At 40.4% G+C, this 144179-nt stretch overlaps 1 protein-coding gene and 1 pseudogene across 4 annotated transcripts; one reads left to right on the plus strand and one right to left on the minus strand.

Moving 5' to 3' along the window:
- Positions 1-4729, plus strand: part of LOC128805486 (uncharacterized) — a 5747-nt pseudogene extending 1018 nt beyond the window's left edge.
- Positions 4730-29174: 24445 nt separating this feature from the next.
- TPPP (tubulin polymerization promoting protein) lies at positions 29175-103109 on the minus strand. Of its 4 annotated transcripts, none has more exons than XM_053972827.1 (5): positions 103000-103109; positions 89566-89817; positions 59112-59265; positions 46883-47073; positions 29175-29309 (listed from the first exon to the last, which is right to left on the minus strand). In XM_053972827.1, the coding sequence occupies exons 2-5, from the start codon at positions 89811-89813 to the stop codon at positions 29294-29296; spliced, it is 609 nt and encodes a 202-aa protein (XP_053828802.1). In that variant the 5' UTR covers positions 89814-89817; positions 103000-103109; the 3' UTR covers positions 29175-29293. The 4 variants fall into 4 exon arrangements, with proteins under 4 accessions (XP_053828802.1, XP_053828793.1, XP_053828813.1 ...); XM_053972818.1 differs by having other exon boundaries at positions 102949-103108; XM_053972838.1 differs by having other exon boundaries at positions 102937-103108.
- Positions 103110-144179: the final 41070 nt, after the last annotated feature.

A 144179-nucleotide genomic window follows, 5' to 3' on the forward strand; every position in this document is an offset into this window, starting at 1 on the left:
GCAGGAGGTTTTTAGCTCATGAATTGGCAGACCTTATTGAGAGGGCTTTAAACTAGGTTTGAAGGGGGAAGGGGATGCAGCTGGGCTGTCTGGAAGCAGACCCAAGGATGGTAAGACTGTGTTAGGGGAGAAATCAGTAGCCCAGCTGAGGTGCATGCACACCAATGCACGCAGCATGGGTAACAAACAGGAAGAGCTGGAGGCCATGGTGCAACAGCAGAACTATGATGTAGTTGCCATCACAGAAACGTGGTGGGATGACTCACATAGTTGGAGCACTGCACTGGATGGCTAGAAGCTCTTCTGAAGAGACAGAAAAGGGAGAAGAGGTGGAGGGATGGCCCTTTATATTAGGGGGGTTTTGGATGTCATAGGTATTGAAACTAATGATGATGAAGTTGAGTCCCTATGCGTAAAAATTAAGGGGAAGGCCAACAAGGCTGACATCCTACTGGGAGTCTGCTATCGTCCACCCAACCAGGATGAAGAGGTGGACATCTTATTCTATAAGCAACTGAACAATGTTTCAGGATCATCAGCCCTTGTTCTTGTAGGTGACTTCAACCTACCAGACATCTGCTGGGAACTTAATACAGCAGAAAAACAGCAATCTAGAAAGTTTTCAGAGTGTGTGGAGGATAAATTTTTGTCACAACTGGTGGGCAAGCCCACCAGGGGAGGGACTGTGTTAGACCTATTGTTCACAAATAGAGACGGACTGGTGAGTGATGTGGATGTTGGAGGCCGCTTGGGGCACAGTGATCATGAAATTTTAAAATTCTCGATAATTGGTGAAATAAGGAGGAATATCAATAAGATCTCTACACTGGACTTCTGGAAGGCAGACTTTGGCCTATTTAAGAGACTTATTCAGAAAGTTCCTTGGGAAACAGCCCTTGAAAACAAAGGAGTCCAGGAGAGATGGGTGTGCTTCAAAGCAGAAATCTTGAGGGCACAAGAACAGACTGTCCCTGTGTGCCGAAAGACAAGTCGACGAGGCAAACGCCCAGTCTGGATGAGCAATGAGGTTTTGAAGGAACTTAGAAATAAAAAAAAGAAATGTATCATCTTTTTAAGGAGGAACTGATTTCTCAGGAAGTATTTAAGGGAGGTGCTGGGGCATGTAGAAAAAAAATCAGGGAGGCCAAAGCTCAGTTTGAACTTAACTTGGCACTTCTGTTAAAAATAATAAAAAAAGTTTTTAGAAATATATTAATGGTAAAAGGAAGGGTATAACCAACCTCGGTTCCTTATTGGATGAGGCAGGCAACCTAGTAACTAAAGATGAGGAAAAGGCGGAAATGCTTAATGCTTTCTTTGCCTCAGTCTTTAGTGGTAAGACAGCTTGTCCTCAAGAAAACTGTCCTCAGGGGTTGGTAGGTGGTGCCAGGGAGCAGAATGGTCCTCTTGTTATCCAAGAAGAGGCAGTCAGAGAACTTCTGGGACACTTGGATATTTATAAATCAATGGGACCAGATGGGATCCACCCTAGGGTGATGAGGCAGCTGGCAGATGAGCTTGCGAAGCCGGTCTCCATCATTTATCAGGAGTCGTGGCTCACTGCTGAGGTTCCAGATTGGAAACTGGCCAATGTGACACCCGTTTACAAAAAAGGTAGGAAGGAGGATCCTGGTAATTACAGGCCAGTTTGCCTGACCTCACTACCAGGTAAGATAATGGAACAGTTCATACTGAGTGCTATCACACAGCACTTACAAGATGGCCAGGGTATCAGACCCAGTCAACATGGGTTTACAAAGGGTAGGTCATGTCTGACCAACCTGGTCTCCTCCTATGACCAGGTAACTCGTCTGGTAGATACAGGAAAGGCTGTGGATGTTGTCTATTTATACTTCAGCAAGACCTTTGACACTGTCTCCCATAGCACACTCCTGGAAAAGCTGGCAGCCCACAGCTTAGACAGGAGCACTCTTTGCTGGGTTAGGATCTGGCTGGATGGCCAGGCCCAGAGAGCGATGGTGAATGGTGTTGCATCCAGCTGGCGGCCAGTCGCCAGTGGTGTCCCTCAGGGGTCTGTACTGGGACCAGTTCTATTTAATATTTTTATAGACAACATGGGTGAGGGCATTGAGTCCTTCATTAGTAAATTTGCAGATGACACTAAGCTGGGAGCTTGTGTTGATCTATTGGAAGGAAGAAGGGCTCTGCAGAGTGACTTAGATTGGTTGGATGGATGGGCAGAGTCCAACAGCATGAAGTTTAATAAGTCTAAGTGCTGAGTTCTACATTTTGGCCACAAAAATCCCCTACAACGTTACAAGCTGAGGACAGTGTGCCTGGACAGTGTTCAGGCGGAAAGGGACCTGGGGGTGCTGGTTGATAGCCGGTTGAATATGAGCCAGAAGTGTGCTTTACTGGCCAAGAAGGCCAATGGCATCCTGGCCTGCATTAGGAATTATGTGACCAGCTGGAGTAGGGAGGTCATTCTTCCCCTGTACTCGGCGCTGGTAAGACTGCATCTTGAGTACTGTGTCCAGTTCTGGGCCCCTCAGTTTAGGAAGGATATTGAGATGCTTGAGCACGTCCAGAGGAGGGCAACAAGGCTGGTGAGGGGCTTGGAACACAAGCCCTATGAGGAACGTTTGAAGGAGCTGGGGTTATTTAGCCTGGAGAAGAAGAGGCTTAGAGGTGACCTTATTGGTCTCTACAACTTCCTGAAGGGAGGCTGTAGACAGGTGGAGGTCGGTCTCTTCTACCAGGCAGCAACTGACAGAACAAGAGGACACAGTCTCAAGCTACGTGAGGGAAAGTATAGGTTGGATATTAGGAAGAAATTTTTCACCGAAAGAATAATAAAGTACTGGAATTGTCTTCCCAGGGAGGTGGTTGAATCACCATCTCTGGATGTGTTTAAAAAAAGACTGGACATGGCACTTGGTGCTATAGTCTAGTTGAGGTGTTAAGGCATAGGTTGGACTTGATGATCTTAGAGGTCTCTTCCAACCTCATTATTCTGTGATTCTGTAAGTCAGAAAGGAGAATTCAGTAAAATGAGACAAAATCAAAAACTGAGGAATGTATTGTACTCACATACTGATATTAATTTCAGCTTTTCATCAGTATACATTTTTTTTCATAGAAGACATGTCTTAGGAATGCCTACATGTCTTCTTGGCTCAGTATACTGTTTATTATAGTTTAATCAGATTTCACAAGTATTATCACATTTAGTGTTATTTTTCTGCATATTCCTGCATAGTTTGTAATACGGATCTTATAACAAGGTTGACGTTTCCATGTTATTTCAGAGTCTATGAATATGTTATGATGATGAAATAAAAGGAGCATCAGTGATCCAAAACAGTAAGATGAAAATGTCAAGTCTTTTATTCATCAGATAGCAATACCAAAAAATTATCTTATAAAAATCTTGTCGCAGACTTTCATAGCACTATGTAGATTCAAGTGACTACTTTGGTATGTATGTAAAGAAGTTGTTGGCCTTTGCATCATCATTCATTACCCCTTCCTACTCCCCACCCTTTCTTTTCCATGGCATTAGAGTTATAAGGAAAAAAGGAGCAAAAGTTACCTTCCTCACATGCATAGCTACTGCCCAGGTGTGATATGAAGCTTCACAGTAAAAACTGGTAGCCCTGCCAAGCCAGAGAAATTAATGACCACTGGAGGCTCCTGTGAATATTGTAAAGATACATATTGACAGTGTATTAGTGGAAAGCTGAGAATTACGTGTGCTCTTTGATCCTCTCAAAGATATCACTAACCCTTCTCTGTAAGTCTGTCTTTAAAACTGTCACCTAAACAACACTCTTTTCAGAGATTCAGAGTGAACTTGGCAGAAAGGAAGAGATAAGCATCATGACTTGGGACAGAGTGGGACACTGTTTCTTCTAGTGTGTACTTAGAGAAATGGGGAAGTGCCAACAGGTTGTGTGCAGTACAGCTGAAGAGAAGCCAGGATGCCGGCAAGGTAGTAGGCAAGGCAATTAATCCATGAAACAAAAAAAGGCTCGAAAAATGTGTTAGTGCCATTACTTAAACTTCCCTACCCTCCTACACTGCAGTTGAATATCACTGTATTAATTTCTATTTACTGGATTTGACCCTATGCATTCATTTTGTCCTCTGCTTGTGCTTCAGGTTGATTCTTCAGTGTTTTCCAGAGTCTTCTAGTCCCCCATATTTCTTGAGGGGTTTCTGAGATGCAGTGTGTTTGACATTCTCGTGTTTGTGTTACTGAGACTGCTAATGCCCAGTTACCGAGATATTGTTGCATCCCGGGTTTTGGGTTCAGATTTGGGGTTCTGGTCTTTGTTAGCTTACCGGTTCCACGTATCCTCGTGCATCCCCCGTGTTATCCCCCCCCACAGAAGTTAGCCCCAGGCTGCTGGCCATTGGGTCTTCTCCCCTGCCAGTACTGTGACCACTCCCCCGTCCGGTCCCCAGCAGTTCTGTGCTCATCACCTCATTCTCACAGTTCCACTGGCCCTGAACCCCCGTGTCTGCCCCCGTCGTGTCCCCATTGGCCGTTGTGGCAACGTCACCGCCACAGTGTCTGTGTTCATTGGGCGGAGAGCTCCCATCCTCCCCTGTACCACCCCTATATCCCTCCGTGGCACCCCAGCCTTGGGGCCAGATTCATTCAAGTGAGACTGGGAGCGGCCGCGGCTTCTCCATCGCAGCTCCCGAGACCAATAAAGCGCCTAGCCGCGACGTGGACGGGTTTGGACAATTCCCTGCCTCTTAGTTTCCTTCCCTCGTGCCAACGACAAAGTGCGGCCAGCCCACCCCGGGGCACAGCCACAGAAGCGCCCGGAAGTAGCGGCGGCATTGACCCTGATGAGGAGCCGAGGCACCAAGCAGTGTTCTCAGGAGCCAGTCGGGGCGGGAAAAGTGACGTGCCGCTGGAAGATATCATCAAATTTTCCATAAAAACACCAGATCATTGTAATTTTTATCCAAAATTCTACTTCTGAGATATTTGGCAAAACCAGATTTAATCCCATGCATTCCTTCATCTGTATAATGGTGACTGTTCATTCAACTCCATCTCAGTTAAAATAATGCAGGTTCTCTCCAAGCTTCTCAAATTATGACTCTATCCAACATGACATAGGGCAGATGAAGTACCAAGAGGTTTGGTTTGTGAACTCCTTATGAATTCAGCATGACCACATAAAAGTCTTCAGATCAGTGTTTAAACAGCACAAAACCAATTTCTATAACATGTCTCCAGGACAGAAAAGGCAACATGGCTGGACAGAAAGCCTAGAAGCAGCAAAACAAAATAGAAGAACATGGTATGTTTTGACAGTCTTGCAACATGACATGTTTTGCAATGCAAAATCATCCATATGATTTTGGCACAAGAAAACCTGTAATATTATTTGAGTAAAATTCCAATCATAAAAGCACAATTTAATGTCAGATAATTTACAATAAAGCATTTTAATGTGAATGTAAGACACTGTAAAATTAATCAACTCAGAGTAACCCACAACAGTTTTCAAATGTAGCCATAATCCAGTGACCAAGCACACTTTGAGATTTATTTGTCCCTAACCCTTTGTAGCCCTGTAACAACTTTATTAGTTTAATACTATCAGATATTTCTAAGCAAACTAACAGACTCAAAAGGAAAATATTCAGAAAAGATTTCATGCTTAGATACAGCAAAGAGGTGACACACTTGTAACAGACACAATTACAGATCAGTTGTGTGTTAAGTACGTGCATAGGAACGTATTTGGGTTTTACTGCTGTATATTCATATAGTGCACTATGATGGTGTTCATTCATCAGCCAATAAGAGGCTACTGCCATCTACTGGAAAATTATTAAAATACAGAAATTACATTATACTGCCAGCAAAGAATCTGGAGTACAATATCATTTCTGGAAATAAATTATCAACAAGTTATTGCATATGAAAACTGCTACAAGAATATTATCAGGGCCTGTTAGCTTAGATCCAGATACAATACAGGTATGAAAGTATAAATGAAAGAATTTTAGCTTAGTTCAATTTCAGAACTGTTATTAAAGTTTCCTTCTAAAATACAAAGTGATTGTAACTGCTTTCATGCCCATACTCTGCATCACGCAGCTGTGCTGACTGCTACTCTGTTGCCTATCATCCCTGTATTTCCACTTGACTTACAACACTCAGAATCTAAATTTATACACGAAAATGCTGCAGGATCTTAATTATCTCATGTTACAGTATTCCCAAGGAAATCAAGTTCTTCACTTACTAGTTGCATGACACTCATAAATTGATTTCTTTCTGGCTATAAGTGGAAATTTTCCAGTGGTCAGTCTTACACATAAGGATCTGATTTTTAATTTTTAAAAATTATTATTATTTTTCAAGATACACTTTCCATTCTCTGATCAGGTTTTTAACCAGGACTTTGGTTTTGTTTGACAAAACAAAACAAAACAAAACAAAACAAAACAAAACAAAACAACAAAACAGCTGAGTGTCCTGACATCTGATAACTAACTGGATCAAAAGAGTAGCATCTGCTGAGTAACCACCACTGCTTGCTGCAGCATTTAAGGGTATTTAGGTATTTCCTTGTTGCATCCCGGAGTTGGGTTTAGATTAGGGTTTTTTAATTTATGTTAAAATAAGTCAAATTCTGTAATCCCGTGTTGTTCCCGCCCGCGGTTTCTGCCCCCATGTTGCCTGTTGCCGGACCTTACCCCTCTGCCGCTCCTGTAAGCACCCTGCCGTCCGGCCCCGGGAAACCCCGTGCTAGCCACACGATCCCGCTCAGCCTGCGGCTCGGTGCCCGCCCCTGCGGGGTTCTCTGGTTGGTCGCGGTTGCTGGCGTCACCGCCACGGCAGCCGCCCCTATTGGGCGGCAGGCCGTGGATCCTCTCGCCCCGCCCCTCCATAAAGCCCTATCCCGCCGGCAGTCAGACGCCATTTTCTCCCATGCGAGTGCCGGGAGCGGTCGCGTCTTTCCATCGAACCGCGCCATGTGTGACCAATAAACCGTTCCTGCCAAGCACGGAGTAAATGGACAAATTCCTTCCTCTTTGCCAGGTCCCTAGCGCACGGTAACAGCAGTTGGCCAGCCCACGCACCCGAGACACGGAGCCGTGTCCGGGAACCCGCGGCAGCAAACCCCGGTAGCACATGGAAGCTACGCCACAGCCGGGCTCCCAAGAGCCGCGTGCAGCCGGGGAGAGCAAAAACCCACGCCGCATTTCCTCACAAAGGTCCAATCTGCAATGTAGCAGTCAGAGGCCCTGCAAGGCCTCCATGGCAGTCACTAGCCTAAGATAAGAAATGCAGAGTCATGATGAGTGGAACAGAGCTGCCCCTCTTCTGCACAGCAGACCCCTGTTATCTCTCTGTAAGGCTATAGGTCGTATTCACCTCAACCTCAGCCATAGGACAAATCCTGATCCCTCAACAGCCTATATAAACCTATATAAACCCATACCATTGCCCAGTTCAGACGGAAGAGCTGTCACTGGAACCCTTTGCAGAAGCTGGCAATAAAGACATCTCCACAGAACTCCACACAGCCTTCACCTCTCTCCTTCCCTGCATCTGCTGAGGCACTTTGCGAGCACAGAGCTGAAATCACTAAGAGCTGAAGTCACTCCACAATTGCTCGCAAAGTAGCCAGCGGCTTGGAGCTAGCCCAGGGGCCCAGACAGGCTGCCTCACCAGCACAGTGCTATCCGGGACACCTACGGCGTCTGCTGCCCCGGGGGCCAGACGGACCCCCGGGGACCACCAAGCCGTAATACTGCAAGATCTTTATTCATTATCTCAATAAACACCAGAAACACCATAAGGTTAAATGCAGTGGTATGAAATTATTTCATTTGCAAAACAAAAGATACTGAGTGCAGCACACCACTCAGAGCTCAGATTACAGATTTAATGCTGCACAGCTTCAGTTAAGGCAATGCTGACAGGCAAAGTGTATTAGCACTCCTGGTAATAATGTCAACACTGAGCTAAACATGGTGTCCTGTTGGCTTGGATGGCAGCATATGACTTGAGCAGAAAAACACCTCTCTCACATGGAAGATGAGACTGTCACTACTCACAGTTCACTGTATCTGTGTTTGCTAGATGGTAGGTGCAGCAGTTCTGCAGAGTAGAATGGTGAAACTTGCATGAAGAAACAGAAATGACAAACATTTATTTGAACCTACTTTGGATTTCTTGATTGTTGTACAACACAGGATACCTGTAAAACCTTGTTACTGAGATTTAAGAAATTAATAGATATGACTTTACTTTTCAAATGTTACAAATTTTCAAGATAAGAATAGTGTTTATCAAGTCCAGATTCCTACATTTACAACAGAAAATCCTTGCCACAAGGACCACATGACCCAAGCATTTTTAACATAACTGATTCTAGGGTGACACTTGTTTCTAACCTTCTAGTTCACAATTTCAGTAAGAAATATTTTCCCTTCCCATTCTATCTTGAAGCAATATGCCACAAAATGTCTTATGACCTGCTTTAGTTCCTTATAAATAGCCTTAATTAACCTACAGCTTCTGTCAAATTACTTCAAAAAGGGAGTAAAAACTGGTATGCTGCTGATTTGGATAACCAGCTCCTTTGGATTTTATCTAGTAGAAATATTTAGAAAAAAATGTGTTAAAATACTCCAGTTATACCACTCCTTTCTGTTTTTTTTACACTTCACTCTTCAAAATGTATTCAGTCCTTTAAACAAGTTAATAAATTCTGACTTCATATTCACCAAAGTATATAGAATTTCATCAGCGGTTATCAAAGTAAAGTATTATCTCTGTCAGGCAACTGAAATTGCCAAAGAACTCAAGAGAGAAAATAACAATGAAAAGATATAAGGATTTTATTGATTTATACTTACATACATCTACACATACTTATACATATAAAATATATATGTACATAATAGAACTGAAGTCAGAATTTAATGGAAATTGGTGAATTCTAATTTCCTGTATGATTTCAGTCATGAAATTCAGATTTTTAAGAAATTTTTAGATGAATTCGGCATACTAAACTTACAGAAATTAAAAAAAGGAAGAAAACACCCCACTTTGATTTTTAACTAATTTTCACCACAGTGGAGAATACAGATCTGAACTGAGAATTAGTCCCCAACATTCCAGATTTATTTCTCTCTACACACCCAACGCAACACAGTAAACTATACACTTGGCTTTGCAAGTGGAAGAAGACTTTGGAACTCTAAAATTACTTCTCAAGTATCTAAATTATTTTTGGCACTGTACCATTGACCTGCAAAAACATCCCTTTTTATTGAAATGAAAGCTTGTATCAGTTGAGTCAAGAAAATATATTGATACTTAAATGAGGAAAGACCAAGAGAGCTGGGATTTAGTTTCATAGAGAAGGCTCAAGGGAGATCTTATCAAGTGTTGATGTATATCTGAATGGTGTATAGAATCATAGAATGGTTTGGGTTGGCTGGTACCTTAAAGATCACCTGGTTCCAAGCCCACTGCCTTGGGCAGGGATACCACCCATGAGATCAGGTTTTGCAGGGCCCCACCCAATCGGGCCTCCAACACTTCCAGCAGTGGGGCATTCACAACTTCTGTGAGCAACCTAATCTAGTGCTTTACCACCCTTTGAGTAAAGAATTTCTTCCAAACATTTAGTCTAAACATGCCCTCTTGTAGTCTAAAGCCATTACCCCTTGTCCTGTTACTGGCTGCCTGTATAGAATCACAGAATCATAGAACCATAGAATGATTTGGGTTGAATGGAACCTTCAGAGATCCGATACCACTCTGCCAATGGTAGGGTCTCTTTTACCAGATCTGTTGCAGCATCGTGCTCTTTCTCCCGGGTCCAGAGCAGCTCCAGCGCCCTTTGGCGCTGCCTCCCCCTGGATGCTCGGGTCCGCTGCTTCTCTCCTGCGTGCCGCTGCTGCTGGCACGCCGGTCGGGGTCTGCTGGGTTCTGTCGCCCACATGAGGGTCTGAGGCAAAGAGGGAAGGAATTGTCCAGATCACCCATGAAAGAAAGAGGGAAGGCTTTATTGTCGCGGAGAGCTGTGCTGGGGGGTAGCAACCCGCACTTCCCACTCCACGTGGGGGAAATGGCGCCGGGACCCGGGAGGGAGTGGGATGATATAGGGGATATGATAGGGAGGGCAGACGCCCCCCCGCCCAATTGGTGCGGGTGCCGCGGTGATGGCGTGGAGACAGTGACCAACTGAAATACCACAGGGGCGGACACTGAGCTTTGGGTTGAGTGGGATCGTGGGGATGGGGCGGCAGACATGGGATTCCCGGGGCCAGACAGGGGAGTGGTCACAGGAGTGGCAGGGGGAAAACCCAGTGGCAGGCAGCCTGGGGCTAGACACTGTGGCGGGGGGGGAAGACACGGGGGATGTACAAGGATACATAGAACTTGGCTAGCTAACACAAATAAGAACCCCTAATCTAAACCCAATCCCAGGATGCAACAATCTGTTTGCTCAGAGTCTTGTCTTTCCCTGTCTTTTTTATTACTCCCTTTATATATTGAAATATTTCCCTGGAACTTTTTCTTCTCCAGGCTGAACAACTTCCTTCAGCCCTTTATTTTTTTCCCCACAGGAGAGGTGTTCGATCCTCCCTCTAATAATTTTCATACCCTCTTCTGAACCTGCTCCAGTAAATCCATGTCTTTCTTGTATTGAGGACTCCAGAAGTGGGTGCAGTACTCAAGATGGGTCCTATGAGATCAGAGTAGAGGGGGAGAACCATCCCCTCAACCTGCTGGCAATGCTGCTTTTGATGCAGACAGAGACATGGTTGGCTTTCTGGCCTGCAAGTGCACATTTCTGGGTCACGTCCTATTTTTCATCTACCAGTGTGTTTCCTAAAATCCTTCTTCTGCTCTCAATCCTGCTCTCAATCCCTTCATTCTCCAGTCTGTGTTGATATTGGGGAATGCCCACACCAAGGTGTAGGACTTGGCCTTGTTGAACTTCATGAGGTTCACAGAGGCCCACTGCTCAAACCTGTCATGGTACCTGTGGATGGGATCCCTCCCCTCCTGTATCAACTGCAGCACTCAGCTTGGTGTCATCTGCAAAACTGGTGAGTTAGAATCCCACTGTATACAAAGCCAGACTCTTCTCAGTGGTATCCAGTGGAAGGACAACAGGCAATGGCCATAAACTGAAATTCAGGAAACACCATTTAAACACAAGAAAAAAAACCTTATTTGTTATGGTGAGATCAAACACTGGATAAGGTTGCACAGACAGGCTGTGGAGTGTCCATCCTTGGAGATGTTCAGAAATGAAAAGACGAGGTATTAAGGAACTTGCTTTAGCCAACCATGCCTTGAACCAGGGGGAATGGGGATTAGGCACATGGCCACAAGAGATCCTTTCCATGACATCCAAGAAACAGCCTCACACAAAGCAAGAACTGGCTCTTAGTCTGGTATGGCAAACCTCAGAAACAGACAAAAGAGTGAATTCCATTCACTTACAGAATCCTCAAAGTTGCTACACTTTGTAGCATGATTTTATGATTATGTAGTGTCAGATATTTTTAGGTGTCCTTAATCTTCCTGTCTTTCTTTTTCTAACACATATTGGTATTTGTTTCCTGGAACATGAGATGTCTGATCAAAAACATTTTAAATGAGTTTGAAACTGAGGTAACACATTTGTAGCTGTTTCAATGCTAATATTTTCAATCCACAGATTTTTTCAAAAACATTTCGTAGACTTTTTTAACCTTACCCAGTACCTTCCAATTCTCTCTTTTTCATCTGGTCAATAAATCTGAGGCTAGGATCTTCTTAATTTCCCCCCTAAATTAGACTCTTAAGAGAAAAATATAGTCTTTTATCTTGAATACAATGTATTTTCTAGCTTTACTATAACTCCATTCAGAAATTGTTTTCTTCCACTGGAAGAAATTCTTTGGGACACATTTTTCAAAGGCAAAAACAGCAGGTAAGAAATCAATCATCAAGAAAAAGTATTGTCCATTGGGTCCCACTTTCCAGCAATGCCTTTGGAAATTTCCTTGCATACACTTGCATGAGACCTGCAAACAAATGTTAGAATAACAGACAGATTAATTTCTAATGACTATGCATCATTCTTGATGGCTGAGCAAAAAATTAAGCACATAGGAAATTAGCATTTCATGAATGGCAGCTGTCCTTAGCAGAGGGGAACATAAGCACAACCAACGGAATGTTGTTTTGGGACTAAGATAACTGACATTAGAATGAGATATTCAGATGGTGAAAATTCTGGTACTTAGTACTGTGTTTGAGTCTCTTCATTGGCAATGTAATTAATCTATTCCTTTTTTTGCCGTAATTTCTTTAAAGTTGATAATATGTTGCCTGCAATAAAAATTTCTGACTGTTATAGACAAACTGTCTATACTGCTCTGAAAAATCTAGCATTTAGCACTTGGTTCAGAACTGTGTATGCTTGCAAAAATACATTTCCACTATGAAAAAAAAATCTTCCCAATGCATGGAAATACATTACAATGTCTATTTTAACATAACGAGTTCTCCTATGCATTTGTTGTAGAAATCCTACTAAAGATAATATAAACAATCCCAGACATTATCATCTTAAAACTATATTTAAAGATAAACTTTTGAATACTGGCAGAACATCAAAATACTTTCTCCTGTGTTTCCTTCACAGAATAACAAGCATTAATTTATTTTAAAATCTGCATTATTTGTACAACTATGATTAAAGAAAAAAAATCCCACTGAACAGAACATGGATTAGACACATTAACCCTTCAGTGTATGAGCAGAATGCAATTTCTACACATATGCAGGTATGCAGGTGACTTATTTTTCTGAGTCAATCTAAAAAAAAAAAACAAAACAAACAAAACAAACAAACAAACAAAAAACCTCTGCATAAAACCACTTTCTTTTCTTGTGAATCTTGTTTTTCCTATCAGCAACTTTCAACAGCTACTCAAAATCTTCTTTTGACTGTTTTATTGCACGGACTTCTTAGTAGATTTACATGGAGTGGGGTTTGTTTTTAATAGGAATGTAAAGGATTTGGATGTCAAAAAGATTTGGGGAAAGTAACATTTCATTTCCCCTGGTTTATGTGCAGTTGAAGGCACTCTGGGAACTAACTATACTGTTTTAAATTTGTGAGAGTAGCTTTTGTTTTAACAAACTTGTATTGCAAAATTCTGTAATGGTAGAGGTAAGTTACTGTTCTCTCTATGTCTAAACAACATTAATTTTTAAAATATTAATGATCTGTACATTTCTTAGTTTTCATATCCATTACTATGATGAACCATGGAAACATTGAACATGAAAAAAATTATTAGATTAGCATTTCCACTGATGAAAAACCAGATGGGCTATATTACAAGATCAAGTATTGCTGAAAATCAGGAGACTTTTAGAGGAAAATGCTGCTGACCACCATACCCAGTATACTTGGTATATTCACTTATAGCTATTATTTTATAGAAACTTTTCCTCTAATTCTTGGCAAATTTTGTATGGTTAGAATAAAATGAGGGGAAAAAATACATCTAAATTGAGGGTGAATGGGCAATGTACATAGTAAATAGACTCTCTCTTTTTCATCCATTTTAATACTTACAGAATTTGAATTGAGAATAGCATTAGACTAAAATCTGGACAAAACTTTGACAGATCTATGCCAAAAGACTCCTGTCTGACTTAGTTAGGATAGACAGTGGTCTAAAATTGTCATCCAATCTCTGAAAGAGAAGAAATCCTTCCCAGACTTACTAGCAAAAAAGTGTCAGCTTGGTTGCTTTGAAGATGATAACATGAAAAAACCCCTGACTATATGAAGTTTTTTTAAAGGCAATTATATTTATTTGACCCTGATGCTTTTCAAGTTTCACCTTTGAGCTTTTGTCTTGCACACTAATTTCAGAGTAACTAATAATGGCTTTAATAGATTGTTGAGTATATTCTGTTAGCAATAAAATACTATCCAATTTTCAAAAACTGAAAAAGAACTGCAAAAAGCCTACATGGATAGTCAGCCATATATTATAATGGTGACAAAATTAGGCTCTAAACAGCTAACATAAAGAATGGCAGGTAGCCTAAAGTAGATCAAATAAAAAAGGTAAGCTGTTTGAGCTACAAAAAGTCTTATATTATAGGGAACAATTATGTTTACTATGAAAAATGAAATTAAGGAAAAAATCTTTAAAAAAACATCTCCTACTAAGCAGAAAGAATGCTGGGAGACAGGATGCAAGGAAATGGCATAAGGCTGTGTCAGGGGAAGTTCAGATTGGGTATTAGAAAAGAGATTGTCACTGAGAGCGGCCAAGCACTGGCACAGCCTCCTCAGGGAGGTGGTCATGGCCCCAAGCTGTTAGTGCTCAGCAAGTGTTTGGACAGTGCTCTGACATGCTGTTCAGCTTTTAGGTTGCTTTGTGTGGAGTTGGGAGCTGAACTTGATGATCATTCTGGGTTCCTTCCAAATCAAGATTGAAGAAGTTTGGATTTGCTAGACAGGTATTTCGAGTGACATGAGTATAATCCAATAAAGGTGCTATTTAATGTATAGGATTTAAGAGAAAAAAAAGCACAGAAGTCAGATGTTTAACACCACGATGGATATTAATGTTGCAACTACTTTGCTCTTTTGAGTCTTTTCTTCCTTCTTCCTAACGTCCCTTAAAAACCGTAACACAAAGATACACTGTATAACCTGCACTTCAGGTTATAGAGGAATATAGTAATAACCCATCTGGATATTAACATAGCTACATACATTCTGGTCCTCTGTCCCAATTCACAGTACCTCTACGGATTTTACACTTAGCAGTTCTTAAGGCAGAAGATAATGTGAGAAGATCAGATCTTGTGAGGAGATTTGGTGTGTTTTCTATTTAAGAAATTCACCACTACTCAGGCTTTTTCTCTGTTCTTTATCATTAATCCAGTTCCCTCTAAATCAACAGAAAGACTCCCTATTTATACTGAAAGGAAATATATCAGATTCATAGTCAACATGATGTAAATATTTTGGGAGGATCAACAGAGATAAAACCAGTTAGACTATCAGTGCTCAAGAGAGTTTGTCTTTATATCATTTTTTAAAAGGCTGGCAGTACGGTCAGGTAAAAAGATGAGACACTTTTGTTGTAAATAGAGACAAGCCAATCTGGATTAATAATTAAGAGCTAAATTTATTTGCAAAAGTGTAACAATTTAGTCCGAATTCGCCCACAGTCTACAGAGCAGCTCTGGGTGCAAACTGACAGAGTCAGTGCCTCCGTCCGGTTTGCGCACCATTGTATTTCTGCAGAGGGTTTTTATACTTTTTATTCCGCCTTTGGCTATAAGTCATTGTGGCAAGCTGCATATTCATGCAGTCTTCTCTCACAGAGAAGGCATTTTGGCCACTGATGTTGAAGCGATATGCGGAATAAATAAATAGACTCCACAACCTGGGGTAGTTATGAAGTGGGTATGTATGTCAGCGCCCAGCACAAGTGAGATAGCTCTCCAAAACTTGTGCCCTGAGCCTCAGTCTGACCCACACCTTTATTCCAAAAGATGTTCCATATGCAATACATTGCACAACTTTTTCACGCATATTCAACCCCTGGCCCTGCCTGTCCTTGCCTCTCATGCTAAATAAGTCCACGCCCTTCTGGGCACACGTGGTTTGCTGTGGTGGTCGTATGGGTGTCTCTTGGTGGTCCTGAGGCTGAAGATTGTGGTCTTCCTCATGACTGAACTTTTGAACTTTACCTCTCTGCGCGTGCACTTTTGGTCCTTTGGTGCTTATCTAAGTATGTCTGTCAGTCTTGATAGGCTTGGAGACAGAGGAGCTTCTTTATCTGGGTTCTTTGCCTCCTCTGGTATTGTTCTTTATGCAAGAAGCTTCAGAAATTTGCATTTTCCTATGCCCTTTGTGTTATGAACAGTTTCCAGGTGTTCCCCAGAGACGCGGGCAGGGCTTTCCTAGTTCCCATGGCAACACTAAAAGAAAACTACTAACTCTAGCTAAGTACTGATATTGAAATGCTAATTAGCTAATTGCTCTGTTTGTTTTCTCTAAACTACCTGGCCTCCCACCCCTCCACGCTGCCATTCTGGGACTAACATGCAAATAAAAGCCCCTTAGGATCATGGGAGTATTTTTAGGAGATAAAAATGAATATAAATCAAAAACTGAACACAATAGAGGAGTCTAGATAAATGCCCTAGCTGAGGAAGAGGGAAACACATCCCCTGACTGGCTTTTAGCCATCACCATCACCTAAGAAAGAACAGACTATATTAGGCTCTGAGAAGCAGGGAGATAGAGACAGAGAGCCCTGGTGCTGCCACCATGGAAGGAGCGGGGACAGCTGTTGTTCTGGACTTCAGCAACAGACTCTGCACACCATGCCTCCTCATCCTCGGGCCACCGGTGTGCCACAAGGAAAGGAGAAAGGACAGCTGCTGCTCGGGACTCCAGTGACCAACTCTGCACGCCGCCTTCCTTCTGGCTGCCTGGGAAAGCTACAACCGCGGGGGCGAGCTCTGCGTCAAGCCCCCTGCCCAGCTGATCTTTTTAATAAAGAGCTGAACATTAATAAAGGCATTAGCCCTGTTCATTTCAATTTGGGGGATCATCCGGGATAGCCACGCCTGAAGAGGACCCCCGGACAGCTGGACAGCTCGACCACCTGCTTCGAGGGACCCTCGGGAGTTGCTGGCTACCTTCGGACCCTAGGATCCGCGTGAGACGAGCAACGCAGAGGAGCATCGGATGGGTAAGAAAAACCGGGAGACGAGCGAATGAGTGAGTGAGTGAGACCGGGGCCGGCAGCTCGGACCCCCGAAGCGAGAGGGACCCGCTAGTACCGCGTTTCCGGACTCCTGCGAAGGGGCCGGCCGGGAACGGGGGGAAGCGAATGGAATAGAGGAGCAACTGAGGCGTCTCCTTAGAAGTAAAGCAGGCCCTCCTCCGAGCGTGTGGAGGTGCCCTATGGGCAAAGTAAGTCCCTGGCAATCAGGGCAAGGGGAATATCCCCAGCAGTGCAGGTGGGATGTGGAGGTCCCAGAGGACATGTCCCCAGCGCCGGCAGGATGGGATAGGACAGCAGGTGGGATGTCCCTGGCAGGTAGGGCGGGATGTCCTAGCAAGCAGGAGCAGCAAGTCCCGCCAGGCAGAGGGCACGTCCCCAGCAGGCAGGACAGGATAACAGGGCAGGTAGGATGTCCATGGCAGGCATGGATGGACGTCCCCGTCAGAGCAGATAGGGAAATGTCCCTGGAAGGCAGGGCAGGATGTCCCCGTCAGAGCAGGCACTAACCCGAGTAAGCAGAAAGGCAGGAAGGCGAGCAAGCTAAGCCTAGTAGGGTCAGGCAAGGGGGTTTGGCCGGAGTTCGAGTGTAAGGCTCGGCAGGACGTTCGACCTTACCTTGGCAGGGAGACCAAGCTTCCCAAGCCTAGTAGGAGAGTCAGGCAAGGGGGCTTGGCCGGAGTTCGAGTGTAAGGCTCGGCAGGACGTTCGACCTTACCTCGGCAGGGAGACCAAGCTTCCCAAGCCTAGTAGGAGAGTCAGGCAAGGGGGCTTGGCCGGAGTTCGAGTGTAAGGCTCGGCAGGACGTTCGACCTTACCTCGGCAGGGAGACCAAGCTTCCCAAGCCTAGTAGGAGAGTCAGGCAAGGGGGCTTGGCCGGAGTTCGAGTGTAAGGCTCGGCAGGACGTTCGACCTTACCTTGGCAGGGAGACCAAGCTTCCCAAGCCTAGTAGGAGAGTCAGGCAAGGGGGCTTGGCCGGAGTTCGAGTGTAAGGCTCGGCAGGACGTTCGACCTTACCTCGGCAGGGAGACCAAGCTTCCCAAGCCTAGTAGGAGAGTCAGGCAAGGAGGCTTGGCCGGAGTTCGAGTGTAAGGCTCGGCAGGACGTTCGACCTTACCTTGGCAGGGAGACCAAGCTTCTCAAGCCTAGTAGGAGAGTCAGGCAAGGGGGCTTGGCCGGAGTTCGAGTGTAAGGCTCGGCAGGACGTTCGACCTTACCTCGGCAGGGAGACCAAGCTTCCCAAGCCTAGTAAGAAGGTTAGACAAAAGGCCAAGTAAGAGTTTGGGCAGGACTTAGCAGGGGTACAAGCCTAGAAAGTCCATCAAGAATTTCAGAACTTAGGCCAAAGAGAAAAAGAACAGAAGACAATAGACGAGATTGTGACTAGTGATTGTCCTGGCCAAGAGACAATGTAAAATGCCAAGAGGGTAGGACCAAGAGTGGGAATTTAGTTAAAAGAGATTAAGTCTAGTCAAGTGATTCAAAATACGAAGTTGGGAGGGGCCAGATGAGCTTTAGCTGCCTGTCAGTATATTCAATTTTAGATAGAAGCACCATTTTAGGTATATATTATTTAAGTTTTTTGTTTTTGAGGCCTGAAAATGGGAAGAGGTTATAGTAAAAGAGCAAATCCTTCCAAAGCAAAGAGAATTCCCCCTAACAGCCCCTTGGGGCAACTGTTAGACTAATGGGATTCTCGGGAGATCATGAAGGATCTAGACAAGAGTAAGATGATACATTACAGTATAGGAAGTATGGCCGAAGTTAGAATTACGGGGAGAGTGGCCGTGGTATGGAACCCAAGATCAGTGGATGTGTAATCAGAAGAGAGGGCCTTGATATAGAACAACTATCTCATGCAGCTTGCTGGCTGGAGAATTCTATAAATAATGAGACTGTGAGAATATGCAAGTTACAAAGAAATAGAGAGGAAGACAAAGGGAATAGAGAGGGGGAGACTAGAAAAATAAAGGAATGGGACCCCCTCGATTGCCTGTCCCCTTCTGCTCCTGTTACTTCCCCAACAGTTTCCCCAGTTAGTCCTTCAGCCCCTCCTATTAAGTCCCTGATTCCTTTCCCCCATTTTCCCACCTCTGTTTCATCGTCCCTTCCCTTAGTTTCCTCAACCATCTCCCCAACTCCCTCTTCCCCTTCTCCAGCTGGAGTTTCCTTGCCTCCTCCCACTTGGGAGCTGAGGCCACCTTTGCCCAGGGTTGGTTCATCACCTGGCATGCCCCCTGGCCTCCAGTGTCTCTCTCCACTACTATTTCCCTGCTTGGTGCCTTAGAAAAAGGGCCGTATTGTAGCACCCGATCCAAAGCACCAAGGGTGGAGGGGCTCTTTCCCCTTAGAGGGGTTCCTATGGGTAGAGCAGCTGGGGGAGTTAGGTTTGTGGATGCACCTTTGGCAGCTTCTGAAGTCTGGGGATTTGGGAAAGAGCTAAGAAATTTAGTGGAAGACCCCGTTGGAATATCTAGCCAGTTGGACCAGTTTCTAGGGCTGAGTATTTGTACCTGGGGAGACCTGAGCTATTCTAAGCATTCTGTTCTTTCTGAGAAAGGTCCAGATGATCTGAGCAGCAGGGGTGAAGATATGGGAAAGAGAGGGTGGATTGGGGCCCCCAGGGAACCAGGGGATGCCCTTGGTGGACCCCAACTGGAGTCCCAGCCAACAAGAAGGTAGGCAAAACATGAGAGACTATAGGTCCCTCATGATAAGAGGGATCAAAGAGTATCCCTAGGGGAAGCAACACGAAATTGGCCTTTGATGGTACTCAGGAGAAGGATGAGACCCCAGCAATTTGGCTTAACCAACTAAAACGAAATTTCCAGTTATATTCAAATATAGACCCAGATAGCCCAGAGGGTCAAGTCCTCTTAAAGGTCTAGTTTGCCACCAAATCCTGACCCGATATTAGACAAAAACCAGAAAAGATAGAGGACTGGCAAGCAAAGAACATCAATGAGTTGCTCAAAGAAGCCCTAAGAATGTATTTAAGTGGGAAAGTAATCACAGTAGCAGCAGCTATCCTGATAAAAGAAGCCCAAAAATTGATCCTGCAAGGGAAAATTAAAGTACAAACATTTACTAGTGATCGTGGATCACCTCACTCACTGGGTGGAGGCTTTCCCAACCAGAAAGGAAACTGCAGGAAGTTGCAAGAATAATCTTAGAAAACATCATACCACGATATGGGCTAGTCAATAACATTGACTTGGACCAAGGTCCACATTTTGTCGCTCAAACTTTACATCAAGTAACAAAAGCCCTGGGGATAAGGTGGAGGTTGCACACCCCATGGCATCCTCAAAGCTCTAGAAGGGTGGAAAGGATGAATAGAACTCTTAAAAATGTGTTAACTAAATTAATTGAAGAAACAAAGATGAATTGGCTCAGGTGTTTACCTCTCGCTCTCTTGTGCATCAGAACCAGACCTTGGTCTGACACAGGGGTCTCTCCCTATGAAATAATGTTTGGACTCCCTTTTTTTTTTAATCACCCCTTTCAGTACAGCAGATTATCTGGAAGGGGAGGCAGCAACTCAGAAATATTTAGAGGTCATAGGAAAATCCCTAGAAGGCCTCCAAAAGAAGGGGTATCTCTCCCAAACTTCCCCTCTGGACGCCAATGCCCACATCAGTCCTGGGAATTGGGTGTTGATAAAGTCCTGGTACACTACCACTCCATTAACCCCCAAATTCGAAGGACCTTTTCAGGTACTACTCACCACACACACTGCGGTACGGACCCAAGAAAAAGGCTGGACCCACGTCACCAGAGTTAAAGGACCAGTGCCACCCCCAGACGCCAGACCAGACCCAACAGTGTCACCCGCCTCCTCTTGTGCATGGACAGTAATTAAGAAACCAGAGGACTTAAAATTAACTTTAAAGAAGACTTGCTAGAGGCTGATATACAATAAGGTGTTAATAACTGTTTCTGAGTTAAAGTACCATAGAAAAGGTTTAAGTACTTGGTAATTGTTTAATAAGACTAAGTGTCCTTTAGCCATAGGAGTTACCTAAAAAAAACTTGGTTTCTAAAGAACACTAGAATTACCCTCAGGCCTGAGTAAAAGCATACAAATGCCAAAAGAAGTTAGCCCTCAAAAGCCAAAGACTGTAAGTTGATGCGGGCTTAAGCCCGATCAAAGAAGTAGAGGAGGGATTTGTTATGAACAGTTTCCAGGTGTTCCCCAGAGACGCGGGCAGGGCTTTCCTAGTTCCCATGGCAACACTAAAAGAAAACTACTAACTCTAGCTAAGTACCGATATTGAAATGCTAATTAGCTAATTGCTCTGTTTGTTTTCTCTAAACTACCTGGCCTCCCACCCCTCCACGCTGCCATTCTGGGACTAACATGCAAATAAAAGCCCCTTAGGATCATGGGAGTATTTTTAGGAGATAAAAATGAATATAAATCAAAAACTGAACACAATAGAGGAGTCTAGATAAATGCCCTAGCTGAGGAAGAGGGAAACACATCCCCTGACTGGCTTTTAACCATCGCCATCACCTAAGAAAGAACAGACTATATTAGGCTCTGAGAAGCAGGGAGATAGAGACAGAGAGCCCTGGTGCTGCCACCATGGAAGGAGCGGGAACAGCTGTTGTTCTGGACTTCAGCAACAGACTCTGCACACCACGTCTCCTCATCCTCGGGCCACCGGTGTGCCACAAGGAAAGGAGAAAGGACAGCTGCTGCTCGGGACTCCAGTGACCAACTCTGCACGCCGCCTTCCTTCCGGCTGCCTGGGAAAGCTACAACCGCGGGGGCGAGCTCTGCGTCGAGCCCCCTGCCCAGCTGATCTTTGTAATAAAGAGCTGAACATTAATAAAGGCATTAGCCCTGTTCATTTCACTTTGTACCAGGCAGAGGTTTCTTAAGTAAAAGGTTAAAATTCAATACATAACTCTACAAGCTAAAGTATAAATGCTTAATTCATTTTGTTAACTTAAGTGAACTCCAAAAATCTCTATTTCAATGTCTTCTGCACAGCAGATCATCAGCTAGTGATGAATCTAGATGTCCTCTTCCTTGTCTTTCCTCCTGGATGTTGAGTCTAGGTCCCGTCCTCCACGCCATCTGCTTGTGATTCGCTTGGGTGTGACCTAATGGCCAGCTTTGTGGTCATTGTTTTCTGCTGGCTAGGGCTTTTAAAATGCTAATTAGGTGCCCGGCAACTTAATCTGTGAATTAACTACAGTTTATTACATGCACCCCCAACTGCACGAATTACATATATAACACTTTCAAGGCTGAAGATAGTAATGCAACATGGTTACAGTTTAGAGGATGTTACGGACTTCTTCAGAAACACAGTTTGTTGTTTTAAACTGAAACTGTAAAAAACTGATCGCCTGCATTAACAGCTGATGAATATATTACAGCTCAAAATGTCCTCACAGCAGTTTAAAAAATTCAGGAAGTCCATCAAGTTAAAACATATTTTATTTTCTGACATAAATCAACTTTACAGCAGAATGTAATTATCCTCTCATTACCAATAAACAAAACATTTCAAGTGAACAGTTTTCAAGGGGTAGCAGTGCAGCACGCAACTGTGCCAAAGGGAGGACAAAGGCAGGGATGCTGCACTGGCTGGTGGCCAGCCGCAGTTTGCTGGTGGAGCTGGAAGCACTGTCCCAGGCCTGACAGCCCCCAAAGGCACAGACTGGGCCGCTCATGTTTCCTGCCCAGAGCCAGGGCAGCGCTGTCGGCCCGTTCCCGCCCATCTTGGCCACAGCGCCGCGCTCCTCCCGAGCCCACATGCTTCCCCCGCCCCACACGGAGCGCAGCAGCGGCAGGAGGAGAACCTGCCAGCCCCGCGGTGCCGCTGCCGCTCAGGGCCGGATATGTGCAGGGCCGGTTGGCGTCTCCGGCCGGGAGGGGCGGGAGGGGAAGCAAGGACTGAGGGAGCAGCTGTGGCCGATCGCAGCGTGCCCGCACACAGCCCCTCGCAGTGGGCCGAAGCAGAGACGAGTATGTGCTACACCAGTGCTCCCTCAGCTCCTGCTCGCTGCAAACCTGAGCGACTGCAGTTACTGTAATATGGGAAAATTTAACTGGTGTCATTTTCCCCTGACCAACAATTCATGCACTGATAAAATGACACCGCAGTGGTTTCTGTCAGCAGACCATTAAACCCAGGTTTGGGGTTTTGGCACCACAGATAACTGTCCTCTCTGAACAGTTAATCGTAAGCACTGTTCTCTGTTTTGCCTACAAGTGCAGCAAGTAAAATGTGCTCCCAATCAGAAGAAAATGCAGATAGTGTTTTGTTGGTAAGAGTCACCAGGAAAAAAACCCACCCACACCACAAGAACACACTGATTTTTAGCTGCTGTGTACACCATACACCAGAATATAACTATAACCAAAATAGTTATAGTTTGCTGATTCATTAAGTCCCTTGTCATCTTGCATTTTAGGTGGTAGTTTGTTTTGTGTGCTCAAGGGATGTAAATCTCTCCAAAATCAGAATGTGTAAGTTCTTATTCAGATGTACGTATATAAAAGTACTGGAAGAGAGAAATATGCTCTTAAATTTGCTTTCTTAATATGGTAAATGTAATGAACAGTTGCCACGTGTTCCCCAGAGAAGTGGGCAGGGCCTTCTTAGTTCCCATGGCAACACTAAAAAACTACTAACTCTAGCTAAGTACTGATATTGAAATGCTAATTAGCTAATTGCTCTGTTTGTTTTCTCTAAATTACCTGGAGATAACTAGTCTCCCACCCCTCCACACTGCCATTCTGGGACTAATATGCAAATAAAAATCCCTTAGGATCATGGGAGTATTTTTAGGAGATAAAAAGGACCATAAATAAAAAACTGAACAAAGTAGAGGGGTCTAGATAAATGCCCTAGCTGAGGAAGAGGGAAACACATCCCCTGATTGACTTTTACCTGTCACCATCACCTAAAAAGAATAGACTAGGTTAGGCTGTGAGAAGGAGGGAGACAGGCAGAGAGTCCTGGTGCTGCCACCATGGAAGGAGCAGGAACAGCTGTTGTTCTGGACTTCAGCAACAGACTCTGCACACCACGCCTCCTCATCCTCTGGCCACCGGTGTGCCACAAAGAAAGAAGAAGGGACAGCTGCTGCTCTGGACTTCAGTGACAGACTCTGCATGCCTCCTTCCTTTTGGCCACCTGGGAAAGCTACAACAACGGGGGCGAGCTCTGTGTCGAGCTGATCTTTTTAATAAAGAGCTGAACATTAATAAAGGCATTAGCCCTGTTCATTTCAGTAAATTAAAAGGTAGTTGATATACAGGGGTGTTTTGTTTTTGTTGTCTTTCCTCATTGCTCTTCTTTCTCTTTTCCTCATTTCTAGTGATGTATTTTTCTACTTTGCAGCATCTCTGGTGTTCATTATCTCATGCAGTATTACAATTAATTTTGTAATCCAGCAAAAATTTCTTGCATAATTCTGGTTTCATTGTCTGTTCCATGAAAATTTATTAAATTACTCCCCAAGTCAATGCAGAATAAAGAAACAGGAGAACATACCTGGAAGGAAGGTTGATATAGAAGGAGCAGGATTTAAAAGTTTCCAACTGTAGGCTGCAGGTAAAAACCCCTGAGGTTGCCTTATCTTTCTCCTTTAAATATGCCAGAAGGCTTGGAATTCCTGCATACGAATTTCCATTGGTTCCCAAACTCCTATCATCTGCTGGTAGTGGCAGCAGCTGTTATTTGTTTTGGTTGAGCTGATATTACCTTTACCTCTATTAGTAGATTATGGATCATAGAACCACAGATGGTTGGGCCTTTAAAGGATGACCTTTAAAGCTCATCTACTCCAATCCCCTGCAATGAACAGGGACATCTTCAACAGGACCAGAGCCCTGCCCAAACCTGGCCTTGAATGTTCCCAGGAGTGGGACACCTAACACCTTTCTGGGCAGCCTATTCCAGTGTTTCACCACCCTCATAACAAAAAATGTCTTGCTTATATGTAGTCTAAATCTACCCTCTTTTAGTTTAAAACTGTTCCCCCTTTCCTATCACAGAACACCCTGGTAAAAAGTCTGTCCCCATTTTTCTTATAAGCCACCTTTAAGTTCAGAAAGGCTACAAAAAACTCTCCCCGGAGCCTTCTCTTCTCCAGCTGAACAACCCCAACTCTCTCAGTCTTTCTTCAGAGGAGAGAGGCTCCACCTCTCTAATAATTTTTGTAGCCTTTCTCTGGAACCAATCCAACAGGTCCATGTCTTTGCAGTGCTGAGGACCCCAGAGCTGAATGCAGCATTCCAGGTGGGGTCTCAGCTGGAGAAAACGTAAATCACCTCCCTTTACCTGCTGGCCACATTGCTTTTGATGCAGCCCAGGATGCAGCTGACTTTAAGATCTAACTTAATTTAGATGTGCCACTGACATACTTCAGTAAATTTTGAATTGTTTCTTGAACTTTGAGTAATGTGAAATACAAAGTGTTTTTCATAATTCAGTGCCTGAAAACTGAAAGTTTTTGAAAATGATGTAATGCTCTAACATCCCAGGGTACTTGGAAACAGCATTCTCAGATATGGAAACTAAGCTCATTAAGGCTTATAAATTCTTCACATTGTGGGTATTCTCAGCTCAGTCACAGAGAAAGAGAAAGGTTTTCTAACCAGGCGAGAGCCTGGGAAGCAGTTGGGAAAGAATGTAAATAATTCTCTAATCTATCTTGTTATTCACATTGTTTATAGATATGTTCTGCCGGTGTGCGTCATTCACTGCACACCAATGCCATGAGATGTTTTTACTCTAAGACCAATGACATTAGTCCACATGATGTTCCCTATATATAGAGCAGTACATTTGAAATAAATCAGAGTTAATTCTCTTTGCCTTCTGATTTGAAGTTCTCTGTTCCCATCCTGCTCAACAGCATCACTACATGTGGAGTTAAATCAGGGGAGGGATAAAGGTAATGCCTGATACACAGACTGAGAGTAGGAGTTACCAGTTTAGAAATACATTTTTTGCTTCTTGTATCCTGGTTAGATTTTACTCTGGATGCCTCCTGCACTGTATTAACACCTTTTCTTTACAGTTGTTCCTAAAGAAATACTGTCATGGAGTTCAGCAGAGATAGGCCCAAGACTACCACAAAACCCAGGAAATGCACAATCTCTCTCATAAATTACCTCTACATAAAGAAAAAAAAAAAAAAAAAAAAAAAGGTTATATTTATGACTCATATGACACATCTAAAATGTTCTCTGTGGGCAAAACCCTAATATATTTAGAAACTGAGTTTTTATTTTTCCATAGCTTCTTTCCTAAGGAAAATCAAACTCAGATCTGTGTACCTGATGTGTGTTCTCCCTGTATATCAGAGTGATTTAATTTGCATAATATGCACCTGCTATAAATATTTGTTTTCAAAGAAAAGCTGGAAGCATAGAGGTTATTTTGTCCTGGAGAGTGCATATGCAGGGTATTGAGCAAGGGCTGGTTTCATATTAAGTGGCATTTGAAAGACATAATAGTTTTTTCTAGCATCCTTTTGCAATGGGTACCATATAATTAATATTACTAGTTCTACCATTTAAGAAACCACCAAAAATGCCCCTCAAACAGCAACAAGAAATTAAAGTTTCCTATTTTTGTTTAATACCAAATTATTGATATACTGCAGAATAGCTTCATAATGGATTTTGTATTAACCCAATTAAGTATTAAAATGTGTAGAAGATATTACTTGCCTTTCTTATAAATATGCTGAGGTTATGGATGTTCCCAGTCATGCCCCACCTGGCCTGTCCTATTTCTCTGAAGTAGGTGATGTGCCATCCTTGCTCTTTTCTCACAGGAGAAAATTACTCTTTTTTGCAATTGTCTGAAAAAAATCAGTCACCTGAAATCCCTAGATCTCTTTCATAATGCATTGGTTAGTTCGGAGGTAAGGATGGTTGGTTGGTTGGTTGGTTGGTTGGTTGGTTGGTTGGTTGGTTGGTTGGAGTTTTCTTAACAGCTAGGGTTAAGAAAGATGAAACCAATACACACAAAGTCTTGAAAGTCTATGGAAGACAAGGTTAGGACGGTGTCAGCTGTGCAGAACCACATTGCAATAGTTACATTTTTGAAATTAGGGACTTTCAGTGCTTAATTCCAGTTACAACATATCACTGTAAATAAGGTGGTGATTCCTGAGACATGTATCCTAAGAAGTGGGTAGGTTTCATGCTGAGGTGGTAACTGTACTTCTGCATTTGATCCATCAGCATCTAAATATATTTGCCTGTAGCTATTCAGAAGGCACTTCAGAATGCATGCATGGATTTAGTCTATTTCAAAATAAGCACCCGAAACAAACCAACCTTTGGCAATAGTCTGAGTGAAGTAGACTTAGAGCTTGGATAAGTATTTAGAACTTTTTTTCTTTCACGAAGATTATATTGCACCTGTGGGTGAGTATGCAGAAGAACATAACTGCCTGTGCATGTTGAACTGACAACACTTGAAGGAACTTCTCTTTAATAGCAAATATGATTTCACAGGAAGTCAAACACAGCAAATCACAGAACTCTTGGCAAGATCATGGGAATCGCAGGTGCTTCACATGGGGATCCTGAATAGTTGTTTTGGGGACATGATGATTTTTCACCTTTTTTAATGTATATATTTTATATACCTTTTTTGTATCTTAGGCACTCTTAGCATGCATACTTGTAATTCTTTAAGTCTGATAACTTAGCATAATTCTGGTAAACATCCCAGAGATCTCGCAGTTGGAGGCTGGAAGGCCCTATGCTATCTTGAGAAACCAAGGTCCTCTTTAAAATACATCCTGTAAATTAGAATTAGGCCCCTCCAGGGGGGAATTCTTTGGGATGGGGAGATATCACACTATTCATTCAAGCCTCTCATTGAGGCATCTTTATTAAATGTACTAATTTGCAAGGTCTACAAAAGTGTATACGTGTACTGGGGGTGTGCATTTCGATGCATTCCACCTTGGTGAAGTGGTGCACTGTAAAGATCCTTATTAAACACCAAAGTAAAAGCCCTTTACCCCTTAACCGTGTCTTAAGTTTCAGGACCAAGGAAAAGTCATCAGTTTCTGTTCTAAAGTTATTTTACCTCTTAAGTCTTTTTATTGAAAAAATGGCATCCCTATATTACTACTTTTGAAGTTTTTCTGACTCAGGTGGGATAGCAATTAAGTCTATATGTGAACTGAAGCTGAGCAGTAGTGTTGACAAAACAAATGTATCTGCTGCTTCCCTATCACAAACACTAAGATGCTTGTATGGCTGAAGGCTGAAATAAATCCAAAAGAATTTATATATACATTTGAACACCAAAAAATATCCCAGTTGGTTATCTTTCAACCAGATCACCTTTCCAGTTAACTGTAGTGATATAACACCTGACATATTCAAAAGATATAATGTAAAAAATGGTGTGAGAACTTGAACAATTGACTGGAAGTGGCGAAGGAGAAATAGCACTTAGGTTTCACATACTGCTTTAAAATCTGGTTGTCATGCATTACGCTAAGATTTTTTTTTGTTATTAAAATTAAACTTGCTAGTTTTACTTCTACTTTTTATAACTTTTTGCAGTAGTACAAAAATAAAACCAATTTTTTTCCAGGTTTGCAACAATGAGAATATTTTCATGAAAAAATGAGTGAAATGAATGCCTTGCTGATGCAGCAAAGAATAGCTTTTATTCCTGTATCCTCCTTGTCATGGCAGAGATCCTACCTCACTCCCTGATCCATGGCTCCTGGCCACATAGTCCTGAACATTCCTTTGCTGTCCCTCTGGCACTCATCAGACAATTCTTCAAGTCAGTTCATTAATCCAGCACAGAAGAGAGTCTTCTTTTTCCTGATCAACTTGTCTTCTGGCAAGTTGACATATGACATGAGCTCACAGAGGAATCCAGAGAACACAGGAGTTTGTGCAAGGTAAGAAGTACGCATTGGCAACCTCTGATTGGAAGCATGAAAAAGAGAATGAAAAAACAGGGGGAAAGGATTGTCAGCTCCCTCTCTTTCATGGTATGTGAGCTTTTAGATCAGATCATCTTGACATGTCACAGTCTCAGGTTGATGAATGCCAGTATTAAAGGAGAACAAAATTTGTAATTCAGTCTTGTTTATCTACTAACTTTATTATCATCTAAATTAAAAGGCTCTTGCTTTGGGCTACTCTGGCTTCTGTAAAATACCAAATTTCTACTATTCAAGACTGTATTCTGGAAATATAAAATTAGTTCAGGCTACAGTTGTTTTGAAGTAGGCATTGAAGTAAAATACAAAACAGTACTATATTTTGCATTTAAGCTTTTATATTACTGTCCTATGAGAATATGACTTGATTAATTCACAGGTATTCACAGGTATACACAAATCTCACAAATTGATGCTATACACAAAAGTTTTTGAGGAGACAGCTTTATTTCTTTTTCCTTGGAAATGTTGTCTTATCTTGTGCTCACAGTAGCATCAGGGAAGAAAACTAGATTCTGTTTCCCCTGGGAAGCTGGACTGTTTTTAATTGTCTTTGGAGCTGCAAAACAAATTGCCATATTATTGCTTTGTAAACTTCCATCTGTCATCCATATTGTAGTTTATTGCTTCATCACCGATATCAAAGGCTACAGTGAAGATAGCTACTTCTATTAATAGTTACTGGTATAACTAACACTATTAACTGACTAAACAATATAGCAAGAGGTATTTTTGGAGTGGAAATAACTGTGAGACCTTCCTTGTTTTCTGTGACTTTTGTAAAGTTATTTCTGTATTATTTTTTGCAAGAAAACTTCATTGTTCAATCTTCCCTGTTACCAAACTTCAAAGCAGTTTGCATGCTTACCTTCGTGTGAATGAAATCACATCATTTCATGTGTAAGACTAAGTTAAAGGACAGTCATCAGTGTCAAACAGTATTCAGAAGCTTTCCTAGTTGCATATGAAGTCCCAATGCTACTGACATTAGTCATCAATTTTGGCCACAAAGCCTATTGCCAAAAATTCTTACTGTTCAATACCAACCTAAATTTTCTATATGCCTTGTTGCATGTTGCTGCTCTAAATTTGTCATGCTTTCTTTATATTCCTAGATATTCTAAAAGTATGATTAACATAAAGTCAGCAAGTTTGTTCCTAATGCTTTCTTTATAGCTCTAACATGTACTGTCAATGGGAGGTGAATTTCAGTAACTTACGTAACATAATGGATTTTTTCAAAATGGTCATCACAAAGTAACCTTTTCCTGACACAGGAGTTTAAAAAAAATTAAAATCTTCTTTCCTTTGAAAAATGGCTAGATTTACATGATTTGTCAAGGTTTTGTGTACAGTTACTATGTCAGCACCGATTTCATGTCCTAAAATGCTATCATGAATGCACTTACTTTTTTCATTAACATTTATTACCCACTTCAGATATTACTGAACTAAAAGACAATTTATCAATCAAATCCAAAAGATTTTGTGGCATTGCGCAAACTTTCTTACTTGAACACTTGTACAAGTCCTAATTTTATCAATTCCTTTTGTAGATGATTTCCAGTGAGTGATAATTGAGTGAAATGCATCTTTGATGCAATTTACTACAGATAATGCATTAAAATTAGGTTTTTCTGAGCAACAGAATCAAACAATTGAAGGTACAGATGCATTAATTGAAACAGTGATATTGCAATGCTGTCACAGAAGTTTGAGCTTCATTCAAAAGTGAATAGTACAGTTAGGGGAGTTCAGAAAAAAACCTGTAGTGAAACACTTAAAAAACCCACAAGACTTCATTCACCATTTGAATTTTGCCTAAATATTTTGGAAAGATAATTACACATATAGTACTGCAGCCTTGCAGCGTGATGAACTGGTTACATACAGCTTCATGCTTCAGTGACTGGAATGTTTCTGGTACATCACATGTCTCATTTAAAAATAGCTGTCTTACAGCTCAGCAGCACAGATATAGCAGAGACAGTCTTGTCAGTTTCTTGTGCATTAATTCACTTTTGGAGGCGCCTTTTCAGTTGGCATCCCATGTCATCAATTAGTCTCTTGACATTCATACATCATTGGTGGACTCATTAAGACATTAATTTTCAACACTAGCATCCTATGTTCCTGCTAGCTTGTTTGGAAACCTGGAATGGGTTTGCAAGCACTTTGGGAACTGAATAACTCTAGTTAGCATAGAGGAGAAAGGATTTCTGATGTATTCAGAATGGGTCTGCTGTTTTGAAATATCTGGTTTGAGTATTCTTTGGTTGCATTTAAATTTCATTCTGTTGGTTCTTTCTGTATATGTAGCGGCACATTGTGCCTTTAAGCACTCCTTTGTCAATAAAAACCAAATTTATGTTTTGAATGCTAGCTTTGGTACTATCATTTTGTTATGCCAAAATACAGTATTAGAATATAGTAATTACAATTAGAGTGATTTTAGTATTTTGTTTTTAATGTATTTCTTTGAATTTTTAAAATAACTTTATCCTTTTTTTTATATGTATGCTCACATAAATACAGGCACAATATAATTTTTAGCTTGCCCAGTGTTTTCCAGTTCAGCAGTGCTCTGTCGTCTCCTTCTTACCTAGCTGATTGCAGCTTTCTGAGCTGCTCTCAGGCAAACCATGCTGACATTAACTGGTCTAAATTAGCAGACTTATTTTAGCCATCTGATTTTAATTGTGGAGATGGCTAACTCATCAGGCTTTTCGTCTTACATTTTAAAAGCTCTCACAATTATTTACTTGTAAATAAAATAAAGGCTTTACATCATGACCTGTCACTGTCTGAAATACTTTTATCAGCCTCCTTTCTGTAAAGCTATGCGTAGCATATAGAAAATTAAGCAATATAAACCTTCTAACAAGAACTTGTGTTGTCTAGTGTTTATTCAGCTGAAATGCCTCTCCAGCACCTATTGTATGTAGATCTTGCTCACATGGAGAATCCATAAACTCTAGTATCTCTATTCTTGTCATCTTAGGAACCTGCTTTTCTGCACATGCAGCCAGAAAATTGTAGGACACGAAAAAAACACTGTCATTTACTAAAATTACATTCCTCAGCATGCTCAAACTTAGGTGTCTAAAGTGGGCCCATCAATTTATATTCAGGGCCATCACCTTCAGTTATAACTGTTTTTTTAATATGATCATGTGATTCTATAGATATCTTTAAAAAGGTGAGTCAATAGAGCAAGTTATTCCGAATAAATGTATTCTGGGTAAACGTGCATTACTTTTCCTATTCCAATCCCAAAGCAACAAGATAATTTCTAAATTGCAAGGAATTTCGTGTTTACAAATGTATAGCAAAGAACAAACTGGAGATGGCTTACTGTTTGTTAGTAAGGAACTTAACCAAACTTGAGAAGTTGACAGACAATTGAGTTCAGCAAAGACAAATGCAAAGTGGTACCATGGGTAGAATAAATCCCTGCAGCAGGTACAGAATCTGACAGGTTATGTATCAGCTCTGCAGAAAATTTGGGCTTTTCCTGGGTAATGAGCTGAACATGACTGCAGTACAAGTTGGGCTTTATTATTAACAAGAGCAGACTGAGAGAAGAAATTATTTCCCTCTACTCAACACTTAGGAGGCAGCACTGTATTCCACTTTGGGGTTCCCCATGTAAAAGAGAGGTCATAAAACATAAGAGTCCAGAGAAGATTGTATAGGTTAGAACATATACTAGGAATAGGCTGAGAGATATGGTTTTGTTTACTCCGGAGAAGAATTGGGGAAAAGTGAGCAGGAGGAGAATCTAATTATTGTCTTTCATATGGGGACATATGGGGGACAAGATGAAACCAGATTTTCACCAATGCACACAGTAAAATGACAAGAGGCAGCTAACATTTCCAGGGGAACAAAGACAATTCCAGCTGAACATAAAAGGATTTTTTCCACTGGTCAAGCACCTAGAGATGACTTTGAAATATGACTCAACAGAACACTGTGTAGCACCTTTGTTGACATTGAAGTTAGAGAGCTCATTTAAGCATAAGTTGGACAATTGAGGACATGCAGACATCCCTTACAGCCTGAGTTATTTTATGATTTTAACTAAGATACAAGTAAGTTACATACAGTATAGTATTTTAAATTTGATTTCTTCTCTGAAGACGGTGTTGGAACATTATCAAATACATAACTGTCTTTAATTTAAATCCTATTCTGAAGGTGTAATATGGATTAGTGGAGTCACATGCAGAACTGTGGTGAAAAATGACACAGACTGTAAGTCAGAAAAAATGATGATTGATGGCTCCAAATTATAAAATGGAAGTTGCAACACAGAGATGACCAACACAAGAACAGTCATAGAAATTTCTAATAGTGTCTTTAATGAAGATAAAAAGGCTGCAATCTTCAGTAATTTATTCATTTGTGTATACCTGTGGTGGGTGGCTGGCTAAGTTTTGTGCATGCTGGCCAAAAATTGCCTCTTGCTTAGCAAGCAGTGTGTGTGAGAGTGCTTCTGGGGTACAGGGAGGTAATGGCTTAGGTAAACATAACGGAATTTATTAACTGAAGGTAGTGTTGTGGAGGAAGACATGCACATGGGCTGTACAGAAGAGTACCTTGAGCTAATACTGGACATAAGGGACACATATCCTGCAGTGGAAATGACAGGGAACTGATCCACAACCCTTTTCCTTCATCCTGTGTGACAAGAGAAATGGATGTGACCTTTGGGTTTCAGCTCAATGTTATGCATTAGGTATTTGGTAGTTCACACTTGCCCTGCTCTACTCTAGCAATATAATATGGTGCAGTCTTTAGGACAAAAGGTTTTGTCTTTTTATCTGTAAGATTTGGTTTTCTTCCAGATGTAGTCATTGAATCTTCATAGAAAAGCAAGAAGACTTTCATTGGCAAAGTTAAATTTGCTTGTATCCTGGACTTCTCATTGAGGCTTTTTATCAAAGATTTTAACTTTGATTTTGGGATTACTTTAGATTCTTTGTGATGACTTCTTTTTTTAATTGAAAACAGTTTCTAGGCGGCAGTTCGGTCTCCAGAACACTGCCTGTCTTTACTATGCCTTGTGCACCACCTACTGGATTCTTTTTAACATCCTGTGAAAGACTTATCCTTTCACAGGTCCATGAAATACAGGATTTACTTGTTTCCAAAAAGAAAACTCACAACCCCATTACTTGGGTGAAAAAATATGTCTTATCACAAATAAGTCTTAATTCATGTCTTCTGTTCAACATCCAGTTGTATTTAGCAACATCATAAAGTGTTCTTACTTTAACATCAATAATCATAATTAATGGCATTCTGGCTGGTGTAAAATATCTGAGGAAAACAGCTACTTATTCAGTAATTAGAACAGGAGTTGTTATATGGTCTGCCTTCTGCAAAGAAGTAAAAATTTTGGTTAAAATGAAATTTTTAAGACAATCTTATATTACTTCCAGAAAGAATTAGAAACACCACTTGATCCAAAATTATCTCAGGTGATGTTTAAATTAGATCAAGCTACAGCCCAGGAGTATGTAGAAGCTCAGATGATAAGAGGCTAATGTGTATGTCTCAAACACCAGTAACCAGAGAGCCATGGGGGGTTTGTGCCAGGATCAAGATTTGCTTGGAGAACAGGACCATGTGGAGGTAGAGCAGGGACAAACATCCTTGTTCTACTCCCTAGAGGCACAGCAAATAAAAGACAGCATCAGTGAAGAATCAGGCATGAACTGTAAACCAAGGGCCAATCCAGCAGGAGGATATGAGACCACCCAAGACCCCTGTGACCCTCTAAACTATATCCAGATAGATCTGAAAGAACAGACTGCAAATGATAACTAATTTGCATAGAAAGCAAGAAACCTGTCCTCAGGGCAGGTGAAACTGATCAAGCCCAGGCACACACCATCCCATTGGCCAAAGAGATAACCTCTCTCTTTCTCTTCCCCTCTTTAATTCATCTCTTCCTTTCTCTCTTCCCTCTGACCCTATCCCATCACCCAAACCCCACTTCTGGCTTACAGAGTAGGTCAGTGACTAACATATCAGTTTCCATGCCAAGTGTTGTAATTTACTAATAAAACTTTGTGGGCCCTCTCACTTTTATCATTCCTTTTGACCACATTTACCAGACTTGAGTGTTTCCTTCCCCATAGGGTGTGACATCACAAAACAGGCAGACAAGAAACTGAGAAGAGCAGAATGAGACACAGCTCAAGATGAAAGCCATTGTCAAGTGCTGTTTATGAGGACGATGAGAATGAGAAGGCGATAAGCAAAGATTGCACATAGGACAAAACGCTGTGATGTGTTTTAAGGAAGAAAAGATTTACTTAAGTAAAAGAAGATTACATCCTTCAGGATGTCTGTATCATGGCAAATAGCTAAAGCAGGATCCCAAAATTAACATATAACATCATACTGCTGACAGTACCTAAGAACAGAGATGGAGTTTCAAATAATGGGAAACATTTCATATAAATTTGAATATATATGTGTGTGTGTGTATGTTTAACATATAAAGATATAAGAAATTTTAATCTTATATTAAAAAAACTGAATTTATACTTTTCATATTTTATACTACATCTGGTCCAGTGATGTCAACATATGAAACCTACTCTCACTGAATAAATGTCAGTGTATGACTACAAGAATTTTTTCCACTAAGAAACTTATAAGAAATGTTCCTTTGAAGAGTTTGCTTTGTAATAAAAGTTCAAATTAGTAGCACTAAAACAGAATAAACCTACCAAAATGCTACTGAAAGGAAATATTTAAAAATAATTTAATTTAGCTGGGGTAATGAACAAAATTGGTTGCCTGAATTGTTTTATTGTAAAGAAATTTAATTTCTATCAGGAATTAGCAGACATGCACATGCCTTGAGACTCAATTTGAGCAATTTAATGGGAGCTATTATCAGTTAAGAAACACAACAAATCAACATTTTTGTAACAATACAGGCAACAGGAGACAAAGTTGTTTAATTATGGTAGTGTTGATGGATGGAAATCATCCACACTTAAAAAAAACCAAAGCCAGCACCACCAAAAAACCAAAATCAGTTCCAACAACCTGTCTATGGCTGACCAGGATGAAGGGCTCCTAGTAGGAAACGTGTATATTTAATGAGATTCCCTCCAGACAGCCTATCCAATGGCTAGTGCCTAGATCACTATTTTCCCCTGCTGCTGGAATCTGGACATGCAAGTCTATGAAGATCACAGCTACACTTCATCTGCTGGTACAGTCCCATGTCATCATTCCCTTCCCACCTAATGCAGACCAGCACACACTGGATCCCTTGAGTAACTGGGATTAGATGTGCAGCCAGCTGAGTAACTATCCCACAAATTCTATCATCTCCTGTGTAGAGACACACACACCATCAGACCTTATAGCCTTCCCAGCAGTTGTTACGAACTGCCTGGTCCCTTCGGTATGTGCTTCCAGCTGTCTCAGAGACATACATGTATCTGGCCCAGTCTTATGAATGCTTTGGTAACTGAGCTAAAGCCCCTGCTTGCTGTCTAGGTTCAGCTCAGTATCTGCTGGCAGCCAAATGGTGCTAGACATGCCCTCATTTGGCCCAGCTGCTGGCACCACAGGCATATGGGTTCCTCACATCCACAGACTCTACTCCAGTTGCTGGCACCACAGTTAACACTGGCTATTGTGACCCATGGTATGATTCCAGCTGGTAGCACTTAAACCTCCATAAGTACATATGTACACAGAACAGAGAATCCACTCACCCAAGAAAATAGTTAGACATTTAATTTAATAAGACAGGGCAGCTGGCACTTAGGAGATCCAGGACATCACCAAATAACTGCATGGACCAGAGACTAGTCCCTTATGCCCCTGTTTTCCCGTGCTTGTTCCCCCCTAGACCACCTACATCCTTGCCTTTGGTTCCTTCCATACAAATTCACTATTGTTGTGGAGATGACTGAGAGGGGATTTAATGAATACTCATCAATAAGTATGTGACCCTTCAATGTGCTTAGGGTAGTTCACATTATTAATAAATCAGTGCAGTGAGTTATATAGAAAGTTGAAGAAATTAAAAAAAAAAAAAAAAAAAGCTAATTAGAAGACCAGGTTAAGTCCCCTGAAGTCTCAGATTTGGCAGACATAGCCTTTGCCTCCACACCTCTGTCTGTACAGTCCTGGATGTGGTAGAACAGCTTGACAGAAGCAGGAAAGATCAGCCTGCACGTGATGTACGGACACGAGAACAGGAGTGCATAGCTATTGCAAGAGTAGCTACACAGACTGAAAACTAGCCCAAATAATTGTATTCCTGGAGTAAAGAGAACACATCCTAGCAGAGGGGAGTTATTTTCATTTTAAAGTCATGATGTCAAAGTGGTGTGTAGGGGTGAGTGGGCATTTCTACAGGCCCTACAGAAAAATAATAAAAAATCCTTAACTCTTTTGAAAATACAAATCTTAGTGTCTTATATTCTCATAGGGCAGAAGAGAATAATAAGCCTATCTTAAAGGCTTTTTGAATGGTAAAGAATTTGATTTTTCCTATAGATTCTGCTTCACTATGTTTTTTACAGCTTCAGTAATCATACATGCTAAGAGCTAAAAGGAGTAGAGGAGGGACAGTCTATGGCCTCTATGCAGGAGGAAAAGCTATCTCAGGACACAGCTGTATTCGATTTCACTTAAAAGGCAGTTCTAAAGAAGGTTGTCTAGTGTGTGAGAACAAGGAATTTCCAGTTTGAGAACAACTGGCAAAGAGACAGGGTAGCTAGCTATAAGCTGTTTAGTTATGTCTCCTTGCAGTTGCTAACCACTGGATTAGCAACTGACTGCTCATTTTGTCAATTAACAATTGACAGATTTTCAATTGACACTGCTACATTTCTAGAGCAGCACTCGACTTTTTTTTTGGTCACATTATTAATTATGGTATTACAATGTTGTGAGTTCTGCTTCTTGAATAAAATTATGGTATTTTTGCTACTGGAAAGCTGAGTGATGTTATTTATAAGCAAAAGGTCCATATTTGCTTTTGGATGTAACATCATTAAAACAATGTTCTATGTAGCAAATTTCTTTCTTTCCTTAAAAGTAAAATATTTTCAACACCACTTAAAGAAGCTGAAAGAACTCAGGCTTTTTCACAGAGGATCAATCTATCTTTGGTAGCTATTTAAGAACAAATGGCTTCATGCCTGACAGATATTATTTGGTGGATCACCATCATGATAGCTATTCAAGCATCATACTAGAATCCTCAAAATATTAATGGTCAGCTTTAGTCATTATTCAAACTAGGAAAATAAACAGTAAAGAAGAAATCAATTCTGCTCAGAATCAGACAGCTGAATGTTCAGAGAGTATTTTCATGTAATTTATAAATTCATCAGCAACTAAATTAACATCTAAACTGTAAAATAACTGTTGCTTACAAAGTTTATCAGCAAATACCATTTACTCAGTAAATCCCAGAACTGATGTAGTAACACATTTATTGATCACTTTACCGACTAAAAATACAATTTTATACAATCAGTCAACAGCAATAATGTACTTTATGAGAAGCTATGCTTTAATGAAATGGTGTTTAAAATATGGATTTCACTATAACTTGTCAAGCCAAGCTTTTACAGTGCTAATCAAAACAACTGCTGCACTTGAACTTTTCCCCTAAAACATCAACAATAATGCTGCAAAGTAGCTTTTCCGTTGTTAATGTGGGTTTAGAATTTAACAAGACAACTTCAAAAGGTTTAAAACATCCATAACATTGTCATTACTTTAACATTCACACAGATAAATTGATACATTTAATACTTTCTAGCATTAATAAACAGTGTAAAAATATATTGCATATATATATATATATATATATATAATATATATATATATATATAATATATTGCATATATATATATATATATATATATATATATAAATTTGTTTCCTTTTCTTGAAAAAACCTAGTACAAACTAGTAATATATGATCCCCCCTTCAAGTTTCTTTTACTTATTTTAAAGATTAAAGAGTAGTAGTTTTAAATTAACAGAAACAAAGACATGGAAATAAGAGAATCACTGTTGTGCCCCCCCATAACCTCTTGTCATGGTTACTAAGCGTATTAACCCCTTGGTAATGGTGGTTCTATTTTTGCTAACACCAGCTAGAATTTTGGAACTGGCTGCAGTGGGGATAAGATTTTGCCCAGTGTGCTTTGCACTGGATGATGCCTGGCCCTCTTCATCAGGTTGTTAAAAATCTTTGCTTAGGACATGTTTATCTACTATAGTTAAGATTTAGAAATGCTATGCTCAAGTTGTTCATTTGCAATGAAAAGAAGATTCAGTGTTAAATTAGTGAAAAAAAGTAAACTTGTAAGGTTAAATGATCACATAAATTTTTTTACCATGTTTAAAATTTCACAGTGAACACAGTAGGCTAGTACAGCTGCATGTCAATGCTTGCAATGTCTGCAATTAGAAATATTGCAGGTAATTATCACACAGCAGCTTCCTGGTTGATGAAAGACAAATGAAAATAAGAACAAGCTTCACTGAAGTTTTTTAAAATAGTGTACAGTGCTCCAAGGAAGACTATGCCAAGACCTATCTCCATACCCCAACTGCTTAACAATTAAATTTTAATTAATGCTCTAGGTAATCAAAGACAAAACAGTTTTGCCTCCACCCTTTATGATCAGGTCCTGACAGTATGCATATCCAGATTTGTGCAAATGAAGAATCAAAACATCTAAATCGAATTAGAAATGGATGTTGGAACAGCATGGACTGATAAATAAGCTAGCAAAGGAATAAAGCATAATGTGGATAAATAAAAGGTTCATGACTGAACAAAATCAATCTCATTGAAAAATTATACTTCTTCTGCTTTTATAAATATATATTTCTCCTCTAATATTTAAATCTGTGAAATATAACACCTTGCTAAGAATAAACTTCGATATACTTATCCAACATTGACCATTTCTCTGCTTTACAGAATGCAAAGACAAATTACTTTGAATTAAAAGCAAATTTTCCCTGCTGCAAGAATTTGCCAAAGCCAATATATTCTGAACTCAGCACAAAGATTAAATACAAACACACTTTTTTGCACCCTGTATTTGCCTATGATCTTACCTTTTCATACACTACAGTGCTAACAAAAGTAGTTTGCCAACACAATTTTATACAGGATATCAGTTTGTAGGTTAACTGACTTTACACAAAGCCTTTGTAAAGATCTAGTACACATTTAGCTTGAATATTACAGACATACACAGCATTTCAGTTTCATTAATATAATCCTATTTAACAGAGCCCAGGCTGCATTATTTCACATTATTTAATTACTTTGTTTAAAAATAGCATTTGAGCAAATGCAAGCATATAGAAACTCAACTGATGTAAACTGGAACTTAAAATAATTTACCACTGTGGGGATTCAGACTGCCATCTTTTTTTCTTATTTTGTTGTTCATCTATAATGTAGCTCCTGATCAAAATGCAAATATGGATGAACTGAGTGTATTTTTACAGCCACATTTTTAATTTAGTTGAGTGTAGCTTTGCTCATGTTTCTGATGTTTTCTGAAAAATGTGCAAAGTAGTAGAAAAACCTTGCATAAATATAACTGAAATTAAGGTCAAATTATCATGAGCATTATCTTTAAGGTCTTTCCAAATGTTTACATCAAAACTCACTTTGTACAGTGGCATAAGCTTTAGAGTAACTCACAAAAAAGAGATGCTGTATTACTGTATTTGAAAATTAATTCATTGGCTATTTAGCTGCAATGGAATATGGTAATAGCTTACCATTTTTCCAAATCAGGTTAGTCAGTTGGGCATTTCAATGTCAATTTCTAAATGCAAGGTTTAAAGAGGAAAAAAAAAAAGGTCTCTTCTGTAGTTTTGCCCTCATGTATATATCCATGTCCCCAAGTAGTGCCCGTGTGCATGTGCATGAATACAAAAGATAGCTTCTTTTTAAAAAAATTGTTTCAGACTACCAGAACTGCAAATGTCTGTCAAGAATGCTGGAATTTTCCCCCTTTTGTTTATGATCAGATTTATTCCTGCCAAAGTCTACCTTGAGTGGATGATCTATTAGTTTGAATGAAACAAGCCAATTCAAACGTTTTCTGACAACTAAGTCAAGAGTTGTATCTTAAACTTGTCTTGAAATCCATGTTCTCCATAAGGTTTTTAAAGCAATATACCAAGGTTAATATACTGAAAAACATGAAAAAAAAAACAACAAATATATTAACAGATATTTCTTCCTGAAAAAAATAAATTACTTGGACAATTAAGACATGGAGGTTCTATCTGCAATATTCTTTTATTCCTAGAAGCATTATTCTTAGCTGGGACATCATTCAAAGCATTGATTTTGAGTTTAATGAACCAGCATGAATTCAGCTACAGGTTTCTTAGTAGTTCTAGGATTCTGAAGACTTGAACAACCCTGACCATCATTTCCAGGTAATATTAAGTAAGCCAAATGGGCACTTTGGGGTTGCACAAAATGAGCAACTGAATGTTAAATGATATTTTATGAGCAAACACTCCAAATACAGGAGGTACACATATTAATTTGAGGTACTCCAGATTTTAAGAATTTCACACAAGTTTATGAGCTGTCATTATGCTTCTGGTATTTAATTGTATAAAGTTTCAAGCAAAACTTGAGTCCATAGGCAATGTATGACACTCCTGTTTCCTATTCCCATCTCATTGTACCACAGCTTTATACTTACTAACAGGTGATGAACAACTGTGTGTTTACACAGTGAGTGTCACCTTGCTTCACAAAGCTGGGGCAAAGGAAAATACAGGGCCCATGCAGAGCATAGTTTTAAATGGTTTCTCAAGAGTACTCAGAGGAAAGCTTGCTTTCACCCTTACTCACTCCTACTTCCTCACCATGGAGAAACTCCTCACGTCACACTAAATCTATGTTAGAACTGCTGAAGAGTGATTTCTCTCAGAACAGGGTAGACAAGTAAAACCATAAAAGCCTCCTTAGATCTTTACCTTTATGGTATGAAGGGAGAACGACAACACCCCCAACCAGCAAGCTGAACAGCACTGGCTGCAGGACTAGAGCTTGGCCCTAATAAAATTTAAATTTTTCATCAACATTTATACAGTTTAATTACTTATGCTGGATCCAAAGAGTATGTGTACACACACACAAACCTACACAAGTCTTGTGCATTACATTACTTAATACCAACTAAATGACAAACCAAGAACATAATATTCACGCTACAAACAACATACAAAAAAGTGTAGTTATTTTGGCACACACGTAAGGCTGACAGTCACTTAAAAGGACACATACCAGTGCAACGCTACATTTGCTCTATCATGAAGGTAAAAGGTTTGCTCTTGGCCAATGCAAACAGAGAATTCTTATTCACGGATGACAGGCACGTGCCCCCAGAATACATGCATCCCTGAAGGCATGGTTATGTTTTGACTACCATACATACAAGCACAAAGAATTAAAATTCATTTCATAACTATGAAAAGCCTTGAGGAAAAAACCTATCAATTACAACTTTAAAGTGTTAGTTTTGGAGGAATATACATGAGGATTTTCTCTACAGATGGTTACAGATGGCTGGGATACCTATCACTTGCAAGTCAAACCCATATCAGTCATTTGCCTTTTTGTTCTGCCTAATTCTAGTTACTATAAAAAATATTGATCCAATAGAAGGAAAATATGGAGGACTAAAATGGTACTTTGTGAACAAAGCTTTGTATAATGCTAAAAAATTGTCAGACTTTTAAATTTAATTGCCAGAATTTTTAATTTAGGTAAGGTCAGTAAAATACATACTTCAATTCAAAATATCTTTGAAAGACAATCTCTATGCTGATGAACAACACAAGCTGTGACACGTGAGTAGTTTTGAAATCTCCCTTTCTCTTCCCTAAATGAAAAGGAGGTAAGAAGTATTACAGGTTTTAAAAAACAGGGGCTAAATTTTGGCTATAGTCTAATATTCAACATTTCCCTTGGGATTCCAAATATTTGACTACAGTTAATTACAACTGTTCATATAGGACCATGAAACTATGTGTGTTTTTCAGTGTCTGCTTCTCAGTAATGGTATTGTGATAGCTTTGATAACCACAAAGAGCAGGCCAATCATTTTTGGTTTTGGTATTTCCATACTAATGGCTGCAAAACTCCCAAGGAAACTCTCAACTAAAGCTCATGGAGTGACTAAACGGAATTAGTAAGCAAGCCCTAATAAGAAAATCCCTTTTGACTGCTGCATATTTTACTAAAAAACAACATCATTTTTAGAAAATTATTTGTAATGTCTATTCATTTGCCTCAGTAAGGATTCTCATTTCTTGTCCTCAGTCTTGTCAGGTTTTGATGGTCAGGTTAAGCTTCAATAGACACACAGGTAAGGATTGTGTATTGCCACAGTATTTAAATGAAATTTGCGTTTGTTCTTTAAGGCAGTTATTTCTAAAAGCTATCTGAACTTTCTGATCACATTTCTTTTGGTAGCATCTACAGTAGTAATGAAAGCAAAGATAACTAGGAACAGCAGGGTTTTATAGAAGATATCATGTAAGACAGTGTTACGTAGTGGAAGATGCTGAAAATCAAGCTGGAAATTTAGAAAATCAAGCTGGAAATTTAGATGAAATGAATTAAGATTCTCCCCAAAAAGAGATAACAGTAAACCTTATTAGGTTCCCATGTCCTTACTTCAGACATGACATTTAGTTAAAGTCTGCAGCATGGTGCATCAGAAGAGAATATGCTCAACAACACTCTATGGGCTGAAAATAGGGCACCTCCTCAGCTATCCCTTCCTGTCAAATTTGATGTATAAGCTGTACTTACTGTCATAAGAGTTAAGGGAACAGCAGATGAGTAAGAAAATGTACTTTGCCTCATTTCCAAGCAGGCCTGGAACTTAAGAGCTAATAATCAAGCAAGTATTTAGGCTTTTAATTTCCTACCAATATTAGTGGACTAGTAAGAGCTTAAGTAGGTAGTGAACCCCTAATACACAGCTGCATAAGATGCTTTTATTTATATCCATTATCTTTCACACCAAGCATAATAAAAGAGAAAAACCTTTACTAAGTACTATCTTCCGAGCAACAACTTTCCTTTGTAACTGTCACATCAGAATGATTTCTTTTCATGTATCACTTTTGAGGTTTAAAACTATCAGACTGAAGAAACAAAGAAGAAAAAAATGTGTTCCTCAAAATAAAATACTGCTGTCTGAACCATCTTCTTAGGTTCTGATCCCAAGCTTACTATGCCATTGAAAGAATTTCAAAGTTTACATCAGGTACACAAAAGTGCTTTGGTTCATGACAGGGATTTTATACTGCACAAGCAATGCAAAGTAAACACTGGCAGAACCTTAGCTCATTCCATCAGTCACTTATAACTCAATTTCTAGACAGTGTCAGCTTGGATCTGTCCGCACGCTCAATTCCCTTGCATGCCTTCTATCATATGAGTGTGCTGATCTCTCTCACTTTGAACTAAGAGCTTAAAACCTAATTATATCTTAAAATCTTCCTAACCAATCACTCCTCCTGTATGGAAACATTCTGGCATTACAGACTCTGCATTTGGGCACCTGAGAAAGCCTGTCCTTTGTGTACCTAAAAGCAAAGTGTCACCCAATGTGCCAGCCGGACAACAGCTAGCAACAAACAAACACCCAGGTCAACAGTGTGCTCTGGGACTCTGCAGTAGGCTGGACTTCACCCTTTAGTGAGCCTGGGTCCAGAACTTTTCAGTTACCAGTGAGTTATTAGTCAAGTCTTAAAGTCAAAAGGAAAAACAGGGACACTGATTTTGCATGTAACTCAGCTGAAGGATTTATCAAGGGTTGTAGGCTCAGCCTTTTTATTCATTAAAAAAAAAAAAAAACAAGGACTACCCTGGAGCTGTCTTCAGGTGCACAGGCACCAGTGACAAAGAAGGCTCTTTACATTTAGACAGTTTACTACCATGGCAGAATAATTTAGCCACTGTTGGTTTCAAGTAATCTATTTTCTGCTTTGGAGTGTGACAGGTCCTGAGTGCAACACAGGAGTGGATAACCTTTCACTCTTCAAGAACGCTGGGTAATTCTTGGAAAAGGTTCACAAAGCTGAACACACTTTGCATCCTGAGCATCTTTACATAAACCTAAACTCTTCTCAGGTAACCAAAGCCATCCATGGGAAAAGTCATTTAAATCTTTACAAGAGCATGTGCTGTTTTGGCAAACTTCCCTCCCGCTTAAAAACAAACATCAAAATAAATTATAAACAAACAAAAGCATGTTCAAGTCCATAAGGAAGCCCTTGCCTTTTGTTTGCTATTGTTGTTTTGGTTTTAGGTTGATGTATGGGCTCAAAGGGTCCCTGAGGGTGAAGTTACAGGACAGGCTACCAGACAATGTCAGCAGAACAAAACATGAACAGTTTAAGGGCTGAAAACCAGTTGCTCCTTTTCCATACATTGGCCAAATACAGATTGTTCACCTGCATGGCACATGACAGCACACACTGCTCACCTACATTTATGTACTCTGAGTGGGATGCTGGTATGGGTGCGGGGAGAGCAATACATCTATTAACCTTTTTTAAGAGTTGAACATGAAAATCAGGGCACAAGCTCTTTTTGAAAGAAAGCAAGGCAGAACTGCAAATAGCTGGTTTTGAATACTGAACATCCTATCTTTCACAACTTTAGAGAAACAGAGTAATACATAAAGGTACTTGTTAGGCTCTTGCAGAAAATTGAAACGGCCTTTTCTCTCCTTTTCAACCAATATTAAAAAAAAGTTATTTTTATTCCAATTAATTTCTTTTGGCATTCTGGACACCAGCTAGGTCACATTCAGCTGCCTGTACCTTAAGCCTGTGGGACTGGTTCTCCTGGTAACATTGGAAAGCCATTCCCAGCAATACTATTACTCCCAAGTCTTGCAACAAGAGTGAACAGGGAATCAAATCCCTTGTCCCTTGGATTCAAACGAATCTATCATAAAATGTAGTCCAGTTATAATGTTTTTTTTTTTTTTTGTGGGAAAATTGCACCTAATTACATAGATATTAATTGTAAATGTCCTAACTCCAAGAGGCCATAAGCTTTCCTTACATATGTTAGAGCTTAAAGGGCCTATCTGCCAACATATGTGCAAAACATCATTCATTTAATAGCAATCTGATTGGCAGTGTTAAGTCATAAACAATATTTTAAAGCATTATTAGCTTAATGCCCCCTTCACTTCCAATGTGAGGCAGTGCAAATTTGAAAACAGACTGTGAAAATCCTTAACTATACTTTCTTAGTAATGTCTTGTTCCTCACCTCTCAGGTTAGTACAATAGCGTCATCCAAATCCAGCCAGTCAGAACCATGCTACAGTACACACAAGAACAAGCACAAAGTATAGACAGGAGGAAAGTAAGGGCTGGTATTTCCCAACTCTTTCTGTTGACATAAAATACTTTAGAGCCTATATTGTCCTAGAAATAGCTTTTTTTTCAGTTTTCCAATGAGTGGTATATGACAATCACAGGCTAGAACCTAGTATATTACTACCACTTATTTGCCAATAGTTTATTGTTGAATGTTTTAAGAAAAGTGCTAGACCCCATATAAGACATTAAAAAAAAAAAACCCTATAACAATAGTGAAATGAAACTGCATAAGTAATGGGATATTGTTCAGAAAGACTGCTACAAAAAATCCATTTTTCAAGAGGTTCTCTTTGACATCATCAGGGCAACCTAGGAACGTTTGAGATCTTCCGCTTGAATTGACAAAGTGTGGTATAACTGCTCTTAACTTTGGCTTTGTTGTTTTCTGGTTTGGGGTTTTTTTCCTAAAGCTCAACAAAATAATGTATTTTTTATACCTACATATTTATTTATTTTTGCCAATATATGCATGAGGAATGTAATGAAGTGGCATTGTGCTGCAAGTAGCTCAGCAGATGTTGAAATCAGTTCCAGTTCCTGAAGACAACTTCTTGACAACATAGTCTCAACATTCATAATAACTGAAACATGTGAGATTCATAACATCATCCTTACAAATATATACTCTATCCCCCTCTGTGTTGTAAACCCTCAGCCTTACTTGTTTCCTTGTACTTTATGATCGTATGTGCCTGCATGCTTATAACCAGATACATATCCTGAGTTATCCACCAGATCTTCTCGGCCAGCTCTGCCTTTTCCTTTCCCACTGGCATCAAATCTCTCTTTGTGAGAACCCGTGAATTTTGAAGTATCTGTAAGGCGTGAAACAGTTGGAGATGCAACGGTCTTCTATTGGAAGAAAAAAGAAACAAAACACAAAGACACATCAGAAATCAGCTATTCTTAATACAGATACTTTTACATGCTACCATGATTTGAATCTTTGCTAATGACAAAGACTATGCAAATACCTACTAATTCCCAGCAATAGGATGCAAAAGATGTTTGTTTCTTGGCATTACATACAATGACAATAATAATATAGCAGAAAAGGAAATAGCACAAATTATGTCAAAGCCTTTTGGAAGAGACTTTCAGTATGAGATACTTTTCATTAATAATCAAGTTCTAAGCACCAATGATATGAAGAAGTTTCATCTTGACTTCACATTTTGAACCATGTTCAAAATCCATTATGTCAACATGGAAGCATAAAAGCCTGGCTCCACCAATATAGAAAAAGTACTCCAATACAACTAGAATTTATTGCTTCAAAAGACAATTCCATTCTAAATTGTAGGATTCATGAGAGAAGTAACAAACTGGAAGGACTGAAAGTTATTTCTAATATTAGCAAATTAGCAGTCTATGAAATAGCATTGAGCAAAGATTTTCCTTCCACTGAGTCATATCAGGCTCTTCAAAAATCAATTTTGTTGTCATCAAGACAAAACAAATTTGACTATAGAAACAGAAAAAAATTATTTCATATTACAATATAAAAGCGTGATAACCTGTGTGCTCTGACTAGGAGCAGCCTCTGCAGCAGTAGATTCTTAAATTTATATTTTAAAATCAGGTGAAGAAAAAACGCACACGACTTTTGACCTAAAATGAACAAAGAGTGCCAAAATTGGGCTTTTTTTTTATGTGCATGACCTGTCACTATCTGAAAGAAAATGACCACTGGAGCATTCTTTGCTCAAAACAGCATTGCTAAATGACCTTTAGGGACTTCTGTCTTGCAGTCTTACGACTACTATTTGCAGAAGTGTTTATTTTTCTATACTGAAAAAATAGGTATCAAGACAATGCTTAGGAAGAAATATTGGTCTAATATATAGTTTACTTGTTCACATTGACCTGGTAGAACCTTTTAACCAGGAAAACTCCAAATGCAAGACAAGGGCAATATAGTCAATATGTAGTTAATTAAACTTAAATCATATTTGCTTTCCTTGTATTTAAAAACCACTACTTTACAGAAAATCAGTTTTATCTGCATGTGCATACACTCTCTACCATCACATCCACAGAGAGAAGTCCCAGAAACTCTAGTTGACTGCCCTTTCCATTACCAAATTCATTCTCAGGACCGACTGCTATTCTGAGAATTTGTAATGGTAAACTTAATCACTTTTTGAAACAGAAAGACTACAGCTTCTGCTCCTCTGTTTCAAAGGTGTGGCATGAAATGTACGAAGTTTTCCTCAATACACAAACTACAATAAAACATACAAGAATTTTTGTACAGTAACATATTTAGTAATATACATACTAAAACTTGTGTGTGTGGATGGAAATGCACACATATTAACATGCAAGAAGAAACAGTAAAACAAGGATTAATAGAATGGCTCATGTCAATAATGAAGGACGTTCCCAGAAAACTATTCCCAGTGGTAAACTTGAGCAATGTGGTGTTTATATCAAGACACCTGCATTCTGATAAGACCTCAACACACATGACTTATAAGGTGCAACTTTACAACAAGAGCAGCGTGCCACACAAGCCCTTCCTTTTCCTATTAATGTGCAGACATATTTCAAACCCACAAAGAAAACTGAAGATGGGCAACAGCTTGGCAGGTTAAAAAATACTATATTTTTGTCCCAAAAAACAATTAAGCAAAACCTAAAACCGCAGTACAAGGAACAGCACAAATCGAGAGCAAGAGTAAAAGTGATCCCACATCTGGTGGTCTTTCAGCCCAAGATAGATCAGAACACTTCCTGCATCACAGGAGTCACAAAATGTGAAATGAACATTAAAGGCAGTAGCTGCAAGGTGAACATTTTTTCTCCTAATTGTTTTTCACTAAGTAAGAACCACAGCCTTTTCCTAAGTTGTATGTCAAGTCACTGATGTGCCCCTTCCCACATATGACAGATTATTACAATTGAAATCGTGTTGATTTGCTGTTGGCAAAATTCCTATAAAATGGGAGGCTCACCTTGTTTCCAACAATACAAAATCCAATCAATGTTAATTCCTTGTATGTTATGCTCTCACTCCCTGAACTGATGTATCTACATAAAAGATCAGAGATAAGATGCCACTACAAGGTTATGCAGAACACCTCATTTCTCCTTTTCCTTCTTTTCCATCATTCTTATGATGAACATCTATACACAAAAAAGAAAATACTCCTTTCTTTTTAAGGTTGTGCTAAGATGCTTTCATTCAAAAAGTCTTTGTAAATACAGAGTAGAATATACAACAATTTCATACCCATCCCGGGCTCAGGAGCAACCAGAAGCAGCTAGTGGTGCTATATATCACAGAATCATAGAAAAGTCCTGTGACTGAGCACTACTGAGCCTTGCTCTATCATCTTTGCACTCTCCCTTCAGGTATTTATATACATGGATATGGGATTCATCCTTGACCCTTCTTTTCTCCAGGTTACACAGTCGCAGCTCCCTCAGCCTTTCTTCATAGGAGAGATGCTCCAGTCCCTCCATCATCTTTATGGTCCTTTTCTGGACTCTCTCCAGTAGGTTATCAGTCTTCTCCAGGGAGCCTAGAGCTGAATGCAGGACTTCAGATGAGATTTCACCAGTGCTGAGCAGAGGGGAAGGAGCATGCTGTTTGCTCGGCAATACTTTTAATGAAACTGAGATACCAGTAACATCCCATACAGCAAGAACACCTCTCCAGTTCATGTTCAGCTTGGTGTCCATGAGCACTCCCAGGTCCATTTCAACCAATCTCCTTTCCGCCTGCATGGCCCCCTGCACATACTGGTGAGTGGGGCTCTTCCTCACCAGTTGCAGGACTTTGCACTGCTTGCTGAACTTCCTGTCAGACCAGATCTCCAGCCTGTCGGGTCCCTCTGGATGGCAACCATCCCATCTGGATGACCTATCATCCACTCCTCCCAGCTCTGTGTCATCAGCAAACTCACTGAGAGTATACCACACCCTAAAGGACTCGACTCAGTATAGACCCCTGGGCTACATCAGGTTTTTCAGCCTCCAACTAGACTTTGCACTGCTCATCAATACCCTCAGGGCCCAACCATTTAGCCTGTTTTCAATCCACTTCAGTGTCTGCTCATTCAGTCACTATAGCACTGCATTGTGAGACTCTTGTAAGAGACCCCATCAAAGGCCTTACTGAAACCTAGGTAGACACTGTAGTACTCTCTTCTTACTCCATCTACTTGGGCAGTCATTTAATTGTAGAAGTTTACAGGTCAGTCAAGCACAACTCTCCCTTGGTGATCAGCCATGCTGATTACTCCTGATGACTTTCTTCTCCTTCATGTGCCTGGATATGATTTCTAGGATTAGCTGTACCATTACTTTCAGTGTCTTAACATGAAAAGTTTATCCATAAAGATTCCTCTATGAGCTGATGATTTATTTTTAGTGAACAGCCTTTATAAACTGAATGTGCAACCAACTGTTCTTATCAAAATGTTTTTTTTTCTTTTACTGAACAAAATCAACTATGCAGATTAAATTGGGGATTGAGCAAAAGGCAAAACCAATTGAAAGGGTGGCCATGAGCTCATTCTCTACAACCCATCATTATTGCACAAGGCTATGGGGAGGCAAATAAAAAAAGGGGGGGGGGGGTGGGGAGAGAAAGTTGACCATCCTTCTTAAGTGAAGAAAAATGTAGGAAGAAATATCGTGAAGAGCACAAAGGGCTGGATGAGAACAATTTCCACAATAGCAAGTTACTACACTCCCTTCTTTTTCACAATGAATCACATACAAATGATTCTGACTTGTCATACAGCAATTCTGCTTGAACTGTTTACTATCTAGAGTAAGTTATATAATCTCTCTAGTTACATTATTCTAAAGGCAATAAATTCCTTGGGGCCAATTTTCTCCCTTTTTTTTTCTCTGAGACCACAGAAGCCTTCATTTTCCATCTCTTATTTGCACATACAGTTAACCACAAGGTTTGCATATCACAGAAGGTGCCCATGAACTTCAATTTTTTATTTAAAAAAACCTTTGTCTTAGGAAGAAAGTTTTACTTAGCACAACAGAATCAAACATGATCATTTAGTGTTCCAAATTGAGTTTATTCTTTTTTTTGTGAATTTTTTCTTAGAAATTCAGTATTTTTCCTCACTTTGTCTTAGTGTCTACAAAGAAGTGCTGCTAAGATAACAAGGGGCTTGGAGCATGTGACATACATGGAAAAGATGACAGAAATGTGTTTATAAATACTCAGAATTAAAAAGGGAGAGACAAATCTTATTCCCGTCCTCAACAGAGACAGAGCAGAAGTAAACAATAATGGGCATGATTTGGAAGATACGAAATTCCAACTAGACATGTGAGAAGTTTTCACCACTGTGGTTGGTCAAGCCTGGAAAGAGTGAGGGATTATCTGTCCCTGAGGATTATCAAAACTTAAAATTACTAAGTCACAGAACAATTTAGTTTGGAAAGAACCTTTGAATATGAGTCTTTATCTAGCGTAAGGCCCTGCTCACAGCAAGGCTCAAAGAGGCTTACACTTCTCCAGTCAAGTCCTGAACACCTCCAAAGTCCCACAGCCTCCATAGGCAACTTATTCCAGGGACTGACCACACTGCAGGTAAGTAAAAAAGCCAAAACAATCCAACATCTCATCAAAATTCCATATTACCAATAGTCCAACTTCTGTCTGAAGCAGCCCTCATACCAAAGACAGGAAGTGAAAGCTGTTATCTTGAAACTCTGTAAATCTTAACAAATGCCGCATTCCTCCCTTGCCCTTTCTCAAGAAAGGCAACTCTGCAAACTTTGACACAGATTTTGCCTGCTACCTCAAGATAACTAATGAATCAAGGACCAGTTTACAGAACAAGCAACACAATCCATTTCATTATTTTCAATAATTTGAATTAGTTCCAGAAATGCAATATCAGCCCTTAAGAAACTGAAATGAACTACAGTAAAAAGGAAATGAGAGCAAAAAGTCAAGAACATGCATTTTGTCTACTCTAGTACAGAAGTATATAGCAGCTTGCCAAGGAAAAATATATGAAGTGAAAGCTCTGAAGCTGCAGTGGCTTGGCTTGTTTGCAGCAGGAAAACTGTATGAATTCTATGGACTCAAAAGATCCCATATAATCAACTCTTGTGTCAAAAGGCTAGAAGCATTACATGAAGCTAGTGAAGCCACAATGATGAAAATAAGGTAACAGTGTGAGACTGGAAGATTTCCCACACTTGCAGGACTTTTCCCTCCAGAACAAAGTAGAGGCAAAGAAAAGGAAAGACATTTCAGTGCTGCCAAGGTAGTGTTCCTCATTTTCTGTCACCACACATGACCATCCCTTCCTCAAAGCTCACAGTTCAAAACCCAAGCAAATGTCACATAACCTTTGCACCCAGCACAGTGCAAAGGGCTCCATGAGCAGGGCAGTGCAGCACCACACTCCTGAAGCTGCACAGGGATCACTCCTGCAGCACCACAGCCCCTGGCAACCTTGCAGGACCTTTGTGCTGGGCAGCTCTGCACACAGCATGGCACCATTCCCAAAAGGCTCTCCACAACCAATTCCTGGGAAGGAAAAGCACACAGAAAACCTACTGGACTTCAGGAATATCACACATTCCAAACAGACACCGAGTGCCCTCGCTTTCACAATGAATTCTTGGCTCCACTGAAACAACTTTGCTTCAAGGTATTTTCCACCGCTTGCCATCGCTGACAAAGATTTGGGATTGATTTAAAGCTGCTCCACAGCTTAGGCAGAAACTTAATGATGCAAAACGCTGCAGTAGGATTGTCTGGTTGGTTTTCCTTCCTGAATTACAAATGTCCAGATAGTACAGAAACAGTCCCTGCCTGCCCAAGGGACTGACTGTGTCTCTCCAGCAATCAGTGCTGGGAGTGCCTGCACTGCCACAAACACTGGTGACAGGCAGTAGGTGAGCTGCTCTTCTTACTCCTCACCAGAAGGGTGCAACACCTTAGCCACAGTACTCCTGGCTACACTGTCAGCTGCAGTCAGCTTTCCTTGCTGAAATGGAATGCTTTCCTACATTTGCTCCTTCAGCTATAAAACTTCACTATCTAACAGTACCTTCTCCTAGAAAAAGTTGCCATGGAGATTTCTTTATGCAATTAAAAAGCTCTGGGACCCTGCAGAATCGGCACCAACATTCATAGTCTCAGCAAGGTTTTGAAAATTATCAATCTGCTGGAAATAACCACAACCTTTGTAAAAATAGGAAAAAAAAAAGACTATATACAATACCTAAACTTTCTCACTTACTAGAAAGTGAGTAAGAGCTAGAGACAAGACAACAAAAAGGTGCCTTATATATGACACCACTTAGAGCAACAAGTTCACATTAATCTGTCCAATCTGCCTGACCCAGGTCTAGCTCCATCAAGAGAAGTCCATGTAAAGTCCAGCCATAAGGGCAAATCAGGTGTTTTTTGGCAGTTACAAGAGACCCCTTCCTTTCCTCCTCTCTAAGATCAGCCCCTTAACTCCAGTTCTCCAGCATTTCAACAGTCCAAGTTACTACATGATCCCAACTCATGGGATCTAGCAGCCTGATTAATATGACCTTCCACAAAAACAGTGTGCCAACACTTCTCTGAGGAGTTTTTCATTCTTGTTGGTGGTGAAGACAAAACAGAAAGGGAAATATATTACAAAGCCTTTTTTTTTTTTCAGTGAGGGTGTTGCTGAATCCTTCTTCAATTTACTGTTACAACTAGTCTTTAATGAGACTTGGTCCAAAGCTAGATGCTGTTAACATAAGCCTTTACATAGACTACAATCCCTCTTCCTCATTTTTTTCATGTATTTCCTGAAGAGTCTCTATTTATCCAGTGCAGCACTCCAGTCAGAAGAGCTGTGTTAACACACCTGCACAATCCCAGTGAATCACATCTCTGCATCTAATTTGCCCTGCTTTCCCCATACTATATGCTTTTGTGTGCAGGCGTTAGAGACAGACCCCATGTCCTGTTGCATTTACAGAAGGGCAAAGGCTTGTCAGGCTTGTCACCTCAACATATCTGCGCTGCCCCTTATGATCTTTCATCTTCAGGTTACGGCAACCTTCCATACCCAGTCTAATAGTCTCCTCAGCAGATCAGTAAGCTTAGTGTGTAAAAATACTCTTGTTCCACTTTGTTAGATTTATTCCATCCCTGCTGAGTTGTCCTCATTTCTCTGGTTCTAGAAGCCAAAACCCCATCTTCAACAGAACCCATACAGTCTACTTCTACACAATCTTTCTTCCTCTCGGGATTGGCAAGACAAGATCTCAGCTCCTTACCCATCACCCTCATCCCTAAACCTCTGCAGTTCCTCTTTATATGCACCAGGTTACTTCCAGAGCAGTACTCTGGGTACCCACAAGGAAAAGAAACAGGAAGAACGGGTCCATGTGAGGAAGCTGGACAAATCTTGGTTGTGCATCTGCAACAATCCCAGATCCTGGCACCTACCAAGCAATAAAACTCCTCAGACATCAGGTGACATCAGAAAATAGATGTCTGCATCCCAGACTTTGGGTTTAGGTTGGGGTTCTGATGTGTCTTAGCAAATCCTGTGTACCCCCATGTATCCCCCGGTTTTCCCCCCCTTGCAGTACCCGGTTCCCGAGCTGCCTGACCATGTGGCCTGGCTCCCATCCCTCCTGTGGGTCCTTTCCTACTGTTATCTCTCCCCCGTGGCCGGGGCTGCCCCGGGCCCCCGGTGCCGCCCCTGCCACTTCCCCATTGGCTCCTGCCTTCCACACCACAGCCCCACAGCCCCGGGAGTGCCCAGGGCCCTGGCACCGCCCCTGCCATGCCCCTATTGGTTCCCCCGTGGCCGGGACCGCCCTGGGACTGCCCCAGGTCCTGGTGCCATCCCCTACTGCGTCCCTATTGGCTTCCCCAGACCACGTGACACACCCCGCTCCTCCCTCCATAAAACTCCCACGAGGCCTGGGCCGTGCGGCCATATTGTCCAACTCAGGAATCGGGAGCACATCAATAAAATGCTCTCAGTTCCTGCCGTGGGGAATTTGGTCCTTCCTTCTCCCCCTTTATCAAGGTCCCTCCCGCACGGCGGTAGAAGTGGCCGACCCACCTTCCCAGAGCCACGGAGCCCGGGAGCAGCGGCGAGACCGGGACCGGAGGAGCCGCGGTGCCCCGCCGGGCACGGCAGCTGCTCCGGACCCGGGAGAAACACCAGAATGCCGCAAGTCATGCCTTGATCATCCATGAGAAAAATCTCCAGTAATTTTCTGTGACTGGTACCCATACTCCTGACTCATGGTACAGCACTGTTGTCAGAGTATAGTGTCATCCATTACAGAACAGGGAAGTGTAATAACACATGAGATATTTGGGATGGCAAAATCTTCTGTAACTGTTCACTCAAGTCCTTTCCATATTTTCACTAAGACACAGCTCATGCTAAGGCCTGATATAACTACAGATCTGTGTCCAGCTCTCATTCAACCAAGGATTCTTAAAAGAACCTGTCTGTCCCCACAGTGTCAGATAGTGCTGGTCAACATTATCACTCATTTTCCCCTTTTTGTGTGAACTCTAAATTCAGGCTCAGCTGACTTCTAACAGGTCTTGTTGATCCCCACGAGTGCTTAGGATACTATATGTATTCTGAAATTGAACAACTGCAGGTGGAGCAGATCTGTGACTTTTTGTTGCCCAAAGCCACAAGATTTCAGCCTTTTTTATCTCAATAGTCTCTGTCCACTTGGTCTCCAGCTGTCACTCCTTCCTCACCTTGTGTAGCTTGGGTTTTCCACAAATACCACATCAGTCTCCTCTTCATCTTCTCCCACCATCTGGAATCTCAGGACCTCAGCCACAGCACATCTCCCACAAGAGTGGCCACCACCGCCCTGACCTCTGAGAAGACACAGGAGCTCTCTGAAGCATTCAAGGTGGATATAAGACTTCCTCCTAATAGAGCCAAGAACTCTGATATGCTAATGGCAGTTCTGCAGACTTCTACATCTTAATGGAAGTCCATGTGCTGCGGCTTTTTCCCACTACCACTGTGTATTCTTCAAGCAGATCCACATAGTCTAAAGTGGAATTCCTAGCCCCCTTTGCCCTTCTGCTGCAACAACTATTTTGTCTCATTTACCACACTCTGTGGACTGCACTCTGGCTTCCTTGCCCTTGCTCCAACAGGTACATTTTGTTGAGAATATGATCTTGCCCACATCAACATCTCCTTGAGCACCCAGCATCCAGCTTTTAAAGTGCTGTTGCTGCTGTACTGCCCTGCCACCCATACTCCTCTCACCGTGAATCTCACTGGATTGAACCCTGAACAACCTGATCTGGCTTTAAGTTAGCCCTCTTGTGAGCAGAAGGTTTGAACGAGATCATCCCAGATTCCTTGCACTTGAAATTGTTCTGCATTTCTATGTCAAGGACCCTCATGAATATACACTAAAGTTCAACTAGTTTTAACAGCAAGCAAAAACCAAAGCAAGGATGTGTTCCCTAGGAAGTGTAAAAATGCATTCAGCATTGTTATGGCACATAGCTCTTGGTACAGGAAAAGAAAGAAAATGTTTTACTCTTTGTAACCTTTGTGTAGGAATGAGGATAAATTAAAAGCCATAGACTTAATTTACATCTCTGTTTACAAGCTGTCAAAGTGACCTGCACTGTATATTCTATTGAGAGATCACCATCAAGTGAGCTAATAAAGCCACTGGCTTCATTAACCCTTATCACTTTCCCATGTTTTTCTTCCTGTATGACAAAGTCAATCATACATGTTCTGTTCCCAGATTAGAAAGCAGCCTAAAATTCACTAGGTTTCAATGTCTGTCTGCTGAGCCTTCTCAACCACATCAACAACAAGCAGGGATTTTTGTAATTCTGCAACATTCTGAAGGAGAAGAAAAAATAAACAGAAGACGATAAAAAATCTTCTATCACTTCTATCCCAACATATACTAAAATCCTCATTGTCTGATGTGAAGGTAAACTTTCCAACTGTCCTGCTGAAGGAGTGCTTTCCCCAGGCTGCCATTTAGTCCACACATACTGCCTCTGCCACCTACTTCCCCAGAATACCCAGTACAGAACATGAGAAAAAGCTAAGACACAAAATTCCACACATGCTGCTGAAGTATTCTTATTCACAAGCTTCACTTAACCATGCTTTCAACTCCTTCCCTAACATGTTTAGAGTAATGTGTCAGTAGGCAGTAGTCACATAAAGTTTTCTGTCTGAACCAAATCTACATGAGGTATAGTAGAGTTTTACAGAGCAGGGCACACTCTACATAGCATGACTAACTTACCTTAGAACTTTTAAGAAAAACTTAATGTAACTTTATCTAACCATACAGAAAGCAGCACAATTTAAAATTTCCACAATACTGACTTCCCAAAGTAAACAAAGCATTAACAGCTTGTATAGAGAATTCATATCTTCACTCCAGGTTTGCAGGACAGAGGAGAGTGGCCATGTATTCATTTATTTATTTTAATGTTTTTAATTGCTAAGTTTGTGGGTCTTTTTTACCATCCAGGAACTAAAATCACATGAGAAAACAAACATGAAATTTGGTTTTACATACACACACTCCCAGCCTGCAATTTCCCTCCTTTTTAAGCTCTGCCTCCTGCCCTTTACTTTTCCAGGTAGCAGAAGAAGATGTTCTGATTCCCCTTTCTTAACTTCTTCAACTCTCCCCAGAATGGCACATATTGAACAGTCAAGCCTCACATCTTTGGCTCATATTCCCCCACCACTCTTTTCCCCCTGTTGCTGGCACACTCATATACCTCTGCTGAACCTATACGATACTACTTTGCATCTGCAAAGCTCTCTCATCCATGCGCCCCACACAGAAAGAGACTACTCCCTTAGCAGCAGACACCGCTCATTTCAATGTCTGCCTGCTGAAATGCCAAAAATGGAATCAGGAGTGAGGCCTAGAAGAATGTACACAATTTGAAGAAAGAATCCCTGAACAGATGAAGAAGTTATTCAAGTTTATTAAGGTAAATGAAGAACAAAAAGGAAGGTTCAAATTTTAAGTCTCTATCAAAATTACCACTTATTTTAAATGAGAGTAGAAGAGTAATTAAATAAAATAAGTCAGCTTTTTGCAGGATTTTATAACTCAAAAGAGATCTTTCCACTTGATATTTACACTGATCATTTGTAAAGAAGCAGTTTCTGAATAGATTGTATTTTCATTCACAGCTTTACAGGCAAAATTCAGGAGGATCACAAATTTTAAGCAGATGAACTGAGAACTATTCAAGGTGATGGTAAACACTCCAGTATCTCCTAAAATACTGCATAAAAGCTTGCCTAGCTTGGGCATCTAAAAGGACAACCAAGCTAATGCTTTATAGCTCCCTTTTCACATACAAAGCTTAATACCAGTATTTTAAAATTAAAAAGAAAGAACATTATAGCTCAGACAGACTTGGAACAAGCAAGAAACAAAGACCAGACCACATGATAATTATTCCCAGATTTCCAGTGTTCTGGGATTCACATGGTGTAATTAAATGTATTTTAAGATGCCTTTGCTTTTTGGTATTTCACAAAACATATTACAACTTTTTATTGAGGCTCTAATGTCATTATACTCTTTTTGATTTTGATACACCACTCTTCATGAACATTTCATTGTTCTAAGCATACACAAGAGCTCAGGATATTCCTGAGGTGCTAGTATGTGGTAGTACAATTCCTAGAACGAGCAATGACAGTGCCGCACAAGAACACACAGTAGTGCAATACTCAGTTGTTGCATAGTCTTTGCTCCCATTCAGCTTAGCAATTGCTACCTTTGGGCTCACAGAGAAATTGGATTTGTGGATCTTAGAGGGAAAGTGGTGAACATAGCAACACTGCAGTAGAACAAGGACAGGTAGAAACAATCTGTCCATTAGACCAGTAACATACCGTTACTCCAGTTAAACCCGGGCCTTTTCCTTCAATTAACTTATACATTTCTTGAAGGGCTTCCTCATCACTTTTGCCTTTAAATCGCTTCTTGGAGAGTTCTTGAAGAGCTTCCTTAAACTGCTCAAAAGTAATAGTTCTTACAGACTTTCCCCTGTTGAAACACACAGCAATTGAAAGAAATTACAAGAGAGCACAAAAAGCATTTCAAGAATAGCAGAATGGTTTCAGTTTACCACACTGAACAACAGAAAATTGCAACAGAACAGGAAGACCCATGCAGCCCATTTATGGTGTAAAATAAAACATATCCCAGGAATATCACTTTATTTTTATATGTACATCAGTAGGATAGCACTTCATAGACTTCCCTTGATGAATATTCAGAAATAAAAAGGAAATAAAGTGACTGGGCCTACTGTCAAAATGCCTGCAGTTCATCAAATTAAATACAGTCTCATTTGGTTGATTCACTTATAATGCCTGTATGTATAAGACAAGATCTGAAGCATCTTAAGCAAGTCTTTTTATTTACTACTTTTTATTCCTCTTTGAGTAACTTGTTATCATATTATTTATAAGTCACTATTAATATATTCACAAATATATTAAGAATTATTCTGCTATTGTGTAGAGCAAACTATTGAAAAGCAATTAAAAACTTGAAATTCCTCCTCAATTGGAGACTGACAAGTTTTTAAATAACACATTTAAATTCAACACCTGTTTTCCTTTGTAGACCATCATCTTCAAAAGACATTTAAAGGTACATAGAAAACACAATATAGTAGCCTGGTAAACTCTTAAATTTTGCTGTACAAGTGTGTGGTGCAAATTCTGATGAATTGGAAATTCACACTTTACAAACACCAGTATATACTGTCATTCCTGCAGATCTTTTTTGGTCCATCACACCAAAGGTATCAGTTGATAGAACTCTTACAAAGCATTCACTACAGTGATATGTTTAACCAAAAGGAGGTTAATGCATATCTGTTTTCTAGCATTTTAAAATATTCAGTTTAGCCAGGAGATAATGTTGCAGAGTATGCACTGTTCCGCTCAATTCCCTAATATTAACCTAGTTTTAGTGTTCCTCATTTCAAAATTCAGGTATGAAGCAACAGCATTAGTGAGTTTACTCACCATTATTTTTAGTTGTTAAAAATTACAGCAGACACAAACCACATCTTTTCTTGTATTAGTAAACTACAGATTCTCTGATCTTTAGAATAAGAATTTACACCCCAAAATTTAGCCATATAATATGAAATAAAGTTTAGCAGATCAAATAGAGCCATTTTCAAAAAGATGTTTTGATACTTATGCTGATAGAATCTTAAATAGTACTATCTTCAAAAGCAGAAAATGTTTACATTACAAAACTCTCAAAGTTAAAGTAATATATAAAAGTCCATGTTGCTGGGAAACATGCTACTACATAAGTTTTGTGTGCTGCTTGAGCATTTATTTTTATACCAATTTAGAGAACATTTCAAGCAAATCAGGGGAAAAAATAACCAAGCAGCACCACACAACCCAGAACAGTCCTTTCAACGGAGACAGCTGTTTACATAGGAATAAACAATAGATGCTAGGATAGAGAAAGTATGCACCAGCAATAGAAATCTTGGGCTAGAAAAGAAGTACACAGAAATCTGACTTTAATTCAAGCGTCAAAAAGACTATTGTGAAGAGCAATTCAGCTATACATCATGGATTTATCTTTGATCTTCTTTTAGGTACCTTCAGTGGTCAAATCCCTCTCAGCTGGGGGACGCCTCCACTAATGAAAAGGGGAAATGAAATTTCTGGTTTAACAACCAACAGTTAGAAAGTGACTCCTACTTAATTAACTAAACAAAAATGAAATTTTATCCCAGGCTTTTAAAACAAAGAGAAACCTGTTATTCACAACAAAATTCAACACTAAGGGAACCCTTTACGTAATTGTTCATTACTAGCATTCTTTATTTTCAATGCAGCCCAACATATGTATCACCCACAAAATAAACTCTATGTGTTTTTTAACCAAACATTGCTGTTTGCAACTACTTGTCTGCTTTAAGTAAAGCATGTGCTGGAGTATCTCACAGAATTAGCTGGTAAAAGAACATCATGACAGTAGAAATAAAGAATATAATCCAGCACTTCATTACTCAGAAAGACAGGTGGAATAAACTGCAATTAACTACCTGGAATTTCTCCAGGATTCTCATTCATAGGATTAACATCCCTCTTCTGATGAAACATGTCCAAGAACTTTTAAGTAGCACAAGAGATCAAGACTTCATTTTGTTTTGCCTCTCATTTAGAAAAAGAAAGCACTGGCAATCACTGCAAGGCTTCAGCATAACAACACCCTAAGGCCCTAAATTCTCTACAGATTCATGCCAAACCTAGCATTCAGGCCTTGCCAAAAGCAGTTTTCTGTAGCACATAGGTTTAGCTTGGATCATGAGTCAGGATCATTGCAACAGGAAAGAGAATGATCACTTTCAGCAAATCCAGCAGAAATTCATGTTGACTTGTTTATTTTTCATAGAATATTCTGAGCTGGAACAGACCCACAAGGATCATCGAGTTCAACCCTTAAGTAGTCAAATCCATGGCCTTGTTGCTATTAGCGCCACGCTCTAAACAAATGAACTGATCTCAGGGTTTTATTAACACATGAAGAATTTCTGGTTGTACACTTATTAAATAGAAGAGCATAACTTTTTTGCACGAATTAAAAGGAAAAATACATAAATATGGCTGCCAAGAGGAACGAAGAACATTTGGTCTAAGAAACAGGTATACCTACCTTTCACATTTCATCTCTTCCCTATCAATTACATGGGGCAAGGAAATGCGTGGATTTTTCCCTTTTAGCTTAAGGTAAAACCACAAACTGGACACATATATGACCAATGTACTATTGCAGCTAAGCCCCGAAAGAGAAACAAATGTGCATCATAGCTGATATTCTTTACCAGCAAACAACATTAATTGGAGTTATGTTAGAAATAGGATTGGGAGTGAAGGAATTTTTGCAACTATAGCCCAAGTTTCCTAAATAAAACAGCTTTAATTTTGAAATTTATTATCTTTTTCTGCACTCCAAAAATATCCCCTCTTGCTCCCCCATCGATTACAATATTATCAAATCCACTTGTAAAGCATCATAATTATGTCCAAAACTCTACAGCTGCAACATATGTCAAGTCTTGTGGAAAACCCAAGGAACACAACATGTTCTTGCACTTTTGGTATGTGAGGTATGGTATATGTATGTCATGTACCAGCATCTAAATTATCAAGCAGCATCTAAATTATCAATCAGCAATCCTGTCCTCCCTCTAGAGACAGGTCTTGAAGAGCTCTGAGCAAGTGCTGTCATCATGATTACTAACTAGAACAGCATGGTCCCCTCTCCTCTGTCTGTATAGTCATGGGTTGAACATATAGGAGACCACTGACTGAAGTAGAAAAGAGAGAGGAAAAGAAAAGTCTTTCAACAAACCTTGATTTACACTCTGTCCAATCCAGGTCCACAAAAACACCGTAGGGATAATGATTTATGAGTACTATTGGATGGAAAATTGGACATGAGCCAGCAACATGCACTCCCAGCCCAGAAAGCCAACAACTGTATCCTGGGCTGCACCAAAAGCAGCACCTGAGCAGGATGTGGGAGGGGATTCTGCCTCTCTACTCTGTTGTGGTGAGAGCCCACTTGGAGCACTGCATCCAGCTCTAGGGTCCCTGCACAGGAAAGACATTGACCTGTTGGAGTGAGTCCAGAGGAGGGCCACAGAGCTGATCAGAGAGAAGGAACAGCTCTGCCATGAAGACAAGCTGGGAGAGTTGGGGTTGTTCAATCTGGTGGAGACATGGCTACAGATCTTACTGCAGCTTTTAGGAGGCTTACAAGGAAGGATGGAGGAAGGTTTTTTAGCAGAGCTGTTGTGATAGGACAAGGTAATAGCTGTAAATTAAATAGGGCAGATAGAGACTAGATATAAGGAAGTCATTTTTAGGAGGGTGGTGAAGCACTGCAAGAGGTTGTCCGGAAAAATGATAGATGGCCCACCCCTGGTCAGGTTGGATGGGGCTATGAGTAACCCGGTATCATGCAATATGTCCCTGCTCACTGGGAGACGGGCAAGGTGACGGTGTTTACCTAGATGACATGTAAAAGCCTCTCTCCAACTCAAACTGTAGGAAAAATTATAATACTATGAACACAGCGTAACACACAAGGCTGTCATACCCCCAGCTTATTTTCACCATTTTTAATGCCCTGCTCACATTCAGGAAATCCCTTCCTTATACCAGCTTTTCAGACCACATGAACTTAGGAAAAAAACCCCAAGCTATAACCCCCCAAATAAACTAATTCCTTTTTATTAAGCAACTGCTACAAAGAATCAGCTTCTTTGTGTATATTTGTAGCTTGTTTATAAAAGCTCATTATAAATATCTCGTTTCCATGGGAATAACAAACCAAATATATTCACTTTCATTTTCCAAGTGTTACAAGTTCAAACAACTTGTCTACAATTAAGTATGCCAAGGGTGATCACTCAGTTCTTAACATTTATGTCTTAGGTTTAGCATTCCAGAGAGTTATCATAGAAAGATAAAAAACTGTATGTTGAAAAAAATATTTAAAAATCAAGGCATCAGAATGAAAATTAAAACTGACCAGAAAATAAGACAAAAGGGAAAATAGCAACAAACAAGGGAAGATGGGGGAAAAAAGGATTTTACAAAACTAGGTGTCATAAGTTTGGCCACTTGTTGTGGTTTGACATGGAAGTGAATTTTTTCCAGGAAGTTGGGTCAAACCAATCAGTGGTCAGGTTTGGATATTGGCACCTGGAGTGACCACTGAAAGTATGGACACGCCTCTGAGAACACAGGGGGTTAAAAGCAAGAACTCCCAGGGGAACTGCCTCTTTTGGTTCCGGTCGTCAGAGAGTGCAGACTCTCCCCTGCCCAGCCTTAGGCTGGGTGGGGGAGGGGAAGCCACGCGGCCTCGTCCAGGTAGGCGAGGGGCTGAGGGTCTGGAACCGAGCCAGCTCCTGTGGATGGAAGGGTGGAGAGAAGCAGAGATGCCTTTGTTCCCCCCACCCCGCCCCAAGAGGGAAAGAGACAGAGAGCCTGGCGGCACCTGGAAATCTGCCGACAGAGGAGAAGGAGAAGGGGGGGGTGATGTCCAGCATGGGACACGGAACGCCGGACCGAGATATCAGCCGTCCCGGGGAGTCTGAACTTTTAACCCTTTCCAGGAAATGAGGGCTTTGTAAAATATTACTCCTTGATTTGTAGTGGAAGAGAGATAGTCCGGGACCTGAGATGTTAGAAGAGGAAATATTTAGGTGGGAGGAGATGATGAAGTAGCTTCTGGCTGGACTTTTCTTGTTAGCCATGGACTGAACCAAAATCTCCTGCAACAGAGACTGCATTTTAGGGGGATGCAGTGGTGACCCAAGGAGACCTGTTTCAGCTTCAAACAGCACAGGAATGGCAAGAACCGAAGGAAGCTGAGGAGGGAATGGTGATACCCTCTGTCTTTGGGAAGAAGATGATTCCTGTTCGTGGACCCTCGGCCCCAGGGGAAAATGCGGGGAGGACGGTAGTCCCAAGATGAGGAGCTGAACTGTTGTATCTTTGGGTCCATGGCAAAGCATCCTTAAAGGAGCCCTATGAGCAGTCTGTCCATGCACGGTGGTGAGAGCACTGTGACATGGAATGGAGAGTGTCACACTGGCAGATCTTTTCCGGGCGGTTGCCAAGTGTGACAGGGAAATACAGGGTGGCAACTGTGTTTCCTGGGGGGTCTGTGGTGCAAGAAAGACTTCTCTCTCCCTTGATAGTTTGAGTATTGATTATCTGAAGGGTGGTAATTTGATCAGGAATCCCAGGTGATGTTTCATGGTGGGTGTTTTTGGAAATTGGGAGGAGGAGGGGTGTTTTAAAAGGTCTTCATCCTGGATTTAGTTTATGTGTTTTTCTGTAGTAGTAGTAGTTTAATAAAGTTTTTTCCTTTTGTTATTAAGCTTGGGCCTGCTCTGCTCTGTTCCTGATAACATCTCACAGCATTTATTTGGGGAAGATGCATTTTCATGGGGGCGCTGGCATTGCGCCAGTGTCAAACCATGACACCACTTCAAGGAAAAGAAGGAAATATATGAGGGACATTAATAATAAAAAAATTTAAAGCCCTATACTTCATTATGACACAAAGAAACCTTTATGTTTAGAAAGGATACATTCTTACATACCATTCTATTTTAAACTCTGCTTCTTACAACAAACAGAATTACTATAATGCATCATCCTTCAGTGGCAGAAACTATGTTCATGGTACAATACTGATAGCCTCCTGTATCTATGCCTGCACTTGGGATAGACAGAATGAACATACTCAGAAGAATTTTAGGAAGCTTCCCATCACTTCCCCCTCCTTAATAAGTCTCTCCACATGTGGCTACTATGTAATGGGAGATTCTGAACTGAAGTTTGAAATCCTCAGTTTGCTCTTGGGAGCCCAAGTTCACCTATATCAGGTGCATCAGTTCTATGTCTGGCCATCAGCACAGTAAACAAATTGCAAAGTATCTAACATTGGCCCAAAGGAGATTGGAACAGCAAGCAATGCAGCTTTCATTTGCAAATATTACTACTAACAGTGCCCCAAGTTCTTAAATGTGAAAGCGTACTGCTGCAAATGGATACCATGGACTTGAATGCTATTTGGATTAACAGTTGTCCACAATTTCAGCTGAAAAGCTACACAATTACATTCCATATACCTGATAGACAAAATCCTTGACTGGTATTAGAGATCTTTATCTCCAGAGCACTAGAACAGTTCAGTATTAACAGAACAAAGCCTACAACTTAATAGGTCCTGCTGTAATCTCCAACCAACAAAAAGTCATCCCAAATTCCCATCACAGCAGGACAGTTTTCTATTTTCTTACATTGGAGATAGGAAAGAAAATGTAGAATTACTGAGAGAAGGTTCTATTTTTCTTAGCATGTCAGACAGATTAGTATGTCAGGATTACGGCAAGATACAATAACCAGGACTGTTCTGCTGTGGAAATTGTCATATACGGTCTAAGGAATATAGCAGGTCCAATAAGGGTCTAAAAACACTCTAACTAGAAGTGGGAGCCCAACAAACGTTTTTGCATAAACTAACAGAAGGAGTTTTGTTTGCAATTCTAAATTCACCAGAGACTTTGGTGTCTGATCAACTGAGCAGTCAAGTAAAACTCAACAGCATCTTTCCTTGCAAATTAGAACAGGACTTCAGGTACTTTCTATATTTATTCCCTTCCAAGGCAGTCTCATTCATTCAGAAAACAGAATGAAGGACCATGCTGGCAAGAGAATGTATGAGCAGCTTATTTGTCACAGTTTCTGACTTACTGGCACAATAAGCCTGATCAGGCTATTTCTGATTTGCCACTATTGTCCCACATCTACATCTTCCTAATACTAAGAAACATTTCTAAATTATCAGAAGCAAACATTGAAAATTATCCAAATTAATCATATAAAGGCATCATCACTGAGAACAAGACCATTAGTCAGGTATTTTATCCTAAGGGCTAACTAAAGGCATATTTCCTAATGACATTCAGCCCTGACTTCACACTTCAGCTGTTTCTCTTTTATCGTAACAAGCCACACCAAAAAGTTACTACAGCTGAAACTTACTGATTTTCATACAAAGATTTTTCTTACTTTCCACTTTACAGCACCAACTTTATTATTATTGCTGTTACAGCTCAGAGCATTCACGCCTCTTTGTTTAGTAGAACAGACACTTTCTCTTCATCGCTACTTGTAAAAACACTAAGTCTTCATGATGTGGTCTATAAACATAATGTATGTTGATAACAATTGCTAGTGGTATTTGTACTGCACACCTTGACAATCATAAGGTACCACAGACAAATTCAAATTCCTTGAAGCAAAATAGGTTTGTACTTGTCTCTGCAAAACACAACACTCATCTAACATATGTATTTTTTTCCCAAGAATGTCTGCTGTAATATTATCACCACAAAGTCCAAGGCTGTTTAACCAAGAAGCAGATTATGCTGCAGGGCTGTTGGTTAATTTTTTTTTTTTCTTTTTTTTGTAGTTTACAATTTTCACTTTCTTTCTTACACAGCTCAGAATTTCTGCGGGCTATCAGCACGATAATTCATAGCCAAGAAGTCCCAAACTAAAGGTAGGTCCCTCGGTAACTAAGCAGGCTGGTAGAACCTTGCAATCTAATGGAGATATCCTGTGAAGGTCTGGTTTGTTGCTGTATCAGTCAAGAACAGAATAAAAAACTCCTCAGATGTACAGTGCAAAAAACCCCTCAAATATTAAAAAGAGAAGATTTTCTTGGATTAAACTGAACAATGTATAATTAACCCAAATCACAGGCTTGTGTATAAATTTTGACAATATAGCTGAGGATAGATGAACAGGTGAAGAAAGCTACTTTAATACTATCAGGGTATTTGCACTGCACTTAACTAACAGCTCTAAAGAGACATGGTTCAAAAAACAAAATTAAGGTAACAAAACTTCAGATACCACTTCACATCAGATATCTGTCCAATTAATGGGTAAAACTGGGATATTGAAATTAGACATCTGTATATTGATGCAAGCAGGAGTAATTTGGCAAATTGTGAGGAAAGAGGCATTGATGATATTTTCAAAAAAATAATCCTAGGAAGAAGCTACAACAGAGATTTTCAGCTAAAGTAGTAGTCACTTCTGGAACACAGGCACCTTTGAATGCATGGCTATTTACCACAAGTGGATTCTACTGACGGGGAGAGTATGACTGACAACGAAGACATCCAGATGACCTTCACAATTACTCTCTCTAAGATAGATAGCATGCTGGCCAAATCACAGTACAGCAGCTGGACTAGATGGCTTCATATACCCCCATGAACACAAGTGAATGTCATTATCAGTTTTCTAGGAAAGAAAAACAAGACAAGCACAATGCAAAATGCAGTACAAAATTCTCTCACTATATCTTTGCAAATAGTCTTCACTTACAGAAACCTCTCTGGGAGTGGGCCACAAGGGCAGAACACCTCCGGTCATTTATTCAGGAACTGAACCTGGAATGGTCAGTTTTCCCTCCTGGTGCGTTTTGTCTCATTAACGAGCAAGGGTAAAGAAGAGTATGCCCAGTTTATTCTAAGTGTCTGAAACTGGGATAGCTGCTAAACTATGAAAATCTGAAGCAAGAGGACATCAACGGCTCACTAAACCAGTAGCTGATTTGACTTAATTGCAACTTAAGTAATTTTAGGCCTCTCTTATGAAAACTCTGTTTTCTGATCCTTGAGCTAACACGTCTCTCCTCTTGACTTTTTTTTCTATCCTATGTGCTTCCTATGTGCTTCACTCATAGTGAAAATTTGTTTCCTTTAAAATAAAATCTGAAATTCAAAACTAGACAAACCCAACAGCTATGAGCCTATCAGATGAACTAGTATTGGGAAGGGAATGAATGGGGACTGGAGAAAGAATATGACTTGGCATAAACATTACTAAGTAAAAGCTTCCAAAAGAATGCAAATCCCAGAATGAGTTAAAGGGGTTACAGAGATTTAATGGGATTTACAGAGGATGAGGAAAAGAGAAAGTCCAAGCAAACAGTAGGTCTGATAGCTATACGTGGCTTAGAGGAATAGAGTAAATTAGCTAAACAGAGTAGCAGATTCCAATTGTTTCACATTTGTTTGAGGTTTTCTTCAGTTTAAGAGAACAAAAATAATGTTACATTTGAACATTTAATAATGAAGATTCATGTAATGGTTAGCTACTGATAAGAAGTATTAGGAAAACTCTGTGGCCTGAAGAAGCACACGCCCCAATTTACATTAAATGAGTCTGCAAGTGTATTTGGCATGACAGGCATGGACCAGAGTTTGGAAAAAGATAGAAACGTGATACCAAGTAGTCTGTGAGTACTTCAGCTTTTCCTTGTTATAGAAGAGAGATATCCATCTTCTGGTTGTAAATCCTGTGGACTCTACCCAAATTATACACAAAACCGATAGAAGACAATTTTATCACTCCTTAGAATGCTCTCTACTCCTGTGAAAGAATCCAATAAATGACATACAACTTGCAGATAATGTCGTTCAGTAACACAGAAATCCATCCCTTGGGTGTATGACAGATTGATACCATTTGACAGCACAATTTGGGCGGAAGTTAAGACATTAAAGGACATGGCAGCGGCGAGTGAAACTAGCATGAATATTGGCCAAAGTACAGAAAGATGTAGGAAATTAGGAGCAATTAAAAAAAGAGGCTGCAGACAGTTCTTAGATACAAATCGTAGGGGACAAACTAGCGCTGGAGCAGAAAGACAATGCCTCAAAATCAGGCTTCTATGCTTGTTTCTTCTCTAGAAGGCTCAAATTATTTGCTGTTCTCTTTGGTTCTTGTCATCTTAAGGATATGCACTAGGCTAGGCATACATACAGACCATAGGGGAAGGGAGCAGAAACTAACCACAGTGTAACACCCCAATCTAGTGCCCAGCTGCCAGAGACACTGCTGAGCACATTCAGAATACAAAAATACAAGAGGATGATGTCATAGTGCCCATTAAGTCAGCCGGAAATAAATAAATTAAAGCAGTTAAAATAATTGAAGATTTACTAAGCATTCTTAATAGCTAATCACTTCATCTGTCTGTCTTCCCCAGGCTGAGCTTACCGCACGAGCTAGTGGTGAGAAGCTTTATTCATATAATAATACTTATCATTTTATCTTCAGAGAGCTGAAAAAGCTGATACAACCACTGCAGTTTCAAAAGCTCTTTCTGCTGTTGAAGTGCAGGGGCTTAGGGCAAAGGCTTTACAGCTGAGAGGACAGGGCAAAGAACCAATATCACTTGTACTTTCTCCACCAGTTAAAGCAGTGCACATGAACACACTGGCTGATAACTCAGGGAAAGAAAAGTAGGATACAAGATAAGGTATCATTCTACATCTCACCAGCAATCCCATGTGAGCTGACACGTCTCATTCACGTCCCAGAAAAAAAACAAAAAACAAACAAACAAAAAAAAACACAAAACAAAACAAAAAAAAAACACAAAAAAACCCAAAAACAACAAAAACAAACAAAAAAAAACCAACCAAAAAACCAAACCAAAAAAAAAAAGAAAAACAAACCAAAAAAACCCACCAACACACCAGCATTTGGGTTTATTTTGATTCTCTCTTGATTTCACACCTTGCCAAACATCTTCTAAGCAGAAGTGAATGCATTTTATCTCAAGCAGTTAATAGAAACTATACAAAATTGTTCATAAGTATGACTAGAAAAATATTCTCAAGGACAGCTTTCAGATTACTAGCTATTTTTTATGACTTCATTTATATTACTAACCTGAATTTATACAAATACATGGCACTCAGAGATAGGAAAAGGGACACACCTAATGAACTTTCATATTAGCACCCTCAGGCTTTTGGTAACCAGTAGCCTTCCTTACTGCTTTCTCTCTGCATACAGTATCAGTGTTTTGACTGAGCTGACATTCAGGGAAGACATTACCTTTTTTGATGAGATCAGTTAACCAAGAACAGGACATGACATTTGACAGGAGAATAAAAAGCAGAATTTTTACAATAGAAAACAGAGTTACATAAGACAGTGCTGTTTTTATTAATGAGACACAGAACAGAAAAGCTTCATATCTAAGAACTATATATTGAATGGTTATATGGTATGACATCCTACTTGATTTAGACAAAATTCAAACTCGGGGACAAAGAACAATGGCATTATTAAATAGGACTGGACATAGTAAGATCTTAACTCCATAAGTCTCAAGATATTAGAGCTTAAATTATGTTTTCATTGAGAATTGAACTGACTTTGAAAGTAAACAATTGCACAAGGGACAGAATAATAACTGAATCCAACTCTTTATTATGGAACAAGAGCAAGCATCCAAGCTTCTGTCTCGCAACATAATACTCTCAAAAATTTATTTCCTCTCAGTTTTTCCTTAAAATTACATTAAAACAAAACCCCTACTTTTCTATGCTACTGACTTTCCTGGAATTTCTTTCTTATTTTCCTTCTCAGATACTGTGATGTTTCAGCAAAAATTCTAGCTGTATAGCCTTACTATGTCTAATATTATGAGGAATTTTTAATTCCCAGACAGGAATTTAATAACTACCAAATTTTTTAGCCATTTTTCCTACATTCAGCCAATCCAGATCAGAGCAGCACACAAAGTACAATACAAAATGGTGGCAAGGCAAAGAGTGAGTATTGTGGGGACATGTTTTTAAATTACTGTGAAGCTCAAGTAAAACCACAAGTACAGCTTGAACATTTTATTTCTTGTTCCTATGGAGAAAGGCGTCTGGATCACTGTTCAGTGAGGCCTCTGAAAAAACTCCCATCCTAATTAAGAAATTACACTGTTCAATATAAAGAAAAGAAATACCTGGCCGATGACAAGAAAAATGAAGGAAAAGGGATGAGTAACACAACCATGAATTCATGTAGAGCATATTCAGTCCACTGTTCAGGCATGGCAGCTGTTTGTTAATCATCATACTGCACCAGGACACAGCAAGTTTACTTGTATTTCTTGGCCAGGAAATTCAGAAAGTGTTGTCTGATAGCTGAGGTAACCAGCTCCAGGACATTCCTCCCTACCCTCCAAGTAAATATTTCCAGTTGCAGACTGGTTTTCAGTGAGCTTTTGTGAGAAAGGTACAATACCATTTAGTATTTTACATAAGAAATATTATACATATGTGCAAATGCCCCTGTTCCTAAGAGACAAGAATTTGATCCTACCCGTCTTGTGTTGCTAGTAACTCCTCCCTTGACGTGAACCCTAACTCCACCCCTGCGATACCCTATAAAAACCCCCTGACTGCCTTTGCCCAGTCTTTCCTCTCCATCCCGCCCCTCCTCCCCAGGGGTAATAAATGGATTCTCGAGCTTTCTGAAACAAAGACCTGTCTCGTGTATTCTCATGCCCGGTGCCAGCAGCTGCACCCTTCTATGGACACGATGAACCCAGTTGCAACATACATATTTTTCAAAAACAGCTTTGCTTTGTTATTTCTGAAACATCATTTAAACACAGCAACACAGCTTCATATATTTGGGAGCTGCAGCTGCAGCCAGCTCAGCAGTAAGCAACTCACTGCTAAAAGTAAAATGCAACTATGGAAGCCAGAGCAGCAATCCTCTAATTCAAGGTGGAATTTTCCTTTAGAGTTTAATTACACAGAATTTAAATTTTTTAAAGAGTTTTATCAGACTGTCTCACTAAGAAAATATCATTGTCAGATCGTTTTACAACAGCACCATTCCAGTTTTTCAAAGGATTTCACAGAGTTGGATTGTTTTCCATGTCAAATCACATCTAACCACAAAAGCAATTTCTGAATCCAGTGACAGCTCAGTGATAGGGAACTCTCTAAGTAAAAATGTATGTGTTTGTGGGAGAGGTTGTTTCAGTGATCCTGATGACAGAGAGAAAACACAGATGTATGTGTATCTTCTACCATTTTTGCTGGCAATATGAGAGAAGGTGGCAGCATTAAAAATAGACAGCTGGTGTTAACTGATGCCAGCACGATCTCAGTGTGTAAGAGTCATTGACCATGGTTGGAGACAGAAAAGTGTGAAATCAAGAATGACACACCAGGTGAAAAAAGAGAAACTAACTACAGTGTTAGTCCATATCCATAGGTCGTCATGCAGAGAAAGCCACAAAACTGTTTGCCATAACCAACAGCCAAGGACTAAATCACGACCTTCAAGAAAGGAGATTCCAGACTGCAGTTATGCAAAGAGCACAAACCAGACATTTTCTCTTTCGAAGAAAATAACAAATATAATAGAAATAATGAAGAAACTTCATATTTTTCCCCTACTGGATGATTGCCTTCCCTTATGAAAGGGAAAATTGGATGGTGACAGCAAAGCTCTAAATATACAATCCCAAACTTTGGAGAATTTCCCACTCTATGTCTCCTTGCAAAGGAGATCTCACTCTATGTTAAAATGACAACATCCACAATGATGTTCTGCTCCCCATGTCATTCTTATCTTCATGTCTTATGAAACAGCAATTAGAGACGGAATTGTCTGCATTGGCAACATTCTCATTTTACAAAACAAAAAGCAAGACAGAATAGGTAGACTGTGGCCAAAACAGTCTCTCAAATAGTTTCCAAATGAGAGCAGGAGAGCATTTGAAGAGATCCACTTGAAGAGAAAAATACTATTTTTAAAAAGTGCAGATGGGAAATGATAAGGCTAAATTACAGAGCAGCAAAGCCCCTGTAACACTTATACATGAGAGCATCTCATTTCCACTACAGATCCACAAGCCAAATCCGTTTGTCTGCTACTGCCAATGCAGAGAATATTCTTTAATAAATTCTTCTACTATGCCTTTATCTTTACCATAACTTGTGGAGGTAGATATCTACCTTTGCACAACTTAGGGAAAAAATAGCTAATGCATCTGACCATTTACTTCGTATACCTCAAAAGCAATCTCTAGGCACTTTTCATCTCAGCAGAAGGTTGTTGCAATTAACAATGCAACCCTCAATCTGAATCAAAATACCCCTACTGATCATAACCAAGAACAATTGTATGAAGCCCCAGTATACCTCACAAGTAATTAAGGCATGTCTGTGAGCTCAGAGACCAAAATAATTCAACATAGGCAAAGCACATCTCCTCACAAAAAAAGCCCAACTACAGAGAGAGAGAAAGCCTGCCAAACAAGTAGATACAATAAAGCTACCTCCAGCTTCAAAAAGAAGCCATTTTGACTCCTTGGGTGAGAGAGACTGATCCTCTCTCTCTCTCTGTGTCCAGAGCAGGGAACACATTTTCCAAATGGAACTCTCAGTTGTGCCATAGAATCTGCAGAACAGTCAATGCTAATAATGTCTTGGCACTTTGTGAAAGCTATAAACATAAAGTGACCAAATTCTCTATGGGGATCTATCACCTCCCCTGGATTAAAGATCAGTATATCAGTCTTTACAGTGCTGACTCATGTGCATCTGAAACCAATCCAAAAGAAAGGCAGGAAATTATGACAGTTGATACCAATACAGATATTCTGTCATTTACATTGCACTTCTCTATTCAAAACATGCAAAAGGGAAGTTTACCCACATAGTTGCAACCCCATAGTTGCACACCAAAATTATCAGGAACAATTGGGAAGACTCCAAGGTGCTGGAATGAATTGTGAAAGCAAAGAGTATAAAAGAGCAAGCATATACTCTTTTGGAAATCTGTGACTTATTTAGACCAACACCTACTGAAGGAAGGTATTGAGCCAATGCTGGGTAGGATTTGCTGCCCTTTTGATTTCTCCTTTGTACAAACAAAAATTAGTACATTCTTGCACTAGCAGTTTCCAGCAGCTCTCAGTTACTTACATTCAGAAAATGAAGCTTCACGTCCATTTTTCTCAGATTACTATCTCAATTCTGAAACTGTTTTCTTCAAAGCCTCTGATTTCACCAGCAGAAGCAACAAAGTATTGCTCCAAACTCTCATCCAACTGCACATGTTGGTGCAAGAATATTCAACGTGCACATGTTGGTGCAAAAATATTCAATATTCTATGCCCACAATGTTTTGTATAGAAGGGCAAGTTTTCTAAATAGTGGACTTGTGGAATTGGCGGAATTGGAAATCGTGCAATTAGTATTAGACTTCTGTGCTCTTATCCCAATGCATGTCAGAAAACTGTCTTACTTTCCAGGTGTATACTAACTTATTTGTGGTACAAAATCTTCTGAATGAAGATCCCTGATGAATTTCCATGGGATCTTACTCAACATATAGGGGTCTCGCCCTCCATCACCACTGCCAATAGGGTAGATGCTGTTCATAAGCAAGTCAAGTATATCCTCACAACCTATAAAGCACAAAGCAAACTGTCTCTTGCAAGAAAATAGGATGGTACAAAACCAATAGATTAACACAATGCCATGTATATATACACAGTTCAGCTCTGTTTTGTGTTGCATGTACCAGCTTTGCTGGTCTACTCTGAAACCTCCCAAACACACAACTGACAAACATCTTTGCAGGTTTACATGTTGGTCTTTTTTATTACAGAACCTCTACATTAGGAATGTGTATTAAAGTAGTCAATTTAAACTAGCTTAAGTTCTCGATAGATGTATTTATGGTTATTTAATGTTTCATTGTAAGGACAGCAAAACCAGCAGAAATTCAACAGCAAATGTTTCAGGCAAATGCTCTCCTTCAATTAAAGTTTGACAGGGTAGAACACAATAAAAGCAAGTTTTACATGCTCCTGAACATCTTATCCTAATCTACAGAGTACCCTGTACCTACACAAACAAAGATCTGAGATTACAGCTATAAAAACTACTAAGTCTTTATGTCTTTCTAACCTGCAGCACTTAGGTTGTCCACTTAGGTGTCCACCCCTTCAGAGGCATTAGAAGCCAAATCCTCTCACACTTCAAAGCTCAAAAAACCCTCCGGATTTTCAAATGGAGCTCAACAAAGATGACAAGCAAAAATTCTGGCTAGAAATCTTCTGAGTACATGCAAACCAGGTACACCATATGTTTCCTTTTCTAAAAACGACAGCATATGGCAATTAACAATTCTGTTGAGAGGTTAGTCAATACTGTAACCCCTTTAAAAATCACTATGTATGTTGCAGAAGCTGTGCTCTTCAGCAAATGACTTCTTCCAAGATTAGGAGATCACACCTGGGGCAAGCACATACACAAATCTAATCAATACTTGGCCTAAGTTATTTGGGTACTGTCTCCAGAAGATATGTGTCATCTTCTTTATCTCAAAGCTTTGACAAATGGAGTTGAAAAATTTCTAAAAAGAGCAAATGTCATGTCAAATAACATCAAGTTAATGCCCCTAACATTAAAGAAGTCCAGCTTTCTATGGGTAGTCCTTAGGTCTAATTGCTCTTACATACCTCTGCTGTTTACCTCAGGTTACCATCACTTCACTGTCCATCTGGACTATGGCTTTCACAGATTAGTACTCAAAGACAAGGAAGCCAATGACTGGGTGACACAGTGTAGAATCTAAAAGGGAAATAAAAGGGCTTTCACAGATTAGTACTCAAAGACAAGGAAGCCAATGACCAGGACACACAGTGTAGAATCTAAAAGGGAAATAAAAGGGCTTTCACAGATTAGTACTCAAAGACAAGGAAGCCAATGACTGGGAGACACAGTGTAGAATGTAAAAGGGAAATAAAATGAACAATTTTCAAGCACGCATGAGACAGTGTCTTGTTGGGCAAAGAACACAAAACTACATCAGGAGAGAAATTATCAAAATTGTTCAGAATGGCCAATGTTGACTGAAGCTGCAGTCACCTGGATTTGCAAGTCAGACTCAAAACTAGAATGTTAAATCAGAACACAGAGTTCATCCTATTCAGTACAGAAGCAGGAAAACCAAGCAGCTTATTTAACTGCCAAGTACCATCTCTATAGCTTTCTCCATCTGGTTAGAGGAGTCCCAATAGGCAACAACCTGTTGTTTTGGGGAAAAAAACAGGATCAAGCTAGTTCTGTGCATTTTAGGTCTACAGATTTCCCAGCTATGACATGCACTTCAGCATAATGCATAATCTCTCCCATTATTCTCAGCTGAGGTGAAGTGATGAAAGAAACCTGTCTGGAAGAGGACAGCACAGCTCCAGCTTTTCTGTAAAGGTAAAGAAATAATTTCTATTTGATTTTACTATGAAGTCTTGGGAAAAAAATCATGCTATTTATGTTTTTTAATAAAGGATGATTGCTGAAACACATGGCAAATGCACTGGCTCTCTAAAGGATCTACTGAATTGAATATTCTTCATTGTTCTTTTTAAATTAGTACCAGGACTTACTGGAACAAAAAAACATTTAATCAGATTATAGTCCTTCATTTTAGATTTGCATTCACACCACTCCATTATCTCTAATCATTAGCATTAAAAATGTTCTGAACTCAAATCTCAGACAGTTAGTTCACCACCATTTTCATCTGACATCTAGAATCAAAATTGTTTATTTCTGGATATACACAGGACACAGTATATCTGGATATACACAGGATAGCCACACAATAGAGTGGCTATCGTATGAGGTACATATTTTCTTTTAACTACCTTTCTGTACCTTCTCATATTGTTCTGTTAGACTCAAAACCTATCTCTCAACCTACAAAGCTCTTTAGACTAAAAAAAGACAGAATCTATAAATGCCAAATTACTCCCTTTTTCTTATTTTTCCTATTTATAGGCTCTTTCAGGAATACCAGCTCACCTGTTAAATTTTTTTGCTGAAAATTAAAAAGATGCCAAAAAATCAAATAAAACATCCTCCCTAGAAATCCTCTCTTAGAACTGAAAACACTAATCAATGCATACTGTTTAGAAACATACAAAACCTTCTCTGTTGGCATCATGCCAAATGCAAGCCGTTTGATGCATGCTGATCTGGTGATGGATGATGGATTACAAATGCCCCAGGCATCTATTCCCATACAGCATCCATGACAGGAGGAAAATGTAAACAGCCTAAATTTGCAAGAAAGGTTACTTACTACCTTTTGCAAATTGCAACACAGGAAGACAGCCCATAAAGGAGTATCAAAATAGGACTCCTTGTATTTCCCTAGTAACACAAACTATCTTAAGCATGCAGCAGCAGTAGCTGCTGTGCACAGAAAGTGATGGGAGAGCTGATGGTAAATACTGCAGTCTTCACTTTTTAAGCAGCCCATACCACAGAGGCTTGTTCTAGCAGAAGCAAACACCTAACACCTTTCTGTGAAATACAGACTGCATATGATGATGAGTAAGAACTGCCCAACCCTCTACTCTATGATCCTCTAGTCACTAGCTTCTTCTATTACTCTCACACTGGTCTGGGTCAGATAAACCCTCCATTCTCAGCACTGTCAGTTCCATTCAGAAGTTTAACAAACACCACCCCACAGAGAGTAACAAACACCTCAAATATGACAAAGTAGCTAAATCCAGGGTTAATTGCTACTGCGCTGGGAATTATAATGAGTATATCTGGAGATTCTGTATAACTGAGATAGATTCTAGACAATAAGCACAGACACAGTTTGTTTCCTCACATAAATTTTTCAGTTGTGCTGTAATGAACTACTGTTGTGTTACAGTATCACTGTAACCTGTTAACTGCAAGAAAAGCAACTTCTCTTGTACACAATTATAATGATATAAAATAAAAAAAAGTTTCATCTTCATACCATTAAAAACATCATATTGACAGTACAATAACTACTTGTTAGCTTATTTTCATTTTTAAACAATATTTGCAACTGAAGAGCATATAATAAAGATCCAAGACATCTGGGCAATGAAGCAAGTGCTGTCATGTGTCATGAGAGTCACAGCCTGGTGCCAAGATCACCAGTGTTCTGCAGCTGCTGATGCCCATGATCACAAATGGCACTAAGTGGTACAATGCTCTCCTGTATCACCAGAGACAAACACATGTGCTGGCTCCATTCACACAGCATGGCACCATTCCCAAAAGGCTCTCCACAACCAATTCCTGGGAAGGAAAAGCACACAGAAAACCTACTGGACTTCAGGAATATCACACATTCCAAACAGACACTGAGTGCCCTCGCTTTCACAATGAATTCTTGGCTCCACTGAAACAACTTTGCCTCAAGGTATTTTCCACCGCTTGCCATCGCTGACAAAGATTTGGGATTGATTTAAAGCTGCTCCACAGCTTAGGCAGAAACTTAATGATGCAAAACGCTGCAGTAGGATTGTCTGGTTGGTTTTCCTTCCTGAATTACAAATGTCCAGATATACAGAAACAGTCCCTGCCTGCCCAAGGGACTGACTGTGTCTCTCCAGCAATCAGTGCTGGGAGTGCCTGCACTGCCACAAACACTGGTGACAGGCAGTAGGTGATCTGCTCTTCTTACTCCTCACCAGAAGGGTGCAACACCTTAGCCACAGTACTCCTGGCTACACTGTCAGCTGCAGTCAGCTTTCCTTGCTGAAATGGAATGCTTTCCTACATTTGCTCCTTCAGCCATAAAACTTCACTATCTAACAGTACCTTCTCCTAGAAAAAGTTGCCATGGAGATTTCTTTATGCAATTAAAAAGCTCTGGGACCCTGCAGAATCAGCACCAACATTCATAGTCTCAGCAAGGTTTTGAAAATTATCAATCTGCTGGTAATATCCACAACCTTTGTAAAAATAAGAAAAAAAAAAAAAAAAAAGACTGTAACACGGAAAAAAAAAAATCAAAGAGAAAGTCTGCCCTCTTTTGGGGTGTGGGAGGCATTGTACCAGAACTCCATACCAAAATTGTATTTACTTTGTTTTTAAATTCATGGGAATACATGTACATGCATTAGAAGTCTGCAGAAAGTCAGAAACAGAGATCAAGCTTCAGATAAAATTTGGATTTCATTCGTATTCCTTTGTTTTAGGCACATGCAGGGGCACACTCACACAAAAGAAAACAATATGCAACTCCACTTCAATAATGCCAGAAAGTAACGCCATTTTAACTAATTCTGGTGAGGATTTAATGTCCAGTCTTTCATGAGACTTGCTTCAATACAGTTGCAAATAAGTCCTTCTAAACATCTCGATAATGGAAAGAATACACCAATTAGGCTCTTCCAAGTCAAGTCACTGTTGTTTTTTTAAGGAAAGACAAACAAAAAGGTTGAAGAATGATAAACACCACGTCAGATGGAGCACACTTCCATTTACAAACATCACATCCCAAGCAGACTACATCTAAATTGTTTAAGCAGTTTTACACACATAGGCAGATTAAATATATCTAATTGCAACATGTATAGTATATTAATCCTCTTTCTGAGATGAAGGATTTCTAGGTCACGTCTAGTTTGAGGAGTAAATAACATCCATACACACACATTTTTTCCCTATAAAATTTCCAGTCCAACTTCAGAACAAGAAGTTAATTTCTACTGCCTATACAGGAGCACAAAGAAACTTATATTTATTCCACATGTCACCATGTACCACAGCCAGCCCCCTGACCATCTGGGTGGCCCTGCACCAGGCCTCTTCCAGTGTATCAATCTATTTCCTGTACAGGGGAGCCCCAGACTGGGCACAGCACTCCAATACAGTCTTACAAGTCCAAACTGAATGTAAGGATCACCTCCCCAGACCTGCTGATCACACACTGACTCATGCAGCCCAGTAGCTACCCTTCCTTGCTGCCACAACTCACACTCACTGCAAGGACTACTGTCACCTCACCTTCAGAAGTTTCCCATCTGTGCTGGTTTTGGCTGTAGTACAGTTAATTTTCTTCAGAGTGGCTAGTATGATGTAGTATGTTGGATTTGTGCTGAAAACAATGTTGATAATATAGAGATGTTTTTGTTATTGCTGAGTAGCACTGAAACAGCTTCAGGGTCTTTTCTGCTTCTCCTGCTGCTCCTTCAGCGAGAAGGCTGGGGGTATGCAAGGATTTGGGAAGGGATACAGTCAGGACAGCTGACCCCAGCTGACCCATGGTATATTCCATAACATATGACATCATGCTCAGCATACAAGCGTTGGGAAGGAGGAAGTGGAGGATATTCAGAGTGATCATCTTTTAAAGTCACTATTCTGCATGATGGAGCCCTACTTTCTGGGGGATGGCTGAATACCTGCCTGCCCATAGGACGGGGTAAATGACTTCCTCAGTTTGCTTTGGTTGTGAGAGTGATTTTTGCTTTTCCTATTGAACTGTTTTTACTCAGCCCATGAGTTTTGTCACTCTTATCCTTCTGATCCTTTTCCTCATCCCACTGGTGGTAGAAACAGAGTGGCTACATGGGGCTTATTTTCCAGCTGGGGTTATTAAACTACGACACTGACACCATCACCACCTCCAGAGCTGCCCCCTAGACTGCTGGCTCACTGTCCGGCCCATACCTCACCAATTTGGTGATGATGTGACTGGAGTCAAGTCCTTGCCTAAATCAATGTACACTAACTACACCCCTTTACCCACAGTGTCAGTCATTTCACCAGAGAAAGCAATGAGGTTAATCAGGCATAACTGGTCCTTAGCAAATCCATGCTGGTTGCTCCAAATCACCTTCTTGTCCTTTGTGTTTTAAGAAAGGACTTCCAAAAGCATTTACTTCATAACCTCCCCAGGGACTGAGGTTATGCTGATTGGCCTGAACTTCACCTTTGCTCACTCTGTTTCTTCATGCATGGGCTTTATTCCTTGCACAAAGCCTCTCCCTGCTTTCGTCTCTTGTGTACCTCCTTCTCATAGTCCAGCCCAGGCAGAAGCTCCATGTTTACTCTTGCTAGCCCATTGGCATGCTTGCCTGACTTCCTGCACATGGGAATGAAATGTTCTTGTGCTCTAATGAAGCTGCCTTGAAGACCAACTAGCTCTCCTGGACACCTCTATTCTGCAGGGCAGTTTTCAGAGAGAAAATGCAGAGGCCAAGATCTGCCCTTCTGAAGGTCAGGTTTGTAATTCTGTTGTTAATCTTGATCATTCCCCTCAGGATCTTAAACTTTACAATCACCTGGTTGCTGCAGACAAGGCTGCCTTGTCCTCTGCATCTTAATCATCTTCTACTTCAATCCATGAAATCTAAACTGATACTTTAAAATCTGGAAAATACTTGCCTGTTACTTAGTTTATTTAGTCAGTAAAACTAAGGCAGATTTCACATAGCTGCTTTTATAAATGAAAAGCAGGTAGTTTTAAATTATGGTGCAACAGGCTGACCTGCAAAAAAAACCCCAAAACAATTGACTTCTACTCTAAGTCAGTAGAAGTTTGTGTAGCACACACATGGAATAGGCCACAAAGTGTGGCAAATACCAAGCAAGCTGCTATATACAGTACTGTGTATGACATCATGCAGCATTCCATATCAGTTGGGAAATTAATCACTCACCACCATATCTATAGGTTTTCATGTGATATCCTGCAAAATGGTGTTTTTAAAATCCTAATCAGCAAACATCATTACAGGCATAAAATTTATCCATTATACATGCATAAAACATGCCTGTGTTACAGCAAGTGAATTTAAAACCATCTTCCTTCTTATATGCTATCAGTGTTTTACTTTTAGAATTTATGCCTCTTGGCAGAAGAGGGAGAAGACCTCCTTTGTTTTTTTAAATTAAAAGCTTTCTGAAGGATAAAGTGCAAATGGCAACATTACATTTGGCTCTTTAGGCAAAAAAAAGGCAATTGGATCTTAATTTCAATTAAAATATAGATGTGGCAAAAAAAAGAGAACACTTTTTGTTGAAACTTACCTACATTTCTACCTAAAAATGTACAACTTCACAATTTGCCTGAGACTTACCAGAAAAGATTTTGCTCGGCATATTGTTCTACAGTCACTTAAAACATGCAGGCATACTAAAGTACAAAAGTTAACTGTTATGCCTACTTCATGCATAAAGTAGGATTACAAAAATCCTTTTCTATGTCACTATCAAAAGAATGTCTCCAGTAGGGATGTAAAACACAGCTTGCAACTACTAGCTACTTCATTTATATATAAAGACCACTTCATACCTATTTAAATACTTGAAAAATTTAAGAGAGGCTTCAGTAAAAATCTCCATTAAAGACTATTTACTTCAGAGAAACCTCATGGATAGGTGTTTGTTTTGAATGAGCTCAGGCATCAAAGTACTAGTCCTTTCAAATACAAAAAGAACGCAAGAAGCATCATACTTATTCAATACAAAAAAAAAAGACAACAATTATATTACAGTTGACAAATGGGGAAAGCACATACTCATTCTTACCAAGAGTTTTCTTGCCAGCTTCTCAGAGCAAACATTATCCATTTCAAGTCTTGTAGCCACAGTGAACTATTGCTGCATTAAGGCCCAACTGTTCTCAGGTGGAAGCACTCTTGCAGAGACCTGACCAATCCAGGCTGTGGGAATTAGGCTAAACAGCCAAGTGTGCAAGACAGTGAGAAAGAACAGTGCACAGGTGGGTCTGCTCAAAAGTCAGGGCACAATAAAGTCTTGTGAAGATTCTCTATCGGAAATAAACGTTCCTTTCTCAAAAAGATGGAGGAGAATTTTCTGGGCTTTAGAATACATGGCTTCCTCAGCAACAAGAAAACATGTCAAAGCAACATCAGGAACTACTAATGGCATTTCAGAAGACAATTATGCTTCCACTTGATCTTTTACCAAGAATAATTTAGAGGGCAGGGAGTAAGGTATATTTACAAAGCTTCTGTAGCTTAACTAATCTTCAATAACAATCCAGTATAGAATCACAAAAATTTGTTTAAAATTTAACACATAGTAACACCAAAACAAACAAATGTTTCCATGGAGATGGCTACCTAAATAAATGCTCACAATGGATTCAAGGGCTGACGTCACCCAGGCCTGCCTGCAACCATAGTAACGTGCCAGTGTAAACAGAAATATTTTTATTTTTCTATCTAAAAATGTCACAGAGTTAGCAGTTTTATGGCAGTGCTTAAACCATATTCTTGCAGTGCTGCATGGTAACACTTCTAAAATAAGAGCAGAGATATTTATATAGGGGCTATTACTATGACCATGTTAACTACATACAACATGTGGAGTATGTGTACAGCATAGCTAACATATCAAATTTCCCAGAGCAGTCGTTGATCCTCAATAAACAAAGAAATTTAAGTTCCTAAGGCAACATGCCGGAATGCTGGTAAGAGCTCAGTAGCATCTATTATTCTTGGGTGTTCTGCTTTCCTTAAAACAAAAATCCTGAAGTTCTTAGACTGTTGTGTCTCACCGTCTTGCTGGATAAGAAGAATGCATCCACATGTTGCTTTTCATACCAAATGCAGAACTCTTCAGTGCCCTTCTCCTCTGTCACCAATTACCTTGCTTTCTTCAAGGCAACAAGATTCACTAAATCCATACTTGCATTCTGCAAACAAAACAGCCTACAAACTTTTGGAACTCCAGAAGAGTACCAGAAAAGAAACAGTTAATGAAGAATTTTTTTAAGAAACCAGGCAAGTGTTTCAGTGACTGAAAAGACGCCCATGGAATTCCCACTGTCATGAAAAACATCCATCTTCAAATACTATTGCACGCCTGCATATTGTATGTCTCTAAATTCAGTGGGCCCAGATTGCATTATCGCTTTTCATTTAAAAAAATATAAAAAAAAGATGTCTATATAAGGTTCAGATAGTATGAGAAAATTTAATGCTTTGAATGATCTAATATTACTAAGATATTTATACTAAACTCCTACATTTTAGCAGAAATCTGAGCTACAGGGAAATCAAAGATATTATCGTAACAAAAAAAGTCAGAGCACTAGTGTTGGTCCTGTCACAAATACTTCAGCTACACTAATTTACGAAAACTTCCTTTCCCATAGAATGTGACTTATTCTTTGTCTTCAAGTATGGCACTGAATTTATGGACCAGTTTAAAAAATCACTTCCTAGGAAGTATTTTCAGGCTTTTTTTTTTTTAACAATCCCATAAGCCATTTTTTTTTCTGAGAAGAGGTTGCTTCCTTTGCCATTTACAGAGAAAAGGTTTTCCTGGTACCAATTAGCAGAAGGGACTTTTATATAACTTTAAGCAAGTAATTTTAGGCTAGCTTTGAAATTAAAATTTACCCTGCAAATGGTGTTACTGTTTTATGTAGTCCAAGGAACACATGAAGAAAGGAGTACAACATCTCGTGTTGACCATAAAACTACAAAAAAGAAAGCTTACTGCATAATTACATTTACAGTTATGTACATTTCTGTTGGCTTTGCTGCATTTTTAACAGATTTCATCCTGTAAGATATGGTAGAACTTCTGTCATTCACTCTTCACAATTTCTTTTGCTCTTCCAAGTACAGGATTAATGGAAACTTAATGACATTATAAGAGATGGCTTTATTGTATGCTTTATAACCTAAAAAATAAGAAAAGAACTGCAGACTATTTACAGAAACTGCAGACTATTCCAACTGCATTAATGCAATCCAAAGATTTGGCATAAATGTGAGTGTTTTAAGTCTGCTCAAATAATAAATATTCATACATGTGTTTACTCTCATTGGTGGGCTTCAGCTTTTCATTTCAAGTAATTCCATTGCAAAATTCTTTGCTGCTTCATTTCTTGTATTTTCTGAACAATTTTAACAAACATAAACTTGTATTACAATCCACCAAGTTGGAAGGACTTGTTGGACCCTACAAATGACTGTTACACAAAAATATTTGGGGGGGGGGGCAGTGGAGAAATCACCCAGTTTACATATTTCCTTACCAAATAATGCAATTCTAGCAATAATTCTTTCATGTCTACTACTGTGGATATTTTGCATTAGACTATACCTACTTCTTATCCTCAAATACATATAAATGTTGTGCTCACGTGAAGGCCTTCAGTAGACCTTTTATGCAAGATAAACAGACAAACTACATTTCAGTCTGACCTGACATTCTCATGCATTCTACACTTATTTTCTTATTTGTAACAAAGGCTCAATAGAATTTCTTCAACCTTTATAACAACATTAAACTTAACTTCAAATGAACTAATCTCTGAAAGACAGACACATAGGTACCAGCTTTCAAGAAGTATCACAGACTATTTAAAACTTTCAAAAGTTTTGTTCACTTGGTTTGGCAGAGGTGGAAAGGGGGTGTTGAGTCTATAAATATGTTCATTACTTCTGAGGTAAAACCTCTCCCGGAGCAGAGCAAGTTGCCAATAGGCAAATAAAACATTATCTTTCAGTAGCTCTTAGGTAAACATATCTCTTATTAATTTTCCTTGTTACTTTACCCTATCAGCAATGTTTAGTTCCTACCTATTTTGCCAGTATCTACTAGAATAATAAATGAAGCCAGGGAAAGTTAGCAAGACAACAAATGTGGGCTTTATACATAGTAACTCATAAATCCAAAGAACATTTCTATTAGATTAGTTATTTTCCAGTGTCTGAACAACATGTGCCATTGTCATAAACTCTAAGTATAGCTTGCTAGAAAACAACCCTGCTAGGTACAGTGGCTTCCCAGTAACAGAACCAACAGAGAATATGTTTGGAAGTTCTAACACAGTGCTAGATGGCAATTGTAGTTGGGTATGGCAAACTTTTTTTTAAATGTTTGTTGTGTTCCCTAGCTAGTCTACAACTGCTAAAATCCACCAGCCCCATCCCACCGAACCATCACTTTGGCTGATCATAAGAATCCCAGGCTGAGGCTAATCTTGTGAGACACACTTTAGCTTAAGAGCCCAAAACCAAGAGTGATGCACAAAGCCTTCTGGTAACCATAAGGAGAATTCTTATTGAGGCATAGAAGCTGCACTTTCCACTTTTGGAGGGGGTTGGAGATTATTCTATAGTGGTTAAGGTTTTACATTTAATATAGATGGGGAAAAACTTGGTTTGTCAAAAAACCACAGAGCTCTGCTGGAAAAAAGCTGTTTGTAAAATAAAAATTAGTGTGAGTTTATTATGTGAGTATGCCTGCTTTGATGCAATACCAAATCTATCATTTTCCGTGAGCTTCGGGTTAAATGTGAAGTAAAAGAGAAAGCAAGGAAAAACAGCTGTCTGAATATGCTCAAGAAATCCTGTATACCCAGCTTATGCTTAACCCTCGTAAGTTAAAGCATATTACTGATACTTGAGCTCCTACAGCCATTACATCTTCCCTTTTTAAAACTTAAAACCTAAAATATTATATGTGAAATTAATGTGATCTAGACTAAAAAGAATTGCTGACACTGAAGAATAAAAATGTAAAAAATCCACAAAACCCCAACAGTTAAGAAAATGTGCAAATATACCTACTGAAAGCACACATTCAAAAAATACAGACCTTCCTAATAAGGACAACGAATCTCAGCTCCCATATGCCACTTAAGCAATATAATTTAAAAATAATATAATTTTAAAAGAGACTTATATACTTATATAAAATATATAAGTATAGGTACAGGTTGAGGAATGAACAAATATTAAACAATTAAAACTAAGATACTTTTGCATTTGATGCAGTTATCTACTAAGCTATTAAATACTGGAGTGCTGGCTTTGGCTAGGGTAGAGTTCATTTTCTTCACAGTGGCTGGTATGGGGCTGTATTTTGGATTTGTGCTGAGCATAGGGTTGATAATTTAGTGATATTTTTATTATTGCTGAGCAGGACTTCTGCACACCCAGAAAAGCCAAGGCCTTTTCTGCTTTCCATACTGCCACACTGGCATTGAATGTGGGGGTGCTTGGGAGGTTGGAAGGAGACCCAGCCAGGACAGGTGACCCCAACTGACCAGAGGGATATTCCAGACCACATGACATCATGGTCAGTATATGAAGTGGAAGGAGGAAGAGATGGGATATTTGGAGTGATGGTCTTTGTATTCCCAACTTGTTACATGTGATGGGGCCCTGCTCTCCTGGGGACGGCAGAATACCTGCTTGCCCATGGGAAGCAGTGAATCAATTCCTTGTTTTGTTTTGCTTGTGCACATGGCTTTTGCTTTTCTTATTAAACTGTCTTTATCTCACCTATGAGTTTTCCAGCTTTTACTCTAAATTCTCTCCTTAGTGCTGCTGGTGTGGGAGTGAGCAAGCAGCTGCATGGGCCTTGGCTGCTGGCTGAGGTTAAACCAGGACAACTGGATAGAGGAAAAGATGGTATACCTCTTCCAAGAGAAATGACAACACTTAACAACGGTCACAGGAACAAGGTCTGAGAAACTGCTGAGCTAGCCCTCCCCTCAAGAGACAAAGACAAGAAACCTCAAGCTGAGCTGGGAGCGTTCAACAGCAGCAAGGGGATTTGCTAACATTTCCCAGGAAGCTCAGGTACCTGTCACCTTACAATTTACTCTTGTGCAACAGGACGGGATTCCTTCTTCCCCAACAGTCACCAAACCTGATACTTCTTTATATCTGCTAATGCTGCACATCTGTTTATGCCATATCATGGGGTCATCTTGTCACTAAAGAGCCCAGAAACTGATATGAGAAAGAAGCACTAAGATTATATTTATCTACAGGAAATAATAAAACAAAATGTTAAGCTGATGAAAGCCAAAGAAAATTTGAAAATATCATAGATCAAGAAAGAAACAAAACCCTACAGCCTAAACATCCATTTCAAATAAGCCAGCTCTCTGATAGTATACCTAATTCCATTCAAGTAGGGACTGCTGAAAGGACAAGAGGGTGGGAGTGTGCGTATGTAGTGTTTTCAGTTATCTTGATAATATCCCCAAGGAGAAAAGAAACAAAGAAAGAAATCATCAAATAAATAAGGTCATTCTAACTATGTAAGTTACACAGACAACTTTCAAGATTAAAGGTCTTTTCTTCTCTGCCTTTCTCCAGTTTGATGCAGCCTAAACGGTCAGCACTTGTAGCAAGATTTTCCAACTACCTTGTAAGCAATGCAGTTTGCATGTTCTTCCAGCATTACACCACAACAGTTGAGTGCACAAGCCAAGTAAGTGTTCCTACAGGCTACAAGTACAATTAAGGGATCCCTTTAAAAAGCATGTCCCTCAACACAATGATGTGTGAGGCAATTTAAACAGTTAGTGTGGTAATAAAAAGCAGAAAAGACAAGATTATCATATCAGATACCAGGAGAATATGAAAGGTGAAAAGAATCCAATTCTACACATAAGCCAAAACCAAAAAAATTATTTGGGACTTCATACAGAACATGCCATAACAGATTAATTACTTGTTAAAATATTTCCTTTAATATCTTCTCTTAGATTTGATAAGTTTCAGACTAAGTCTGCCTAGGTTTTCAACTGGGGAGAAAGGTTCACTAAAGCTCCAGTCACAAAAATAAGATTAGACGACCAAGACAATCCTAGTTCATCATAACCAAGGGTCACCATCAGTCTGGCATGGCCCTACACTTCAAACCTGAGCTGGTGTTGTGCTGGACATCATGACTGCTGTTAGAATAATGACTTTTAGTACATATCCCACCTTAGCCTCCATCCTCTGATGCCAAGCTTTGGCAAGATCATCCTGACATCCTGACTTTATTCAGATATGTTTCAGGAAATATTGACAGCACTTACTGCAGACTAGTTTATTGGAATAGCCTGCATTTATCCTGATCACATCACAGTCTTTGTATAGCATAAGACCTGTGAAACTGAAGTCAATTTAAGACAGCAGGTCAGAAGATGAAAGCTGTATCTTCAGACCAAGCAAGAAAATTTTGTAAAGGATCGAGAAAGATTGATTTTGTCAAACAGTGTCTCACAACATCAGAAGCAACAGAAGGTAAATTTAGATGGTATCTACAAAACACTGGGGGTGGGGAGCAGGAAGACAATGAAATTATGGCTAAAATGAACTTACTTGATTTTACTGAAGACAATGTCAACATCTGTGGTTGTCACATTCTTCCCATCTATGATATGGCAGTCCTTACATAGCTTTGACCAGTTCTTCCCATGCATTTCTTTTCCTGTGGCTCTTGTATCACCATGGACAGCAAATTTTCTAAAGGCCTCTTCCAGAGCACTTATGTCTCCTGCCGTAGCTCCCTCATGGCAGTTTAATTCTGAGGATAATCGTTTTGCCGGTTTCACCGATTTTTCAGCCATTGTGCTACAAAGAAAAGGAGGGTAAACTTATTGCATTAATTTGCACTAGATTACTTTCTGTCAATCTACACGCTACAGTCCATGTCACAACAAATGAAGTTCATATGAAGTATAAATGGTCTATAAAGTTAGCAAGAACTCACTACCCTCCACCATCAAACATCAGTCTAAACAGAGAACTATGTAACTCTCTGCCCATCTGGGAAAAAAATTCTAGTACGTTAAAAAAAAAAAAAGGTACAGCAAGAAACTAGGGACACAAAACTAGTTTCACCATCATTACATCAGCCATCAAAACAACACTTAATATTTGCTCCTTTTTTTTTCTTAAATGGCAATCGTCACAGTCACTCTGTTGATTTGAATAGAAGTATGCCCTTTACACTGTAGGCATCACTACGTACTTGTATTTCTGAAGGAAAAATAAATATCCCTTTATTTTTTTGTACTTAAAATTTTTTTTTTTTTACTGAAAAATTAAGTATTTTTGAAATGCAACAAAAATATTAATGCTAGAACCCTTATGTTACATTATGTAAGGGTTAACAAATACAAGACAAGTCTCTCTTGTTATCCAGACCATTTATTTCTCAAGTTTATGCCCAGAGAATTGTAGCTGTGAAATTTATTTGGAATGAACACATCCATTATGGAGGCATACTGAGAAGGGATGTCATTACTGCAGACAAGAACTTTCAGACTACTCCAAGTAGTATAATCCTATACTAAACATATAGTATAGGTTTGCCCTTTAAATGAAACCTTAAACTGCTCAATAGAATACTATTTTCAGGTGTCTTCACAAAAAAATCCCAAACCCTGAAGTGCCAGAAGCACATCATAGAAACCTTTGACTTCTGCCCATGCACTCTTGGCATGGCAGAAGTAAGAGGCGCTAAAGGCCTAGGCACTAAAAAGCCTAGGCACAGGGCACACTGCCTACCTGCCCCAACAAGCTGCACATAGACTGTCACCACCATAACATCGGTGGTGCTGCTACAAATTTTTAACCCATAAAGAGATGGTTACAGTATCAGAAATCTGGCAAATGCTAGATAAGGGCTGGAAAGCCCATCATACTAACCCAGCCTTTCTTCTAAAAAGCCCCAGCTGTATGTGGGATGTGATTAACATATTCAGAGACAGGTAGGTATTTCTAGTTACGGTTTTATTTCCTCATCAGATAGGAAGTTCTTTTGGTTTATATACTGTACATCAGTACAAATGCCTCAGCAAGGGAAAGGGTACTAAAATTCTGTCTCTTCCTATATTGTTTAAACTCTGTCACTCAAACAACTATGACATACCCTTTCCTGCACACTGTAACAGAACTAACCGTAGCTACTTGCTACGCAGCAGTTGTTGTCGAGGTTTTTGATCAGAAATAATATTTTAATTAAAAACATACTAAAAGGACCTCTGTCCTTCACACTTGAGCAAACATAACATGGCCAAAGCACTACTGCCTTTTTTAAAAACACGTAAATGCTTAAATCCCTTGTTATATCTTAAGCCTGGGGATCCTTCTGTTTTGCTTACACACTTTTACTCAGCACAAGTTTTGGCCAACAAATCAAAATGCTAAATTAAAATTATTATGACAGAAATTTACTAACTGTGGCCTGAGAATTGTATGTGCACTTACGAAATAAAAAATGAAGCACAGAGGGGGGAAAAGAGTTTGAAAATGTCAAGTTCATTACAAAGTCACCTGTCGCAGGGACAATGTCCCTACGACAGTAACCAATTCCCATTTCTATTTCCTTTGCATTCTGCCTACTGTCAAAAGAGGAATTTTACGTCAAAAACCTTATCTGAAAGCATCCCACCATTGAAACTCTAAAACAAAAAGCATGCATAGTAAATTGAAACCTACTACAAACATTAAGATGCATATATTTTTACCAAAATGTGTCTAGATCAAATCTTCTGTTTCATCAGGCTACATTCTTTTGCCACCAAAACAGTAGTAAAAGAACATAAGAAAAAAACAAAAAAATATTATTGACATAACATATACAACAGAGTATTTCATTAAAAATCAGATCATGAAGATCTATGATGTACCTCTACATTCAAGGAAGCTTGACTTCCAAAAGTAGAAGTCTCTTCCAAGCTTGTAGCATTTCAAATCAACTGGAGCTGGAATACAGAGCCAGAAATTTTCCAAGTTAATACGAACTGGCTAGAGAAAAAGAGTACAAATCAACAAAAAACAAAGTCTGTGTACTATATTAAAAACCAAAGTTACCTTTGTATGCAAGAAACAGGACAGGAAAAGATGGAAATTTGCAATGGTAAGGTATGTACGGTTTGCATCAATTTATAATTTTATCTTCTGGCAAATAAACTTTCCAAGAAATTTTCAAGGATAGCACCTGCTTGCTCTTAGCAATTCTCTTAAGAAGCTATACTCAGAGTGAGTATCTTTAAAAGATACAAAAATAGCACAGTTTACAAGCTATAAACAAGAAAACATCTGCGCCACTGTCTCATCTGAAATTGGAAAATATAATCGCATGCCTACATTTTTAAGTATCTCCTGAACAAAATCTTTCCTTAGCCAGTGCCAGTGCCTTGCTGGCCAGTTTTGCTTAATGCTTTGTTGCGTATAACCATAAATCAACTTTGCACAGCACAGCAGAATCGTATTTTACTATCTTATACAGTCTTTAATATGATAGTTGTATCAACTGAAAGAATATTTTACTTACTTTCAGTAGTTAAGAAATTTAAACTTTATAAACTTGTTATAGGAAAAATGTTGAAAGGAACATATTTGGCCTTCAGAAAGATAGTTCTGTTACAGTGCGCTCGGGCTATACATTCCTCCCTTTCGGGGACCCCTGTGACTGGAATCAGATAAACAGGGTCCCTTCCTTCCTGCTCCCCTGGGGTTGGCAGAGAGCCAGAAAGCCCTCCCTGTCCAGAGCCTAGATAATGCCATGACCCTTCTTGTTCGGTCTCTCTTTTCCCCTCCATCTCATGGATTAAACAAGCTTGGAGAACCACATCGGGAATTGGAGCCTCTTTTGTACCTGTGCCCATCTCCTGACGTGCCTTCCCTCAAGGCCCCATATATCTGGACTGGCCTGGTGATTCGGGGGGCTGAGAGGGTAGGCTCATAATAGTTCCATACTAACTTCTCTCACTCATTAATAAATTAACTTTGTATTGGGGTTTTTTGAGTAGTTCTGGACCAGGCAGAGCAGACACACTACAGAAAAGGCTTTAGTTTTGAATGGTGAAATCTGGTATGCAAAACAGACTCATTTCAAATAAATCCTCGCCATCTAAAGTGGAAAGTCAAGGAGAGATTAAAACCAGGGCTCTGCAGTGCTTGCCAAATATTATCATAGACACTCCTTGTTGAATCATAATTACAGTTTACTTGTTAAAACCCTATGTAATAGCATGAAATGTATTATAAAGAAGCTACCTGGATTTATGAAAAAATTATCTACTCTCAGTTTCAGCTTTTCTTTCTTAGCACTACAAATAACACAGTGTGACGAGAACCATATTTGTTAACATACTATAATTAGAAGGTAAAGAACTGCACAACACAGGATATGAAATTAGACTTTGAATGGGGCCAGCTCCTTTAACTTTTTTTAGTGATTAGAGGTAAGGAAGGAGATCATGTCATGTTGAAGAAATGATCTCTCAAACAGAAATAAAGAATAACCTATTTAACAAAAATTCAACATCAAATGCTGTTTTGAGTCTTCCTTACCCTTTTTCCCTGGACAAAGGAATCAAAAGGTGCTTGGTAGATTCTGTTAGAAGTAAAGATTAGGAGTAATTTGGGGCAGGCCCACAGTAAGATGATAATTGAAAGACAAAAGAAAGTGATTACTCTAGAATACCAAATCTAAAATGCAGTAAAACAAAATTAAGCCACTGTTCAAAAGCATGAGCTGTGTACATGCTGACTACAATTACAGTAACCAAAGAAATGCCTTTCATCACCATCCAGAAAGTCTAATATGTATACAATTAGACAATACCAATCTCAAGAGTCAGCAGAAAAAAAGGTGGGACTAGTCACCAATACAATCCTCTCCAAATACTGCACACTCCAACCAAGCACCCAAAAGCAGCCAGATAAGAAAGAGGTACAAGTAGATGCTAGAGTTTAGGAGGTTTCTGAAAGAACAACTATCCTCCAAAAAATGGAGTTTCAGAAACCCACAGAATACTTAGACAGGTGCCGTGTTATGAACTGCTATAGTCTGTGTGCTTTAGTAACATGAAAAAACAGTTCTTGTCCCTTTCCTCAATCTGCAATAGGTAAATAATACAGCACATTATACAGAGATTAAGCCAGGGATCAAACTCACGTTAACTGATGTCAGCCACTGACTTCATTACTATCTTATGCTAAATAGACTGAAAGTGCAGATCTGTGTTCTTAGCACATGCCTAACCCATTAGAAAAAGTTTTCTAATATCATCAAACTTCCTTTTAGACTGAGACTAGAATATATACTCATCTGCAGACAGACAGCTGGAAGGCCTCCACTACATAAAGTCACTTATTAACTTGGATTCTTCCATAAAAGATGGGACAAGAAGTAAATGTTTCTGTAAATTTCAGTTGTCAATTTCTAGAGCTATGTGAATACCCAAAGCCTCAGTACTACCCAACTGCCAACTTTACTGAAGGATTTGTATTAATTTACATTCTTTCACTTATCCACACCCTCTCCAGGTGTCAACAAACTGCAGGAATTCTGGTATAGTGCTGAGTTAAATTTGTGGGAATTGCTCTTATAGATAATCCAACTCTCAGCAGCAAGAAAGACTTACTAAATCCCAGAGTATTTTTTTCCAACAATTTCAGAAGCTCATGCAACTCTTTGAATAAGCATGTGTCCTAACAGGTCAGAATTCACCACAGCACCTTCACTAACCCATCCCTGTCAACTAATTCATGGCTTATTTGCTCAGCAGAAAGCTTAGTATTTGTAACACAAATTATCATCACTGCCATGCCATGGATAGGGAAACCAAAGGAGAGGGACGAAGAAACATGTCTGTTCTGCTGCCAGTATTCAGATCATCATGAGGACCCTGGGACCCATATTCTACACTACTTTAATTATTAAGGTCACATAAAGCAGATACATGAGTGTAATGACTACTCTAAGAGACAACATTCTCTGACTTGATAAAGGAAATAAAAATATATTCTCACTAGCTGCAAATCTATTAAACCTCTTTAGGATCTCCACATCAAAAAACTGTTTTCTTAAAAAAAAAAAAAATATATATATATATACACATCACAGAATCACAGAATAACGAGGTTGGAAGAGACCTTCAAGATCATCAAGTCCAACCTATGCGCAAGCATCTCAACTAAACCATGGAACCGAGTGCCACATCCAGTCTTTTTTAAAACACATCCAGGGATGGTGACTCCACCACCTCCCTGGGCAGGCCACTCCAGAATTTTATCACTCTTTCCATATAAAACTTTTTCCTAATATCCAACCTATATTTCCCTTGGCACAGCTTAAGACTGATACACATATCAGCAGGATACAAAAATCTGAATGCCTATTTTTTTGTGCTATACCATATACTTTTTCATCTGCTTTGTCTAGCTCACCTCTAATAGCTTTCATTTGCAGGAAGTTTTAAACAGTGTTAAAAAACAGTTTTCATGGAAGTCATCTCACAACATCAATTGCCATGGAAATGAATATGAGTGTAACTCATATCAACAGTCAACAACAGACTAGAACATTGCAGCATTATTACAGCCTCAGATACATTCATGTTAATGGAAAAGTCAATGTATTTTAAAACTGTTAATTCTTTAGAATACTTATCAACCAAGAATTTGCTAAAATGAGATCAAAAGTCTAGCGTGAATTAAGGGAAACTTCCAATTCACACTTTAAAACAGCAGACTCATTCAAGGATCAAGCAGACCTCTGACTGCTAAGACTGATGAATTTGCAGATCAACAGCAGAATGGCACAGCTGTAATGCAATAATGGTACTGCTAGCATCTCCTCTTTCCTGTAACACTCACCTTTGCCCAGGTCAGCCTTATTTCTCAGGTGTAATATCCACCTCCAGCGCAACCCACAGCACAACAACACAAAGTTATGTTTACACTGAGCATCAAGGCCATCATCTAGCCAGCAATCAAAGTCTGCAGTGTAAATTCCTCAGGCTCCTACAACCTAAAATGCACTGTCTGTTCAGGGTCTCAGTCTTAGTCCTGATACCTCCCTAATTTCTTAATCTTTTCTACCATATGACCCAAACAATTAGTTTTATATGTTCAGTGTTACCTGTTTTTACCTTCCATTCTCCTGCTCATTTTTCTTGCCCACCAAGTGTTGGTAAGCATGTAGGTGCTTACGACCGGATTTTTATCAGAATCTGTTACTGCACTGTTGGTAAAACTTATCCAATACACCACAAATAGATGCCATCTAAAATTTCTTAAGACTTTCTAACCAATCCAAGTAAAAAAGAAAGCAACTTTTCAATGAGCACAGAAGGTGTTGTTTTTATGAGTTAATTGAGTGCATAATTCATTATGAAACTGTGCAAGGCATTTGAATTTATCTGACTGCATCTGGTTTATTTTAGTACTTGATCCATCTTCCCTTCTTATAAAAACTTAACAAAAATTGCAAAAGGGAATTCTCATTTATTTTCTCTCTGTAATTATTTATGCCAAATAAAAACAGCAGAGACAAAGTATAGCAGATGGAATCTTTTTCCCACATTTTTGCATAAACATTTAAGCTTAGGAAAGGATAAACAGATGGAGAAATGCAACATCCTCCTAATAAAAAACAATGCTTTAGACTGCTTTTAAAGCTTCCCTTAAGCTTCCTTCACAGCTACCTGCAGGAACCTGAGTTAAAGCATTTTTCTTCAGAGATCTGCTCTGGTTATATTTCTCCACATGTGATGCTGAAGTGAACAACAGCCATCCATTTTCCCTAGCATACAACACAGAAGACAAATGAGCAGAGACCTCTGCATTTAGACCTTCTACATTTAGACCTTCATCAGGACACACACAGAGTAACAGAAAAGGTATCTACTTAACCTGTCCAATGTTTCTCCTCAGGAAAACAGTATTTCAGACTGTGAACATATGCCATCACATATGCCATTAAAGGATTTAACTTAGAAAACATATTATCCAGCAAAGAGATTACTTTACTGACAATTAATTGTTACTGTTGTATTTCTAAAAACTATTGCTATTCAGCTAGTTACTTCTACAACGTTGCTCAAGATACAAAACTAAGTTTAGTTCTTAGTAAATTACACTTACATAAGGTTTTAACTGTGAAGGTAAAAGCATAAATAAGGCATCCACAATATATACATGTACTGGTGAACTCTTATTATGCTTTTTTTTCATTATGCCACTACTCCATTTGAGAGTTCCACTAAGTACTCATCCTAACCTCTGCCAGGCTGCTGTCATTGGTAGATGAATAATCTGGACACAAACATTCTGCAATTTCATACACAGGCAAGGATACAAGCCAGTGTCTAGAACCACCTTCACAGGAGAAAGTGAATATGACACCAATTAAAGAACCACAAAAGAGGAGACTCAAGTATTTAGATGAGGTATTTTTTCATGGTGTATCAAAAAAAAGACTTGGAATCACAGATCTGAAAAGAGTGGAAGACAACAGCTGCTCTCCACAGTAGTTAGTCATACAATTAATTTACAGCTCCAAATAACACGCTGAGCCTGTCATCACTTTTGGATTAGTTGAGTATAGGCTCCACTACAATTGTAGAGCTTGCTTAGCCTCACTTCTTCATACACTGTACATTGTATCCTCTCACCACCCCCACCCAGACCAGACTTTACTTGAAACTTCTACAGAACCCTTTCAAAATATTTCTGGAAAAGCCACGAGTAACAAAGATCCACTCCATGAAAGCGGATCAAAGATTGTACAAAAAAATCACTTCAAACTCCATTAAGATGGGGGACTTTGAGTACCACCCGCAAGTAAAAGTATCTAGAGAATCAACTATTGACAGGGACAGAATTAAATCTAAGAAAAACTGAGCTAACAGAGACTCAAAAGCACTGTAAGATTTTAGCAGTCAAAAAGCACCACCTCTGACCAAAGGAAGGAAGATGATACAAGAGACACAAAATCATGAGACAAGATGTTTTACTATAAGACACTTTACAAATTACATTGGTGGAATTCTTGAGAGATCTAAACACCTGTGCAGAGAAACTGAATCACCTACTAAATGGCTCTTTACCAAATGATTCTCTACCAAAGGCTCTTCTGCTATCTACCAAAGATATCAAAAAACTCAACAGTTGAAAATTCAGGCTACGCCACTGCAAATTAGAAATATTACTTCCTTATGAAGAGACAATCAACCATGCCAGGTACTAAAGGTTACTCTCAAGAATAGCTGCAAATACTTCACATCCTCATGTCCGCACATTAGACTGCCTTTAATATAGAAGATATATTTAGTCAAGTATCTCTGAAAGACAGACTTTTACCAAATCTAGGTTATTGCTCTCAGATAACTAAATCAATATAACCAATACATGAATCATGTTAGACTGTCTAATGATCCCTTATGTTCTTAAAATCTGCTACTTCACGTTTGTCTGAACCCACGAAAATAAACTAACCATTAAGTGCAGATTTTTTGCAACCACCCACATCCTGGTCCAAAATAAGAAGGAAAATACTTCCTTTGCTAAATCAGCAAGTTCTTTCACATCTATAAGCGCTTCTAAGATGAAATATTTGGGCACTACTTCCAATACTCAAATCAGAAAAGACAGGCCGAAACAGGTTTTTTAATTAAACAGTGTCATCAACAATGGAAAAAGAAGCAAGACCTCATAGCATTTTCACTACTACTGCAAGAATTTTCTTAGCATTGATCCATTTAAGAATTTGAACTAGGACTGCAACCCTCAGAGATTCAAGCAAAAACTGTTATGTCATTGATTTTTTTTTTTATTTCCGAGTTTCTCTGTGCTTGTTTTGTCAAATGCTCCCAATATATGAACACTGACACAGAAGCATATTCCTGAGATTAGCCAAAATGAGCAAAAATTAACTTCATATGATTATTTAAAACAGTAACACTGCAGATTCATTTTTATAATTTTACCAGCCACATAATGCATTGACCCTTTGATACGTAAACTCTTGGCTGCCACCTCTTGGGTTTCCATCCAGGACAAGGTAAACTCATACCACAAACTCAGGACACTACAAGGCAGGAGAAGGGTGAGGAGGAAAAGAAAGAGGGAACCTTAAGACAACTAGCAAGAGTAAGAGCCTAAGCTTCTCCACAGCTGCCTCAAAGTCCTGACAGAGGACTTGGCAGCAGCAAAGTGAATTGCCCACCCACCACATATAACAACTAACAGTAAAGAAAAACTTCCCAACTGTTTTGATGGACATACCACTGTGAGCCAAGAAAACTGAGTAGCACAGAATCAGTCTGTTTTGCTCTGTCAGCACTTGAGATAAACACCCACTCAGGAAGAGCAGCCTGAAACCGGAGCAGGATATGCATACTTGTCCTGTGACACATGTACAGTCCCTGGGTACTTAAAGACCATATTTATATATGGGATATTTTACCAGTAACATCCTTTCACTGTACAGTTCTTTTCATCACTATTCCAAAGTATCCCAAAAAATAGTCTACAATGAAATAGGAAATTCTTGCAATACTTCTATGTATGGGCAATTTGGGATCGGCAGAGTGATGCATTCACTCAGAAATGCCTTTCAGCTGAAGGTGTAATTATTATTATATATTTCTAGGGGGGTTAGGAGGGGGATGATATGAAGAAAGAGCCAGAACAGCTTATGGAAAACACTGAGGAAAAGGAAAAACGACATTAAATACAGGAAAAACAATTTTTTTCCTGTACAACTGGAATTTGAAATGAAAATTCCATTTCAAAATTGTAAAATATTACCTTAGATTTAAAAAACTGTAAAAACTAGATAGTCTGCAGATTGATGGTTGATGTACTTTTTTTGCCTTAGTTTTCAGCACTTAGTCAAGTTAGATGCATTTCAAAATCCCCCAAACCCAAGCCATTTGCATGTCTCAAGGATAACCCTCAGAGAATAGTGACAGTCTTACATTAAGTTCTACAATTCCCTTTGCTCTTACATGAGAAAGTACACAGCTGGATAATGCACACACAAACCAACGTATCCTTCTTAACATCAGCTTGATTTCCCTTTTGCACCACTCACAGTTCCTTGTTCTTTATTTTGGATCATAATATTTAGGAGGCCATGTCCAAGTTTTTGTTCCATTATACTGGACATAACACATTAGTAAAGGTCCCTGACCACAGCTTCCAGACACTATGGCAATACAGACAGTAAGCAAAATATTTCCTTTCTACTAACTGGCAGAGACTTCTAGAAGTACTTATGCCCACAGTAGTCATGCCAGTACAGCAGAGAAACAGTAGGTGTGGAAATTATATACCTGCATTTAATTTCAGTTAGGCACAGCATAAGAATGGGTTTCAGGGGGGAGACAAAAACAAACTTTGCTGCTTGCTGAAGAGAATCTATTCCATTTATGCAAGCCTACAAGCAGTATGCATGTACAAATAAAAAAGGACATTACATCATTGAATGACTGACTATGCCACAGAATGACTGTTCTTGTTGTAATATATGAAATATATACAATAATATATAAACATAGAGAGATAGATGCTTGTGAGGATGGTCACATCCTCACACTGGAGACTTACATAATTAAAATGTGTAAAGCAAGAAAAACATCTGATATTATTTTATTTTGTATTTTAGCTTATCACCTGAGAGCAAGTTATCAAGGTCAAACATTGCATGGCTTATTCTCTGAAGTGCTATGAGATATACTGAGTACAATTAATTGTTTTTACCTATAATGAGAATACTTATCTTAACATAAATTGACATAATTGACTGCCTCACTCCTTGAACGACCTTTATTTTTTCAAATTAAGCTCAAGATACAAGAAGCAAAAATAGCTTCTACCAAAAATACCAATACCACTACCAAATACCAAATTAATATAAAAATACCAAATACCAAAACCACTACAATCACACAGCTGCCTCCAGAAAGTAATTGGAATGAATACATCTACTATAAAAATTAAATACATGTTTTTTCACCACAGTCAAGCCACAGATTAAACATGACACAGAAAGAACTACTTGCTGGATATATATTTCCATTTATAAATATCTTTTCTTAGATTTACAAGGGTCAAGTGCAAGCATTGCAGGAGATTCCTGCGTGAATTTTATCTGCAAATTGATCCTTGCATGGCATGCTGTCCAAGCATTACACTGTACTATAATTTAATACAGGATATACACTTCAGCAGTTACAAATGATGGACTATTTAAAAACATTTAACTGTGACCCAGAAATGTACAAAGGCATTCAAAATATTTTATTTTGGACTGAGGAGATGAAAGGTCGAGTTGGGATAGGGTCTCTAAAAACATAAAGAAGTGGCTCATGACTAAAGGATTAAAAAAATGGCCATGGCCATTTAAAAAATAAGTTGTATAGGTTCGATAAACAGTGATGCTATTTTAACCCTAAGACTATGAAAGTGTATAGGTATCTCTTTGGTTTTCCCCAATTTTTGCACAGCACTAGAGGGAAAAAACCCTGAACCTTAATGTTTTACTATCATGCTAACCCTTTCCAACCCACCTAAAGCATGCTATTTAATGATGCTAGCTGAGAAAACAGTGGGACTCAGTAAAAGACAGTCTCACATCATGTGTTTCATTTCAGGCTGGGGCTTGGGTTTGCTCCTCCCCTTCTTTTCAAATAAGCATGAGGAGTTATGCAACCCTCTGTAAAATACGAAAAAAAAACCTGTCCCCTCCCAAACCTGCCCGTGTAGAGCCTGCAAAACATGAACAGGAAAACTGGTTGTCAGCAGCATCTTCTACATAATTCAAGGCTGTCATTTTAAGATGCTATTCACATGTGCGTTTGGCACCTTGTAGCATACACCCAACTTCCCCCTGGAATAATTTCACCAATGTACAAGAACTTTTACCCAGGACTGGAGAAATATTTGCAACCCCTGGTGATCCGGTGGAGGAGGGGTTGTATTTATTTTTAAACGAGCTAGCCGGGGTTACAGATTAAAACACAGGATTTTGTCTCGTCCTTGTTTTCCACCCCGGAGTACACGGCTGTATACCTACGGGTATTACCCCGCAGGCACTAAATGGTCTCCCACACCTGATGTTGGTTTTGTGGAGGACGATATACAGCAGCGGCTTTCGAAGACGAAGCCCCTCCAGCTACCGCTTGGGGATTTCAAGAAAAAACAAAAACAAGACAAAAACCAAACAAACAAAAAACCCAAGAAAAAAGAAACGGCAAATAGCCTCTCCGCATCGGTCTCCATAAAAGGGGGCTGCTGCCTCTACACGAGCTCATGAAGCAGCAGCAGCTGGGGCGGCCGAGGCTTTGTTGTTGACTGAGGAGCATTTGATGTGTGCGCGCAAGGTGGCTCCTTCCCGGCTCCTCCGGGAGCAGCCTCCGGGCGCAGTGCGGGGCTCGTCAGCCGCCCGCAGCCAGACTCCGGCATCGCCCAGCCACAGACCTGCTGCCGCCGACAGCCGGGAAGCTGCCCGGGTCCCACGCTGGCTGCAGCCGCGCGTCCCTCCTCGATGGCGATCGGGTGATGCGGCGGCAGAGCCCATCCCCATGGCAGGGAGAGGAGCGCAGCTCCACGCCGAGCACCGCTCCCCGCCGGCCCCTTGTCCCCGGTTCCCGGAGGGGAGCGCAGAACATCGGGGAGACAGCACGGAGGTGAACCCCAAGAAAGGACACGGCGGCGCCGCCGCCCGCAGCCCCCCGCGGGCGTTACATAACGACAGCGGCGGCCGCGCCGGGCTGGGCTCGGGCGCCCCTCCGGTGGGGTCTGGCACCGGGAGGGGGCACCGGAGCCGCCAGACGCCCGACAGTGCCTCCACGGCCCTCTCCCCTGGCGCCATCGGCAACCGAGCTGCGATCAATTAGTGGCGCGATAGAAGGACGGACTGGGCACGGCACACGACTCACACCCTACCTATCCACCCACCCCCGGCGGAGAGGTACTCGTCCGGCCCGGGAGCGGCGCCCGCACACTCACCGGCGGCTGCGGAGGGCGGCAGGTCTGGCAGCGCTGGCCGGGCTCCGTCCGGTGCGCTCGGGAGCAGCCGGGGGTGTCCGCAGCCGGCGCGGCCGTTGCAGCGGCACCGCCCCCACCGCGCGGGCATTGGCGGGCGCGTGGCGCCGCCCGTCCGTCGCGAGCGCCCATAGGCGCGTGCCGGCTGAGGGGCTGCGCGGCCGCGCCAGCGGGCCATATAAGGCAGCGCCGGCCGCGCTCCCGACCGCTCCGTTTCCCCTGTTATCCCCGTTTGCCCCGCCGCCCGGAGCGCTACGGCAGGTGCGCTGCAGCAGGCTGAGCCTCGCCCTGTTCGCGCATCCTGCGCCTCCCCCTTCCGATGCACCGAGGGGTACCAATGCCTTCTGTGCCCTGCCGCGCTCTGGCAGGTTTGGGTCTGGATGGCCGCTCGGCTGTGCTTGAAGCTGGGATCGTCGACGTAAATGAAAACCGTGTGAAAGACTGGGCTGTGTGGTGCAGCGGGCATTCAGTAAAAGCCTCACCTTTCCTTAGCTTGCCTCTTGCCTGGGAGCAGCCTGCGGCCAGCACAACAGAGAGGCGCAGCCACAAACCTACTCTAGAGCAACCCCATCCAAAATCCCGGAGCACAGGTACAGTCCAGGAGTCAGCAGGAATCTAGTCAGCCGTTATGCACCCTCATCTGTGAATTTATAACCTGAGTCCAATGACCCTACAGAGCTTGGTATTAATCAATTTCAAATTGATTTCTGCTGTGCTGGAATGAAGTTAAAACAACCTACCCACAGTCGTGAGGGGGGGAGAGTGAAATGTTAATGTGCAATGGAGTCTCAATTTTTCAAATGCAGGAGATATATATGGCTAATTTTTTAATTGGTTATATACCTATACTTGCTTCAGGATACAGAATAGTCTACAAACTATTATAAAAATATAATATAAATAATAAATATATATTCTAAAATTAGCTTATAAACTCTGATTCAGTAACTTAAGGCAATTATTGAAATTACCCAGAATGTCATAAAGGGACTTGAAAGTACCTTTCATGTTAGGGTTGAGTTTGGCTGTAGTGAAGGTTTTGTGGTAGTGTAGGGCAAATGAAATTGTAATCTATCATAAGAGCAAAATCAATGTCTGCAAATCAATCTGCAAACACCTCCAAGTCCTTCTCCCCAGGGCTGCTCAAAATCCCTTCATCCCCCAGCCTGTATTGGCACTCAGTAGTGAAACTAAACATGTTCTTGGTAGGCACAGACATACAAACTCATTTCTGCAATACATACGTGCATACACATATGGACAGCTACACAGATCAATACAGCCAGAAACACTCAGCACTCACAAAAACATGAACAGCACCAATGGCCTCATCTTGTTGCCCTTTGGCTAATCAGGATGAAAGTGTATTATTAGGAAATAGATGCTATGTATAATGTGGATTCCTCCAGTAGCTGACCTTAGATACGCAGTCTCTTCCTGGACCCACAATGTGCCCACTGCTGTGCCCTGGACATATGAGCTCCTAAGACTTGCAGTCCCAATGTAGCTGCTTTTCACTCGTCACCCACAGACACACACCATGATCTGCTGGTACCTGGAACTCCAATCTTCTCAGCTGCTGTACTTTCACAAATTAACACCTCTCCAAGGGCTGGTGCAGGCCTCCTCACTGACATGCATCACGGTTCTCTCAGTAGCTGGGCTTAGACATGCAGTCCACCCAGTAACTGGCTGTGGATCCCAGGTCACCCAGTTACTGGCATCTGGACACGCGATTTCCCAGACCCCACAGTCCCACTCCAGCTGCTGGTACAGATTTCCTTGCACACAGCAGCACATAAACATGCACACTGTGGATCTCTCCTGAGCAATCACCACCCAATATCTTAGACAGGCCCTCCTTCCATCCTGGATCAGCTTGTTCCCACATATGTACACACACACACACACACACACACACACAGACATGTGTAGTCTCTCAGCAGACCATCAGTTGACATAGACTTCTTGGTCCCTTTGGAAGTCATCTTCTCCAATTGCCTCACTCCCAGAGATATACTTCCTTCCCAAGACTCTTAATCTCTTCTCCACCAAGTTTGGCTCGATATTTGCACTCTCACTTGGTCCAATTGCTTGCATCACAGGCACATGTAACCCCTGATCTGCAGTGCAGCTGTTTGTGCTTGTTTTTACTCCAGTCTCTTCAGCTGATGACTCTGCTGATCTGCAAGCCCTATAATCCCTTGTCTGATTTCAGTTGCTGACTCTTAGACGTCCATACAATCACATCCACAGACAACAGAGTCCACCCATTTAGGAAAATAGTTAGAAATGAAATTTAGGAAGAAGGCAGGACAGCAGGTGATCATGGGGTGTGGGTCATGGCCAGTCAAGCATACTGCCCAGCAACCTGTTTACACATGGGCAACTGCTTTTGTCCTCCTAGCCTTTTATGACCCATTTTCTCCAAGCCAAGATAAGCTCTCCCTTCCTCTGCCTTTAGTTTTGTCCCCTACACCAGCCAAAAGATGTCTTGTATAATCCTAAGATTCTCTGAATGTCAGGGGAGGTTCAGACTTGATACCTGGAAACATTTCTTTACCAAGAGGATGGTCATACCCTGGAACAGGTCTTCTGTAGAGGTTGCTGATGCCCTGTGCCTGTCAGTGTGTGAGGCATTTGGAAAATGTCCTTAAAAACAGCTTTAACTTTGAATCAGCCCTATCACATCAGGCAGCTGGACTTGATGAACATTCTATTCTATTCTATTCTATTCTATTCTATTCTATTCTATTCTATTCTATTCTATTCTATTCTATTCTATTCTACTCCCTTGCATCTCACAGTGTGTGTTATACCCGCTAGATGATGTTGTCTTTTGCCCAGCCTGGAAATGAAATTCGAGATAGTTTTAGTAAGGAGGTAATATAAAAGGGGATCTTTATTTGAAGGCCTTCAGAGGCAGTTATGGAAAGATGTCCATAACAGCCCACCCACCCTCTCCCAGGGGTAAGTACATTTTTATAGGTATAATTGATAAAAAACACCAATTAGGAGGACAAGAGGGGATGCAATTCCCCCCCCCCCCTCAGTCCAAACCCCTTCTCTGAAGCCCCCCCTTCAGCATTAGTTGTACTTTGTCCATGAGATGTGTCTCAAAGAGTTGTTCTGAGCTTTGGTTCCCAGGAAGAACCAAGATAGCATGGAGCCTTGTACCCCCCAGGGCTTGGAGCTCTGGAATTTGTTTTGTCTGCTTAGGGAAAGCCCATGGAAAATCACTGGGAAAACTAGTAACTACAAAACTAATACAGTAGGTGACAGAGTTACAAATATATGTGTGAGGAATACAGAGAACATATAAAATAATAAAAGGCAAAACCCAAATGGCATCAATTGCAGCCCTGACTTAAACCCCTAAGTTTGTCTGAAGGGCCTGTCCAGACTCATCTGGTGTGTTTCAGACCTGGGTGATGACCATCAGTTCTCTTTTGTAACTCTCCTGAGACTGGGACAGGGGATCTTTTTTCTGAGTTCCCCATAAAGATGAAGGTTCCCCTCCTTGATATTGTTGTTCTGTGCCAAATTTAGAGTGTGGAGATGAGCATTTTATCAAAGAACCTAACAACTCTTAATTTCTGGTCACACATTGAAGACCCTATATTCTTGGATGGAGAGGATTTTAGAGATTTAATTTAGCAATTTATTTTAATGGAATTAGTAATTTAGTTCCTGGTCCTGGAGTCATACTGTTGAAAATGTGGCATCATGAAGTTTTGGCAAAGACAAATGAGTCACAGAAATAAATCAGTGATACCTCAGGGCATATATGTGCTGCCAATCCACATCATCCTCCTTTCCACCCTTCAGTTCACAGTCTACCGGGTACCTCCCTCTCAAGTGGCCAGGATAGGGATAAGACAAAATGTTGGAGCCTTTATTTAATTTTTTCGACTAGTGTTTCTTGTTCAAGATGCTTGCCTTTTACACCTCCCAAACTAATTTTTAGAAAATTCTAGTATAAAATCACAAAAGCCTATTTTTGGATTATCTGTATTTGGGTTATTTGACAAGGTTTTGGTAGCAAACAGGCTACAGGGGTGGCTTCTGTGAGAAGATACCAGAAGCTGCCCCTGTGCCAGAAGGAGTCAGCTCCAGCTGGCTCTGATGGACCTGCTGCTGGCCAAAGCTGAGCCTGGTGGCAGCACACAGTGACAGTGTATTTAACAAGAGGGGAAAAAGTGCTGCACAGCAGCAGCTGATGGGTGTGAGGATGGTATAGACAGCTCTTCAGACCCCAAGGTCTGGAGGGGAAGAAGAGTAGGAGGAGGTGCTCCAGACACTGGAGGAGAGATTCCCCTGCAGCCTGTCATGCTGCCCGTGGCAAGGCAGCTGTGCCCCTGCAGCTTATGGAGCAGACATCCACCCTGCAGCCTGTGGAGGATCCTATGTCCAAGCAGGTGGGTGCTCCCTGAAGGAACCTGTGAACTAAAGAAGAAAAAGCCCATCCTTGAGCTGGGCTCTGACAGCACCTGTGACCCCATGGAGAGGAGCCCATGATGAAGCAGGTTTTCTGGCAGGACCAGTGACTCCATCTGAGAACCCACACTGGAGCAGTCTGTTGCTGAAGGACTGCACCCTGTGGAAAAGACCATACTGGAGCAGTTTGTGAAGAACTACAGCCCATGGGAAGGACCTGTCTTGTATAAGTGTGTGAAAGACTGTCTCCTAAGGGAGGCGCCCAATGCTGGGGGAAGAGCATGAGGAGGAAGAGACAAAACATTAAGAACCAACCTGAGCCCCTGTTATCCATCCCCCTGCACTGTTCAGGAGGAGGAAGTAAAGAAATCAAGAGTGAAGTTGAACCCTGGAAGGAAGGACCAGTGGGAGGAATGTGTTTTAAGATTTTGTTTTTATTTCATATTATCCTACTTTTGATTTGCAATAAATTTAATTAATTTACCCACACTGAGTCTGTTTGGCCCAAGACGGTTATTACTGAGTCATATCCTTACCCTTATCTTGACCCATGAGCCTTCTGTCACATCTCCTGTTGAGGCAGGGAAGTGATAGTGGGATTGGTGAGCACCTTGCAGGCTAGCCAAGGTCAACCCAACATATTTTCACACTATCTTAATAAAGTAATGTAACTTTGGGTTAATCTTAATCCTGTATGGAAATTAACTTCTTCCATATTTTAAAGCAAATTTGGGAGTTCTTCTTTGTCTGCATTTATTTTAATTTTTATCTTGAGAATGCTGTGATTAGGTCCTACATGTGCCTTGGACATTTTTCAGAAAACGAAATAATGTGAATGCCAACATGTATGTTGTGGATTTCGACAGCACTCAGTACACTTACGTTACATAATGCAGTTACACTGTTACAAATAATTCCTGAGAGTTCCCAGAAGCCCTCTCTCATCCTTGCACAAAGAGTGATTTTTCTCAGTCCAGAGAAGAATCTATTCAGTTGGGAGTTGCTGGCTACCTTCGGACCCTAGGATCAGCGTGAGACAAGCAACGCAGAGGAGCATCGGATTGGTAAGAAAAACCAGGAGATGAGCGAGTGAGTGAGATGTGGGCCGGCAGCACGGACCCCCGAAGTGAGAGGGACCCACTAGTACCACGTTTCCGGACTCCTGCGAAGGGGCCAGCCGGGAACGGGGGGAAGCGAGTGGAATACAGGAGCGACTGAGGTGTCTCCTTAGAAGTAAAGCAGGCCCTCCTCCAAGCGTGTGGAGGTGCCCTAGGGGCAAAGTAAGTCCCTGGCAATCAGGGCAAGGGGAATGTCCCCAGCAGGGCAGGTGGGATGTGGATGTCCTAGCAGGCAGGAACTGCAAGTCCCGCCAGGCAGAGGGCATGTCCCCAGCAGGCAGGAGAGGATAGCAGGGCAGGTGGGATGTCCCTGGCAGGTAGGGCGGGATGCCCTAGCAGGCAAGAGTGGCATGTCCCCACCAGGCAGAGGGCATGTCCCCAGCAGGCAGGACAGGATAACAGGGCAGGTGGGATGTCCCTGGCAGGTAGGGCGGGATGCCCTAGCAGGCAGGAGCGGCAAGTCCTGCCAGGCAGAGGGCATGTCCCCGGCAGGCAGGATGGGATACCAGGGCAGGTGGGATGTCCCTGGCAGGTGGGGCTGGAGGTCCCAGACAGAACAGGTAGGGGAATGTCCCTGGAAGGCAGGGCAGAATGTCCCCAGCAGAGCAGGCATGAACCTGAGTAAGCAGAAAGGCAGGAAGGCAAGCAAGCTAAGCCTACTAGGAGAGTCAGGCAAGGGGGGCTTGGCAGCGGAGTTTGAGTGTAAGGCTCGGCAGGACGTTCAACCTTACCTCAGCAGGGAGACCAAGTTTCCCAAGCCTAGTAGAAGAGTCAGGCAAAGGGGGCTTGGCCGGAGTTCAAGTGTAAGGCTCGGCAAGATGCTCGACCTTGCCTTGGCCGGGAGATCAAGCCTCCTAAGCCTAGTAAGAAGGTTGGGCAAGAGGCCAAGAAAGAGTTTGGGCAAGACTTAGCAGGGGTACAAGCCTAGAAAGTCCAGCAAGAAGTCCAAAACTTAATCCAAAGAGCAAGAGAACAGAAGAAAATAGATGTGAGTGTGACTAGTGATTGTCCTAGCCAAGAGACAATGTAAAGTGCCAAGAGGGTACGACCAAGAGTGGGAGTTTAGTTAAAAGAGATTAAGTTCAGTCAAGAGATTCAAAATACTAAGTTGTGGGAAGGGGCCAGATGAGCTTTAGTTGCCTGTCAGTATATTCCATTTCAGATAGAAGCACCATTTAAGGTATATTTTATTTTTTTTTCTTTCCTTTGTGAGGCCTGAAAATGGGAAGAGGTTATAGTAAAGGAGCAAATCCTTCCAAAGAGAAAGCAAGATAGTTCCCCCTAACAGCCCCTTGGGGCAACTGTTAGACCAATGGGATTCGCAGGAGACCTCGAAGGGTCTAGAAAAGAGTAAGATGATACGTTACAGTATAGAAGTATGGCCGAAGTTAGAATTACAGGAAGAGTGGCCATGGTATGGAACTCAAGATCAGTGGATGTGTAATCAGTTAAACCAACACAAAAAACAAAAGACCTTGATATAGAACAACTATCTTATGCAGCTTGCTGGCTGAAGAATTCTATAAATAATGAGACTGAGAATATGCAAGTTACAAAGAAATAGAGAGGAAGACAAAGAGAATAGAGAGGGGGAGACTAGAAAAATAAAGGAATGGGACCCCCTCGATTGCCTGCCCCCTTCTGCTCCTGTTACCTCTCCAACAGTTTCCCCAGTTAGTCCTTCAGCCCCTTCTATTGAGTCCCTGATTCCTTTCCCCCGTTTTCCCACCTCTGTTCCATCATCCCTTCCCCTAGTTTCCTCAACCATCTCCCCAACTCCCTCTTCCCCTTCTCCAGCTGGAGTTTCCTTGCCTCCTCCCACTTGGGAGCTGAGGCCACCCTTGCCCAGGGTTGGTTCACCACCTGGCATGCCCCCTGGCCTCCAGTGTCTGTCTCCACTACTATTTCCCTGCCTGGTGTCTTAGAAAAAGGGCCGTATTGTGGCACCCAATCCAAAGCACCAAGGGTGGAGGGGCTCTTTCCCCTTAGAGGGGTTCCTATGGGTAGAGCAGCTGGGGGAGTTAGGTTTGTGGATGCACCTTTGGCAGCTTCTGAAGTCCGGGGATATGGGAAAGAGCTAAGAAATTTAGTGGAAGACCCCACTGGAATATCTAGCCAGCTGGACCAGTCTCTAGGGCTGATTATTTGTACCTGGGGAGAGCTGAGCTATTCTAAGCATTCTGTTCTCTCCGGGAGAGGTCCAGATGATCCAAGCAGCAGGGGTAAAGATATGGGAAAGAGGGTGGACTGGGGCCCCCGGGGAACCAGGGGCTGCCCTTGGTGGACCCCAACTGGAGTCCCAGCCAGGAAGAAGGAAGGCAAAACATGAGAGACTATAGGTCCCTCACGATAAGAGGGATCAAAGAGTCTATCCCTAGGGGAAGCAACACAAAATTGACCTTTGACGGTACTCAGGAGAAGGATGAAACCCCAGCGATTTGGCTTAATCGACTAAAATGAAATTTCCAGTTATATTCAAATTTAGACCCAGATAGCCCAGAGGGTCAAGTCCTCTTGAAGGTCCAGTTTGTCACCAAATCCTGGCCCGATATTAGACAGAAACTAGAAAAGATAGAGGACTGGCAAGAAAAGAACATGAATGAGTTGCTCAAAGAAGCCCTAAGGGTGTATTTAAGTGGGGAAGACATAAAAAAGCCAATAGCCTACCTCCCAAAACTACTAGACCCAGTATCCAGAGGATAGCCAACTTGCCTGCAAGTAATCGCAGCAGCAGCTATCCTGATAAAAGAAGCCCAAAAGTTGACCCTGCAAGGGAAAATTAAAGTACAAACATTGACTAGTGATCATAGATCATCTCACTCACTGGGTGGAGGCTTTCCCAACCAAAAAGGAAACCGCACAGGAAGTTACAAAAATATTCTTAGAAAACATCAATACCACAATACAGGCTAGTCAATAACATTGACTCGGACCGAGGTCCACATTTTGTCACTCAAACTTTACATCAAGGAACAAAAGCCCTGGGGATAAGGTGGAGATTGCACACCCCATGGCATCCTCAAAGCTCTGGAAGAGTGGAAAGGATGAATAGAACTCTTAAAAATGTGTTAACTAAATTAATCGAAGAAACAAAGATGAATTGGCTCAGGTGTTTACCTCTCGCTCTCTTGCGCATCAGAACCAGACCTCGGTCCGACATAGGGGTCTCTCCCTATGAAATGATGTTTGGACTCCCGTTTTTTTTAATCACCCCTTTCAGTACGGCTGATTATCTGGAAGGGGAGGCAGCAACTCAGAAATATTTAGAGGTCATAGGAAAATCCCTAGAAGGCCTCAGAAAGAAGGGGTATCTCCCCCAAACTTCCCCTCTGGGCACCAATGCCCACAACATCAGTCCTGGGGATTGGGTGTTGATAAAGTCCTGGAACACCACCACTCCATTAACCCCCAAATTTGAAGGACCTCACCACACACACTGCAGTGCGAACCCAAGAAAAAGGCTGGACCCATGTCACCAGAGTCAAAGGACTAGTACCACCCCCAGACATCAGACCAGACCCAACAGTGTCACCCACCTCCTCTTGTACATGGACGGTAATTAAGAGACCAGAGAACTTAAAATTAACTTTAAAGAAGACTTGCTAGAGACTGATATACAGTAAAGTGTTAATAACTGTTTCTGAGTTAAAGTGCCATAGTAAAGGTTTAAGTACTTTGTAATTGTTTAATAAGTGTCCTTTAGCCAAAGGAGTTAACTGAAAAATTTCTAATTAGAATATTATTAAGTCTTACTTAGTTTCTAAAGAGTAGGAGAATTACCATCAGACATAAGTAAAAGCATACAATGCCAAAAGAAGTTAGCCCTCAAAAGCCAAAGATTGTAAGTTGATGCGGGCTTAAGCCCGATCAAAGAAATAGAGGAGGGATTTGTAGTGAATAAAGTTCCTGATACTCCCGAGCAGGGCATTCCTAGTTCCCATGGCAACACTGAAACAACTACTAATTCTAGCTGAGTACTGATATTGAAATGTTAATTAGCTAATTGCTCTGTTTGTTTCTCTAAACCACCTGGAGATAACCGGCCTGCCACCACCCCCCCCCCCCCCCCCCCCCCCCGCTATTCTGGGACTAAAATGCAAATAAAAAACCCTTGGGATCATGGGAGTATTTTTAGGGGATAAAGACACCCCTAAATAAAAAACTAACACAGTAGAGGGGCCTAGACAAATGCCCTAGCTAAGGAAGAGGGAAACACATCCCCTGATTGACTTTTACCTGTCACCATCACCTAAAAAAAAACTAGACTAGAGTAGGCTGGGGGAAGCGGGGAGACAGAAAAACAGAGCGAACCCTGGTGCTGCCACCAGGCAAGGAGCAGGGACAGCTGTTGTTCTGGACTTCAGCAACAGACTCTGCACACCACGCCTCACTCTCTGGGCACCAGTGTGCCACAAGGAAAGAAGGGACAGCTGCTGCTCTGGACTTCAGTGACAGACTCTGCACGCCTCCTTCCTTTTTGGCCACCTGGGAGAGCTACGACAACGGGGGCAAGCTCCATGTCAAGCCCCCTGCCCAGCTGATCTTTTTAATAAAGAGCTGAACATTAATAAAGGCATTATCCCTGTTCATTTCACTCAGGAAGTCTATTCTCTCACAAGAGAAAAGACCCTTGACCACAACCTGGAGATCTCACTATCTTATCCTAAGATTAGCTGCATTTCCCCAGGAGGCTAGTACACAGTACAGCTGTGTTTGTAGGCTGTTGCTGCAGATGAAGGATACCATCTTTTCTTCTTGGCACAGGCCAATTGTGTGCATTCCCATGAGACCTTATCTGATAATTTTTCAGTGTGACCTAGCATTTTAAACTCCCTTTTGCTCTTCTAAACAGACTAAATGACCGATCAAATGTCATTGTCTCTGACACACTCTTGTTACATACTGCCAAGCTACTGCAGTAGGAGTAGATATCCTTAGAACTTAGGAATGGAGCAGAGGGCAGGACTGACTGTAATCTGGGTCCCACTGGGACTTTCAGAGTACAAAATTCCTACAGGCTGCAGTTTAAGGATGAACTTTCTTGCCTCTGGTCTGATGGCAACAGACATCTTTCTACAGAGAGTAAAAATCTTTCTCTACATTTTCCCTTTCCAGAGCTACACATTAAGTAAAGCACAACCAGATTTCCTGTTGAATTCAAGAATATTACTGATTTTAATTAACACTGCAAGAAGAACACAAATCTATTCAAAATAAAACTGTACATATTTCCCTACTTCATTCTCTCCCACTTCTTGTTTCAAGACAAAGCCTTCTGGGAGGGATGCAGATCTCTTCCCTGCATTTGACACAGCTTCTTTTCAAGCTTCTATACTTACTGCCCATTTCTGTTATTTCTATGTCTATCCTCATATGAATTTTGCTCAAAGGTTTTGTTATTTAAATTTTTTTTTGCTATTTCTTCCTTCCTTGCCTGGTTCTTCACAAGACAAAGAATTCTTTCCTGCTGTTATAGGTAAAAAATGACCCAGCCAAATTAAAAAAAAGGAAAAAAAATAGTTTTACTATAAAGATCAAATTCTATCTGAGCCAGCCACAAAGAAAAGGACAGTGCTGAGCCCGGGATCAGCGCTGGGTGAGACACAGGTCTGACCGCTCTAGCAGAGGGTCTCCTATGCTTCACACCATCTGTTATGCGCAAACAGTTTTTATACAGTTTATTTTGCTTGAGGCCGGGATTTTGGCAATCAGCCTTTTCTTCCCATTCAAAATCCCACATATTCATAAAGTCTCTTTTCTCTGCACCAGGTTGAACAATCTGAGGTCCAGGAAGCGATGTACATCGATGATGTAGTTATGGGAACATAACATAACATGCTTTGAGATGCATCCTCCCAAGGGTCCAGTGATCCTAATCTCGGGTAGTTGTCGGGATGATCATCTCTTGAGAATTCCTAGATTATCTCAAGAAACGGCCCATCTCCAAGCAAGCCACATGAAAATGAAGCCTTGTCTACAACGGTTTCGACATACATGAGGCAGCCCCCCCCCTTTGCCTTGGTCCACTTGCTTTGTGTCTATATTTTAATCAAATAAAAAAACCCTATTCATATATTACTTTATAGGTGTGAATTATGCCTATTACATATAGTGTTGCTTAGGCAGCTTCTTTGCTAATACATTAAGCCAGTTCCACCAGAGTTGGAAAACTTTGTGAGCAACATTAGTTCCCAGGTTGAGAGACATGTGATGTAACGGTGGCAAAAATGCTAGATTACATAAATCTTATGTTACTCAGTGAATCAGAAGACACATCCAGTCTTGAGCCAGAACTAGTAAAGAGTAAATAAAAGGATTTCTTGAGCAATCAGGTCTGGGTAGGCCTGGGTATCCCCAAGATCACATAATTATTATTAAAGGTCACTTTAGTTCACTTATAAATTTCAAATATGGTAAGTTTTAATCAGAAATCTGTGTGAATCAAAGAGCATTAATTTGGTTGAAACTTCCATCAAAATTATGGAATAATTCTTAAATGCCTAGTAGTCACTTCATTTAGAAAAATAGAGGTTGTTCCATTTTTTCCTTGTTTTAACCAAGGAATAGTTGGAATAGATACAGAAACTGAAAATACATCAAGCCTACTCCATCTTGTGAGAATTATGTACATCTTTCCAAGTTAGAACAATAGTCATTTAAATAGAGATTTTTGTAGTTCACTTAAGTTAACAAAATGAATTAAGCATTTATATTTTAGCTTGTAGTGTTATGTGTTGAGTTTTAACCTTTTACTTAAAAACCTCTGCCATGGTTCAAAGGACATAAGAAGATGCAAATTTCTGAAGCTTCTTGCATAAAGAATACCAGAGGAGGCAAAGAACCCAGATAAAGAGGCTCCTCTGTCTCCAAGCCTATCAAGACTGACAGACGTACTTAGATAAGCACCAAAGGACCTAAAGCGTACGTGCAGAGGGGAAAAGTTCAAAAGTTCAGTCATGAGGAAGACCACAATCTTCAGCCTCAGGACCACCGAGAGACCCCCATATGACCACCACAGCAAACCACGCATGCCCAGAACTCGTGGACCTATTTAGCATGAGAGGCGAGGACAGGCAGGGCCAGGAGTTGAATATGCATGAAAAAGTTGTGCAATGTATTGCATATGGAACACCTTTGGGAATAAAGGTGTGGGTCAGACTGAGGCTCAGGGCACAAGTTTTGGAGAGCTATCTCACTTGTGTCGGGCGCTGACATACATACCCACTTCATAACTACCCCAGGTTGTGGAGTCTATTTATTTATTCCATGTATCGCTTCAGTCATAAATAATATCATTTGTATATCTAAGTGTAACATACATATTATCAATATGTCATACTATGCTACACACAGTCAATTTATGTACAGCTACATGTATGGTCATAGTCACTTTACAGGAGGGCAAAACTAGCTACCTGCCAGATACCCACTAGCAGTGCAAATGTATTTCTAAATATATGAAATTGCAAGGAATATTTAATTGCATGAAGAGTGTGGCAGAAGTTCTAATTGGTAACCAAGCATAAAGAGCCATTCTCATACACAGAAAGTTTGATTTAGGACATTCTCTATTTTGCTATATGCAGTCCTGTAACTTTGTATAGAAGCTAATCTGATTATATTTAAGGAATCAGGACTGCTCATCACTTTTAATGAAATATAAATGATTGATAAAATCATGCAGATATGGAAGACAGACTGCAGGAGATGTGCACATGTATTAATGAAATAACTTGATCACTCTAACAGTACAGAGCATAGTCCTGCAAATACTGACCATGATAAAATTTGCATTGCCAAGCCTTCCATCAAAAATTGTAATGAAAAGTTAAGTTTCAATCAGAGCTTCAGAAGCTGTAAAGTTTCTTTCTCACTCAGTCTTCTCTGTTGCACATAAACCCTTTTTGGGAGAACTCATCACATGATCTTTCTCTCAGACGGAATGCTGTTCCAACTTCTATTACATTCACTTCCCCAATGCCCTTCCAAACAATTAAAATTAACAAAAAGTAGGACAATTCAGAACAGCTGTAGGAAAGAATAAACTTTGCAGCACATCCAATGCTTTGGATCATGATTTAAGAAACATGGATTCCAGTAGTGTATTTTTTACAGGCTTTCCGTGGAGAAGCTATCAACATTCTCAGTTTCCCTCTGCACCTGTTTTGCTCACATAAATTGGGGATAGTCCATTTTGCAGTAAGGAAGTCGAGCAACATAGAATATTGTAGCACAAAGTCATTACTTAAAGGAAAAAAAGTCTTATTAGGGAAACATTCAGGGATGTAAGGCTTAGAGGTTGTAAGGACAAGACAGGTCCTTCATCTACTGAATATCTTAACTCTATGTGAAGTGGCACTGTAGTTAAAGCCACTGACTTTGTAGTTAAAGACAACACATTTAGAAGCCAATACCACTGAGCCATTTCTAAATATCTATATTCCATATAATTTCATACAATGGACAAAGACTGAAGTACTTGCTGAAGCCATAGTAATTCTCTGATTTCTTTCTTCCTCAGTTAATTGTTGAAAAACATTTTGTTGTCCCTTTTTGGTGGTTTATTCAAGTTATCATGTATAGTTCCCTTTTCACTCTATCTTTGTTAACATTGTATACTGTTTTCAAAGCCATAAAATACTACTGGAGGGCATATAAATCACACTTCTCTTTTTGACAGGAGGGGAAATGGCCAGGAAGTGGACCTCAGAAATGCAGAGAGGGTAAGCTTCAGTGAAGCCTAATACCTAAGATTCAGCACTGCAGTTATGACGACAAAAAAGCTTGATGGAATTTATATGGAAATGGCCATGCCATGCTGTTTCTGTAGTGCAAGGCTTTTTCAGCACTGCTTTGCCTTACGTGACCTACATTCTCAAATGCTTCAGGGGGAGCTGGGAAAGTCAAAATGAAAGAGGAAAACTTTAGCAAGATTGACCACAGAGCAGAAGCTTTCTGAAGAGGTACTTGCAGCAGTTAGCTGCTGGAATATGAGATGCTGAGTAGTTTTTTGTTCAGTTTAGCTTTAATCACTTTGTGTCAGCAAATAACAAAATATATGAAGCATTGCTCAAAGTCACCCATTTGTTCATCTCAAATGTTGCTGACTGCCCCTGGCACTAGATTCCACAAGTATTTTCTTTGTGGGAAAGTAAGAATTCTTTTACTGGGACATTTTTTAACAGATAACTGTTAAGAAGCGTTCATTGATTAGGAAATGAATTGATAAGAGATGTAGATTTGTGTTTAAACTAAGTGATTGTTATCCAAGCAGCTACCACATGTCATCTTATTTCTTGTCTAGAGAAAATAACATGAGCCTATCCAGCAGACTTATTTGTGATGCCTTTTTTTTCCTACTGGTGTTTCCAACAGATCTTTGTCAGAGCTCATCTGATCAGTGTGAATATGTACTGGCACCATAGATGGATTTATTGAAGTTCAACCTAAAATTAACACGTGAGGTTCTAGGCCCACTAAATTTAAGACCTTTATCATTAACATAAAAGGAGGTAGCATTTGATTTGCAATTCCCTTCTCAGTTACTGTTACCTAAAAAAAATTAGAAAACTCAGATTAAAGCCTGAATAAATGAAACCAAACCAAACCACATCAAAACATAATATTTTCAGTACTGCTTAGGACTGTGGTTCAACATGAAGCAAAGGGTCAAATACAAAAAAAGTTCTCAAATTCTGAGCCATTTTTCATTTAAGTCTAATGTCATATTTGGCCACTTGGTGCTTATTCCTCAGAAGCATCTGAATAGCTGCATCCCACTCATAATTTAAGTCTTCATCTATTGCACATAAAAACCAAGCAACTAGAAAATATGAAGTAAACAGTCAACTAGAGTAAAATCAGAGTATTTTCTGGTCAATAATTACGATTAATACAACAATGTTTTCTAATAATCAGTGGAATTGGAGACTGTTCTTTCCACACTAAAACACATAGGTGCATGTGTGGTATTCACATTCTCTGAACAGAGAGAGACATGATTCTCTCTCCCAGGATTTTTCCTGGGAAGTTGTGAGATGCAATGAGAAAGCTCAGAGAAAGAAGAAAACAATTCTTATCTCTATTTGCTGCTCCTGTTTTTTGGCACATGTGGAATGTTTTATGGAGATTGTTTACCAAAGAGCGATTTGTTAATTGGACACCAGTGATGGTTGTTTGGATTGATTGGCCAACTGGGTCAAAGCTGTGTCATGACTGTCTGGAGACAGTCACGGGTTTTTCTTTAGTATCTTTTAGTATGATATAGTTCTAGTATAGTATAGTATTAATGTAATATAATTTAGCTTAATGAAAGCAATTTATTCAGCCTTCTGCAACATGGAGTCAGAGCGTGTTATTCCCTGTAGCGCAGGGGGGTCACACTGCTTCGATATGCATGCTCTGTCAAATTTTGCTGAAGCTGATCAAGTTATCCTTATATTCAGGTGTTTAGATTAGACTTCTTCCACTTCTATCACCACTGTAACAGGATGTCTGAGTAGAGTATTTGTCCATATGTCAAACAGTGAATTTTATACTCTGACGTGTCAAAGTATTGCTACAGGTAGATTATTTTGTGTCAGGCTATGAATGGGAATACCTGAGATAGGAAAATGCACTCTGCTACTTCTACTCTAGGAGTGTAAAAATCTTGCAGTGAACAAAAGCAAGTTGGTATAAGGAGGAAAAGAACTCAGGCATTGAAATGGGGTTAAATCAGGCAAGCATTGCTAGAGGGCATTCAAAGCCTCAAATGCTGTGGTACAGTCCTTGGTTGTTTTTTTTTTTTTTTTTTGGTGGTGTGGGGAGACTGCTTTGGTTTTGTTTGTGTTTTGTGTGTGTGTGTGCACGTGGAGCAGCCATACAAGTCATGTCAGACAAAAAACAAAGCTACAATGGGGATCAGGCTTCTCCTAGAATACTCTCAGATCACATTTAAATGCTCATGGTTGAATGATCACTAAAATCATGTCAGTTGAGTTACTCAGGGCAAACATGATGTATTTTGTCAGGTTTGTACTTTTATATTGGATGTATATCCTATTTAGGAGAACAGTAACTAGTTCTCTGATTGCATCACAGACATGCAGAATGAAGATACTTGATGTGCCACAAGGGAAAAAAGCCCACAAACATCAACAGAAACCCACCCATTAGTAATAAAATATCAAACAAAAAAAAACTTTCAACATTGGAAATTCATTCAATGCTCCTACACTCTTTTGTTGCAGTAGAAGAACTTCTAATATGAGCCAGAATAATTAATTTGTCTCATATGGCAAAGAGATGTGAAAATAATTGGAATCAAAGGGGAAGCTTCTTCAGATTTCTAAGGACATCAAAGTCCCTAAGGCAGTTGACTACAATGTACTCAAAGCTGTGATTTAGCAGCTACCATCTCAACAGAGCTCTATAGCTCAGTTTCCAAAGCTCTGATTCTGTGAATTGTTACAGCTAATGATTCATAAATAATTAGGTCAAAATAATATTGATTTGTTTTATTAAGGACAGATGGAAAATATTTTTTCAAAGCAGTATTGGTCTACCAGTTAGGTAAAACAGAAAAGTGCTAAGCAAAAAACCAAAATGAAATACAAGGGTTAAAAAAACCATCATGCATGATAGACAGAAATCTCTGTGAAAATTACTTGGCAAAGTTTTATAATATGTAACATGGTCTACCTTTTTTCCCAACAAAATAAATCTGCAATAAATAATTAATAAAATAGTAATGCTAATAACACTCAGAGGTAAGACATGATAAAAAAAACAAATGGTAACAATCACTATGGACTTTAAAAGGTACAAAAATATGTTCACGAGAACCAGGATATAGTTACTGCTAATGAATAATCCAGGACCACACAGGATGTGTGCTGAGGACTTAGTGCCCCTTGTTCTGCTATGTTATGGTTTAATCCCAGCTGGCAACTGAGCACCAAGGAGCCAATCACTCACTCCCCTTCCCCTTACCCCCACACCATGATAGGGAGGAGAATCAAAGAAAGATAAAACCCATGGGGTAAGAACAGTTTAGTAATCAAAATAAATTTAAGTGTAATAGTAATTAATAATAATGAAAAATGAGATAACAAAAAGAGAGAGAAGAAAATCCAAGAGAAACAAGTGATGCACAGTAGCATTCCTCTCCACCCACTGACTGATGCCCAGCCCATCTCCCAGCAGTGATCAGCCCCTCCCAGCCAACTCCCCCAGTTTAAATACTGCACATGACGTTCTGTGGTCTGGAATATCCCTTTGGCCAGTTTGGGTCAGCTGTCCTGGCCATGCTCCCTCTCGTGTCCTTGTGCAGCTCCTCACTGGCAGAGCACAGGAACCTGAAAAGTCCTTGGTTTGGGGTAAGTACTGCTGAGCAACAGCTGAGCCATTGGTGTGTTGTCAACATCAGTCTCACACTGAATTCAAAACACAGCCCTGTACCAGCTACTAGGAAAAGAATTAACTATATCCCAGCAGAAACCAGGACACATTGCCAAGAGTAACCCTGGCCACACCACTTGAACACCTTGGTTCTTCTGACAGAATGAGTGAAATATAAGTGAGTGAGCTAAGTGAGATGAGCTTTAAAATAAAAATCACCATCCTATTCTGTGTGGTCACACACAGAGTTTTCTTACATTATATGCCAAATTAATTGGTCCTCCATTGATATTTGCCAATTTAGCCATAACAGGATATAATAAAAAGCTAGCACATATCTCCAGTCTTGGAGATAGGAAAGGAGAACAGATCTAACTGTGCTATACATGAGGGAGTGTCACAATTAGAAAAAAACAAACCAGTTTCAAGTCATGGACCAAAATGCAGCAATGATGGCTGCACCATTCTCCATTGGCCAGAAGTGTGCTTGGCCATTTTAGTGAACAGGAATAAATTGGAAAATCCTGGGCAGTTATTGCATGATACCAGCCACAGTGCCTTTACAGATCTGCTTGAACAAGAAATATAATTATCTCAAGACATTTCAAATTTACTTATCTTTTAAATACATAAAAAACCCTTGATAGCAACAAGGGAAAGCTGCATTTACAAGAGGATGGATTCTGCCTGCTATGTAATCCCAAATTCATTCTCTCATTTAGTTTACTGCTGTATTTCATTCCTAGTATACTGGTCAGCTTCCCCATCACCTCCAAACAGTTAACTCCTTTGGATCAAATGGAAATACATTAGGGTAAAAAGGAATATCAGAGCTCTAAATTGAATTTCGGAGGGAAAGCAAAGCTGCAATCAGCACGCCAAGGCAATAGAGTACCAGGAATCCTGGCCTGAAATGAGAATGAAAAATGGCATGGAAATTAACACTTTTAGAAGAGTTTTTTATCTTCATGTGAGAACACAGAATGGCTAAAAGCTCTGTTCTTGAAAACACTTCCTCCCAGTGCCATTAGAAAAATCTATGCTACTTCTCCTAGGAAACTATATCAGAGAATATGCTGAGTTGAGGGACACACAAGGATCATGGAGTTCAACTCCTGGTATATTTAGCTATTTAGTTAACTATGCTAATTATTTAGCATAATTATGCTAATAAAAAGTTATTATATAGTCAAATCTTAGCAATGAAGTTGAAAGCTGTTTTACAGAATGTTAAAAACAGGTGAATCGGAGCCAGAGTATGTTAAAAAGCTTGGGCCTGTTTATTAAAATCACAGACAACCGAGGACGAGGTCCCAAGATAAGCCCAGGACCTCAGCAGCAAGTCAGAGAGTAACAAAACACAACAAGTAACTGTGCTCAGGCACAGGGTGTTTCCTTGGATACAAAGTCCATGGAAAGACCCCGGGTGGCCAGCACCCGGGGTTGTTAAAGTCTCTGGAGGCTGCTGATTGGTGCGTTCTTTATCCATTTGTTGATTGGCCCTCTTTCTGGTCTTTGGTTGGTCTATAAACTGGTGCACTCCTGGCCAATCATTCTTGAATTACGAGGCACTATTGCTTGGTTGATCTCTCCAATCGCAGGCTGAACTGATGATATCACTCTCCGATGCACCTGGCCTCCTCCCCCTGATTGGCAACTATGCACACCCACTTAACTAATAGTACATATTTAACTTTGTGACAACTATGCACACTCACTTAACTAACAGTACATATTTAACTTTGTAACTCACAACTATTCACTACATTAACAATTTAACAATTCATTACATTAACAATTCGTTACATTAATCGGTAATTACTTATAACTCATTTGACACAATTTACCCATTATTACCCCTGCCTACTAAAACAAGTTTATTTATAACAACTCTCCCCTCTAAATCTTTGATTGGGCTTTAGCCCGCATCAAACCTTTAATTTAAACAGGAGTATCATAGACCTGGTAAATTTTTCTTAATTTCTGGTACTTTTCATAGGTCTTCTTGGCAGTTTTGGAGTTCTCCCCCAGTTTATTTTCTTGTATCATCATGATTTTCTCAATCTTCTCTCTGCTTAAGCTCTCTAGGGAATTCTGCACAATGTTAGTTATCAACCAAATTAAACAAGGTATTACATAAGGAAGTAGAATACGACTTATTAAGGCACCTCCTGCAATCACTAAAACCTTCTTCCACCATTCTCCCCCTAAGAGGTTATCCCGCCAATTCGGTTTTATCAGAGGGATCCATCTCTGGACCGGGACATGTGCCAATTTTCTAATTCTGGTTGTAATGTTTTTGATAAGATCTCCACAGTCATCAATTTCAATACAACACTCTGATGAATTAAATTTACCACAGACCCCTCCTTCTTCTGCCAATAAATAATCCAATGCTAATCGATTTTGGTAGATAGCCGTTCTCATTTGGCGGTTTTGGGTAGAGATTAGATCTAAGACCATAGTAATTTCATTGGTTATGATTTCCAACACTGCTTGTAATCTAATAATTCTATTTAACATATAAATAGGGGTTCGGTACCCCCATGACCCATCTTGGGCCCAAGTGGCAGGGCCATATGTCTCGATTATTCTTTCTGGAGGCCACTCTAATTTCCCCCACTTTTGAGAACCACCAATTAAGTCTCTTCTCTTACGCTTTAATTCATCATATAAGGGGATTCCTAGATGCTGACTTTCATCTCTGGGCAGTAAAAAGAACGAAGGTTTTATAATACCTAGTGTACAACTTCCTGTCCAATCTTTAGGCAACATTACATACGCCATTCTACCACAAAGCCAAAATAACTCATTTGGGGCTCTCCAGAATTTATGATGTTCTACAGAAGTGACCCCATATTTACTCCAAAACTTGTACATTTGGGGATCATCATGGAAAGGGTTGGGATCCCTAGTAATACATTCATATAACTTTTCCCTTTGAATATAAGAACACCCCTGTTTTTGTTTCCTGGACCAATAAAGGTGGGGAGCCCCAGGAATCCACCATTGGTGGGTGTCGTTGGTAACTAGATATCATTTACAGGATAACTCACCCACATATGAAATGAACTTAGAAGATCCCTTCCTCCACAGACATTCTTCACTGACTACCTCAGATTTTAAATTCCATACTTCTTCATCGTTCCTTTTATCTTGCACAGGTGATGACCTTTGGATTCTCATCTTATTCTTCATTAACTTTAAGATCTCTTTTGGACTCAGTGCAATTCCTTCCCACGGCCAGATTTCTGCTGTTCTAGTATCTCCACAAACCCAACAGTTAGTTATATTAAATTCATGGCTTATCTTTTCAACTAGGTCTAAAAACAGATTTTTCCCACCTAGAATCTTGAGTCCTGCTCCTTTTCTTATTACCCCTTTCACTTCCTTTTCCTTTATAAAGTCAGGTTCGTGAACCTCTTTTGCTTTCTCCTTTTTCTCTGGCTTCTTCTCCAAACGTATCCATTTTTCCCTTGTAGGGCATTCTCCCAACAGTTTTTGTTTATGATTTCCTATGTTTTCGGAGAGCCAATCGGTTGTACCGTCCTCTACACATGTTGTTAATTGTAAAAAGTCAATACAGTTGGGACTCGGATTTGTATGAATTCTTAGGATGGCACTTCGAGAGTCTCCTGCATAAAGTGGATAGTAACATCTATCACAGAGGTCTATCTGACTTCCCTGGATGTTTATCATCGTTAGCAGTACTAACAGCAACAAGGGTCCGGTACAGGGCACTCTCCCAGCCTCCATATTTTCACCCCCCTTTGGGAAGGCCTATGGTGTATCTGCCTCCTGGCAAGAGTGTATCCTGACCCGGTCTTGCCCCTTGTAATGTGATCTTACCGTTACCTCCTTCTGCAGTGACTTACTTCCCTCCTTGTATTACTTGAGTGTTTCTTTAGGGCCTGATTACTAAATGAGTGGGAGGATGCTCTATTCTTTGGGATCTGTAATAAAAAATACCAGAAATTTGACTTGAGTTATAATAAATACTTAAACACAAGCAATTTTAACTTTTAACACTAATAACAAGGTAGAATAATTATTTAAATAATAGGTGACAGTTAATAAATAACATCTTAACAGTTCATAATAGATTAAAACCCTGCTTTTCTTCTTATTTCACTTCTCTTGAGGTTTCCTCTTTAAAGTTAATTTTGTGTCGGATGTATTGACCACTGTCCGTTCGGTGGGAGCTTGTACCGGACCTTTGACTCTTGTGACATGTGTCCATCCTCTTTCTTGCGTCCTTACTGCAGTTTCAGTAGTTAAGAGAACCTGGAAGGGACCCTCCCACTTAGGAGATAATGGCTGTTCTTTCCACACCTTTATCAAAACCCAGTCCCCCAGCTGGGTTCATTTTAAAATGAATTTTAAAGTCAATTGGGGTGCTTTGGGGAAGATATCCATTTTTCCTTAATTCCTCTAAGGTATTCGCGATCACTTGTACATACTTCTTTGTGCTCTGTTCTCCCTCTTCGTAAGTCCCTGTGTGGTCTGAGACAGTTAGGAATGGCAACCCGAACGTCATTTCATAAGGAGAAATGCCAATGTCGGCTCTTGGTTTTGTCCTTATTCTCATTAGTGCTAATGGAAGACATTTTAACCAGTTCATTTTTGTTTCTTCTACCAACTTGGTGAGTGTTATTTTTAAGGTTTGGCTCATTCTCTCCACTCTTCCTGAGCTTTAAGGTCTCCATGGGGTGTGAAGTCTCTACACTATTCCTAAAGCCTCTGTTATCTGATGTAAGACTTTGGCTGCAAAATGTGGCCCTCTGTCTGAATCAATAATATTTACAATACCATATCTCGGTATGACTTGTTCCAGTAAGATCTTACTAACCACTCCCGCTGTAGCTCTTGTAGTTGGAAATGCTTCAACCCAATGAGTCAGATGATCCACTATTACTAATAAATACTTAAACCTTTGGGCTGGGGGAAGTTCAGTAAAATCTACTTGGACATTTTGGAAAGGTCTCTGGGCCAATTCTCTTCCACCCAGTGGGGCTTTTCTCATTACTTTTCTATTTACTCTCTGACAAATCATACAATCTCTTGTGATTATCTTAGCTACTTCAAATATTCCAATGCATACATAAGTTCGCAGAAAATGGTCGCACAAGGCCTGTGTTCTCCAGTGGGTTGAAGCATGCAAATTTTCCAAAATTTTCCTGGCTAGCACTTTTTTTAATACCTGTCTCCCATCTGGCATTACCCACTTCCCTTTTTCATCTTTAATTCCCCCATGTCTTAGCAACTCTTTCTGTTCTTGCTCGCTAAAAATTGGGTTTTCTTCATTATCTCTGTCTCCCAGATTGACTAACTGCAGGATTTTCTCTTCCTTTTCTAAGGCAGCCTCTTCAGCTGCTCTGTCTGCTAAATTGTTGCCCTGCACCTCTTTAGAAGTTCCTTCTTGGTGACCTTTTATATGTACCACTGCAATTTCTAAAGGGTCTTTGAGAGCCTCCAATGTTTCCTTGATTAGCTTTCATGGACTAGGGTCTTGCCTTTAGAGTTTATAAACTCTCTTTCTCCCCAGATTTTACCAAATGTATGTACTACCCCATAGGCATATTTGGAGTCAGTGTAAACAGTTTCTTTCTTGTATTTTAACCACTGCAGCCCTTTTAATAGAGCATAAACCTCACCACACTGTGCAGACCATTTCGCTGGAAGTCTCCCTTTTTCTATAATTTCCATACTCTTACCATCTATTACTGCATATCCTGACATTCTCTTCCCCTCATTTACCCTGGAAGAACCATCCACAAACAACACTTCTCCTTCTGGTAATGGCTGTTCTTGCAAATCTTCCCTTACTTTGGTCTGCAAATCTATGACTTCTATACAACAATGTTCTAAATTTTCCTGTGGCTTTCTATACAAAAATTGGGCTAGATATCATCAGTTCAGTTTTGAACATTCATTGTGGCTAATTCTAAATTCTCAATATTGGTTAGCATCAATTCATATTTTAACAGCCTGCTGTCTGTAATCCACTGACTTGCTCTCATACTCAATATAGTTTTCAAATGATGAGGTGTATGCACTTTGATTTTGCTCCCAAATGTTAGTTTGTATCCCTCCTCTACCAAAGCTACAGTAGCAGCCACTGATTGTAAACATGTAGGCCATCCTCTAACCACCGGGTCTAATAACTTGGACACATAAGCTACTGGTTTTCTATCTCCACACCACTTTTGGACCAATACTCCATATGCAATTCCTTCTTCTACATTTATGAACAACTCAAAGGGTTTGTCCAAATCAGGTAAACTTAAAACTGGGGCTGTCACTAACTTTTCTTTCAACTCTTGTAACTTCTGCTCATCTTCCTCATTCCAATCTAGAGGTTCTTCTTCAACTAATTTATCATATAGGAACTTGACTAGTTTAGTATGCCCATTAATCCACAATTTACAATATCCAATTAACCCCAACAATTTCCTTACATCTCTTTTTGTTTTCGGTGCAGGTAGGGAGAGGATCCCTTGAATTCGCTCAGCTTCTAATTTCTTATATCCCTCCCCAGTCAGATGACCTAAATATTTCACTTCCTGTTCTACAAATTGGAGTTTCTTTTTTGACACTTTTAAACCCTTTCCCCCAAAAAAGTTTAATAATTTCACTGTTGTTGCTTGAACCTATTCTGTCTGTTCCCCTGACACCAACAAATCATCAACATATTGCAGAATTTGGGTATTTCCCACTGGTTGAAACTGTCTTAATAATTCTTCCAAGGCTTGGCCAAACAAATTCGGGGATTCTGTGAAACCCTGGGGTAGCCGGGTCCATTGGAGTTGTTGTTTCCTTCCTGTCTCCTCAGCCTGCCACTCAAAGGCAAACCAACTTCTACTTTCTTCAGCTAGAGGGCAAGCCCAGAAGGCACCTTTCAAATCTATCACACTGAACCATACATGTTTCGGTGGTACCTTACTTAGAAGTGTATACGGATTGGTTACTACAGGGTACCGTGAAATTGTCTGTTTATTCACCTCTCTCAGATCTTGGACTAATCGGTAAGTACCATCTGATTTCTTCACCAGTAATATTGGCGTGTTATGGGGAGACATGCATGGTTCTAGTATTCCATCTTTAATCAATTCTTTTATAACTGGAGCTAGTCCCTGTTTCCCTTCAGCTGAAATAGGATATTGTTTTACCCATATTGGTGAAGTTCCTGGTTTCATTTTTACTTCTATAGGGGGTATATCGAGCAGGCTGTGGCCTCCCCACTCTGCCCAGACTCCGCTATTGATCTCACTTTCATCCTCCAATTTGAGAACCAGCATCTCTGCTACCATCTTTCCCTCCTTAGGGATTACCCCTATCCCTAATTGCACCTGTAAGTCTCTACCTAATAAATTACATTCCAATTTAGGCATATATAACAAATCTATATATCCTTCTCTTGAATTTCCTTTAACCACAACTTGCTCTATTACCGATACTTCAAAAGGCTCATTACTAGCACCTCTCACTTTACACATCCTTTGACTCAATTTACAGCATTTGGGAACCGTGAAACACATGACATATCAGCCCCAGTGTCAACTAAAAATTCAAATTCTTCCCCCTGGGGACCTATTTCCAAATTTATCAAGGGCTCCACTTTATGCTCACCCATCTTCCCCAGGGGATAGAGCCCCTGACACCCCTAATCATCATTTTCTCCAATCTCTGTTTCTCTGTACAGCCTCCTGTCCTTTCTCCATTTCTTACAATCCTTCCTAAAGTGACCTTTTTCACCACAATAAAAACATTTCCCTTCCCAGGAGTCTGCGTCCTGCCCTCGAATCTCCTCCTTCCTTAATTTTTCCCTTCGGCTCTTCCCTTTCTCTATCCTGACTCTCCCTAGCTATTGCAACCATAATTCTAGCCTTCAATTTAATCTTTTCTTCCTCCCTTCTCAAATAAACTTTCTGTGCCTCCCTTAACAATTCATTCATGCCTTTTTCCTGCCATTCTTCTATCTTCTCTAACTTCTTTCTAATATCTGGCCATGCTCTAGTTACAAATTGCACCTTTACCAACACTTTCCCTTCTGTGCTCTCTGGATCCACACTGGAATATAATTGGAAATTTCGCCTTAGCCTATCTAACCAGGCATTTGGGGTTTCATCTTTCTCCTGCTGGCTATCAAAGGCCAACTTTGCATTACTAGTCCGGGGGACCGCTCCCTGGATACCTTTAATGACTAAAGATCTATAACAATTCATATTTCTACGGCCTTCTTCCATATTTGGATTCCAGTCAGGTGGAGTGAGAGGCATCTTCTCTTCACCCCGCGGCCCGGCCCTATTCTCTTTTTCCCATGCTTTTATGCCTGCAACCCGAATAAAGTGCATTTCCTCTGAAGAAAAAAGAATACCTAAAATAGAATTCATTTCCTCCCATGTGTATGTACTTGAACCTAAAAACTGATCAACTTGATCAGCAACTCCTATAGGATCTTCCAATAGGGGTTTAAGTTCTTTCTTAAAACTTCTCACCTCTGAGCCCGTCAAAGGTGCTTTTACAAAACCGATTCCCCCCTGGACACCTCCCATCAGAACCTCTCTCAAAGGTAATAACCTTTCTTCTGCTTCCCCCTTTTGGAAGCTCCTCTCATCTTGAGATCTAGTGTTATAATGATGACTACCTGAGATTGCAATCCTCTCCTTTGGTCTTACAACTCTTTCACACTCACAGTTGTGAGTTGCTGCCCCCTCCAAGCTTTTCTGTTGGGTTTGAATAAGATTTTGTGTGGGAGGTGGAGGAAGGGTGACAGGGATGGAGAGAGGCATGGGAGAAACTACTGGGGTGGGGACTGTCGGTGAAGTCAGAAGAGTATGACAAGGTGTGGGTTGGGCAGGAAGGGATGCTGAAGGAGTAGGGTGGGGGATAGATTGAGCAGGGAGGGGTCCTGAAGGAGTAGGAGGGGAAATAGGCTGAACAGGGAGGGATGCTGGAGGGGCCGGAACGGGTTCGGGTTGGATAGGAGGGGGTACTGGAGGAGGAAGATAATCCAATGGGTCCCATTTTTGCATAAATTCTTCTTTTCCCTCTTTTATTCCTTTACCCACCCTATACATTCGAACCTTTTTATCCCAAATTTCATTTTCCAACCAACAGGCCGCATATTTGATTTCTTCCTCATCTAGTACTTCTCTTGAATTAACATATTTATTTAAAGCTAGACATAACCATTTTTCTTTTGACCCATACCAAGGCCAATTAATAGGTCCTTCTTGAATGTTCTTTTGTGGCCGTATTTCAATACAATAATGTATCATTTTTATCTTATCCAATTCCTTTAAATTTTTATCATGGTCCCAATTCTCTAACATTTCTCCCAATGGACTGTCTTGTGGTATGTCCTTCAATTTCATTTTCTTAGCTTTTCCCTTGCGGGAACGCTTACTTGCACACTGACCCATAACTATAAGCGACTTGTATCAATTTAACTAAATAAGCAACTTCGCAGTAAGTTATTGTGTAAACTTTAAAAGAGAATGACAACTTAGAAGGCTTTACAATAAAAAGGAGAACAACTAGAATTTAAATAGAAATTAATAGGAAACTTTGTGGGAAAACTGAATACTGTGGGAACCAAAATAGTGACCCGTGGGAAAATTGTATGCCATGGGAAACAAAATAATAACTCATGGGAAAATCGTATCCCATGGGAACTAAGACTCAAAACAAACCAAAATGGCTGATCAGCCGGAAGTCTCCTCAGACTCTTCCGGTCTGCCTCCTTGATGTCTATCACTCACTCCCCTTCTCAAGGGGAGTACCTCAAAAAGCAGCTAAAATGGCTCCTCTGAGCCACCAACATTCACACACACACACAATGCCAATGACCTCAACCACCCAAAACAACAACTAAAACCTGTATACTAAACAACAAAATGCCGACTCTTAAACTCAGCCTCACAAGATACCCTCTGACACAAACAGAAACTCTAACCCAGAGTTATAAGCTGAGCAGACACCAAAAACCATCTACCCAAAGCAATGTACACCTCAATCACTTAAAACAAAAAGATTACACAGAATACCACAAACAATACTGCAAAATACCAAATTGATATTTTTGTGTTAAAATAAATAAAACAACACAATATAATAATCCAATAAATAACACTATCAGTAACAACAGACAAAATAAACAAACTTGATAGTATTGACCACAAAACTCCAACTAAAAACAAGTCACACATAGACAACTTATATAAACTAAAACAAAATTGTGTCCCTAACAGACAGGTTCTAAAACCTCCCTCCTACCCCTAATGGATAGGGGGACTTCTCCTAGCCGGCAGCCTTTGCCCTCCCCGGCCCGTCGCCATGCTAGGACGAATTTCCCTTTGACCAGCCCTCCTGTCCTAGGGTCCTACTCCCCTCTGGTCAGGCTCCTACTCCCTCCCCCTGCCAAAAGAGGGATAATCGCCCAACCGGTGGCCTCACTGCCAGCGGGTCTCCGGTTGAGAGTCTTTAGCCCACCCCAAAGGTCCTAGTTCCTCAAGATGCCCGGGACACTCCCCGCACTCACCCTGAGGAACTGCCCTTCAAGTTGCTTGAGCCGGTGGAACTCCCCTGCGTCCCCCCTGTCTGAACCAGATCAAGGGTCCAGCAATGTCCACCGGTGCAACTCCCCTGCGTCCCCCTTGTCTGAACCAAATCAGGGGTCCAGCAACGTCCACCCTTCCCCCAGCCAGCCGCCCCAATGCCTGACACTGTACTGGGAGACCCGGTTCCGAAGGTCTTTCTGGCAGGCCAGAAAGTTGTCCCAACCAAACCCCCACCTCCAGTTCCTTCGTTTTATTGGCCTCAAGCAACCCCTAGGAGCCCCCACCACCCTGGGGGAACGGGAGCCTACGCGGGTGAGAACAGGAGAAAAGAAGGGTACTCCCCCTTCACCCACACCCAGGAGGGTCCCTTGGGGTTCCACACTCACTCCGATTTATTTCAGTCGCTTCCCTCCGTTCCTGGCCGGCCCCCTCGCAGGAGTCTAAAAACGCGGTACTAGGAGGTCCACTCTCACTTCGGGAGTCTGAGTTGCCAGCCCCCATCTCATTCACTCTCCATACATGAACATACCCCCTTATGCCTGCCCCACTTGCAACACCTACCTGTGTGTTGCAAGCCCCGCTCCCTCTCGAAGGGCCTTCCCGGTCTGAGTTGCCGTGTCCTCAGTCACCTCTTGGGTATAGCCAGCAACCGTCTTCGGTCTTGGAGAAATCCAAATCCGGGAAGTGAAAAAAAGCAGCTGGACCAGTCTTCCTGAACCTGTCCTTCTCCGGGACCGCCTCTGGGATGGGGCTAGCCCGGATGAGCCCCCAAGTTATTAAAAACAGGCGAATCGGAGCCAGAGTATGTTAAAAAGCTTGGGCCTGTTTATTAAAATCACAGACAACCGAGGACGAGGTCCCAAGATAAGCCCAGGACCTCAGCAGCAAGTCAGAGAGTAACAAAACACAACAAGTAACTGTGCACAGGGTGTTTCCTTGGACTTGTTAAAGTCTCTGGAGGCTGCTGATTGGTGCGTTCTTTATCCATTTGTTGATTGGCCCTCTTTCTGGTCTTTGGTTGGTTTATAAGATGGTGCATTCCTGGCCAATCATTCTTGAATTACGAGGCACTATTGCTTGGTTGATCTCTCCAATCGCAGGCTGAACTGATGATATCACTCTCCGATGCACCTGGCCTCCTCCCCCTGATTGGCAACTATGCACACCCACTTAACTAATAGTACATATTTAACTTTGTATCTCACAACTATTCACTACATTAACAATTTAACAATTCATTACATTAACAATTCATTACATTAATCGGTAATTACTTATAACTCATTTGACACAATTTACCCATTATTACCCCCGCCTACTAAAACAAGTTTATTTATAACACAGAAGAATCTGAGAAATGCAAAGCCCCACTGTTGTAGGTTGGCTTGGTTTAGTTAGGGTTTTTAATAAACGTTAGTTAGGTTGGTTCTCTGTAGCCCTATTTTTCCCTCACAATGGTTTGTGCCAAGTTGTTTACCACGGGAGCTCTTACATGTCAATCTTGTAGCCACTCCCTGCTTCTTCTTGAAAGTTCTTTATCAGTCACCCCGCCTTTGCCATGCTATTTGTCCCAGAATGCTGTACCCACCTCTGTTATGTTCTCATAGGTTGTTATGTTCTATGTCACTCCCCTGTTGTCTGTCCCTATTGGGCGAGGGGGTTTTCCACCCCTGTCCACCCACCCCCTACTTAACCTAATGCTTTCTTTGTCCTGTCGCCATTTTGCCTTGCACTGCGCTGGGAGCGGTCGCTCTGACCATCGCTGCGCGTGGAATAAACATTCTCAGGTAAGCAAGCAAAGTGTGCCTCTCTTGTCCCTTCGCTTCCTCTCAGTGTGAAGCTACCAAAGCTGCTTACCCAGACCGGAGTTCTCAGCACTAGCAGGGAGGCAAATGCCATAACCCTAGAACGCCTGTGCACGTGGCGCCTGCAGTCTCACAAAGGCAGCGCTAGCCGGGGTTGTTCGACTGCTTGAGGCCGTAGCGAGTAAAAGCTGCACACCACCTCAGCATTTTTCAGAGAAGCTTGATTTCCACAACTTTTTATCTTTAAAAGTCACAAGAAATTAATTTACAGACATATTGTTAATAGTTGCTGCATTATTTGCAGAGGAATTATGTAATTTCTAGTAGGGTTTCTCAGTTGCTCTCTCATACTAAATATATTCACAAGACTAAGCTTAAAAATAAAGTAAAATGAAATTTTAGGTAAGAATAGACAGGTTTATGGAGCCTGTTTGAGAACCAGTGCCAAAGTGCACTTTAAATTGGATGTGGAATCCCCTTTTTAGATGTTTTTGTACTATTGGAAAGAAAAAGCCACAGTCCCACTTATATTTAAGTCAGAGACCCTCAGCAACCTGATAGATTGACCCAATCTTTGTGGTCAATCCTTCATTTTTTTTTTCCTTTGACCCAACTCAGAAATTATACGAAAGCACATTATGTCACACTCTAAAGCTGCTGTTCCAACAAAGTGTTTGGCTGCCAGTCTATGACAGTCTGAGTCCTTCCCAAAGGCAACAAAGCAGAGAATATAATTTGCTGCATCATGCCCTTAGCATACTAATGTTCAATAACAAAATAAACATACAAACCCATGCTTATTACTTCCTCACAGAACTCATTAAAAAAATACCCATTAAACCCACAAAGACAACACTGGCTGCAGAGAAAGCAGCATTTTTTTCTCACACATTGACTTGAAGGGGGTTGACAGAGCTCAGCAAAGTTTTTCTGTCATTTCTAAGAACAAAGAACATGCAGTGTGGCACAAATCATAATAATTTTGTCAAAGGTAGTGTAAACAAGAATTTTAAGTAAAAAGTGGAGCTGGGAAGTAAAGAAGTATCTCACATGGAAAAAAAATATTGTTGTGCTTTACCGCAACAATATCTTTTCAGTTAAACCCACTTAAGGGCTTTAGACTCTTGTAGATGATTTATACCGTTCTTTATAAAGCAACCCTTTATCAGTGGACATTATTATAATAATGTTCTTATGGAAGTCTGCATAATCTTTCCAGCCAGTCCTAGAGGGATGCCCATGAATGTGTCTGGAAAATCTTGGGGAAAAAATGCGGCAGGTGTGGAGGGTAGGAGAAAAGAAAGTAAATGACCATTTTCAGGGTTGCTGGATTTTCCACAAGAAATTAGCAAAAATAATATGATATATTCACTGTTAAACCTGGTACAAGTTCTCACCTTGTTTAGTTGGATAAATATTGGTGTGAAATAAGACCCACTTCTTCCCCTTTAAAATACGGATAGCTAAAGTTTTAGACACCATTTGAAGAAAGATGTCTTGCTCTGTTAGAGCTGTGAACTTGTTCTAAGATGAATTACACAGGTCCTGCTTTATCATTTTTGTGCTGGATGTCAGGAAAAATATCAGAACAAGCTTGCTTGCTTAGTTGACAAACAATTCCTGATAAGACTAAGAACTGGTAATGTCAACTATTTTTAGCCACATCTGTACAGACAAGAACTCTTTTGGAATTTTATTTGGTAATTTAATCCCTCTGTTACCATATGATTTGACATAGGACTGGTTGTAAGCAACTGGACCATTTTAAAGCTAAGGATTTTAAGAAATTATAGGAACTTAAAACTTTGGTAGCCTTCTTGCAGAACTACTTAGTTTTTGATGGTGGCTCTTTCAACTATACTTTTTCAGAGGAGTATTTTTTAAAAGCCCATGAATACTGGAACTTTAAGAGTGGTTAGAGCATCCTTGTGGTGGAATACTCAGTTTGGTGTTCCTTGATACTCTTCAAGTAATTCCTGTCAAACCAGAGAATGATCCTCCTGGACTAATATTCTGTATCCTCAAAACTGGTCACTTAAGTTTACCTTTATATTGCACACATACAGCTAAGAGAATCTGTGAAGCACATTTACAGGCATTTTATGTTTATCTAAAACAGGAGATTGATAAGTCACTGATAGTGGTGGAAGATGGACCCTGTACTTATCCATTAAAGGGTTTTTCTTTCAAGTCCCCACTGCAATTATGACTGTGCTCTTTAGTCATTCATATGTAGGTCACATTATGATGTAGTCTGTTATTCATCCCTTCAAATAGGTTTTAGTTGCCCAAACAAATGGAAAATCAAAAGGATCAATGGTGCCCTCTGACCTAAATGTGCTCAGTATGGCAGATGCACAACTACAAACCTAATAACAGTCTGATATTATCTGTCAGATTTATAGTGATTACATGGAGGCAATAAACCACCTTAATTCAAGTGAAGAAAGTCACTTATTGGAAGGTGACCAGCAGATGACAAGCTGAATCTTAGTTTCTCATTCCTGCCCCCATGCTTGGACATAAGCAGAAAAAAGAGAAAGCACAGCCAAAGAGGTATAATAAGCAAATCATTCTTAAGAGCCATTTCTAGAACACTTACTGCTCATGTAAAAGCACAAGAATAACCCTGAGATTGTCTTATCACAAACAATGAATTTGAGGCCAGTATGCTCTCGAACAGAGCAGCCATAGCAAGGTAATTAGATGTTGTTCAAAATCTCCTTTTAAGGGAGTATCTTTCAAAGATGGCTAATTTATTGATGAAAATTATTTATGGCAAGGCATCAATGCAATAAAAACTAAGAAAACTGACTAAAGCATTTTTAATCAAAATATCCCATCTTAAAAAGGCTGATTGCATGTGTATTTCTCAGCCCCAGTCTTGTCACTTCAAAGTTTCAAGTACTGTGCGTGTCACTGCACTGAGGGATTATAACAAGCAGGGGATTTACAGCCCAGACTAACAGCAGTTGGATTTCTTTGGGAGTTTAAAGCCCTGTGAACTGTTCGGGTCCTGACTGGTGGTAGAAGAAGAAAGAAGAGCATGTCAGATGCAACTAGGCAGCCACATAGCTTAGAATACAGCCAACAGAACAGCTGGACTAAGGAGGTCAGGGAAGGATTGATTCAGGTTTACCATTGAAGACAATGGGACATAATTACCAAGTAGAGAAAACTAGAAGCCTAAAGGAGTATTTTGGTAACTTGTGAATAAACCTGTGATATTTTCTCTGACCTCTGCTTTCCTTTCCTCAAGACACAGGTGTTAATGTGTTACTTTCTTCCTTTTTGTTGTTTAATTTATTTAGAACACAAAATATCAGGATTTTTGCAGAAAAAGCTCTTGCTTGCTTTCTGCAGTTCCTATGACACATTTTGACACTGGTTAATCAATTCCAAGGAGATGTTTGCGTGAACTGAGAAGGAACAGTCTTCTACAACCTACTAGCATAGATAAGGGCAATGAAATGTATGATCCAGTGGCTACACAGTTAAATGGCTCATGCTTTTAATGCAAGACACAAACAGGCAGCCTTGTTCTAAAAGGCAAAAACTTCCCTTTTCTGCAAAGACATTGTTCTTATAGCAGCAAGTTATCACACTGAAGGACATGTTTCACCTAATTAAAGTCAATAAAATGAATGCAAGCAAGGCAGGTTTTCATGTCTACCTCTCCAATGAGTCATTCACGGGTTTAGCAGTTCATTAATGAAATCCAACATCCTGATGATTATATGAGCTTCATAAGATTTTTTTCTCTTAGCATTAATTTTCTAAGCTGGTTCTAATCAGATAAGTAATGAGGGTATAGTCTTTAACTTTGTTGTCAAGAAAAGCAAAGATAGGCAGACCGTAACCATGGGACAAGGTTATACTCTGTGATATCAAGCACCCTAGCAACAGGGATCTACAAACAGCAGCTGGAAAACACATTCTCCTTGTTATTTCACTGAATTATTGTGGAGTTTTATATCGAGACTACTGCATTCATTTAGAAGGATTTTTGTCCTCCCCTCCCCCATGTAAATAAGTCTCATTACAAAGCTCAAAAGACAAATATTTCAAATATAGATGAACAACTTGCACTTGGACAGCTGCCCTGTAATGATGCAACAGAACACAAGACCTTATCTCTCTTGGATAGGGAGTGATGTCAACAGTAGCTATGTTAACAAAGAGGTCAATAATGACTAGTAAACATAACCCAAACAATTGAGTAAGTGAAGGGTAAGCCATCAGGGGCTGGTGCAGAAGAGAGGCTAGTGCTTTTACAAGGCCTTTTAAAAAATTCCTCATTTATTTGTATCAGGAACACACAAAGCAGGAGCAGACATTAAGCTGGACTCTTTATTAATTATTATAGAGAAATTGTCATTATCTTTGCATACATTCCACAGCAATCCAGTTCTAGACACTGCTCAGTAGAAAACCCCAACCATTCAGTCGAAAAGACTGTCAGACTGGTCTCTTGGAAAAATTATATCCCCAGCAGCATTTCATGAGAGACAGTATGTGCGTACACAAGAGAAAATTAGCATTTATACTGAAGCAGTAAAGGGCAGTTATGTAGAAACATACTACGAGCTAAATAGGTCACAATACAATGCACCAATAAACAGGTAATTAAAAAATCCAACAAAACTGCAAGCAATTATTTGTTTGTTTTCAGGTCTCCCTTGAAAAATCTGTGAAAAGATTTGTTGGCTTGCAAATTTTACTTCATGCTCTTGATAAATAATTCTTCCTTCTATGCACATTGAAACTACATATGCTCCCAGAGGCTACAGGGCAAGGGCTACTTTTAAGAACAATTGTAAAAAAAATGTCAGGGCTCCTCATTACTGCCCTGATTACAGACTGCCTCTGAAGGCTATAAGAACTATTCATAACAAACAACTTGATGAGGCTCTATTAAAGAAGTATCAATAAATGTCACAACTGAAAATAACATCTTCATTTTCAGATTTATTTCTGTCTTCTTTAAGGGCTTTGTCAATTAAATTGTTCAGTACTTCTCTTGCCACGTGCCTTTCCTTATAAAGAAGAAACAACATCTAACAGTTGCCATGAAAAGATGTTTTGACATCCATATGATACATAGCTTTAAACTCCTGAACACACCTAAATGCAGCTGTTTGTTGGGTGGCTGTGGTTTAAACTCATTCTGGGATGATAAGATCTACACTTCAGTGCCTCCATGTTTTTTTACAAGGTGTTCCGCTTTTATCTAGTTTCCAGGCAATATTTCTGAAGCATAAGTAAGTATAGGATGACAAGAACTCTGTGAACCAGCTAGAAAAAAAAAAAAAGCCTTTAAAACCAGTATGTACTCCATCTCAAGATTTTCCTCCAAAATTCTTTAAAGGTGCTTATTTATTTTTTGGTTTGTAGAAAACATGAGTGCTATCAGTTGAACAACAAACATATGATTCCATTATGTATTTCTTGAGATACTGCCAGAAATCCACACCTTGCACTAACAGATCTGACTCACACAGTACATGGGGGAAAAAATCAGACAAAAAAAAAAATAAACGCATGAAAAAAAAAATCAAATAAACTTTCATCCTAGATGTTGGAAACAAACACATTATTATTTATATTAAAGTAATTAAATAAAAAAGACATTAGAAAATGAAGTTACGCGTTTGTTCTGTTGTTGTTGTTGTTGTTAATTTTTTAAAAAGTTCTTTCCAGTGTAAAATTTGTCTTTAATGTTAGCATATCCTGCATGAAGTGCTACAGTTAACCAATCATCACAGGTGTTTACAACAAGTATTTACATATTTAAACATTGACAGCGGTTTTCAGTTCAGAGGCTATTCCAGCCATTTAGAGCTTGGCAGAAAGCCCTGTCAAAGCAGATACAAGGACTACAAAAAGCAGGGCAACACAGAAAGTACAGTTTTTGCTTACATTCCTATGGCTGTTGCATGATCTTAGGCATGTAGAAATGGTGTAAATATATAAATAAACATCAAAATGGTGACAAAATTAATTAAACTCCAGACCCTTTTCCAATCAAAGTGGCTTGAACTGAGAATACTCAAAGCAGTCTGTAACCTGCTGACAAATTCTGTGCACTTCACTAGCACAAAATGTGCAAGTGACTTCTGCACTGTTTGTTCCTCAAAATAGCATTTCACTGGGGCTAATCAGGACTTGCAGATCTTATCCGTTTTGGAAAGTAGAACATCATGGAATTAAACATAAAGGAAAAACCCTGCAAAGTAACCTGTTACTACATTATTCTTAGTTTGATACCTCAAGATCCTTCTCACTGAAGTATCCACTTGCTCCACCCCATTCCAGTCAGTCAGCAGTTCTTGCCCATGTATGTGGCAAAAGTGACTGATGACAGGTAAAGTGTTGCAGAACCCACTAAAACTTTTAATGCTACAAGATAATTTCAGTCAACAGTTGGATGGTCAAAGGAGGACAATTGTTAAAAAGACTTCCCTATCTGACCATCCAGGAGGCACTCTGGTATCACCTAAGCTGGGACCAAGGTGCCTTTGCAATTACACCCCCCATACTCCCAGTCAGATCAGGATTCCTTATGGGCTCAACCCCAGGTTTCCCTTAGCAGAGTCTCTGATGTCCAGATCCTTAAAATAATTAAATCTTGGAGCAATAACAAAATAACAGTTCAAGCTGAGTGCCTCCAGGGAAGGACCCTGAACAAAGGAACCCCATGGCTTTTATACCCTCACAGTCTAAGAGCGGGAGGTCTGGAGTCATCGGCTCCTGAAGTGCTCCTGAGTGTCCAGTCACCTGGCTGGGACACAGGTCCCTGGGCAGGTCATGGTCTCTTGCCTGGGGTTGGGCTCCCATACCCAGATCCCAACCTGAAGCCCCAGCTGCAGCTGCACTCGGAGCTGTACTCCTTACATGAGCACTAAATGTACTCCTCAACACACTGACCACTAACAACTCCCCATATTTTAGGCATATTTAGCACAGCAAACTCTGGTATCCATTTGGTGGTGGTCTGGCTGCAGACAACAACCTTTAATGTGGGAGAAAGATGTACAAATTTATTCCTTCATTCCCACAGGAGTTACTTCCCAAGTTAAAGATACTGGAACAAATCACACATGAGTCTCTGTTAAGAACAAGCAAACAAAAATGTCTACTTCTGGTCCCACCAATTTTTCATCATGGAACGAGTGTCACTTATTAAGGCAACAAAGCTTGTATGGCTACATGATCACCCCCTCTGTTTTGCATGAGGTTTTAATGAGACTCAGGAGAGGCTGAAATGGCTCTTCTGGTACTTAAAGTCAACCAGAGAAACCCAGTATGTATCCTCATAACACAGAAAATTGCTCCCCTTGGTTCCATCACCATACATATGTGGAATATAACAAGTAGCAGGAAAAATGGCAGACTGAACTACAAGAAACTCTCAAAGGTGCCTGATGGCTCCATAAGAATTTTGTAATTGCAAGTTCTCAGTACTTTGACAAACACTCTTCTAAAGTAGTTTACACTTACTCTGATTAACTCTTAATTTATGAGTTAATCTTTAATTTATTAATTTCAAGACTATGAACTGAAAACCAGCAAAGCATGTGGTTCTTGATCGTCTGTTGTGGTGTGTTTTGTGTGAAGTTCATGTCTGCCCCCTGTTCTCCTCCTTAATCCCCTCCTCTCCCAGGCTGCCAATCTTCCCCAGGTCCTCCCTAACCCCCTCCATTCCAAGTTGTCAGTCCTCCCTTTCCCCACCCCTCTTCTCCAGAATGTTCCTTGTCAATCCTCCCTATCCTTACCCTTCCTTCCAGAGTGTTCCCTGTCTATTTTGTTATACTCGACACCCTATTTGTTACTTTGTGTTATTCCACTCCCCTAGTTCTCCTGATAGGTTTATAATAGTTTAGTCCCACCTTAGACCGCTCCTCAGCTTTACCCTCATTGGTTAATGTTCCTGCACCCCTCCTCCTGAGTTACTGTATAAAATTTCTGTTCACCCCCCCAAGTCTTGTCTTGGGGCTCCATCTTGTCCATCCCATAAATACACTCTGGTTTCCCCCAAGACCTGTGTCATCGTTATCTGTCCCTGCGCCAAACCTGCCGATAGCTGGGATTGCAGAACTCGCAGGGGGACGGTCACACCCTTGCTCTCGCCGCCCAGCGCGCCCCGTGACGGCACGCTGCAACAATCGTCAGCAAAACAGGCTGTAGCAGCCCAAATCAGGGCTCAGGGAAGTGGACCAGTTGCTCCCATGCCAGCCTTCCTACTGTTCAAGTTGTTAATTAATGAAGTGCACTAATTTAAAAGTGCATTTGTATCTGCTCAAAGCTCTTACTTATTAGGAATATCAATCATCAAAGTGCACTTTCATTTCAGTGAGGGCTAAAATACACTCAGTTTAGGTGAGTGTGCACAAACACACCCACAGTGTATGTCAACACCCTCCAGGCAAAATTTGAGACAGCCAAGACAGTTCTTATCTTTTACAGCAACCCAGTGTTACATTATGACACGAAATTACTCATACACGGATGCTAGATATAAAGGGGAATAAAAAGAACTCAAAAAAGTAAACTTTATTTTCTGACTCCACTATATATACAATAGCAAAAGTGACAGTGGATTGGAGGGTGAAACTGCCACCTCTCCAACTACACTGGTCAAACTAACAGTCTATCAATTCTCTCTACTCACAAAGAAAAATACAAAACAATCATTGTTTATATGAGCAATGTGTGAGAACTGCAATAAAAATATGTAAATATCAAAAAAGCATAAAAAACTTTTAGAAGAACTTTAAAACTCTCAAAAGAACACAGCAACAACCCAGGTGACAAGAAACAAGTTTGGCCACTTCTTTACGCAGACATTCGTATTCTCCTGGGGGAATAATGCCCCACTCCCCACAAGCCACGTGGAATTTATAGGTGAACAAAACAACACTGAACCAGATTGCAGGGTACAAAAGGAACCTTTTCCTCTCAAAATTCTGTTTGCACTACAGAAAAATACCTATGCAAGCACTTGCTGCAACTTCAATGTTAAAATAACATGGTCTAGATTGAAAGGGCATTTACAAAACTTTATGTGTGGGGTCTCCAGAATGAAGATTATTTCTTAATATTAAATTAAGATTTTAATATTGAATCAAAGATCCATAAAGAAGAAAGTTCACTTGTTGCTCTGTAGGAAGAATATGCAGAACCGGTTATAGTTCCACTGATTTAAAATATGTATTTTAAAATGTTAACATGAAAGCAGGGAGCTCAGTGTTTTGCCACTCTTCACATGGAAACCTTCTTTGTGGTTGTTTACTTCTCATTTTAAAGCAATTGTTCAATTCTGTATGTCTTGGACTAGGCAAGGTAGGAAAAAATTGATATAAAACATACAATTTTTCTTTCTGAAAAAAATTTGTGAAATACTCTTTCAGTTTAACAAAGGAGTTTTCAAACACTTGCCAATAACCAGGGGCAAAATAAAGAACTATCAAATAAAAATGGGTCTTCTGAGAATAGAAAGATTTTGTTTTGTTGGAATACCTTTGTCATGAAACAGTAACATCAGATCTAAGAACAGTGTTTTGGAAAATACTGCTGTAGTTAAGTTGATTGCCAGAGCTTATCAATGCCTTTCACTTCCTGTGGTATGAAGTGATTCCTTTAGGCTGAGAGACCCACTGAAATCTCTTGCATAGGCTAAAAAAGTGTTTCCAGGCTGTGCTGAACTCAAGGATTGTCTAAATCTTTTCTGTAACACCACAAAATTCATGTTATTTCCCCTGCAGTGCTGCTACTGTTTTATTCTAGTCAAAATAACATGAAACTTAACCTAAATTTTGATCACAATTTCTGAATTTTGTTCCCATTCTCTTTTGCTAGGGTGCAAGAATGCTTTCACATTTTGCCCTCTTCCTCCTGCACCGCAGTTATTGGGACATGCATCTTTCTGAGCATTACCACCCACAAGGCCAGTGTTCAGCATCAAGGCAGCCAAGAAGAATATTTATGCCTGTGTCAAACCAGCTTGGTACTGTAGGTACAGGGGCAAAAAAAGCCCCAGCAGACTTATATCACTTAATTTTGTGACTAATATATTTAGCTTCAAGTTCCCTGAAGATGGATTTAACACCTTTCTAACACTTCTGTTAATACCCAGGTGATTTTCTATGTTTCTCTTACCCTTTACCGACAGTATTTAATTGAAGATATGAGTACAGTTTGACAGTTTCAAACCTGTTTTTAACACAGAAATTGACTAGACATTATGTCTGCAGTTTTCCTTTGTAGCTGTAGACTTCTAGGAATTATTTTTCAGACAACACCTGACCTTTAGAAAAGCAAATCTGTTCTTTTCACCAAAATATGGGTATGTCTCTTATAAAAATAAAATAATTCTCAGTTTACCGGAGAATTACCAGAGAACCAGTAACATAAAAACTGCCTATCCATGTTAATAATGAGTTATTTACATATGTAAATCATGTTTGCAAGTCAAGCATCCATGTATATGCTTTTGATTTTTTATATAAGTTCAGTCTAGAATCTACCCTTACTCTACATGCCTATCCATGACATCAATTCTATTACTGCATCCTCATTAAATTGCCTCCAAACTGGCTCGAGATTTCTCAATGGCCCAGGTGAGATTGAAGGCAGCTGTTCTAAGGATGAGCGGAATAGACTTAAATTGCTCCCGCAAACAGCTAAAGGAGATGGTGTAACATGGGGCAAACATGTGGCTAAGACCTGGATTTCTTGGCTTAGTTTTCCTGCTGCTGTGTGGGGGACAAGGATGCTAGGACAGCGGGCAACAACTTGCTTTTTTCTTTACCCTTTCCTAGCCATGTTGTATTCCTGTGCCA

This window comes from Vidua macroura, chromosome 1 (genome assembly GCF_024509145.1).
Source record: "Vidua macroura isolate BioBank_ID:100142 chromosome 1, ASM2450914v1, whole genome shotgun sequence".
NCBI lineage: Eukaryota > Metazoa > Chordata > Aves > Passeriformes > Viduidae > Vidua > Vidua macroura.

Bases quoted from the DNA above. Each gene is read 5' to 3' on its own strand.
- TPPP (XM_053972827.1), bottom strand. From the start codon at position 89,813: ATGGCTGAAAAATCGGTGAAACCGGCAAAACGATTATCCTCAGAATTA. The intron at 59,266-89,565 runs GTAAGTTCATTT...GTGTTTCAACAG, and splicing joins ATTGTCTTCAGTAAAATCAA to GGGAAAGTCTGTAAGAACTA. The intron at 47,074-59,111 runs GTATGTTACTGG...TTCTTCCAATAG, and splicing joins CGGGTTTAACTGGAGTAACG to AAGACCGTTGCATCTCCAAC.